This window comes from Ovis canadensis, chromosome 16 (genome assembly GCF_042477335.2).
Source record: "Ovis canadensis isolate MfBH-ARS-UI-01 breed Bighorn chromosome 16, ARS-UI_OviCan_v2, whole genome shotgun sequence".
NCBI lineage: Eukaryota > Metazoa > Chordata > Mammalia > Artiodactyla > Bovidae > Ovis > Ovis canadensis.
In genome coordinates this window covers 59,890,361-60,034,539 of record NC_091260.1, presented here as the reverse complement: position 1 = coordinate 60,034,539, position 144,179 = coordinate 59,890,361, and the positions used below count along the sequence as shown (strand labels likewise).

The 144,179-nt window shown below is 34.7% G+C and overlaps 1 protein-coding gene across 3 annotated transcripts; it reads right to left on the bottom strand.

The window, feature by feature from the left end:
* Positions 1 to 40,727: 40,727 nt before the first annotated feature.
* CDH9 (cadherin 9) lies at positions 40,728 to 125,281 on the bottom strand. Of its 3 annotated transcripts, none has more exons than XM_069555786.1 (11): positions 125,054 to 125,281; positions 76,295 to 76,589; positions 68,278 to 68,397; positions 67,490 to 67,657; positions 64,614 to 64,801; positions 62,384 to 62,637; positions 48,175 to 48,311; positions 47,589 to 47,710; positions 45,777 to 45,894; positions 45,436 to 45,687; positions 40,728 to 41,290 (listed from the first exon to the last, which is right to left on the bottom strand). In XM_069555786.1, the coding sequence occupies exons 1-11, from the start codon at positions 125,279 to 125,281 to the stop codon at positions 40,803 to 40,805; spliced, it is 2,370 nt and encodes a 789-aa protein (XP_069411887.1). In that variant the 3' UTR covers positions 40,728 to 40,802. The 3 variants fall into 3 exon arrangements, with proteins under 3 accessions (XP_069411887.1, XP_069411888.1, XP_069411889.1); XM_069555787.1 differs by having other exon boundaries at positions 40,728 to 41,284; positions 125,054 to 125,239; XM_069555788.1 differs by lacking the exon at positions 68,278 to 68,397 and having other exon boundaries at positions 125,054 to 125,122.
* Positions 125,282 to 144,179: the final 18,898 nt, after the last annotated feature.

The following is a 144,179-nucleotide window of genomic DNA, read 5'->3' as shown; positions in this document are numbered from 1 at the left end:
AAATGATAGGATACTGAAAGAGGAATTCCCCAGATCAGTAGGTGCCCAATATGCAACTGGAGATCAGTGGAGAAGTAACTCCAGAAAGAATGAAGGGATGGAGCCACAGCAACAACAATACCCAGTTGTGGATGTGACTGGTGATAGAAGCAAGGTCTGATACTGTAAAGAGAAATATTGCATAGGAACCTGGAATGTCAGGTCCATGAATCAAGGCAAATTGGAAGTTGTCAAACAAGAGATGGCAAGAGTGAACGTCGACAGTCTAGGAATCAGCCAACTAAAATGGACTGAATTTTACTCAGATGACCATTATATCTACTACTGTGGGCAGGAATCCCTCAGAAGAAATGGAATAGCCATCATGGTCAACAAAACATTCCAAAATGCAGTACTTGCATGCAGTCTCAAAAACGACAGAATGATCTCTGTTCGTCTCCAAGGCAAACCATTCACTATCACAGTAATCCAAGTCTATGCCCCAACCAGTAACGCTGAAGGAGCTGAAGTTGAACGGTTCTATGAAGACCTACAAGACCTTTTAGAACTAACACCCAAAAAAGATGTCCTTTTCATTACAGGAGACTGGAATGCAAAAGTAGGAAGTCAAGAAACACCTGGAGTAACAGGCAAGTTTGGCCTTGGAATGCGGAATGAAGCAGGGCAAAGACTAATAGGGTTTTGCCAAGAAAATGCACTGGTCATAGCAAACACCATCTTCCCACAACACAAGAGAAGACTCTACACATGGACATCACCAGATGATCAACACCAAAATCAGATTGATTATATTCTTTGCAGCCAAAGATGGAGAAGCTCTATACAGTCAGCAAAAACAAGACTGGGAGTTGACTGTGGCTCAGATCATGAACTCCTTATTGCCAAATTCAGACTTAAATTGAAGAAAGTAGGGAAAACCGCTAGACCATTCAGGTATGACCTAAATCAAATCCATTATGACTATACAGTGGATGTGAGAAATAGATTTAAGGGCCTAGATCTGATAGGTAGAGTGCCTGATGAACTATGGAATGAGGTCCGTGACATTGTACAGGAGACAGGGATCAAGACCATCCCCATGGAAAAGAAATGCAAAAAGTCGCTTCAGTCTTGTCCAACTCTTTGTGATCCCATGGACCATAGCCTGCCAGACTCCTCTGTCCATGATATTCTTCAGGTAAGAATAATGGAGTGGGTTGCCTTGTCCTCCTCCAGGGGATCTTCCTGGAGGGAATCCTCCTCCAGGGATTGAACCTAGTTCTCTTACTTGTCTTACATTGACAAGCAGGTTCTTTACTACTAGTACCAGCTGGGGAGCACCAAAAGAGAGTAAATGGTCTTATTTTGGAAATAATTAATTTAAGTACTGTTAGTCAATTTCAGAGATGCACTCTTAGATACCTATGTCACACCTTCTCTTCTATCCTTTATCATTTAAGACTTTTGTTTCCTTGTTTCAACATAACTTTAGCTCTCTTCCACTGAAAAAATGGAACCACTGAGAAGAAAATCTCTACCTGTATTTACCACCAAAACTATCAAATCTATCTGAATCTGTTTTTTGTCTTCCTTCTTATGATAAATGGATCACTGTTTTCAGTCTTTCTTAAGGCAAAAATATCCACTTGTGGTTTGTATCCCTTCCCTTCTTTATCATCACTTCAGAACTTATCTCTGCTTTCTACTTCCTCTATTAGCATGATTTTGTTCTTCTGAATCATTTTCAACAAATACCTGGCTTCAATATCTCCCAACTTCAAGACTCTCCTTTGACTCTGAACTCCTTCCAATTAACATAAATTTTGTTAACTTGTTACTTGGAGAAAATGATTTAAATTTGATTTTTTTTTAAATTTTCTGGTTTAGTTTTCCCTTTCTTTTTCACAAACCATTCATTCATGCTTCATTCCCCCATGATTCCACTGACATGGTCTTGAAATCATGAATAGACCCTGAATGCCAATTTCAATGGACAGTTTGAAAACCTCATCTTTCTCAACCATCAGCAGTGTTTGACAAACTTATCTTTATTTAGATAATCACATTCAGTCTCTACACTTTTATTATGTTCTATACACTGAGGAGCTGCAAAGTCATATCTCCAGCCTAGAGTCTACTCCTTAACTCCATGAAAGTATGTCCCTATGTCTTAAGGACTTGTAGTTAGATGCCTAAAAAATACTTCAAGCTTAATGTGCAAATAAAGTAACTTTTCATCATCTCCCAATAAACTGATACCTTCTACAGTATTCCAATTTCATGAAAATGACCCTTTTTCTTCTACTTGCCCAGATCAAATCTGGCGATTCATCCTCAAGCTATCTCCATCATATTTCATACCAATACATCAATGACATTGATGTCCATTGAAATGTACACCTTGTCTGACCACTTCTTCCCACCTTCACTGCAGCCATCCTTGTCTTTAACACCAAATTGATTCCTTGAAAATACATTGCACAATATTGCTCAAAATTTTCCAGGGTTTCCTAATGCTACTCAGACTAAATCTAAATTCCATGTGGCACTCTTTCAGCATGTATGGATCTGAGCCACAGCTCTGCTTATAACCTTATCTCTTAACTCTTCCTCTTTCTCACTTTTATTTTGACACACTGGTTTCTTGTTGTTCCAGAGATCATACCATACAAATTCCTGTCTTGGTGACTTTGCATTTGTTTTTCTCTCTGCCTGGGAAACATTCCTCTGGTATTTTCAAGCATTTTTTTTTCCTCTCATTTTTTTGTCTAGTGTCTGTCTGCTCAAATATTACCACATCAGAGGGACTTTTACTAATACCCTTATATACAATAATACACATTTGCAAAAAAATACTTTTCTTGCTTAATTTGATTTATTTTCTTCATAGAACTTAATCAACCTTCCATTATACTCTTCAATATCTATATATTTGTTTTTATGTATTGATTAGAATAGAAGCTGCATCCACTAGAAAATGACTATGGTAAAGTTGTCCATTTTTATTCATAGCTGGATTAACGATGCATAAATTTGAGTGTAGCACATATTAATCCCCACTATTTTCTAAATACACAATTGACTGAAAAAATAAATGGATGAATAATAAATGAAAGGAAAAATGTGATACATTTCAGAGGTTATAGAAAACCCAAGTATGTCTAGAAATATTAAAATACGATTTTAGAATATAATTAAAATGTGTTTGCACAGGAACAAATTAGCATGGATAATCATTGTTCTTCCAGATAAGCAATCAATTACTGTTTTTCTATGTTTATTTATAAAACGTTAAAACTCAATTTTATTCAAGGTTTCTTGATATAAATGAGTAGTTCTGAGTGTCTGTCATATGTTTGGCATCACATTAAGTAATTGGTATACAAAAATCAATTAAGAATAGATATCATTGACTAGGGAAAATAACCATCATATCAGTTTCTATATAGGAAAATAAGTCCTATGATTGGAGAGAGTAGCTTTAAAGTACACTTAATAATCATTTCACATGGTCTTTATTGTAGGCTTTGCAGACGTAGCCATTAGATAAACTATTTACTTAAATTAGTTTTTTTTTTTTAAGCATTAAAAATTTTGATATCTAAAAGGGCCCCCAAGCGGTTCTAACACTACCTCAATGGTCTTGTTTCTTCAAGTGGCACAGATTGCAAAAGTCTTTAATTATAATTTTCAAAGCATAAGCCTATGTTTTTAATCATCTTATTAACAAAAACTCAGTACAAGTGTATTTTGTTTAATGCCTGTGAGTACATTTATCTAAAAACTGTGCAGTACTGAATGCTGAGACATCTGTCAATGCAGATCTTAGATTATGCTGGACCATTTAAATCTTCATGGGGTGAATCATATAAAGTGAAAGATGGAAGTGTTCTTATTGCATTTCCCTCCTTCCCTGAATCTAAGCATGTCTTTGATCTTCCTCAGGAGCTGTAATTGGGACACTTTAGAATTAGTTGACCAGGAGTTTCATTGACAGGGGAGTGATTTTGTTTCCTGAAATTCTGATCATCCTTTTGTTATTTTGCAAAGCATCAATTTTTTTTTTAATCCAAATATAATGAATGGAGTCCTAAGGAAAATACATAGTGTTCTTACTGTGTAAAAAGGGGCAAAGTAGCCATACTCCAAAATAAAGTTACAAAGGGATCACAGTACATATGAGAATATCTATTTTGCATTGGTAGTATTACATGAAGTAAGATGAAGATACAGGAACAAAAGTTCACAGTAAGTGACAGAAGCAAAATCTTCAAAAAGCAAAACAAAAGAGCAAGGGACATGCAGTGTTTATAAATTTTCGCAGTAAGTAAAATGAAAGTTTAATGAAATTAATCAGTTTTACACACTGAATCATTTCAGAGAAATTTTTTGCTTACAAAATATAGAGAAATAGGCAAAGACAGTCAAGGAAAGGAATAAAATTTGAATGAAGATGGCTCAGAAAGAAGAAAGAAACTTATTGAAATCATTCCAAGCATCTTTTCTGACCATAATGCAGTAAGATTAGATGTCAATTACAGGAGAAAAAATATTAAAAATCCCAACATATGGAAGCTGAACAACACGCTGATGAATAACCAGCAAATCACAGAAGAAATCAAAAAATAAATCAAAATATGCATAGAAACAAATGAAAATGAAAACACAACAACCCAAAACCTATGGACACTGTAAAAGCAGTACTAAGGGGAAGGTTCATAGCAATACAGGCTTACCTCAAGAAACAAGAAAAAAGTCAAATAAATAACCTAACTCTACACCTAAAGCAACTTGAAAAGGAAGAAATTATTAACCCCAGGGTTAGTAGAAGGAAACAAATCTTAAAAATTAGGGCAGAAATAAATGCAAAAGAAACAAAAGAGACCATAGCAAAAATCAACAAAACCAAAAGCTGGTTCTTTGAGAAGATAAATCAAATTGACAAACCATTAGCCAGACTCATCAAGAAACAAAGGAAGAAAAATCAATTCTACAAAATTAGAAATAAAAATGGAGAGATCACAACAAAAATACAAAGAGATCACAACACAGAAATACAAAGGATCATAAGAGACTATTATCAGCAACTATATGCAAATAAAATGAACAACTTGGAAAAAATGGACAAATTCTTTAAAAAGTACAACTTTTAAAATTGAACCAGGAAGAAATAGAAAATCTTAACAGACCCATCACAAGGATGGAAATTAAAACTGTAATCAGAAATCTTCCAACAAACAAAAGCCCAGGACCAGACGGCTTCACAGCTGAATTCTACCAAAAATTTAGAGAAGAACTAGAACTATCTTACTCAAAGTATTCCAGAAAACTGCAAAGGAAGGTAAACTTCCAAACTCATTCTATGAGTCCACCATCAACCTAATACCAAAATCTGACAAAGATGCCACACAAAAAGAAAACTACAGGCCAATACCACTGATGAACATAGATGCAAAAATCCTTAACAAAATTCTAGCAACATATTAAAAATTCCAACAACATATTAAAAAAATCATACATCATGACCAAGTGGGTTTTATCCCAGGGATGCAAGGATTCTTCAATATCTGCAAATCAATCAATGCAATACACTACATTAACAAATTGAAAAATAAAAAAAATATATATGTTAAAAAGAATTCATTTGAATCAGTTCTGATGAGATGGATGAAACTGGAGCCGATTATACAGAGTGAAGTAAGCCAGAAAGAAAAACACCAATACAGTATACTAACACATATATATGGAATTTAGGAAGATGGCAATGACGACCCTGTATGCAAGACAGGGAAAGAGACACAGATGTGTATAACGGACTTTTGGACTCAGAGGGAGAGGGAGAGGGTGGGATGATTTGGGAGAATGACATTCTAACATGTATACTATCATGTGAATTGAATCGCCAGTCTATGTCTGACGCAGGATGCAGCATGCTTGGGGCTGGTGCATGGGGATGACCCAGAAAGATGTTCTGGGGAGGGAGGTGGGAGGGGGGTTCATGTTTGGGAATGCATGTAAGAATTAAAGATTTTAAAATTTAAAAAATAAAAAACTAAAAATTAAAAAAAATAAAATAAAATAAAATAAAATAAAAAATATATATATATATGATTATCTCAATAGATGCAGAGAAAGCCTTTGACAAAATTCAAAATCCATTTATGATAAAAACCCTCCAGAAAGCAGGAATAGAAGGAACATACCTCAACATAATAAAAGCTATATATGACATTATAGCAAATATTATCAAACAACAAATATTATTCTCAATGGTGAAAAATTGAAAGCATTTCCCCTAAAGTCAGGAACAAGACAAGGGTGCCCATTTTCACCACTACTATTCAACATAGTTTTGAAAGTTTTGGCCACAGCAATCAGAGTAGAAAAAGAAATGAAAGGAGTCCAGATTGGAAAAGAAGAAGTAAAACTCTCACTGTTTGCAGATGACATGATCCTCTACATAGAAAACCCTAACCACTCCACCAGAAAATTACTAGAGCTAATCAATGAATATAGTAAAGTTGCTGGATATAAAATCAACACACAGAATTCCCTTGAATTCCTAAACACTAACAATGAGAAAACAAAAAGAGAAATTAAAGAAACAATTCCATTCACCATTGCAATGAAAAGAATAAAATACTTAGGAATATATCTACTTAAAGAAACTAAAGACCTATATATAGAAAACTATAAAACACTGGTGAAAGAAATCAAAGAGGACACTAATAGATCGAGAAATATACCGTGTTTATGGAGCAGAAGAATCAATATAGTGAAAATGAGTATAATACCCAAAGCAATCTATAGATTCAATGCAATCCCTATCAAGCTACCAATGGCAGTTTTCAGAGAACTAGATCAAATAATTTCACAATCTGTATGGAAATACAAAAAAACTCAAATAGCCAAAGCAATTTTGAGAAAGAAGAATGGAACTAAAGGAATCAACCTGCCTGACTTCAGGCTCTACTACAAAGCCACAGTCATCAAGAGAGTATGGTACTGGCACAAAGACAGAATTATAAATCAATGGAACAAAATGGAAAGCCCAGAAATAAATCCACGCACCTATGGATACCTTATCCTTGACAATGGAGGCATGAATATACAATGGAGAAAAGACAATCTCTAGAACAAGTGGTGTTTGGAAAACTGGTCAACCACTTGTAAAAGAATGAAACTAGAATATCTTCTAACATCATACATAAAAATAAACTCAAAGTGGATTAAAGATCTAAATGTAAGACCAGAAACTATTAAACTCCTAGAGGAAAACATAGGGAAAACACTCTCCAACATAAACCACAGCAAGATCCTCTATGACCCACCTCCCAGAATATTGGAAATAAAAGCAAAAATAAATAAATGGGACCTAATTAAAATAAAAGCTTCTGCACAACAAAGGAAACTATAAGCAAGGTGAAAAGACAGCCTTCAGAATGGGAGAATAAATGATAACAAATGAAGCAACTGACAAAGAGCTAATCTCAAAAACATACAAGCAACCCTTGCAGCTCAATTTCAGAAAAATAAATGACCCAATCAAATAATGGACCAAAGAACTAAACAGACATTTCTCCAAAGAAGACATGCTGATAGCTAACAAACACATGAAAAGATGCTCAACATCACTCATTATCAGAAAAATGCAAGTCAAAACCACAATGAAGTACCATTTCATGCCAGACAGAATAGCTGCTATCCAAAAGTCTACAAGCAATAAATGCTGGAGAGGGTGTGGAGTAAAGGGAACCCTCTTACACTGTTGGTGGGAATGCAAACTAGTACAGCCACTATGGAGAACAGTGTGGAGATTCCTTAAAAAACTGCAAATAGAGCTGCCTTATGACCCAGCAATCCCACTTCTGGGCATACACACTGAAGAAACCAGAATTGAAGGAGACACGTGTACCCCAATGTTCATCACAGCACTGTTTATAATAGCCAGGACATGGAAGCAACCTAGATGTCCATTAGCAGATGAATGGATAAGAAAGCTGTGGTACATATACACAATGGAATGGAATATTACTCAGCCATTAAAAAGAATACATTTGAATCAGTTCTAATGAGGTGGATGAAACTGGAGCTTATTAAACAGAGTGAAGTAAGCCAGAAAGAAAAACACCAGTACAGTACACTAACGCATATATATGGGATTTAGAAAGAAGGTAATGATAACCCTGTGTGCAAGGCAGCAAAAGAGAGACAGGTGTATTCAACAGTCTTTTCGACTCTGTGGGAGAGGGCGAGGGTGGGATGATATGGGAAAATGACATTGAAACACATAAAATATCATATGTGAAACGAATCGCCAGTCCAGGTTTGATGCATGATACAGGGTGCTTGGGGCTGGTGCACTGGGATGACCCGGAGGGATGGGATGGGGAGGGATGTGGGAGGGGGATTCAGGAGGGGGAACACATGTACATCCCTGGTGGATTCAAGTCAATGTATGGAAAAACCAATACAATATTGTAAAGTAAAATTAATTAATTAATTAATTAATTAAAAAATACATCTCAAAAGACAGAGTTTCACAAACTATGCAGGGAATATCTTGAAACAAAATTGAATATCTACACTTTTGCTATGATAGTTTTTTTTAATTTATGTAAAATATATAGTATTTAATATAAAGACAATATATTTAACATACATTTAGCCATAAACTAAGTTCTTCATACTACATTCTATATTGGATAAATAATACAGTATATTTTGGTAGACTTAAACTGGGAACTTATGACAATTAAAATAAGCTGAGCAAATAAATTTATGTTATTATTTTCCTATTGTCCATGGTCATCTGCATCGCTTGCTAGCATATGAGATGAATGCGATCGTGTGGTAGTTAAAGCATTTTTTGGCTTTGCCTTTCTTTAGGATTGGGATGAAAACTGACCTTTACCAGCCCCGTGGCCACTGCTGACTTTTATAAATTTGCTGGCATGTTGAGTGCAGCACTCTCATAGCATCATCTTTTAGAACTTGAAAGAGCTCAACTGGAATTCCATCACCTCCGTTAGCTTTGTTCCTGGTAATGCTTCCTAAAGCACACTCGACTTTGCATTCCAGGATGTCTGGCTCTAGGTGAGTAGTGATCACACTGCTGTGATTATCTGGGTCATGAGGATCTGTTTTGTACAGTTCTTCTGTGTATTTTTGCCACCTCATGTTAATATCTTTCTGCTTCTGTTAGGTCCATACCATTTTTGTCCTTTATTGAGCCCATCTTTGCATGAAATGCTCCCTTGGTAGCCCTAATTTTCTTAAGGAGATCTCTAGTCTTTCGCATTCCATTATTTTCCTCTATTTCTTTTCTTTTTTTTTTTTCAGTTCTTCAGTTCATTCATTTATTCATTGAGCAAGTATATATATATTTTTGAATGCCTACCATCTACCACACACTGGTCTAGGAACTTGGGATTCAACAGTGAACTAACTAGACAAAAATTCCTACCCTTGTGGAGTCTACTGCAGAAAATAGTCAAAATAAACAGGTAAAGTATACAATATTATAGATAAATCAAAAAAAGATAGCAGTGAAAAGAGATATGAACTGTTGGGGGCTGAGAATTTTAGGGTGTTCTGATGAAGCTTTTTTTTTTAAATTTTTAGTTTTTTATGTTTTAAATTTTAAAATCTTTAATTCTTACATGCATTCCCAAACATGAACCCCCCTCCCACCTCCCTCCCCATAACATCTTTCTGGGTCATCCCCATGCACCAGCCCCAAGCATGCTGCATCCTGCGTCAGATATAGACTGGCAATTCAATTCACATGATAGTATACATGTTAGAATGTCATTCTCCCAAATCATCCCACCCTCTCCCTCTCCCTCTGAGTCCAAAAGTCCATTATACACATCTGTGTCTCTTTCCCTGTCTTGCATACAGGGTCGTCATTGCCATCTTCCTAAATTCCATATATATGTGTTAGTATACTGTATTGGTGTTTTTCCTTCTGGCTTACTTCACTCTGTATAATCGGCTCCAGATTCATCCATCTCATCAGAACTGATTCAAATGAATTCTTTTTAACAGCTGAGTAATACTCCATTGTGTATATGTACCACAGCTTTCTTATCCATTCATCTGCTGATGGACATCTAGGTTGTTTCCATGTCCTGGCTATTATAAACAGTGCTGCGATGAACATTGGGGTACATGTGTCTATTTCTTTTCAATGATCACTGAAGAAGGGTTTCTTATCTCTCCTTGCTATTCTTTGGAACTCTGCATTTAATTGGGTATATCTTTCTTTTTCTCCATTTCTTTTTGCTTCTCTTCTTTTCACAGCTATTTGTAAGGCTGTGAAATGAATAGTTCTAAGTGTCTCTTTGCTTTTTTGCATTTTTTTTTCCCTTGGGGATGGTCTTTCTTCTTGTCTCCTTTACAACATCACGAACCTCTGTCCATAGTTCATTAGACACTCTGTCTATCAGATCTAGTCCCTTAAATCTATTTCTCACTTCCACTGTATAATCGTTAGGGATTTGATTTTACATAATACCTGAATGGCCTAGTGGTTTTCCCTACTTTCTTCAATTTAAGTCTGAATTAGGCAATAAGGAGTTCATGATGTGAGCCACAGTCAGTTCTCGGTCTTGTTTTTGCTGACTGTTTAAAGCTTCTCCATCTTTGACTGTAAAGAATATAATCAATCTGATTTTGGTGTTGACCACAGGTGATGTCCATGTGTGAAGTCTTCTTTTGTGTTGTTGAAAGACGGTGTTTGCTATGATCAGTGCATTCTATTGGCATAATTCTATTTGCCTTTGCCCAGCTTCATTCTGCACTCCAAGGCCAAATTTGCCTGTTACTCCAATGCAGATGACACCACCCTTATGGCAGAAAGTGAAGAACTAAACAGCCTCCTGATGAAAGTGAAAGAGGAGAGTGAAAAATTTGGCTCAAAGCTCAGCATTCAGAAAACGAAGATCATGACATTTGGTCCCATCACTTCATGACAAATAGATGGAGAAACAGTGGAAACAGTGGCAGGCTTTATTTTGTGGGGCTTCAAAATCACTGCAGATGGTGAGTGCAGCCATGAAATTGAAAGATGCTTGCTCCTGGGAAGAAAAGTTATGACCAACCTAGATAGCATATTAAAAAGCAGAGACATTACTTTACCAACAAAAGTCTATCTAGTCAAGGCTATGTTTTTTTCCAGTATGGATGGATACTGGAAAATGTATGTATGGATGTGAGAGTAATGTATGGATGTGAGAGTTGGAATGTAAAGAAAGCTGAGTGCCAAAGAATTGATGCTTTTGAACTGTGGTGTTGGAAAACACTCTTGAGAGTCCCTTTGACTGAAAGGAGACCCAACCAGTCCATCCTTAAGTAAATCAGCCCTGAATATTCATTGGAAGGACTGATGTTGAAGCTGAAACTCTGATATTTTGGCCACCTGTTGCAAAGAGCTGACTCATTTAAAAAGATCCTGATGCTGGGAAAAATTGAAGGTAGGAGGAGAAGGGGATGACAGTGGATGAGATGATTGGATGGCACCACCGACTCAATGGATATGAATTTAAATAAACTCCAGGAGTTAGTGATGGAGAAGGAGTCCTGGTGTGCTGCAGTCCATGGGCTCTCAAAGAGTCAGACATGACTGAGTGACTGAACTGATCTGAACTGAACTGAATTGTCCATGGTTGTCATGAAATAAACCCTTTATGATGAAAAACAACTTGGTTTCATTTGGAGAAATTTTCAGTCCTGGAATTGTTGATTAATTAAATCAATATGCATTTTCTTATTTTTTTCTATAAATTTTAAGTTAGCAATTTTAAATAATTATTTCATGTGCACAGACTGTCAGAGAGCCATCTGACAAGGTGAAAGTGGAATTTTGTTGTCAATTTAATGCAAGTGTTTTACTAGGAACCTGACTCATATTTATAGTGTTAGTTGATATATCATATAGTTCTAAGAATTCAGAACAAGAAAATCAGAATTTCAGGTGACAATATCAAGAGAAATATTACAGAGCCCTACATTTACTTCTGCGGTAGGTATTTGTTTTAAATGATAATGATGCTATGAAAAATGTTTACTGGTTAATGCAAAAAGGCTTATTTTACATGAGATTGGAAATGATTCTATTAAGCTGATATATGCAGTAACTTCTGCATACTTTGGGGAAAACTTTTCTTTCAACTGAACTTGCAGAATCCTTTGTCTTCTTAAATAAATACATTGGAACCCTTCCTTCAATAAATGGCTATAAAATCCCATGAACCTCAAAGGATTATACTTTTGGCTCTCACTCTTTCACTCTGAAGTGTAATGGGCCAATCATTTTGCCTTGGACTTCTGATAAACTCACCACATGGGAAAAGTGTAAATTTATTCGAATCAGATCTAGGAAAAATATGACTATGGCTTTTAGTGTTCAGAGGTAAGTACATATCTCTTAGGTGTTGGAAAACAGTCTTGCCCTTACCATAACCTCTATATATTTTTTCTTCCTGCAGTATGATCTGACAGCAAAACTGAAATTGATTCAGTCCACAATCATATGCATATCCATTCAGCTTGATCACTTAATATTGTGGTGTTTAATGGTATGTATCTAAAGAGAGAACAAATTGAATGCCCATTGCTTTCTTTTTTCATTGTCTGCTTTAAGAATGTTGTAATAATTATTAGCTCTTTAGAAAATGTATTAGGACTACCCTCTCATGTGGCTTATATAGAATTAATAAATTTAACAGTATTTAAATATAGTCAAAGAAAGCTATAGTTTTTTAATGAGTAGATTAAATGTTGGGTGATATGTCCATTCTCAGCACTGAAATCTGAACCCTATAATATGCTAGCATAGTGTGCGTATCTTTGTTGAATATGCAGGTAATTCTTCCTACACTGGCCACAGACTATTCATAGTGTGTCTATGAATAGATATTTCATGAAATATACTTTGAGATGTTCTGGAATCAGCTATTTCAAAGTTTCATAATTTTCTCCAAAGTTTCCATTTCATCACTTCCCATGTAATACTCAATAGAAAACAGAAGCCTATAACTAGACACTCATTCAAGTTCTGAGATATCTAGTAGGATTGCTGAATTTGCATGAATTAGTTTCATTTTCTCCTACCTTATGCTTGGAGCTCCCTTGTATCTCATCTTCTCAGAATTTTCTCCCATCTCAGTACTTTCCTGTGCTTTAACTCTCAGATCTTACTCACTTTTATTCTTGTTCTCTAAGAGTTTACTCTTCTCTTAGATGTTAAACCAGAAATCCTACCAGAGGCATGGTGATATGAATAATGATGTGATATCAACCCCAAGTGCAAATTGATAAATTGTCAGAATTTTTTCCCTAGCAGTCCAACATCAGTCTGGATTCCCTTGGATAGAAACCTCATGCCAAAACTTATGCAATGAACTTGCAAAGAAAAAATAATAGCAGTGATTTTTCTGGAGACAAATTGTTGTGCTTTATCAAAAATTTCAGTATGAAAAGACAAAAGGATAGGACACCGAAAGATGAACTCCCCAGGTTGGTAGGTGCACGATATGCTACTGGAGAACAGTGGCCCATGAAAAAGAAATGCAAAAAGGCAAAATGGTTGTCTGAGGAGTCCTTACAAATAACTGAGAAAAGAAAAGAAACTAAAGGCAAAGGAGAAAAGGAAAGATATACCCGTTTGAATGCAGAGTTCCAAAGAGTAGCAAGGAGAGATAAAAAAGACTTCCTCAAGGATCAGTGCAAAGAAATAGAGGGAAATGATAGAATGGGAAAGACTAGATATCTCTTCAAGAAAATTAGGGATACCAAGGGAATATTTCATGCAAAGATGGGCTCAATAAAGAACACAAACGTTTATGAACCTAACAGAAGCAGAAGATATTAAGAAGAGGCAGTGAGAATATACAGAAGAACTATACAAAAAAGATCTTCATGACCCAAATAACCATGATGGTGTGATCACTCACCTAGAGCCAGACATCCTGGAATTCAAAGTCAAGTGGGCCTTAGAAAGCATCACTACAAACAAAGCCAGTGGAGGTGATGGAATTCCAATTGTGCTATTTCAAATCCTAAAGATAATGCTGTGAAAGTGCTGGACTCAATATACTATTAAATTTGGAAAACTCAGCAGTGGCCACAGGACTCGAAAAGGTCAGTTTTCATTCCAATTCCAAAGAAAGGCAATACCAAAGAATGTTCAAATCCCACACAGTTGCACTCATGTCACATGCTAGTAAAGTAATCCTAAAAATTCTCCAAGTCAGTGTTCAACAGTACGTGAAGTGTGAACTTCCAGATGTTCAACCTGGACTTAGAAAAGGCAGAGGACCCAGAGATCAAGTTACCAGATCCGCTAGCTCATCAAAAAAGCAAGAGATTCCAGAAAAAAAATCTACTTCTGCTTTATTGACTACACCAAAGACTTTGTGTAAATTACAAGAAACTACGGAAAATTCTACAAGAGATCGGAATACCAGACCACCTTACCTGTCTCCTGAGAAATTTGTATGCAAGTTAAGAAGCAACATTTAGAACTAAACATGCAACAGCAGACTGGCTCCAAGTCAGGAAAGGAGTCAAGGCTGTATATTGTCACTATGCTTATTTAACTTATATACAGAGCACATTATATGAGATGCTGGGTTGGATGAAGCACAAGCTGGAATCAAGATTGCTGGGGAGAAATATCAATAACCTCAGATATGCATATGACACCACCCTTACGGCAGAAAGTAAAGAAGAACTAAGGAGCCTCTTGATGAAAGTGAAAGAGGAGAGTGAAAAAGCTGGCTTAAAACTCAACATTCAGAAAACTAAGGTCATAGCATCTGGTCCCATCACTTCATGGCAAATACATGGGGAAGCAATCTAAACAGTGACAGAATTCGATGGACATGAGTCTGAGTGAACTCCGGGAGTTGGTGATGGACAGGAAGTACTGGCGTGCTGCTATTCATGGGGCCGCAAAGAGTCGGACATGACTGAGTGACTGAACTGAACTGAAAATCACTGCAAATGGTGTCTGCAGCCGTGAAATTAAAAGACGCATGTTCATTAGAAGAAAAGCTATGATCAACCTAAACATATTAAAACATATTAACTTACGCATATTAAAAAGTAGAGACATCACTTTGCCAACAAAGGTCTGTCTAGTCAAAGCTATGGTTTTTCCAGTAGTCATGTATGGATATGAGATTTGGACTATAAAGAAAGCTGAGTGCCCAAGAATTGACTCTTTTGAACTGCGGTGTTGGAGAAGACCCCTGATAGTCCCTTGGACTGCAAGGAGATCCACCTGTAAATCCTAAAGGAAATTAGTACTGAGTATTCATTGGATGGACTGATGTTGAAGCTGAAACTCCAATACTTTGGCCACCTGATGCGAAGAGGTAACTCATTGGAAAAGACCTGATGCTGATTAAGATTGAAGGCAGGAGGAGAAGGGGACAACAGAGGGTGAGGCGGTTGGATGTCATCACCGACTTAATGGACATGCATTTGAGAAAATTCTGGGAGCTAGTGATGGACAGGGAGGCCTGGCATGCTGCAGTCTGTGGGGTCACAAAGAGTCAGACACAGCTGAGCAACTAAACTGAACTGATCCAAAATTTCATCAAAAATATTTAGAAAAGAAGCAAGATGGAAAAGTCTCTTTTACAATGTAGGTCTAGATTAAAGGACTAAGTGGGACCTGTAGAAGAGACTGGGAGGTATCAATGAAACTTCTTAGACAACGTGGTCTGAACTTTGTTCAGAGAATAGCTATTATTTTGGCTACTGATTCACTAACATCATTTATCTTTCTCCCTAAAATTATATCTAGATGACAGTGCCAACTTCCCTTACACGTGGCTGTTTGTTTACATTCTGGGCACCACAATGTGGACAGGAGTTAGATGATAAAATACTTTCACGTGTTTCCCCAAAATTCCCTCATCTCTCTTTCTTTGTCTGTCTCTGCTTCCTGGCCAAGTGCAAAGGTTGTTATAACTGTAAAATAAAATGGCCTGATTTATTTCATTTAATGGCTGTATGGAAAATCACCTTCAGTATAACCACTTTGAACTGATGAGCATTAAATGAACTTCACTTGTTAAGCCACTGGGATATGAAGGCACTTTCTTCCTTATTTGTTAACAGAAGTAATTTTTGCCTAAGAAATTCGGAGGGCATAAGATTTATACTGATGAGATACTTTGAAAAAGCTGTATTGGGGAAGCCTCCTGCTACATCTGGAAAACAAATATTTGTGGGCAAAGTTCCAAGTGTATGTGTGTTTGTTTACATGTACCAGATGTGAACCACACAGAGAAAGAGATTTTTATAGCAATCTTCTTACCTCCAATTTTCTTAAGTTTTTATTATCCAAACCTGGAAAGGTCAGGACTACTAGCTACCCACTGAGGGAGGAAATGAGAGATAAGATGGACCTAAACTCTAACAAATGATCAATCCACAACACTCTGCCTTGGCCAGTTGAGAGTATTTGGTGTTAAAATGAGTTCATAGTTTCAATAATTGTGAGGAATAGAACAATCCAAAAACCTATATCTGAATTGTCATTATTTAGCCATTAAGATATGTACAACTCTTTTGAGACCCTATAGACTATAGATTGCCAGGCTCCTCTGTCCATGGGATTTCACAAGCAAGAATAATGGAGTGGGTTGCTATATCATTCTCCAGGGGATCTTCCCAACCTAGGGACTGAACCATATCTCCCACATTGGCAAGTTAATTCTCTACCACTGAGCCACCAGGGAATTGTCACCATGTTTTCAATGTTTATTCAGTTCAGTTCAGTCACTCAGTCATGTCCGACTCTTTGCAACCTCATGAATCGCAGCACGCCAGGCCTCCCTGTCCTTCACCATCTCCCGGAGTTCACACAAACTCACATCTATCAAGTTGGTGAGGCCATCTAGCCATCTCATCCTCTGTTGTTCCCTTTTCTTCCTGCCCCCAATCCCTCCCAGCATCAGAGTTTTTTCCAATGAGTCAACACTTCGCATGAGGTGGCCAAAGGCGTTTCAGCTCTAGCATCATTCCTTCCAAAGAACACCCAAGGCTGATCTCCTTCAGAATGGACTGGTTGGATCTTCTTGCAGTCCAAGAGACTCTCAAGAGTCTTCTCCAACATCACAGTTCAAAAGCATCAATTCTTCGGTGCTCAGCTTTCTTCACAGTCCAACTCTCACATGTGTACATGACCACTGGAAAAACCATAGCCTTGACTAGACGGACCTTTCTTGGCAAAATAATGTCTCTGCTGTTGAATATGCTATCTAGGTTGGTCATAACTCTTCTTCCAAGGAGTAAGCATCTTTTAATTTCATGGCTGCAATCACCATCTGCAGTGATTTTGGAGCCCCCCAAAATAAAGTCTAATACTATTTCCACTGTTTCCCCATCTATTTGCCATGTGATGGGACCAGATGCCATGATCTTCATTTTCTGAATGTTGAGCTTTAAGCCAACTTTTTCACTCTCCTCTTTCACTTTCATCAAGAGGCTTTTTATTTCTTATTAACTTGTGGCAAATTTTTACAAGATAGAAATGGATCTCTTTATCATATAAAGTCTGAACTAGTATATTGATTTGTAATTTACACTTAAACACACATTTCTAATTTTCCTGCATTAAATCCAGTGGAAAAAGTAGAGTGTCATTCCAGAGGCTAACCACAGGAATTCTGCTCACATTCTAATGGTTGGTGTCAGTAATAAGGCCACACTTACTGCAAGAGACACTGACGTATGATAGTCTTTGTTCATTACCATTTGCTAAGCAAAAGATTACTACGTTGGAGGAAGACAGTAATAGATATTAGGCAAAAACCAGTAGTTACAACCATGTTTTACTACATTAATTTTTAAAAAGCAATTGCATTTGTGTTATATACCATGGGTCACCTTTCTTTAATATGCCAACTAAATAAATAGAATAAAAGATCCATTGTTTATCAATTCTCAAATTTTTATATGGAATATTCTGTCTTTATCTTTATCTTTCATATTTTGAATCATAGTAACATGGTTCTACTGATACTATTTCACTGATTTGTTTTTGTTTTTCTGTCACTAAGTCAAGTCCTACTCTTTGTGACCTCATGGACTACAATATGCCAGACTTCCCTGTCTTATGCTATCTCCCTGAGATTGCTCAAATTTGTGACATCACCGACTTGATGGACGTGAGTTTGAGTGAACTCCGGGAGTTGGTGGTGGACAGGGAGGCCTGGTGTGCTGCAATTCATGGGGTCACAAAGATCTGGACACAACTGAGAGACTGAGCTGAACTGAGTCAGTGATACCATCCAACCATCTCATTCTTTGTTGCTCTCTTCTCCTCCTGTCTTCAATCTTTCCCAACATCAGGGTCTTTTCCAATGAGTCAGTTCTTCACATCAGGTGGCCAAAGTATTGGAGCTTCATCTTCAGCATCAGTCCTTCCAATGAATATTCATGGTTGATTTATTTTAGGATTGACTGATTTGATCTCTTTGCTATTCAAGAGACTCTCAAGAGTCTTCTCCAGCACCGCAGTTTGAAAACATAAATTCTTCAGTACTCAGACATTTTTATGGTCCTACTCTCACATTTGTACATGACTACTGGAAAAACCATAGCTTTGACTGTGCAGACCTCTCTCAGCAAAGTGATATCTCTGCTTTTTAATACACTGTCTAGGTTTCTTAGAGCTTTTATTCACACTCATAGCAACAAAACAAAATCTCCTGTTTCCAGCTCTTCTTGCTTATAATCTTCCTGTGTTATAGCTGTATTGAGTACAGTTGTCAAGGTGACAAACAGAAAATGAATATAAGCTAGGCATTTGTTCATTGGTGTGTGTGTGTGTGTGTGTGTGTGTGTCTGCATGTGTGTGTCTGCATGTGTGCATGTTAGTGAGAGTGTGTGATGATAAAGTTGGATTTCCAAAAAGAATTTAGGAGTATGTGACATTTCATATAAATTGTATGAGGATTGCAGTGTTGCTGAGAATAATATTTAGCAAATGTCTAAAAGTTAAAATTGCTCTTAGTCTATATTTGGAGCATAATACATACATACTGTTAATTATATCCTTTTCTATAAATTGCAAAGAATTGAATTAAATTATTTAATAGTTCTATTTCTTGGTCATAGTGAAGTGAGGTTGTAACACAGAGATACAACAATAATTTAGTTACTTAAAATATAGCAATTTCTTTCTCTTTCATATATTATAAATCAAGGCCAATATTACAGTCAATTGATAGTGCTGCCTCACAAAGGCATGGCACTTATTCTTTATGATCTCCAGCTCCATGAATTCTGGCTTATATATAAGGCTAGAATATCTTCATAATATAAATGATAATATTTAACTTATTCAAGAATGGATTCCATCTTTAGATTCCATTATTTTATTTATTCTTAATGAAGCAGGTTTTTGGGTTGACCACAGCAAGCAGTTTAGAAACTATGACAGCTAGCTGATAAGCTATCCCTGGGTTATTATACGGTGGCTACATCTGCAAAATTTAGGGACAAACTTACTGGAGAATAATTCCAACTTAATTATTTATTAACTATGAGAACCAAAGCAAATTATCTAATTTGTGTCTGTTTACTTATACCAGAAATGCATGTCCTAGCTCAATGATAGATTGAATCAATTAATACATTTAAAAAGCTGAGAAGAGTAGCAAAGCCATAGTCAATAATCAATAAGTATTATTGACTATATTGTCCACTAAATAATAAGCACCTTGAGGTAGGGTAACAAGTAAGGTACGGTGTCATCTTTTTTGTTTACTATTCTATCTCCAATGCCCAAAGTGCCTGGTATGGAGTAAGCATTAAGATATTTCTTGAGTTTCTTGAGTTTTCAGGTATTCCACTAAAATATCTTGCATCGCTTATGTATTTGTGAATGCAAGTTCAAAACTTAAAATATGATTTAATCTAATTGTTATAGCATAAAATTTAGTAGGGTGAATTTAATTTGAATGCTGTATCTGCCATTCCTTATAGTTTTATAATGTGTGAGTCTCATTTATCTTACTAAGAAAATAGGATTAATACAAGCACATCTCTCAGATGTTATCTGTAGGATCATATAATATGATATGCCTAAAGTGTTTAAGATGTTGCTTCAAAAATGATATAAACATTACTAGCAGTATTGTTGCTAGTATCATTATGTACCATTGGGATCATCATTAGATGTGTAGGGTTCTCTTTATGCTATAGTTGCTGTGTTAACATTCACTCAGCCTACTTTATACTTATGTTGTTTTGTCTTTCATTAACTTTTAAAATGCTTGTTTCCTCAGTAGACATGTTTCATATCATTTTATATTCCATCTGCTCTCACTGGTATATGACTGCAATGAATGCCAACTGGTGATTCATCCTAGTGATTTAGAGAAACAATGTTCTGTAGATATAAAATCAAGTAAGTGTTTTGTCTGTGATGAATTACTCATGCCTTACTTCCTTAAAAGTGATATTATTTAACAGGGCTGACACTCAGTAACCTCTCAGAAATCTGGTCTCCTCCAAATATCCTCTTCATTTAAATGAATTATTTTTTGTCATCATGTCTTAGAATAGCAATACTTCTCTTAGGCTTTTGTTCACTGATCCTGTAAGCACAGGTGCTAGAAGTTTTCAAAGATTATTTTGCAGTTATGGTCTTTTTGTTGATTCTCTTGCTGACAAAGGATAACTCAGTGAGTTTGACTTTATTATTATTATTCAGTATATCCTTTTAATGGAGACAATCCTTTGGAAAGATCTGTGTCTGCCATTTAAGTTTCTCTCTACAAAATCACTTTGAATACCCTCTTAATTTTAAGAGGCAAGGTTTTTCTAGTTTGTTCTACTCTTTGAGAACAAGGAACATTCATACCAAATATTTTCATTCAGGTAACCAACAAATATATGTAAACTAATTCCATAGTGTTGGTATGCACTATGTGTTAAAGATAAGTGAATAAGAATTTTATCTGTGTTCTCCTGTAGCCTCCGCAGTGATGTAGTAGATGGCCATAGAAAAATAAAATGTAGCTAGTACATTCAAAGCTTATATGAAAAGGATCTAATTTATTAAATTTTTAAAACCAAAAGGAAATATATACATTTTACCTGAAATATGAATTCAGTTAAATTTTGAACTTCATGAATGTACCATATCTTTCTGTCGGTATTTTAAGACAGCCTATTACCGAGAAACAGGAGTTGTTTATTTTAGTTATATAGGATCATTCTCTCATATTTTCTACTGAAATGGTACAATGATGAATAAAGTACTATATCCCACTAAATTATTAAAATACAATATTTTTGAGAATATATTAACTTCAGACTCTAGGAATATAATAATCCTTACATTTGTTTTACAAGTTTACTAATATTAATGTTATTTTTAATTTTTTAGATGCCACCAGGCTAGTCTCCATAGGGGCTGTATCAATATATTCCCACCAACAGTCCAAGAGGGATCCCTTTCACCACACCTTCTCTAGCATTTATTGTTTGCAGATTTTATAATGATGGCTGTTCTGACAGGTGTGAGGTAATACCTCATTGTAGTTTTGATTTGCATTTACCTAATAATGGGCAAAATTCTCCATTCCAAGCTTCAACAGTACTTGAACTGAGAACTTCCCAGATGTTCAAGCTGAATTTAGAAAAGGCGGAAGAACCGGAGATCAAATTGCCAACATATATTGGATCATAGAAAAAGCAAGAGAATTCCAGGAAAAGCATCTACTTCTGCTTCACTGACAATGCTAAAATCTTTGACTGAGTAGATCACAGCAAACTGTGAAAAATTCTTCAAGAGAAGGGAATAAAAGACTATCTTACCTGCCTTCTGAGAAACCTGGATGCAGTTCAAGAAGCAACAGTTAGTACTGGGCATGGAAGAACAGACGGTTCCAAATTGGGAATAGACGACGTCAAGGGTGTATATTGCCAACATGCTTATTTAACTTACATGCAGACTACATCATGCAAAATGCCAGGTTGGATAAAGTACAAGCCAGAATCAAAATTGTTGTGAGAAATGTCAATGCAGATGACACCCCACCCTTATGACAGAAAGCAAAGTGAAACTAAATAGCATCTTGATGAAGATGAAAAAGAGTGAAAAAGCTGGCTTAAAACTCAACATTCAAAAAATGAAGATGATGACATCTGTTCCCATCACTTCATGGCAAATAAAAGGGGAAACAATGGAAACAGTGACAGACTTTATTTTTGGGGGGCTCCAAAATTACTGCAGATGATGACTGCAGCCATAAAATTAAAGGACACTTGCTCCTTGGAAGGAAACCTATGACTAACCGAGACATCATAGTAAAAAGTAGAGGCATTACTTTGCTGACAAATGTCCATATAGTTAAAGCTATGTTTTTCTAGTACTCATGTATGGATGTGAGATTTGAACCCTAAAGAAGGTTGAGTGCTGAAGAATTGATGCTTTTGAACTGTAGTGTTGGAGAAGACTCTTGATAGTCCCTTGGATTGAAAGGAGATCAAATAAGTCAATCATAAAAGGAAATCAATCCTGAATATTCATTGGAAGGACTAATGCTGAAGCTCCAATACTTTTGTCACCTGATGCAAAGAGCCAACTCATTAGAAAAGATCCTGCTGCTGGGAAAGATAGAAGGTAGCAGGAGAAGGGGATAATAGAGGTCAGGATGGTTCGATGGCATCACTCACTCAATGGACATGAGTTTGAGTAAGCTCCTGGAGATGGTAAAGGACAGGGAAGCCTGGCATGCTGCAGTCCATGGGGTCACAAAGAGTTGATCATGACTGAGCAACTGAACAACAACAACAATAATGAGCAATATTGAGTATTTTTTCCTGTGTTTGTTTGCTATCACATATATGCACTGTGTAAAATATAGATAGCTAGTGAGGAGTCGCTATCTATATATAGCTCTCCAATGTGTCTAGCATAGGGAGCTCAGTTCAGTTACTCTGTGATTACCTAAAGGGGTGAGATAGGAGGGTAGAAGGGAGGCTCAAGAAGGTGGGGATATACGTATACATATAGCTGATTCACTTTGTTGTACAACAAAAACTAGCACAACTATTGTAAAGCAATATACTCCAATTAAACAAAATGTTATTGCTCTAACACTAAGATCTAGTACTTCTAAAATGACTTTTTTTGGTGTAGAATTTTTTTTGAGTATAGAAAAATTAGTTAATCATAGTTGGAACTTAAGAGTGCTCTACAATGATAGGCTTCTATACATGTAGGATAATTTTTTTTTCTTAGATCTGTTTTATTATTCAGAATGTTATTATAACTGATATAGAAGTTTGTAATGCCATCCCAGATATATGGATATGCTCAGTTGCTCAGTCATGTCCAACTTTTTGTGGTCCTATGGACTGTAGCCCTCCATGGCTCCTCTGCCAATGGAATGTTCCGGGCAAGACTACTTGAGCAGGGTGCGATTTTTTATTCCAGAGATCTTCCTGACCCCGGATCAAACCAGTATCTCTTGTCCCTCCTGCATTAGCAGTGGATTCCTTACCACTAATGCCACCTGGGAAGTCCCTTCCCAAACATATGGAATTGAAAATAAATTTCCAACTTTATTAGAAAAACTGAAATCATAAGATTAATATGGATTGACTATTCTGGTAATATGTTTTTTTCAAAAATAATTTGAAATTGTCTTCTCTTCAGATTATCATTTGATTTATAACTTATATGACAATTTCTTTTAAACTCACTGAAGCAAAGTACAATCCATCAAGTAATACATTCAGGTTGATAGGAGATAATCTGCCTTGGGTTATGACAATGCTCACCATGATTGGGTCCTTTGAAATGGGTTGACACACTTGGTATGCAGCTTGTGAAGAATCCCTTTAGGAGATTCATGGGACACCTGTTTAGGCCAATTGACTGAGTGACCTGCTGACTGAACAGCTACTAGGTATGTATTGAACAAGTTTTAGAGTAAAGCACTATGTTAGAGTTTTCTGACAGATGTTAGCAGAGAATTCTTATGGAACCCCCAGAATTAGAATGAGCATAACTATCTCTTCCAAGGACTGAACATGTTTATATGGGTAACCCATGGGTGAATCTACTCAATATTTGTGGGAAATGGGCATAAAGTGCTTATATTTCTAGATATTTAGGTTTCTTTGAAAACCTCTTTAACTTCTGCTAACTAATTTCAGTGGTGCTTTTCATCTCTAGGTTTCCAGGGCTGTCAGCATTACTTATTTTGCCAGTAATGATAACGTAAAATCTTTTGAAAGCAATGCAGAGAAGTGAATAAATCATATATTCTGGACCCAGGATACATTTTGTTTGAATCCTTAATCTTATTCCTTTTAGCTCAGTGATTCTGAAAAAATAGCTCTCTGAATTTTGGTTTCCATAACTGAGGAAGAGGGATAATAATAATACCAATCTCATAATGTTTTCAAGAGGAATAATTGCATACACAGACATAAAACAGCACAATACCTAGCACATAAGTTTATCCAGGAAACATTGTTTTGTTTTGTTTTAGTGTTTTAAAAGGTATTTATTTCTTTGGTTACATCGGGTCTTAGGTGTGGTGTGGGGGATCTTTCATTTTGTTGAGGTATGAGAACTTCTCTCTGGTTGTAGCATATGGGACTTCACTTGTTGCAAAACAGGGGCTCTAGAGTGTGGGCTCCATAGTTGTGGGGCATGGGCTTAATTGGCTGCAACTTGTGAGATTTTAGTTCCCCGACAAGGGATCAAATCTGTGCCCCCTACATTGGAAGGCAGATGCTTGACCATTGGACCACCAGAGAAGTTCCTAGAATTTTATCTTGACCTATAAATAGGGAGGAAAGGAAAAGATAGAATAAGGCTTTAGCTATTTCTATTTCATTTTATTTATTTAAAATATAAGAAGAGAACTGAAGAAATAAGTTCAAATATTAACTTCTGGTTAATATTTTTTTTTAATTTTATTGCTTTTCTAACTTTTCATTTTGTATTGGAATGTAGCCAGTTATTAGTTTACATGTATAGAGTGTCATTTCTGTTAGATAGAACTTGCACAAAAGTCTCATAATAGATCTTCTTATTGTCTTTCCAGATAAATTTTCCAGACTTCTCTGATCTGCTGTGTTGGCCTGCTCTGTTCTTCAGGATGCTAAAATCTAGTAGTGTATGACTGCATCATTGGGCTTCCACGTCTTTTAGCTGCTGAGGGTTTAGCCAATGGAAAGCACCTGGAATAGCTAAGAGGGGAGAGATGCCAAAATATTGTTGCCCCTTTCCCCTTGATATATATGTGGTAATAGACAAATTTATCTACCCACAGGTACTGACTAGGAATGCTATTCTAAATTCTGGTCCTGTCACATTGCTTTTCTCCATATTCTCTTTTGGAAATGGTAGAAGGTCTACTCATTGTCATTGGTCACTGGACACTTCATTCTCTCTTATCAGTTTTCTAATTCTGTCCACTCTCATGTATAACTACTTTCTTCAGTTAAACATATTTAGCATGTTGGGTGTGACATCTTTTTTGATAAATTAGATATAAAAGAAGGACAAAAATGTGTCATTAAATATTAATACCTCTGTGATGCTCACTAAGAGACTCGTAAAATGTCTTTACTCTTCAATCACCAAGCACGTACTCTTGATGTAGCTTTATGTGCTTAAGTTTCCAGGGAAACAGAGGGATGACATGATATTTCAGAGTTTACAGAAGATCTTCTTTATGAAAAATCGATGTTTTAGCTTGCCATCTCAATGTGCAAGGTAGGAAGTAATTTCTCCTTAGTGCTTCTACTCCTTTTTTTCTGTATACTAAGTCACTCTAAAACTTAGCACTATAAAACAAAGGCATTTCATTTAGAACACTATTCCATGGGTTGCCAATCTGGCCTAAGTTCAGTGTGTGGTCGTTTTCATATAGGCCTTGATATTGTTTTCTGGACTTGGTCCCAATTCTGGGACATTTGCTGGAATAGCTGGATGCTCTGTTCCTATGAGTGTGACCTCTTACCCTCCAGAAGATGAGCCAGGCTGAAGATGAGGTGTAGTTCTCAGGGAGTGAGCAGAGCTCCAAGTTCCCCCTCTTGAGGTATAGGCTTGGAAGTTGTACTAATCCCTTCTTTTACATCTATTAGATTAAGTTGAAAGTCCAGTTTCAAGACATGGGGACACAGATGACTATTCTTTTTTGAAAAGTTGTAGAGAATCTATCTCGATTTTTTTTTTTTCAGTCTACCATAGTCCTACCTCCCACAGTCAGATGAAGTGTTACTTCAAGAGAATCAAGTAAAATTCACACAGACAGATTGGAGGTATCTTTTAAAAAGACAATCTGGCTTCCTTTGACTCCTTCATTGGATGCTTTCTCAGCTTCTGAAAAGAGATTTGCTGTGGTGCTGTTGTCATCAAGGCAGAATAGAAAAATTGGGCCAGGAGACTTTTTAGGGAATGTCCAACATGTGTCTCCTGATTTTGAATGGAGAGCAAAATTCTGGAGGCTCTTTCTACTGCTGCTTATATTTTTAAGGCTATGATACTGAAATAGCCCATGATGGTGGGAAAAGAACAAAGTTTGGAATAACTATGCCTGTGGAAAAGATGGCGGCTGCCTCTTAGTTTCTCAATCCCACTGCCTTCCCCACTTTCTCTATGACCTTAAGAGGGCAAAAAAGACTATCTCAGAACTTTTGAAATACCATAAGAAGGAGCACAGAAAGCTCAGAGAATTTGCTTGAATTGAAATCACTAATATCCCTAGAAAAGGAGATCATTAGATTTGTGAGTATGAAGAGAGTTGGTCAAGTCACTAAACAATTCTAACATAATTGCCAGGTAAGAAGATGATTTGATGGTAAAAATTTTTATGTTGTTTTTTAATTCCTTCAGATGTGATATTAAACTTTTAATGTTTAAAATTGTGTCAGCACAAAAATGTGACCATCATTGTCTTAGTGGGAATATATTTTATATTACACACAAAGTTATGGAGGTTTGAACCCTATTGTTATATGCTTGCTTCTAAAACACGTGTACATGATAAAGTCCATGTGAACATCTACAACTTGGTATAGTATGAATTTTACTTAATGGCCTTAACAATAACTTTTGTAATGCTTATATTTTTAAGTATTTGTTTTCATTTTCCCTTGAAACTCCGTATGAGATGCTAATGTGAGTATGATAAAATGCATAGTCTGATATATACATATATATCAAATATATATGTTTATACTTTATCTCTTTGACATTTGAAATTTTATAGTTGCTCCAAGGAAGTAAATTTCTAAGAAGTTTCATCAGGATTTTGATTCCAGAATTTATTTTGCCCCTTTATACTTACAGAGTTATAATATATACACAAGCATGTTCCTATTCATTACATACATTTTCAGAGCTGAAGATTTCTCCTTTGGTTATGCATATTACTGAGTAAGCTAATGATGATAGACACTTAACAAATACAAAAAAAAAAAGAGAGAGAGAGAGAAAAGATACTGTAAAAAACATAATTTAAAAAAGAGAAGCAAGGTAAACCAGGGAAGGAGGCATGTTCTTTCTTATTTACTGTCTCCTTGGCTACTTATTTCTCTTCTGTCAATACACATTGATAGGCTTTATTTTCACAAAGAACATTTGTCTAGAAAGATGATGAATGCTGTAAGAGAACATGCGAACTTTTATATAAGCATCATTTCAGGTCAGTCTCACTATCGTGTCCGACTCTTCGCGACCCTGTGGTCTGCAGCACGCCAGGCTTCCCTGTCCATCACCAACTCTCAGAGGTTGCTCAAACCCATGTCCATTAAGTTGGTGATGCCATCCAACCATCTCATCCTCTGTTATCCCCTTCTCCTCCTGCTTTCAATCTTTCCCAGCATCAGGGTCTTTTCCAATGAGTCAGTTCTTCACATCAGGAGACCAAAGTATTGGAGTTTCAGCTTCAGCGTATTATTACCTAAATTTTGTCATCTTGGTTCTCTGTGGATTTGTACTTATTTTTCCAAAGTTGTTTTTATTTTAATTGAGATTTGATTTTAAGTTAAAATATAATGAGATAACTTCCCTTTCCTCATAATTGAAGCATAAGGATAAGCTTTCTCCCTTTTATCTCAAAACAGTATCCTTGTCTTTAAAAAATTCTGAAAATAATTAACATTTGAGGTTAGCCACGTATTTTTTAGCTTGGGGCTTTTCTTTTTGATCACTTACATTTGCTGCTTTTCTTCTTGGAACCTCGTGTGAATCTGCAAAAAGAGCTTTTCCTTCAAAGATGAGCAGAATATGCTCATAATCTTAAATTCACATCCTTCATCCCAATTCACATAGATGTTTTGCCACATATGCAGAAATATATCAACAATAGATGCCTAAAATTAAGTACACATTTGCTTTTCTTCTGAAATAGTATTTTATTTACAGGCTTCTATTGCCTGATGACATGCATATTTATTCTTAAAAGGAAGATGAATAGACTATTTAGAGAATAAAGAGTACATATTTTTTGTTATGCTGCTGAAAACAGCAAATCACACTAATTAATTAATTTGTCATAAATGAACTCACAGCAAAAAGTTTAGCTCTATTAGTTTCAACTGAATTAAAGTCAGTTTTTAAATCAAAATTTTCAGGAATTCAGATCACTCTTCCATTTAACATAGATTTGCATTTAAATATCTTTCAACATTGTTTCTAAATTATTGTTATTCAGTGAGAAAAACTGATGGTTATTGCACTAAAGTTTTAATGAGTAAGGTTGAGAATACTTAATATAATTTTGGTGATAATAAATATGAGTAGATTATTAACAACAAATGCAGAATATGATTTTTCACTATTGCTGGAAGGTTAAAGAATTCATTTCACAGACCATGAAATGGAAATAACTTCTCCAATATTTGATTAATGCTTAGGTCTGTATAATCAACTCCACTTTTCAGAGCATGTCTCTTTTCTTAGTGACACTATATCGACATTTCCGTCTATTCACTAGGCTAATTCAATAAATAATACCCAGGTAAGAACTGGATCATACGATGATTAGTTCTTGATAAGACGCCTTATTTCATTAAGCAAATACATCAACATCTCTGAAAATGGAACAAGTGTGAATCTGTTTGCTTCATTTTTTTAAAATAAATTAGATAGTTTATTAGCATGATGGCATCGATACAGGGAAACAAGGGGATATTTAGAGTAGTCTAAGCTTGACAAATAGCTGTTCCCATTCATTAGACAGTTGTACTTTAAAGTATGCTTTTTCCTATGAATATTTAAATCTGAGTATATAAACACATTCAGATAATGTATGAACAGTCCTCTACATTTTCAAAATATTCCATTATATAGATGCCAACAATGACTTGGAATCAATATGTGAGCTTCTGATAATTTAGCACAATATTGTTTTAGCTATACCCTTGGCAATATTTGGAACTTTGCATCAGTGGAAAGCTGTCTCAGCACTTGAGAAATATTTGGATTTAGACAGATTTAAAAGATGCTGGGAATATGGGTGTAGGGGGTGCAGAAGGGAGGGCCATCAAGGGCTAGCCTGGCTTACCTCTGTGATTTAGATGACTATGCATGGCAATAAAATAGACAAATGAAAACACATAATTTATCCAGCAACCAGAGAAAGAGGTATGCACCTACTGTCCGCATTGCCCGTTATTCTTCTTTCATCTTAGCAGGAGGTGCTTAAGTTTCAGATTGCCCTCTTTAGAATTAGTATGGCTAAAGGCAGAAATGATGCACAATAACCATTCCTGGAGTTGGATTTAATTGAGTCTAGGCCCCATATTTGGTTGCTCCACAGATTAACTCAGAGTGGTCTTTCAAATATTTCAAAGCATCATGTGGAAATTTAGAAGGTAAAGGCTCAGTCTGACCTCAAATCCCTGTTCTTTCATTGTGTTTTCTCTGCCCAAATCCTGTGCAAGGAAACAACAAACTTCCCACTCTTACCTGCCTTCAAGTTCCTTTTAACAGAAGATTCAAAATAAACTTTTTAGCTTTTAAGGAAAGTAAAACAGATATAAAATAGTTCTATACACATTTCCATATTACTTTCTGTCAAAGGCAAAGTAATAACAGAACATACATAATTTTTCATGTTCTAGTTGAAATTTCTCCCATCACATGTAACTTTCCCACCTGAGGAGAAATGACCAGCAGAAATACTGGTCACAATTTCACATCTTAGTTTTGATTTCTGTGAGTTTTTGAAAATTATCCTAGCATTTTGCTACGTTTAAATAATTAATGGAATATGTATTGACTTATTTAATTATTTTTATAAAGTAGAGATTACAATATATATTGTAATTTAATAGTAAACTTTTCAATGATGAAAGTTTCAATTGCTCCATCCAGCCTATCCTTGATGTTCATGCCATTAAAGAATGATAATGAAGCACCAAGACTCACTATAATTACAAAATTAATGTTTGTTGTATGTGTTGTACTGAACTGTTTGTTTTATACTATAACAGACTATACATTTGTAATACTTTCTTTAATATATCGCAGTTTTATTTTACTTTGCTTTTGTCAGATTTAGATGGCTTCAGTTTCAATATTATCATCATCTAGAACTTCACTGTGTAATTTTAGACACCTTCCATGTTGCAGACAGAACTTTTCAAAACCTTTAAAAGACCACTTTGAATACACACACACACACTTACTTATTACTCAGAATATTATTCAGACATAAAAATGAATAAAATCTTCTCAACTACAACAAATGGATGGACCTAGTCCTTACAAATAGCTGTGAAAAGAAGAGAAGCGAAAAGCAAAGGAGAAAAGGAAACATACAAGCATCTGAATGCAGAGTTCCAAAGAATAACAAGAAGAAATAAGAAAGCTTTCTTCAGCGATCAATGCAAAGAAATAGAGGAAAAGAACAGAATGGGAAAGACTAGAGATTTCTTCAAGAAAATTAGAGATACTAAGGGAACATTTCATGCAAAGATGGGCTTGATCAAGGACAGAAATGGTATGGACCTAAGAGAAGCAGAAGATATTAAGAAGAGGTGGCAAGAATACACAGAAGAACTGTATAAAAAAGATCTTCATGACCCAGATAATCACGATGGTGTGATCACTCATCTAGAGCCAGACATCTTGGAATGTGAAGTCAAGTGGGCCTTAGAAAGCATCACTATGAACAAAGCTAGTGGAGGTGATGGAATTCCCGTGGAGCTATTTCAAATCCTGAAAGATGATGCTGTGAAAGTGCTGCACTCAATATGCCAGCAAATTTGGAAAACTCAGCAGTGACCACAGGACTGGAAAAGGTCAGTTTTCATTCCAATCCCAAAGAAAGGCAATACCAAAGAATGCTCAAACTACCACACAATTGCACTCATCTCACATGCTAGTAAAGTAATGCTCAAAATTCTCCAAGCCAGGCTTCAGCAATATGTGAACTGTGAACTTCCTGATGTTCAAGCTGGACTTAGAAAAGGCAGAGGAACAAGAGATCAAATTGCCAACATCTGCTGGATCATGGAAAAAGCAAGAGAGTTCCAGAAAAATATCTATTTTTGCTTTATTGACTATGCCAAAGCCTTTGACTGTGTGGATCACAATAAACTGTGGAAAATTCCAAGAGAGATGGAATACCAGACTACCTCATCTGCCTCTTGAGAAATCTGTATGCAGGTCAGGAAGCAACAGTTAGAACTGGACATGGGACAATAGACTGGTTCCAAACAGGAAAAGGAGTACATCAAGGCTGTATATTGTCACCCTGCTTATTTAACTTATATGCAGAGTACATCATGAGAAATGCTGGGTTGGAAGAAGCACAAGCTGGGATCAAGATTGCCGGGAGAAATCTCAATAGCCTCAGATATGCAGATGACACCACCCTTATGGCAGAAAGTGAAGAGGAACTAACAAGCCTCTTGATGAAAGTGAAAGAGGAGAGTGAAAAAGTTGGCTTAAAGCTCAACGTTCAGAAAATGAAGATCATGGCATCTCGTCCCATCACTTCATGGGAATTAGATTGGGAAACAGTGGAAACAGTGTCAGACTTTATTTTTTTGGGCTCCAAAATCACTGTAGACGGTGACTGCAGCCATGAAATTAAAAGACGCTTACTCCTTGGAAGGAAAGTTATGACCAACATAGATAGCATATTCAAAAGCACAGACGTTACTTTGCCAACAAAGGTCCATCTGGTCAAGGCTATGGTTTTTCCAGTAGTAATGTATGGATGTGAAAGTTGGACTGTGAAGAAGGCTGAGTGCCAAAGAATTGATGCTTTTGAACTGTGGTGTTGGAGAAGACTCTTGAGAGTCCCTTGGACTGCAAGGAGATCCAACCAGTCCATTCTGAAGGAGATCAGCGCTGGGGGTTCTTTGAAAGGAATGATACTGAAGCTGAAACTCCAGTACTTTGGCCACCTCATGGGAAGAGTTGACTCATTGGAAAAGACTTTGATGTTGGGAGGGACTGGGAGCGGAGGAGAAGGGGACAACAGATGATGAGATGGCTGGATGGCATCACTGACTCGATGGACGTGAATCTGAGTGAACTCTGGGAGTTGGTGATGGACAAGGAGGCCTGGTGTGCTGCGATTCATGGGGTCGCAAAGAGTCAGACATGACTGAGTGACTGAACTGAACTGAACTGAACTGAGAGAGTATTAGGCTAAGTGAAATGTTGGAAGGAGAAAGATAAATACTACACAGTTTGACTTTTATGTGGAATCTAAAAAATGTAAAAACAAATGAATAAATATAACAGCACAGAATCATAGATACAGAAAACAAAAAGTCATTGCCAGAGAGGAGCGGTTTGGCTTGGTGAGTAAAGACATAGTTGAGAGAGAATGAAGTGCAAGTTTCCAGTTGTAAAATAAATGAATCATCAGTATAAAGTCTAAAGCGTAGGGAATATAGTCTTTAATTACATAATATTTTCTTTTGATGATAGGTAATAGACTTATCAAGGTGATCATTTTGAAATATTGAATCATTATTTTGTTTTATAGAAACTAATATAGTGTTACAGGTCAATTATACTTCAAACACAAAAAAATTGAATATATCAGATTGTGACTATCAGAGGCAGAAGGTGGGAAATGTGGAATTGGATGGAAGAAATGGCAACCCACTCCAGTGTTCTTGCCTGGAGAATCTCAGGGACGGGGGAGTCTCGTGGGCTGCTGTCTATGGGGTCGCACAGATTTGGACATGACTGACGTGACTTAGCAGCAGCAGCAGCAGCCAAAAAGTACAAATTTTCAATTATAAGATAAGTGCTCATGATACAATGTATAATACGATAAATATAATTAACACTGTTGTATATTACATATAAGGACCTTGTGCATGGCCAGGCCAGCACCAGAGCCAATGAGGAGTGAGGAGTAAGAAAGAAGTGAGACCAATTTCTGGGGTCTCAAAAGGTGGGACACGGTTGAGTGATTGAACAACAACAACATTACACATAAAAATTAAGGGACTAAATTTTAAGAGTTCTCATATCAAAGAAGTGTTTTTTTTTTTTAATTTCTTTAATTTTGTATCTATATGAGATGACAGAAGATCACTAAACTTATTGTGGTAATAATTTCATAAAGTATGCAACTCAAATCAGTATTTTGCACATCTTAAATGTATACAGTGCTGTATGTTAATTAATCTCAATAAAATTGGAAGAAAATATAATGTTACTATAATAGAGATATAATTAAGCAATGCTATCAATAGGTAGATATATTGGCCAAGTTATTGTAAATGTGCTGAAAAGGAACAAGGAAAGCAAACTGACATGGCATATGATAATCAGGACTTAACTGTGAAGAATATATCCTCAAATGACCAGTTTGATCAGGAGATAAGGTATCTGGATGCACTTAGTATACAGGACAATTAATCCACCCCAATGGTGTGGTTTAATGACAGAAGGAAAGATTTCTTCAAGGACTAAAGTCGGTCCCCTACTTTTTGTGCTTAAACTATGGACACAGAGTTTGGAGTTAAACTAGCAATACAGACACACAGGAAACCAAGAAAAATAGCAAGGAGACTATAAATCATACCGTACACCATTTTGAGTATATTGAAATAAATTACAGTGAAAACAGAAGCCACATTTTTGTGAAAGGATATTTATAATATATATTATTTAAAACTTATTGCTATCAAAATTATATATATAATTATATATACATATTTTGATATAAATTATAAATCATATACCATATACATGGTATACCATATACCATATACCATAAATTATATATGGTATATATTATATATATGTGTGTGTATATACATATATATACCATATGTGTATATATATGGTATATAATATATACCAATCATATACCATAAATATGGAGTTAAACTAGCAATACAGACACACAGAAAACCAAGAAAAGTAGCAAGGAAACTATAAATCATATCATACACCATTTTGAGTATATTAAAATAAATTACAGTGAAAACAGAAGCCACATTTTTGTAAAAGGATATTCATAATATTAATCAAAACTTATTACTATCAAAATTATATATAATATAAATATATAATTTTGATAGCATGAACTGGTAATTTCTGAAATGAACTGTTAATAAACATTAACTCACATAAACATTAGAGCAAGGATACTTAATTTCAGTACTAAATTATTCAAGAAAATCTAGAAGAAATAATTTAAAGTATCTTGAATTTTAAATGCTGGCAATAATATAGTGATTTTTATCCATGTTTTCAACCTAAGTTAACTAGCAATATCCCATCAAACAACAGCAACAAAGAGTGCTAATCAGATGTTGGTGCATTGTTATTTTGAAAATATAGATGTAAATAATTTGTGTTTCTATTCTATATAAATTGCCTTCAAGTGGTATGGTATTTGTTCTTAAAAAATATTATTACTAAGTTTATACAAATTTAAGTCAGAGAATGTTTTCTTAGATTTAGTCAGTTACTTTCACCTTTATTCTACTACTGATGTGCCAGAAAATAATCATCTGAGAACAATATAGTGATTAGGAGATTGCAAAAATAATAAAAACAGAAGAAGAGAAATGTATTTACTCTTTCTTTGTGTTGGCTTCTGTTTCGATTGGCACATTTGGTATTGATGGCCTAAAATCTAGTAAAATCTCACTACCAATTTCTTTGAGAAGCAAAGATCATTGCATGTAATTTAGTTCATTGTGAAGCTTTTCAAAAACACAAGTGGAAAAATTGTTGATTTTTTAAAAGGTCTTTTCAAATAGTGACTGGTGATGATCAAACAAAATACAGTAAACAGTACTTAGATTTGAATCAGTTCTGATGAGATGGATGAAACTGGAGCCGATTATACAGAGTGAAGTAAGCCAGAAAGAAAAACACCAATACAGTATACTAACACATATATATGGAATTTAGGAAGATGGCAATGACGACCCTGTATGCAAGACAGGGAAAGAGACACAGATGTGTATAACGGACTTTTGGACTCAGAGGGAGAGGGAGAGGGTGGGATGATTTGGGAGAATGACATTCTAACATGTATACTATCATGTGAATTGAATCGCCAGTCTATGTCTGACGCAGGATGCAGCATGCTTGGGGCTGGTGCATGGGGATGACCCAGAAAGTTGTTATGGGGAGGGAGGTGGGAGGGGGGTTCATGTTTGGGAATGCATGTAAGAATTAAAGATTTTAAAATTTAAAAAATAAAAAACTAAAAAAAAAAAAAAAAAACAAAAAACTTTGCGACCCCATGAATCACAGCACACCAAGCCTCCCTGTCCATCACCAACTCCCGGAGTTCACTCAGACTCGCGTTCATCGAGTCAGTGATGCTATCCAGCCATCTCACCCTCAGTCATCCCTTCTTTTCCTGCCCCCAATCCCTCCCACACTGTCATAAATTTGAGTATAATCATTTTTATTTACATTTGTTTGAATATTCTATGCATTTATATTATTTTATGAATTAGCTATCACATCTAAATACTGAGTCTGACATTCCCCATTTGTAAAATATTTGCTGCTTTTCAACAAAGTATAAAACACTAATCCAGACACATGGAATATTTTATTGAATATAATATATGAAATACCTTTGTTACCCAAAGGTACCAGTTGTTGCTAGAGGAGGTTATCAAGACGATGCGACTGCTGGTTGACCTGCACACTGGACTGGGCAACTGGAGGCTCTACATATATTCTCCACCCTTGGAAAACACCTTCCGCTCACCATGCCACACCAAGATGCTGTCTTAAAAACAGCTTTGAGAGAGTAAGATTTGATACCATCTGGAGTGAATATATGACTAGACCCAGGTAAGTCTTCTATAGAAATGTCTACGATTTTGGTGGGAGAGTGAGGAGATCTACTTATCTTGCAACTGCAAAGGGAAATCTCATATGTAAGATCCCTTGGTTATTAAAACTGCCACCTATTAATCTGGACTTGCTTGCCTCTTTCTTCAGTCTCTCCTTGTCTTACATGCTATGAACCAAAAAATAATTCTAGTGGAAATGAGCAGACAACAATTAGATGACAAACAAATTGTGTATAATGTTGAATGATAGCATTTGCTGAGAAAATGGTATTGTAAGTGTGGAAAGAAGAAATGGGTTAGAAGGACTGCAGTTTTAAATACTAATAGATTGTTTAATAAGGGCTTCCCTCATAGCTCAGTCAGTGAGGAATCTGCCTGCAATGCAGGAGACCCCGGTTTGAGATTGTTTAATATAGTCCTTATCTAGAAAGTGGCATCTGACCACTTAAAGGAAGTTACTCTGTTAACTTCATCTATATCTGGGGAAAGATTGTTCTAAAAGAGTGATCAGTCAGTTCAAAGGGAAAGAGCTTAGCATTTTTTAAGGCATAACAAGAAGCCCAGAGTAACTAAAGTGACATGAATTAGGGAAATAAAGAAGAATAAGATCAAAGAGATAACATGGTTCTCAAATGATATATCATTTGGGAGGACGGATTCTCACTTTGAAGAGCAGTTGATAAATTTTGAATCAAGAGATGAGATGCTCACACTTACCTAATTGAAACAAATAAGCAAAAGTTAAAAGAAATGCAATCCATTTTGACATTCAAAGCAGATGGCAGGAGCAAAACCACTTAGAAGCGTATGGCAGTAGTCTAGGTAAAACTTTTCTTGTTGTTGTTCAGTCGTTCAGTCGTGTCTGACTCTTTGTGACCCCATGCACTGCAAGATATCAGTCTTCCTTTTCCTTCACTATTTCCCAGTTAGCTCAAACTCATGTCCATTGTGTCTAAAAGGTAAGACTTTTATACCAGGATTATATCAGGAAGTGTGATGAAATGTCATTATATTTTAAGTAAATTTGAAGATATATTCAATAGGATTTTCTAAAATATTGAATATGAATGAGAGGGATGAAGGATCACTATAAGGTTTTGGCCTGGGCAAGTAGATGGATCAATTGCCATCAACCTACATAAAAGAAGTAGAAAATAGGACAGATTTAGGAGTGGAAACTGTAAGTTAAAATCTGGACTTATCTCACTTAATTAAATGCACAAGTGGAAATTTACAGTAGCTTTATATATATATATATATTTGGATTATAAAAGAAGAGTTAAAGATAAGTGGAAATTTGGAAATTTTCCATTTATATTCGTGATTATTGATACATCTATATCAAGATAGAGATACGTATTTTATCTGTAGATAAGAACATCAACATTTAAATAGAGGGGAAAAAATGTTCAGGCTTGGATTAGTCCTAAATAGAGAGTTAGAAAGAAAGAAAAGGGTAAAATTTAGAAAATAAAACCCCAAATAATGAAGAATCTTGGGAGCCAATTGTGGTACTTTATCCAGAATAAAGGAATAATCAACTGGGACCATTTCAACCCTGGCTAAGGTAAGATGCTGTTACTTTTTTTTTTTCTTATTTATTAGCTTGTTTTTGTTGTTAATGATATTTTCTTTACTAAGCTTGATTTTAAGCCATTGGAATCTATTTCCTTTGTCAGATAACAGGATTGAATGTGAAAGCATTCAGATTATGTTAAAGTTCTAACAATGTAGACGGGTTCCCCTCAATGAAAAATATGAATATAGACAGATATTATATTTTTCTGAAAATTATTGAACAATGATTAAGCTTTATATTTGGAAAATGGTTATTTAAATGGATTTTAATTTAATTCCACCTCAAGAGTAAGCAATTAATTTATTTTGTTTGAAAAGTAAGCACACATTGTGTTAATTTTCTTCAAATAATACCAACTCCACCGTCCAAGTAATGGAAACTAATATTATCAAGTTTAATGTGTGCATTTAGTGAAATCAAACTAACCAAATTCAGTAGGGTAAATATTATCAATATTTTCCTATAGAACTTAGAAAATTTTTTACTTGTCAGTTTGGAAATTATAAAATCTGATCTTACTCTCAAAGGCATTATTTACACTGTAGGAATTTTAAAGATTACTGGAAAATTGTGGTAAGAATAGTATTACACAGACCTGGTAATTTCTTTGATTGAATCTGACCCTCCAATTTATAGCAGACACAATCATATATCTATTTAAAATATGAAGTGTGTAGCTCTGTCCTTATAAAGACTCCAGTAATTTATCAGTGATTTTCAGATCAAGGAAAGGAAGAACCCTAAAACTAAATTCATTATTTAATTGCTGAAAATGTAGTCAAATTAACAATTATTTATAATAGAGCTTAAAAATTTAATGTCTTTTCTATTATCATTATGATTTTCTCACAGCAATTATAGATCACAACTGAAGCTTGGTTTATTGTGGTGTTCTTAGTATTTATAGCATGTAAAACCAGGCAGCAAATGTAACTGCCTATTCCTCTAGTTCTGATCTCACATAATCTCTTCTCTTTGAAGCAGATGTTACTCATACTGTAATTATGGCTCTCCTTAGAATGTGTTTGCTTATTGTCACTTATCCCTCTAGTGATTATAGAATAAAGTGATTATGAGGTATTAATAGATATCAAATTCATTTTTTCTGACTACCTTAAGCCACTTATATAATCCTCCTCAAATATTTGTCTGATTTATGTTGGAAAATCTCTAGCAATAGGGAAAGGAATTATTTTTAAGTGAAAACTAATACTTTCTGAACTAAAAGTTTTCTGTTTTCTGGGTGATTCCAATGATAAGAAAATTTTCACATATTTTTAAAAGACCCAGTATATTTTTGTTTTCTTAGCATTAAATTAAATATTTAATATGTGTTAGCTATTGTGGTAAAGTTATTGAAATGGTCTTTGTCTTTAAATATTTTCCAATATAGTAACATAATACAATACATAAAGGTCTGTTTATAATTTGGTAAGTGTTAGCTATTTTAAAAGACTTGGTAACAGACTAGTCAAAGCCAAACTTTTATATAAATTCCACCTAGTAAACACCCTGTGCATGACATTTGCTCTTCAAAGGAGTAATACAAAAGAAAGAAAAGGGAAATTCATGACACAGAAATGGTATCATGTAATCTCCTCGTGAAGGTTCTTTTAGTTTAGGTTTTATTCTCCAGCCTAAACTAGGACAAGTTTTTTGCATTGCAGTCTTTCAAAATTTGCAAATGATTATTACACACAGTTTTTCCCTCTCTATTTCCCATGTCTTAGGGTGTCCATATTCTGTTTTCTGGACAATCCCAATTATTAGCAAAATTTTACATTACTTTTCTTATCTCCAATCTACATGACACTCGTTTTTAAGATTTCCTCAAATACAATGGCTTCCAACCTCCTCAACAATATTATCAGCCAAAAAACTCCAATAATTTATTAATACCCATTTGAAATATTACCCATATAATTAATATATTCCATGAATTATCTAATCTTAAAAAGGAAAGTCAGAACTATAATTTCTCATTCTGAGAAGTATACTATTGTTGAAGGAAGGTTTAGATTTTTTTAGCATCAACACATTACTGACACATACTTTACACTCAGATAAAATTCACTGGTAAGAAAGAATTTTACAAAAATTTAGTTAATTATTCCCAGATATATTTATAATATTTTATAGTCCTGTCTCACATCCTAATCAATGAGTAGACATCAGTGGCTAGATAAACACTTGTCCATATTTGAGAGCTGGAAGCAAAAAATCACAATTTGTACCAAAGTTTTTTATAGTCCCATGATATTCTAGTTCCAAATTACATGCAACAATTTAGCTGCTTTTTCCCTGAGTAAATCATGTTTTACTTTTAAAGATGTTTAACAACTGTTAAAAGCAATATCAAAAGTTCTAATAGGAATCAAATAAAATGAAATTTATTTTTATAAATATTATTTTATTTCATAAAAATACAAAAATATAAATATACATTTATAAAAATATGAATGAATTAACACAAAGACATTCTTCAACTAAATAAATATGGCAGTAATAGTCATTCCTATTTCTTTAGGGATATATTTTTTATATTAATTTACAAAGCAGTTGCACAATGTTTCATTTAATAGTAAAGGTGACTGCAAGTCAGTTAAGAAAACATTATTTATAAAGTTCTTATATCTAAGAAAAGGCACAAAAAGCCTTTCATGTATATTTTATTGATTATTGATGTGATATACTTTCCTTCAGAGATTGTTAGGCAAAGAGGGTGAACTGGTTATTATTACTTTTTAAAATCTATGTCATTCATATTCATTCACAGAAACTTACTGATTAAGCAAACTCTTACTAAGACAACACCTACGTATTGTTTGTAATTTTAACTTTTTAAAAATTTCCTCCAAGGAAGAGAATGCAGGCCACTCCATCTAGTAGCAAAGAGAGCACTTCCATCGACATCCATGAAATCATACCATACTCAATCTCGGTCACTATCATCACCCCCATACATATCAGCAAGTTTTTTAAAACGAGGCCCCCAGTCGCTGAGGTAATCATAATCTTGGTTGCAATCTGCTGTAAGAGATTCCAAAGAACTGAGGGAATCTGCTATGGAATCGTTCCCTTCATAGGCATAAGTTGCCAGTGAATCATAAGGAGGTGCACTTGGATCTGAGTCATTTTCTTTTAGTCTTCGATGGATAAAATCTTGTACGTCAATATTTTCCCACAGAGGTACAGTCCTCCTTATCTGAAAAATTGTTTCAGGCATTACATCCCTTCTAAGTTTACTATCTTCTCTTGCCTCTGGATTCCTTAAAGTGCCGATGTCAAAAGCTTGGGTATCTTCTTCCCCACCGCCTTCATCGTTATAGGTCACGATGTTGTCCCGGACATCGTCTTTTGAAATTATCAGAGGTTCCTTTTTTCTTTGCCTCTTCAATGCAGCAAAAAGCACAACTAAAACTATTAACAAACAACAACAACAACAACAACAAAAATATAACAAAGAGACAGAGAGGAAATGGTGAGTTTCAATAATTCTGGCTTAAATACAGCACACTCTTATCTTTGTGACCTTGATGTGGTAAAAGAGGTGTTAAGTTCATTTGGATATAAAGACTAACTACCCTGTGCAAATACAGCATGATTTAAGCCAAAAACTGGATGTGCTATACTGATAAAACAAAACAAAACAAAAAAAGCGGATAATAGAGTGCCTTTTACTTGCTTTTGAGACTCAGTCTTCTAAAGAGCTCAGGCATTGAATAATTTTAATTATGGCTAATGCATTTAGCCAAATGAGTATATAATATCTCACTTTTCCTTAATGAACATTTGTCTCAAAATATTAAAATTCTAAAACTACAATCATTTTTACAAGAGAAATTTAGCACAAATTTTATGTTTTCTTAATGACTCAAGTGGATATATGCAAAACATTCAAATTTATGCATATATACACATAAATGCCTTACATGCATATGAGTGTCATGTGTATGTACATGCAAATATGACACATGTAAATATGTGTCATGTGTATTGTATAGACATATATATACACACATATCTATAGATATGTATACATACATATATCGTGGTTTCATCCATTCCTGTTATTGACCTGGTTTTGAAAGCCTGCTTAAAATCTGAAATATAATTCTATATGCTACAATATTAAATTTAAACTTAAACTCATCCCTACCTTCTATTCATCTTACAGAAGTTATCTTGTTTCTAAGGACTTTCTTGACTTATACAGTTGTATTCAAGCTTTGAGGCTGATATGTTAATTGTGGTCCCTCTGCATACGCTATGAACCCTCCCCACGTATGATGTGCCTTCTTATTTCTTTTATACTAGTGAAATTTAAACTATTATGCATATATTCAACAACAAATATTTGCAAGATAAATACATTTATAAACTAAAAATTACATTTTAAAATGTAAGAATGACTATTTGATTTTCAACAAAGTATGTTTTCCATTGAAATTCCATATTTTTATACATAAGAAAAGTTAAAATTATATAAAGAAAAATCTTCCAAAGCATACTTATACATTACTGAGGAGAAATAAAAGCAAATTTTCTCTTACTTTAGGAAAGTTAAAGTATTTTTGGTATTACTTATGTTTCACTGAAAAATAAGAAAAGTGTTGGCTCAAATTCTATCTTTCATTTTTTTCAATCTTTGTTTTGAGATTATAGAACTAATTTTCATTGAGACTGCACTTCACCTTGGCCCTGATGCCCCTATAACTACCCTTAAGTACTGTCCAATGCTGTTGTTATATTGACCAATGCACTTTCCTCAGCTTCTACTAATTGATAGAAAGAATACAAAATATCATTAGAAATATCTTTACTCACCTGCACCAAGCAGGCTTTTAGTGTTGAGCTATATTCAGAGTCATGCTGGACACATTATAAAAAACTATCCATTAAAAACGAGACATATCTTTACTCTCTCCTATTAAAGGATGAGCATGTAAATTAAATCCAATGTAGGTCTGAAATCCACCAATCTAGTGAGCTATGAATTAGAAAAAGAGGGTTCTTTCCAAGTTTAATATTGAATGAATTAATTTACATGTGTGTACTCAGTCACTCCATCATATCCAACTCTTTTCAACCCTATAGACCGAAGCCTACCAAGGTCCTCTGTCTGGGATTCTCCAGGCAAGAATATGGGAGTGGGTTGCCCTGCCCTCCTCCAGGGGATCTTCCTGACCTGGGGATTGAACCCACATCTCTTACATCTCCTGGGCTGGCAGATGAGCTCTGTACCACTAGCACAACCTGGGGAGCCCAAACTAATTTATAAATTCTCTATATGTGTAACACAACAACTGTATCGTCAGATTGCTTTAAGGGTTTCTTAGGTAATGTTTATGCATTTTCACAAACGGCCTTTAGAATCTGCTCTGAGTATTTTCTCCTTTGCCAGGTCAAAATTACCTGCTTCTTTTCCCAACTGAGGTTATTAATCTGGGGTATGTGAATGCAATTCAGAGAAGCTAAGATAAGGAACAGAAAAAAAAAGCATCATTATTTTTACTAATTTGTAAACTGAATGTAGCACTTCCTGTCATAAACATCAGCATAAATTTTAGTGATGGTAAGTATAGTGACTATCAAACTAATAAAAATCATAGATACATCACAAATGATCATTAGACTTGCACTAAAACAAAGCATATATAGGCATATTTTGCTTTCCGTTTTGTTTAATTTGGATAAATATATTTCTTTTTGTATTATATGTTTTATTTAATAAGTTTAAATTATTATTCTAAAATGATTCATAAGTTTCATTTTCACTACCAAAGGTGTTCAAGGAACCAAAGGGGTTAAGAAGTCCTGCCCTAGGTTTTAACCCCTGCCTTGTGTCATGGATATAAACGAAAAACTACATTTCTTCAAAGTGTAAAAGGATAGGCCTAAAATACCATGGCCCTTGTTATATCATCACCTTGCAAAGCCGACTCTCCTAACTACAGAAATATAGCAACTATGTGCAGCCTATTAGCATAAAGGCTTGAAATAATGGCATGAGTGCTTAAGAAACTTTATAATAAAACCTTATGAATTAGAACACATTCTGACTAAAATAACAGAAAGTAATTCCATGTTAGATAATAATTGAAAGGTAAAATATAAGAAATGTATGCCCTCCATATTGCCCAGGTCAGAAAGATGACAAACTTTTCTGAATAAAAGAGCCTTCTAGAATTTCTGCATAGAGATTTAGTTGAATAGTGTTATGATATCTAAACTTATGTTGGCAGATGAATATTATTCTCTCATATACATGTCTTTTTGTGTATATGTATTATATTAATATTGAAATTTAAAAAAAACTCAAAATATACATATTTCCATCTTGTACTAAATTAGAGAAGTAGAACTATTTTAGCAAATAAAACAGCATGATATCAGTAGCACTTAGCTGAAAGGGTAAGCCAAAATTTAATCTCCGTAGGGATACAAAAATATTTTACAGAGGAGTTCAAATTTCTAACAGCACATGGACGCGCAGACTGCTCCTGCTGATGGTAGTAGTTCGTATGTTCAAAATCACTCTGATAAATTGTTTTTCTAAATAGTTGGACCATCATGACTGGGACAAATGTTTTCCCCTCACTTGAATCAGTTCCCCACTGAAGTCCTGCAAGAATATCTGGCCAAAGGGATTTCATCCAGATAGGTTGAAGGGATTTGCAGTGAAAAGGAGCCAACACATATGAGCACTGGAACATAAATTTGGCTAGCCCTCCTGCCCTAAGGATTCATTTTGGATGAGTATTTGATGGAGACAAGTTTAGGGGGGAATGTTTTACAGTGGAACAACCATTTAATTGAATTAAATTGTTGTCCTGTTAGGGCATACTCAAATAAAGCATTTGCAATTGGAAGCATGACTTGATTTAGAAAATATTGCTGAACTAGGTATGGCCACAATAATGATATTTTAAGAAATGAACTTAAAACATTTTCTCTGGTGGATTGGAACTACATATAAAAATTTTATGAAAAAATGTCTATAGTATTGTGACAACTTAAATGCTCTGGTTAATTCCATATGTGAAATACATGGTAATATTAGAAATAGTATTTGTAAAATAATCTTTTGTTTTGAGGACAATGGTTAGAAAGGTGAATTCTAACAAAGAATAACCTGGGTTTGACTGATAGAACACTTTCTGAATGAGTGACTGTGTAAGTTATCTAACTTTCTGTACAAAAATGAAAGTATTTATCTTATACAGTTGACATAAAAATTTAATCAATTATTAAATGAAATACTCTTTGAAATATGATCATATTAGTTCACACTAAACTCTATACATATATAAAATGTACTTTAAGGTATTTATATATATCACATTATTATATCCTTGTTTTTTTGGTCTCTTGTAGGCTAGAACTATCCTTCATCAAAAATTCATTTTTTTTAATTGGAAGAACTATTTTAATAACAAGTTCAAATTCTCCCTCTTTAGCTATAAGAAAAGAGTGTTTTTCAGTCCACAATCACGGACAATGAAGAGAATTCCTTGAATTGAATGAGTATATCTCAGGGGCATATCACTCTGGGGCATACTTACCAAGCAGTATGATGACACAGAGAAGGATAGCAATGAGAGCTCCAGTGCTCAGGCCAGCAGAGAGGACCAAGGCTTCGGCATTGCAGGACTGCATGTTTCCTTGATTATCACAAGCACACACACGAATGGTGAGTGTGCCAGTGCTGCTTTGAATCGGATAATCATTGTCAAAAATTAAGATTGGCAGCAAATACGTGCTCATTTTGTTGCGGCTGTACCCATCTTTTCGAGTCATGATTCCTGCTGTATTATCTGTTAAAAAAAAAAAAAGAAAAGTCATATCAGTCTTTTAAATTTTGACTCAATGTTTCATAATATTTGTCTTTAAAAATGCTCTGTACCTTTATTGTCTACAATGGTGAAGTTTGGATTGAGGGGGAATTCTGGAACTGGTTCAAAAAAGAATTTGTGGCCTCGGGGAGGATCATCTTTGTCCATGACACTGACAGTCTGAATCAACTAAAACCGAAGAAAAATCAATTAAATATAGCACAAAAAGCAACTCTTGTTATTAGAAGACATTTAAAATCAGCGTTTGGGCTTTAAATATATCACTAAAACTAAACAAAAAAAATTCCATTTTGAGAAAAATTTCCACCATTTTTTATAGCTCTGTCTAATGTAACTTATTTAATGAGGAGTAAAAACTGTCAATCAAGTCTCAGTTTGCAGAGCACCTCTATGAATCATTGTCTGCTTCCAGGCCACTATTGTATCCAAGAAAAGAAATCCAAAATTAGGTCAAGTCAATATCTTTTGCCTTTTGACTTGTTAATATATACTTCCAGTCCCTTTCATTATGAACTGGTTACCAACATCTTGCCTCCACTAGACAATGATTGTTTCAAAAGCAAAGAACATAACAGATGGATTTTTTTAAAGTGGTTATCACAACCACACCTAGAGATTAAGGAAACTATAAATATAGTTTTGGAAAAATGAGCAATATGCCATATAATACCAGAAAGCAGAAGATTTTTAAGCTTTGGGGTGCCATAATTACAATGAGATTGCACATTTTATTCAAAATGTTTGCTCTTCTCTTTAATGGTAACTGCAAAAATTAGAAGAATATATGAATAAAGCCTTCTAAAGTTTTATAATACACTGTTGAATTTGAGAAATTATAGCACCTCTCAGCTGTGCTCCCTGTAGGTCAGAGGTGTGCCACAGTGAGAAGATGGAACAGCAAATGACAGGTTGGGCAGTGAAATGCTAAGTGAGCATTTTATCATGGATAAAGTACAAAGCCACACATCGGGGTGCCTGTTTTCCAGTCCTGGGTCTACCATCTGTGTGATTTGTAATCACAGTCATTTAATTACCATTACTTTCAAATCCTCTTCTACAAAAACAAATAGTTTCACCACTTCCAGCTATCACAGTTCAACATTCTGTGATGAAGAATTAGTAGTTTTGTAGTAGTTTAATGTATTCTTCATTGTGGTTATTGTGTATTCTCTAAGTCCATACCAGGGAGCTCAGTGATAAAATACTATATAAGTATAAAAAGTGAACATATTGAATATATTCAGCTTTTTCCTAAAATTACTTTAGTGATGTCTCAAATATTGCTTTATAAGATGACCTTGTAACTCTTCTACAATCTTTTTATCTAATATTAAAGCTTAAAACAGACAAAATATAACTAATCTCAAACCAAAATGACCTGACTGAGCAACTGAAAGTGGCAAATGTAATCAGCAAGAAATTATTATGATTTCCTTTATATTAACACAGGTCAATTTTATTTTCTTACTTCATGTTTTAATAATATATTTTATTTATTTATTTAAAATATATTTATTTTCTTACTTCATGTTTTAATAATATATTTTCATCCCATTTATGATTATATATCACTACCAATATAATTATGAATCCAGCTAGGAACTTTTTATATATGTGATATCTATTATATACCTGGTATATAAATTAAAGCATATATTATAATTTTCATATTATATCATAGATTATATAAAATATTTTAAAATTAATATTTTTAAGATTATTGTGAGTTGTTTGGTATGGGAGATAAAGAACTGACAAGCTGAACTGACAATAGTTTTCATGAAAAAAACAAAGTAAATTAATGCAATGTCATTTGCCTTGGTGAAGAGGAAAAATTTTTTTTTTAGTTTATAATAACTTACCTGCCCAGGTTTTGCATTTTCACAAACAAATGTTTCATAGTACATGGCCAACTCTGGAGCGTGGTCATTTATATCTAGAATTCTGATGAAGACAGGAATGTGGCTACTTTGTTTTGAGTTATCTGCAGTGAGAACATGTGTAAGATTTTAGTCTCATTTACAGAGTAGCAGTGGTATTGTTTGCCCCATTTGTAACTTAGCAACACATCATTTCTAGGGTATTCACTTTTAGATTGGATTGCTGATGTATATCTCAGCTTTCCTACATGGTTCAGGTGGAAAGCATGATAGAATGAGGAGAATATAATTGAGAGTGAATATTATTTGTAAGATATTCTTTTCTTAGACTGATTATTTTATGATTAGATCGTGTTTTGTTCTACAGTAAGATGTAAAAGAAAGCCAAGTTTAAAATGAATGAATATCTGGTAATCCTTAAAATGAGTTAAAAATCCAACACACTCTAAGTAATCTCTCTCAGTTCTAATAATAAAATCATCCCACTCAGGAAAAAGTTTATTTAATGCTATTATTTTAAGACTTTGGTGAAAAATAATGTGCTCAGATGGATGTATTTCCAACTTACTTATTTCTGTAGCTATGACGGTTATATTGTGCCAAGGAGTTGATTCCCTGTCTAGAGGCTTCAAAGTGAAAATAGAGCCATTTTCTGAGTGAATACTGAAAATCCGGTCCATGTCAGTATGCCGATCAACAGAGTACCTAGCAGGAAAGAGACCCATCATTCCAGGCACTGTTTTAAGATTACAGCTTATCTACCATTTCATGAAGTTAGAGGCAATTCACACAACGGTCTGATAAAGGAGACAAGTGAAATACAGATGATTTTCTTGAATTTTTATTTTGTGTAATTTTCATTTAGACAATTTGGTACATTTGACTGATTTCATTATTACTATTCTATGATTATGTGTACTTCAGAGTCATTATTGACATTTGTGAGTCCTTGTGGCAGTTTTTAAGTGAGTTTTTAATAGCCACTTGATTTATTTATGCTATCATAGACCTATCGCAGTACTTGAGACATATTAAACAGCCATATTAAATTTGATAAAATCAATTCCATTGGATAAATTGAAATTAAGTTACAAATAACACATGAAAATGTGTGTCCACAGAGTCCTTATAAGTGGATATGCAGAGGCTGTTGTAAAATACATGGATCTTGAATGGTTCTCTTCAAGGATTATTTCAGCTAAGTCAAATGTCCTCCTCCACTCTCTCCCTTTCAGTTCAGTTCAGTCGTTCAGTCATGTCCGACTCTTTCCGACCCTATGAATTGCAGCATGCCAGGCCTCCCTGTCCATCACCAACTCCCAGAGGTCACTCAGACTCACATCCATCGTGATGCCATCCAGCCATCTCATCCTCCATTGTCCCCTTCTCCTCCTGACCCAATCCCTCCCAGCATCAAAGTCTTTTCCAATGAGTCAACTCTTTGCATGAGGTGGCCAAAGTACTGGAGTTTCAGCTTCAGCATCATTCCCTCCAAAGAAATCCCAGGGCTGATCTCCTTTAGAATGGACTGGTTGTATCTCCTTGCAGTCCAAGGGACTCTCAAGAGTCTTCTCCAACAGCACAGTTCAAAAGCATCAATTCTTCAGCGCTCAGCCTTCTTCACAGTCCAACTCTCACATCCATACATGACCACTGGAAAAACCATAGCCTTGACTAGCCTTACTATCCTTTGTTGGCAAAGTAATGTCTCTGCTTTTCAATATGCTATCTAGGTTGGTCATAACTTTTCTTCCAAGGAATAAGTGTCCTTTAATTTCATGGCTGCAGTCACTATCTGCAGTGGTTTTGGAGCCCAAAAAAATAAAGTTTGACACTGTTTCTACTGTTTCCCCATCTATTTCCCATGAAGTGATGGGACCAGATGCCATGATCTTCATTTTCTGAATGTTGAGATTTAAGCCAATTTTTTCACCCTCCTCTTTCACTTTCATCAAGAGGCTTTTTAGTTCCTCTTCACTTTCTGCCATAAGGGTGGTGTCATCTGCATATCTGAGGTTATTGATATTTCTCCCGGCAATCTGAATTCCAGCTTGTGTTTCTTCCAGCCCAGCGTTTCTCATGATGTACTCTGCATATAAGTTAAATAAGCAGGGTGACTTACTTCAAATAAAAACTGAAATGCAAAGGGCCACGGAATACATGACTCTCTCATCAGGTATGTATGTAAGATGTCAATCTAAACTTTATACTATTCAGTGACCGGCAAAATAATGCCCACCTTCCTCCAATGAATGTCTATCTTCTAATTCCTGTAAGCTGTACATGGTTTACTTTACATGGTAAAAGTTAACTTTTCAGGTGTGATTAAGGTTAAAGACATTGAGATGGGCAATTAAACTTGATTATTTGTGTGTGTTAGTCACTCAGTCTGACTCTTTGTGACCCCATGGATTGTAGCCTGCCAGGCTTCTATGTCCATGGAATTATTCAGGCAAGTATACTGAAGTGTATTGTCATTCCCTTCTCCAGGGGATCTTCCTGACCCAGGGATTAAACCCTGGTCTCCCATATTGCAGGCAGATTCTTTGCTGTCTGAGCTACAAATTAATCCTATGAACCCTTAAAAGTTGAAGAAGAAGGCAGAAAGGTAAAATTCTAGCTTACATGAAAATCCTTTAGTTACATCAGGCCATGTTAAACTGTACTAGCTACCATTTTTGCATATTTTAAATTTCTGCTGTTGAATGTTTAATTGAGCAATGTAAGAACCTAAGTGCATCTCACATGTTTATGGAAATCTTGGTAGAACAGATTCTGATTCACTAGATCTAGTGTGTGAACAGTTATTCGGCAATTCTAACAAGCTTAGGTGAATCCAGGTTGTAAGTCCACTGACAAGGTTTTGTATAATAAGGTTATAGACCATGGGATAAACTGGTTAGAATAAGGACAGCTAAGAGAAGAACAATGGCAGAGAACTAACAGACTAATCAGCATCAAGTGGCACCTTGATTTTTCCAGGTTTCTATTAAAGACACTTAGCAAAATGAACTCCCTTTTAATCTGGTGAATTTGGGAATTAACAACAACTCCCATTATGATTCTGTAATATATCCATTATTGCGCACTGGCTTTGACAAAAATTAGTAATAGATATTTAGGTTTCTAACATTGTGAAACATTGGTAATTTTTGACATATTGAATGAAAATGGATTTATGAAAAGGCTATGTTTTTATATTAGGATTATTATAGTAAAATACACATAACAGTCTACTTTTATAAAAAATATGCTTAACTTAAGGGATCCATTAATAAATTCAGATTTCAAAAATAATTTTAACTATGTAGTATGTGATGGTACTTATGTAATTTATTCTCTGCTAAATTTTGTAAATTTATTATTTCAAATCCACAAACACAGTTCAAACTGAGTATTTGGGCATGTGGACATATACATATTAATGTATATGTATTGGATTTCATCTTAGAATAACTAAAAGCTTTGTATACTTGTTCTCAGATTTCTTTCTGTACTTCACTTCACAGATATGAAACCAGGTCAGTTACCTCCTTGTTATCCTTTGGACATGTTGTGCAATGGACAATAGAGCTATATGGAAATGGTAGTGTCCCATTATTTTTGCAAATGGAGTAGGAAATGGCAACCTATGCAAATATTATTGCTTGAAAATTCCATGGACAGAGGAGCCTGGTGGGCTGCAGTCTATTTGTGGATAACAGAGTTGAACATGACTGAAGTGACTGAGGACATTTTTGCAATAATTATGATTGTAATTTTTCTGCATAGCTGTGTATGTATACATGTATGTATATATAGATATTATATTTATATTTCTTAGAGACAAAAGTTACGTTGGGTTATAACTAAGAATTCATTGTCAGCAAAGGATCTGAGATAGTTTATTTTTTTAAATAAACATCACGTATTCAAATCAAGACTAAAAGTCATATGAAATTTTTTCTTTTTAATTTTTAGTCCTTGGTGGTGGTTGTGGTTTAGTTGCTAAGTCAGGTTCAACTCTTGTGACTCCATGTAGCCCACCAAGATTTTCCATCCATGGGATTTCCCAGGGAAAAATACTGGAGTGAGTTGCCATTTCTCCTCCATGGGATCTTCCAGAGCCAGGGATCCAACTGGAGTCTCCTGCTTTGCAAGCAGATTCTTTACTGTTGAGCCATCAGGGAAGGTCTTTTATTGCTTAAGTAGTGTTTAAATGAAGCAAGATAGAGTGTTTTCTATCTATAGGTTTCAATTTTCCTAAAATTTAGCCCTTAATGTAGCCTGAGAGTTACTGGAATATTAAAAAAAATGTTATTCCTAAAATACTTGGACCAAATTTTACTTATCAATACAAACAATCCTAAAAGAAACACAAAGAAAGTAAATAAATGAGCATAACTCAATCACATCTATGTGTTGAATGAAACTCAGTTCATAATATTCACCTTTATATCTCTATCATTGGAAAGTTCAGTAGCTAACCATAATCTGCTTATTGCTGAATAGATCTCTGATTTCCTCCTATCATTTGCATCAGAGATCAAGAAGAAATAAAAATCTCTTTGTTCCCATTGTTACTTGCTCTAGAGATTTGTGTGAGAATTTCTGTGATTGTGCAATAATGAATAATTCTTACATTATATAAATCTAGCTTTGACTTGGCACTTGTGTGGCATCAAAATAAGTCCATGTTTCTTGCTGCCCCACTCTTAGGTTCAACCTTGAAAGGTACTGTCTTCAAGTTAAGAATTCATGAAGAAGAATCACTTTGATTATTTATAAATAGTTCACTTCAATATTAACACTGTAAACTTCTGGGTGTGTATTTATAAGTTTGCCCATTGCAAATTATATCTTGCCATTTTTCCAAGCCCAGAGATAATTTTCATTTATTTAGCAATCAATGTTCTATTTTGAACACAGAATAGGATGTTCTGGTTTACCTATTAATAATAAATACACCAGAGTACAACAAATGATCAAAAGGAGGCTGAAAAACATTTAATGTGAGACAAAACTATCTCTATGCCTCAGCAGATGATTTAATAAAACAATTTTTTTATTGATCTCCTTATATTGAATTTTTAATAGTAAGTTTAAAAAATCATTGGCATGATTTTTTGAATGAATATCTTATGCAGAAACAGGAGCCAATCATATAAGCAGCAAAAAAATCAAGGTCAAAAGGTCACAAGAAAGCTGAGCCTGTGGAACCTAAAACCTGGTTCTAGCTTGTTTTCTTTGTTGTTGTTGTTGTTGTTTGTTTTTCAAGTTCTACAATTAAGGATCAAACACATACATGTATATGCATGGCTGAGTCCCTTTGCTGTTCACCTGAACCTACCACATTATTAATCAGCTATATCCCAACATAAAATAAAAAGTTTAAAAATAAATAAATAGATAACCAATAAGGACCTACTGTTGTCACAGGGAATTCTGTTTATATTCTGTAATGACCTAAATGGGAAACTTTGAAAAAGATTCGATATATTTACAGGTAGAAGAAAATGCACTTCCCTGGTGGCTCAGACTATAAAGAATCCTCTTGCAATGCTGGAGACCTGGGTTCACCCCCTCGGTTGGGAAGATCTGCTAGAAGAGGGTATAGCAACCCACTCCAGTATTCTTGCATGAAGAATCCCCATGGACAGAAGAGTCTGGCAGGTGACAGCCCATGGGGTTACAAAGAGTCAGACAGAATTGAGTAATATACTCCAACATAAAAAAAAAAAAAAAGATTCTTAAAAAGAAAAAGAAGCAAACACATAGAAGATCCCTGTATTTTCACCTACTACAAAAATGTTAGTTAAATTACAGATACCAGAACAAATCAACAAATCAGTAATATGCAGAAATATGTCAGGGATAGCATTCCTTTCCCTTTTCTGTATCCCAGGTATATCTTCCATTAATTCAATATACTTAGGCTGTGAGTTTGTTAATCATTTTTTTCAGCTACTGCTTTCTAGAAATGTGTCTTCCAGCTACAAATTGAAACCTTCCTTGAGAATGTGACTATACTGCTTGAACAAATAATTCATAACATTTTTTGGAAATATCAGTGACATAATTTTGAAATTATCAGTATTTTACTTTCTGTAATGAAATAAAATATTATGAAAATACTAATATATATGAAGGCACTTATTCCAGTTTATTGTGGAATCATGTACTTTACTGTGATATAACTAAATTTCTCACCCCAAGTTTGTTTTGTACTTCTCTGCATGACTGCTGTAGAACTGATTTCTTCTAAAATTTGTTGAATTTTAAATATGTTGAGCATAAAATAAGTGTGAAATGAGACAATATACTCTTTCAGAAACTGTAAAGCTATAATCAACCTTAAAACTAGTAAATCCAGAATAACTAATGAAGTGACACAGAGTTGACAACAGCTGCTAATTGTAACCAGAATCTTATTTTGCAAGTGGCAGCTGTATTTCAGAAAATATGTTTCATGGACAGATTTACTGGTGGGTGAGAATTACTTCCCAAACTTCCCTAGTAAATGTTTTTCCATGATGTTTATCATAGCCTATTCAGGCTCTGGGGATCTGTCACCCTTCTAAAGGATTCAGACAAACAAAAGAGTCAAATATTACAATGTTGTCTTCTGGTTGAATTACTGATCGCTTTTCACACTGTAATTGAATATCTAAAGCTTTTTTAATGTACATGTTTATGCTAACAAGATGAGTTTAATATTATATTTTCAGGCATGGCCCTATATTTTATCAGATTTGGCAGCATAATTTTAGAAGCATAATTTCAAGTTCATTTGTTTCCCAAATATTTTTCTTCTCTTTGTCACAATTCTTGACTTTACAGGTAAAACTAGTGCTCATTGTTTACTTAAGATATAAGTACCCTATAAAAGTAAATATTTCTGGTAGAGCTAAGAATTTAAAAATGTATCAGCCACTTTTATATATCATAAAAAAGTTGCAAGTTTTACTAGCAGTCTTTGACCAATCATTTTTTCTCCTGAAATGGTATCATGTGGAAATTATCAGATATAATGTGTGAGATATAGACTCACACACTATGAGTCAGACATGACTGAATGACTCTCACTTCACTGCATATATATGTATATATGTATATATATATATATATACTATATATAGATAATAGAAGTTTATTAAGAAAGGTAATGACATTAGCAAATATTTACAATTAGCAAAATATATAAACCCATAAATATTACAAGATTTCTACTTAATAATAAATAATTAGGAGATTGATATGTTGTTTGAAAGATGAAATACTTGATGGAAGTAGAATAAATAGCACTGGTGTACCTACTAAGGGGATAATTATAGACATCTTATTTGCTGTAAAATAATCTGTGCAATACATTTTTCTAAAATGAATGGCTATAATTATATAATCTTGAAAACTTGAAAGCTTGAAAAGATTTGAATGTTCTCACATATAAAATAACAGGGGCTATATTTACCACCTGTTTCCACACTAAAAGCCAGATGAAATATACGAAACAATTATTTTTGAAGTATTAGATATCAGGAGACAGAGAGGGTAATTCCTGGGCAAAGAGGAAGAAATGATGCAATCTTCAAAAGTGGCTTTGGCCTGGGAGGGTTTCTAGGTAATAATGCAGGAAGTGGGACCCCAGGTGGAGCCTGTCAATCCCTTGAGTTCAAGAGATGATTCTGAGGGTCCAAGGAGACTAACGTGGGCTACAATTTTCTGGGTAGAGGACTTCAAGGGATAGAACTTCACAGAGAACCACAGAAATATGAAAAGAATCCCACTCAACTCTTCAGCTGAGTACTGGTCAGAATACATATGAGGACAAGTAAAATCTATGGCTTCCATAGATGTAAGCAATTATAGAGTCTGGCAGGAGCAAAGTTGAACTGGCATGTGTCTGGAAATAATTCTAGTTCCCACCAGCCAAAGGGGAAAATTCATCACTCATGGGGTTTTGCTGGACTACTCAGAAACGTCTTACCTGATTTATGGGGCAAACCAGTTACAGACAAAGGGCTGCTGAAGAAAAAGCCAAAAGGTTTAAGCTATTTCAAGTAACTTAGCCACACATCTGAATACAGTTCAAGAGTATTTATAAAAATGTAAAGCTGACAGGCACTAAACACAGTATAAACACAATATTTTTGTGCAATCAGAAATCACAGATAAGTATGGAATGGGAAATGTGACTGCAAACAAAAATCTGTCAACTAAAACTAACCTGGATATTACACAGTTGACAGAATTAGCTGACAATGATATTTTAACAGTTATTTTAAATGTATTCTGAATATTTAACTTGGAGAAGGAAATTGCAACTCATCTCAATATTCTTGTCCAGAGAATACTATGACAGAAGAGTCTGGTAGATAATAGTCTGTACAGTCACAAAGAGATGAAAGAATAAGGATACACACACACACACACACACACACACACACACACACACACACACACATCTCCTTCATAAAGCTTCTAGAAAAGAAACTACGGTCTGTGAGTTGAAACTCATCCTATAATGGGATTAAATCAGGTTAGGTATTGCAAAAAAAAAAGAATTAGTAAACTTTAAAAGAAAAATGAATAGGAACTATTTAAAATGACTAAGGTGAGGGAGATTAAAAAATTAGAGCACCAGTGAGCTGTGTTGCACTTTCAAGAGACCTAACATAATTAAAATTAAATGATCTGAAAGAGAGGAAGGTAGGGCAAAATTATTGAAGAAACAGTGATTGAAAAGTTTTCCAAGTCTGACAAAAGCCATAAACTCACAGATCCAAGAAGCTTAATAAACTTCAAGTACAAAATATATGAAGCACATTATAGAAATTCACATCATAATCAAATCGCTTAAAGCTTTTGACAAAATTTAAATGCATCCTAAGAAACAACTAAGTTGTTAAGACAAAAATAAACATAAAGACATTTCAAAATATTTACTTTAGGATTTAGAAAAAAAGCAATAACTACTCTCAATCTAAAATTCTGTACCCAGCAAGAAAAGAATGATACCATTAAAAAAGGAAATATTGAATAATTCAAAATAAAGCACAGTGTTAATCCAAACAAGGCAGAAAATAGGAATGATGAAACAAAGAAAAGAGAGCAATTAGAAAACAAACAGCAAACAAGCATGAGGTATATAATAACTGAGATAAAAAATACACCAGAAGGAATCAACAGATTATGTGATACAGAGGAGTGGACCAGCAATCTGGAAGACAGAGTAGTGGAAATCATTGAAGACAAATAGGAAAAAGGGGAAAAAAAGATGAAAATAAAGGAGGAAAACTTGCAAGACTCCTAGTACAACATCAAGCACATTAAGATTCATATTTTGTGGTGCAGAAGAAGAGAAACAGAGAAACAGAAAGAAAGCATATTTGAAGAGATGGTAGCAGAAAAATTTCCTAACCTGCGCTTCTAGGCCAGGAAGCACAGAGTCCAAAACAGGACCAACCCAAAGAGGACCACACAATATTGTAATGAAATGAGAAAACTAAAGAGAAGATAATAAAAGCTGGAAGGGAAAAGCAACAGATATATATAAGGGAATGCCCATAAGCTATCAGTCAACCTTTCAACAGTTACTACACAGGACAGAAGATTTATATATTTTAAATATACTACACAGTATATTTAAAGTAATGAGAGGAAAAACCTAAAAGCGACAATATGCTCCCTGGCAAGATTTCACTGAGATTTGATGGAGACATCAAAGGTTTTTATAGGCAAGCAAAAACTAGAGTTCAGAATCATAAAACCAACTTTAAAAAAAAATTAAAGGGATTTCTCTGAGTAAAAATGAACAGCAGAGCTAGAAATGTATAAAAAAAAATCTCATTTATAAAGGCAACTATACAGTAGAGGTGGTGAATCAATGATGTATGACACTAGTAGAAAGGTTGAAAAGACCAAAGTAGTAAAATAATGCATATATACAAGTAGTTAAGGGATACATGAAACAAAGTAATGTAAAATATGATGTTAAAAACATTAAATGTAGAGGAGATTTGTGGAGTAAAAATGCAGTGTTGGCTGTTAAAATCTGTTTGAACTTAAGACAAATGCAGCTTTAAATTCATATATATATATATATATATATATATGTATGAACTGATATATATATATAAACCTCATGGTAACCAAAATCTCATGATAACTCCCAACAAACAAAAATTCAGGACCAGATGTCTTCATAGCTGAATTCTACCAAACATTGTAGGAATTAAAACCTATCCTTTTAAAACTATTACATAAAATTTTAAAGGAATGGATAACTCTGAATGCATACTAAGAGGACAGCACCATCTTGAACCACTCAAATATCTGTAACAGATACATTCATGCAAAAGAGAAAGGAATCCAAACAAAGACTGAAGGCAACCGTAAATTCAGAAGGCAGAAGAGAAAAGGAAGAAGAAAGGAACAGCCCTACAAAACAACGCCAAAACCATTAATAAAGTGACTGTAGGTACATAGCTATCAACAATTACCTTAAATGCAAATGAACCAAATTAAAACAAAAACAACAATACAAAACCTTTGGGACACAGTAAAAGCAGATCCAGAGGGTAGTTTATAGCAATGCAATCTTATCTCAGTAAACAACAAGAATCTCAGAGACAACCTAATTTTACACCTAAAGGAACTAAGAAAAAATAAAATCCAAAGTTAGTAGAAGAAAAGCAGTTATAAGGAGCAGAAATACATGAAATAGACACTAAAAAACAAGCAAACAAGGAAACAATAGGAAAGATCAACAAAACTAGGAATTAAGTCTTTGTGAAAATAAACAAAACTGGTATACTTTTAGCCAGAGTCATTGAGAAAAAACAGAGTGGGTCCAAATTAATAAAATTAGAACTGAAAAAAGAAAAGTTACAACCCACAACACAGTCCTCAATAAAACTAAAAGAAAAAAAAATTCCTTATTATGGACAATGGAAAAGAAAAGGAAAAACTAAACCAAATTCTGAGGGACAAAAAGCCCTGTGTTGCTTTTTGTAAAAGTTCGCCATTGAGGTTCTGCTAATTACTACTGAATTTAGTAACATTAGTTTACTGAATGTGAAACCTTGTTAATTATCTCTAAAAATCAGGCCTAGAAAGCAGAATATATAAGTTAAAGAATTGGCTGTGCATTCAGATCAACAATAGTTTGAATCCTCAGCCTGCTAGTTAATTGTATAGGGTCCTTGGTAAAGCTCCTTAAACTCTTTGCATCTCTATCTCTATTTATTTTTAATAATATAGATATACATGTCAATCCTGAACTCCCGATCTCTCTCTTCCCCTGTGCTTCCCCTAGAGTAATCACAAATTTATTCTCTAGGTCTGTGAGCTTCTCTGATGGCTCAGGAAGGAAAGAATCACTTGCAGTGCATGAGACACTGGAGAGGCGACTTCGGTCCCGAGGTTGGGATGATCCCCTGGAGAAGGAAATGCCAACCCACTCCAGAATTCTTGGAGAATTCCATGAAAGGAGGAACCTGGTGGGATATAGTCCATGGGATCACAGAAAGTCAGACGTGACTGAGCGACTAACACACACACACACACATATGCATAACTGAATCACTTTGTTATACACTTGGAATTAATACACTATTGTTAATCAGCTATGCTCTAATATAACATAGTTTATTTAAAAAGTATAGGTGATAATGATGTACTTGCCTTATACTATTGTGATGAGATTTAAATGATCTGATACTTTGGATAGTTCCCAGTTCATAGCAAAGGCACAATAAATAATAGTTACTTTATAGAGGAAAAGATAGACAAAATATTTGAGTCTCATATCATGAATTGGATGCCATCATTTGAGTAGAAAAGCATTTTGTTGCTTATCACTGATTCAATGAAAAGATTAAAACCTTTGTGTAGAAAGGGGTGTTAAAATGATTAAACAATAAAATCCTTGATGTTATCTGAATAAATAAATATCCTTGGCAACATGGAAAATCAACTTGCCTTTCTCAAGTTAATCAACATTCACTGAATTCCTATCTGCAAGATATACCAAATGAAATAGAAAAGATTATTAAGAGGCTGTCTGCTTTATACTGCAGAATGCTCAGTAGTAGGGCAGTTCAGTTCAGTCGCTCAATCATGTTCGACTCTTTGCGACCCCATGAATCGCAGCATGCCAGGCCTTCCTGTCCATCACCAACTCCTGGAGTTCACTCAAACTCACGTGCATCGAGTCAGTGATGCCATCCAGCCATCTCCTCCTCTGTCGTCCCCTTCTTCTCCTGCCCCTAGTGCCTCCCAGCATCAGAGTCTTTTCCAAGTAGGACAATAAATTGTTCTTAATCTAAAACAGTCAATATCCTGTCACTTGTCTAAAACTTTCTAACAGTGGGTGTTGTTAACTGACAAAAGGTAAAATCAATGACTTTTAAAAACATAAATGTGGAATTTTAAGCATAAATATTTGGTATCACAAATACTAGGTCTAAATGAAGGGACATCCAACACTGACTACTATGTTTTTGGAAACTGCAAAGTCTATCAAGAATAGATATTTATTGAGCATTTATAGCTATTGGTATCTACAGTCCCTTATGCAATTTTTCCCCTTATGCATTTTTATATACATGGTAAATTATTTCTATTTCAATATTACAAAGAACACAAAAACACTCTGAACTTCCTTTTGTTACTTAAAAAGATAAATTCACATATAAGAGATGCCAAAGCCAATCAGCCACACTCAATTTCAATAAAAATAAATAAACATAATTTTGGATGTAGACCTGCTGGAACATATGTGTAGACCGCTGGAAAACTAGATTACTTATTTTATTTTAAGAGTTTTGTTTTATACAGCATGATAATGTAAAATTAATACTCTTTATGCATGATGATATAAAAGTATCAAATAATCTTTCATCCATTGATATTATGTTTTTAAATTAATGTTGAACAATATACAAATATATGATTTGAACCTGAACATTTACTTAAAAGAGAAAGTTACATAAATTCTTTTGTAATTAACCTAAAACTAGCCAAATGGTTCAAGTTAAACTCTAAGTATTAAGCACAATTAAAATTTCATGAATTGTTTCTTTATTTTAAAAATATATTAATTAAAAAACAAATTAAACTCAGTGTATATTTAGTGCAAAAAATGTTGCTTTGTAAATTAACATGAATAGTTATTACATCTAAATGTAATGCGTATATATTTAGTGTTGCTCTCACTGATTTTCTATGTATGATATATGACATGAGTTGTAGGAAATTTGGGCACTCCCAATACATATTTAATTAATATTAAAACTTAAAAATTATATAAATATAGTTCATTTTGCAATGTGGTATTAGTTTCTGGTAAGCAACAAAATAGTTCAGTTTATACTACATGTCAATATATATATTCTTCTTATACATTCCCATCCATTATAGATTATTACAAGATATTGAGTATAGTTCCCTTTGCTACATGGTAAGTACTTGTATAATAAAATTAAATTTTAAGTGAAGTATAATTTTAGGTATTTTATTATCCTAGTCACACATTAACAAACAATATAGTATTTGTTCGTTTAGTCTTCTTTGTCTTCATCAGCATAACTACCCATCTTCATCCACCCATCCTATTTATCAATTTATATCACAATTACATTTATATTCTCTTTAAGCATAACTTGAGCTTCCCTGGTGGCTCAGATGGTAAAGTATCCACCTGCAATGTGGGTTCGATTCCTGAGTTGGGAAGATCCTCTGGAGAAGGGAACAGCTACCCACTCCAGTATACTGGCCTAGAGAATTCCATGGATAGAGGAGCTTGGCAGGCTATACACTCCACAGGATTAAAAAGAGTCAGACATGACTGAGGGATTTTCGCTACACTTCACTTAAGCATAATTTATGGCACATTTGAAAGCTTTGACATGGTTAATACAATCTTCAAACTTTGAGAAATTATTACAGTATTCTGCACAAATGTATTAATTTTTAATAGTTTCACTGTTCTCAAATATCACTACTGTCTTTACCAATCTTGTGTGTTATTAACAGAATATAGTTGATGCTTTGTTTCCCAAAAATTTTTATGTAAAATATGCCTAGGGACTAATTTCAAAGTTATTTCATCAATTTTCCAGGTATCTCTTAATAACTTTTCTAGAAGAACATTTTTCTAGAAAATTTTATTTAGATCTCTTATTATTTGAACTATGATTTATCTAAGAAGGACAGTGAGATAAGGATTACTTCAATAACTAATGGATTAAAACATGGACAAAGGAGACAGATAGCTTGAACCTCAAACCAGCTTTTCCAGTGACTACTATTTTGGCATGTTATTTAAATACTCAGTACTATAGTCTTATCATCTGCAGAAAGATAAAATAATAGGAGCTGCCTTGTTAAGTGTGATGTGTGTGTTTAGTTGCTCAGTCATATCTGACTCTCTGTGACCCCATGGACTGTAGACAGCCAGGCTTCTCTCTCCATGGAGATTCTCTGGGCAGGAATACTGGAGTGGGTTGCCATGCCTTTCTCCAGGGGATCTTTTCAACTCAGGGATCAAACCTAGGTACCCTGCATTGCAGGCAGATTCTTTACCATCTGAGCCACCAGGGAAGCCCAAAGTGTGATGAGTCAAAGGAATCAATATATCCAGAGCACTTAAAAGGCAGCACAGCTGAGTCTTTGTTACGGAAGCATTTGGTCTTATTACTGTACTTGATCACATATTGTATATATTTTTCACACAACTTGTAAATAGTGAGTAATTGTTATATATCTTCAACCTTAAGTTTTCTCAAAATACTTACTTTATTAAATTGTTCACGGCATCTGGGTCATATGCTGTCACCTGTCCAATAATGCTGCCTTCCTTTACATCTTCATCTACTTCTATCAAATAAAAGACTTTACTGAACACAGGAGGCTCATCTATATCTTCCACAGATATTTTAACCACAGCTGTGTCTTTGAAAGGTCCCAGGTGTAAAAATCGTGGATCAGGATGTGTGTTACTTGCATCCACTTTTAAAGTGTACAGCATCTTGTTTTCAAAATCTAAATTCTAAAGTGAAATGAAGTAAGAAAAATTAGTATAACATAGCAGACATAACAAGCAGAGAAAATATAAAAATGTAATAAACACCCCTCCAGTAGTTCCAGTAATTTTGGTTAAATAAGTTTCCCAATTATTTCTTCATGAGTATATCCAATAAGTTAGTACTTTTTCTATTTTTGCCTTACATGTTTATAAAGAGTAGTTGAATGTAACAGTATAACATTAATACTGATTTGCACTTATTAATACATTTTATATTTTGGTGGTCACAGGTAAATGAAATATTTAATAAATAAATAGGCTATTTACTTATTACTATATTATGTATTATTATTTTAAAGTTATAAAAATTTGAAATCAGCAGAAATATAAAATTGAGATTTAGCAGGCTATTCATATAAGTTGCTTCCTTAAGTCCTACAGTTCTAAAATTTGTGTTTTAAAAAGAAAAAAAAATAATCTGAATGTTGTGGAAAGCAAGAATTGAACTGAATCAAACCAGTAAAATTAGTGTGATGTAATGTAGTCAATATTTAGCTGGATTATACTATGTAATATTTTATAATATTCTCCTTCACTGCTTTAAAATTTAAGAAATCTTAAAAATGAGGGCAGAAATAAATGCAAAAGAAACAAAAGAGACCATAGCAAAAATCAACCAAGCCAAAAGCTGGTTCTTTGAAAGGATAAATAAAATTTACAAACCATTAGCCATACTCATCAAGAAACAAAGAGAGAAAAATCAAATAAATAAAAATAGAAATGAAAATGGAGAGATCACAACAGACAACACAGAAATACAAAGGATCATAAGAGACTACTATCAGCAATTATATGCCTAAATGGAGCATTACTCAGCCATTAAAAAGAATACATTTGAATCAGTTCTAATGAGGTGGATGAAACTGGAGCCTATTATACAGAGTGAAGTAAGCCAGAAAGAAAAACACCAATACAGTATACTAACACATATATATGGAATTTAGAAAGATGGTAACGATAACCCTGTATGAGAGATAGAAAAGAGACACAGATGTATAGAACAGTCTTTTGGACACTGTGAGAGAGGGTGAGGGTGGGATGATTTGGGAGAATGGCATTGAAACATGTATAATATCATATAAGAAACTAATCGCCAGTCCAGGTTCAATGCAGGGTACAGGATGCTAGGGGCTGGTGTACTGGGATGACCCAGAGGGATGGTATGGGGAGGGATGTGGGAGAGGGGTTCAGGATGGGGGACACATGTACACCCATGGCGGATTCATGTTGATGTATGGCAAAACTAATACAATATTGTAAAGTAATTAGCCTCCAATTAAAATAAATTAATTTAAATTAAAAAAATAATAAAATAAAAAAATAAAATTTAAGTATCTTCCACCCTTATCTATTTTAATAGACATCACACATAAAAATTTAAACATTTGGAAATGTACATGAAATAATAGTGTTGCTGTTGTTCAGTTGCTAAGTCCTGTGTGACTTTTTGCGACCCCATGGAACGCAACACACCAGGCTTCTCTGGCCTTCACTATCTCCCCGAGTTCACTCACATTCATGCCCATTGAGTCAGTGATACTATCTAACCATCTCATCCTCTGCTGCCCCTTCTCCTTTTGCCTTCAAGTTTCTCCAGCATCAAGGTCTTTTCCAATGAGTCAGCTCTTCACGTCAGGTGGCCAGACTATTGCCATGGCAAAATAATGTCACGGAGAAATATAAAAATGACTTTGAGATTACTTGATCCTAGTTTTACTTGTTGTTTACTCTAAGCACAAGCTGTTGAAGTTTTATAGCAATTTTAAGTGTCAGTGATAAACATGCTTAACTCACTTGATGAGAAGTCACAACTATTCCCATTTATGTGAAGGACAGTAGCATATAAAAGATGGAAGAAATAAATCCTAGGCTTTCTTACCTAAAAAGCAAAAATTAACCATAAAATGCTCAATGAAAAAATGAAGACAGCAAGAAGAAACCTGTTTGACAGTTATAATCCCTTCCTGTGTATCCTTGTCAGTGATGACATCGAACATGTCTGCTCCATCTCCTTCGGCAATGCTGTATTCCACCTCAGCATTTTCCCCTACGTCAGGGTCATTGGCTTTTATCCTTCCAAGAGGAGTTCCAAGAGGTACAGACTCAGGAGAATGAAATTGGTACGTACCTGAAAATTAAATCAAAGCTGTTTCATCTTTAGATAACAAAACTTTCATTTCCTCTGCTTTTTTTACTTAAATTAATTTTAACTTAGGATAATTTTTCATCATATTGAATTGCAAGCTGTCAAAATTTACAGATTTATTAAGTTGGGAAACTAATTTATAAAGGCAGAACTCTCTCATTTTGTAAATGAGAAATCTATGTTCCAGAAAGATTAAATGGATATCTCAAGGTTATTTAGATAATAGATGGTAGTTCTGATATTAGAATCCAGAACTTTTTGACTTAAGAGGGCAGGAAAGCAATTGTTTACTGCTTATTTGAAGTGTTCAGTATTATCATTACGCATTATTCATATGCTAAATTATTTAGAACATACATTTATTCTTATATTCTAACTCAAGGACAGAAAAAAAATAAATCCTTTCATGACAAGTTCACAAGGAGATCCAACTAGTCCATTCTAAAGGAGATCAATCCTGGGTGTTCACTGCAAGGACTGATGCTAAAGCTTTTTGCCTCCTCATGCAAAGAGTTGACTCACTGGAAAAGACTCTGATGCTGGGAGGGATTGGGGGCAGGAGAAGAAGGGGATGACAGAGGATGAGATGGCTGGATGCCATCACCAACTCGATGGGCATGAGTTTGCGTAAACTCCGGGAGTTGATGATAGACAGGGAGGCCTGGTGTGCTGCAATTCATGGGGTTGCAAAGAGTCAGACATAACTGAGCAACTGAACTGAACTGAATTATTTAGAAAATACATTTATTCTTGTATTCTAACTCAAGGATAGAAGAAAATAAATCCTTTCATGACGTTATTTATTTCCTTCTTTTCTTTTTTTCTTGTTAATGTCTTTTATTGGGATATGAATGTTTCTGTCTCCTGAAATGTTTACATTGTGCTGTCACCAAAAGCATTTAAGTTTGTGAGGGTTTATTCAAGAGATAATTGGAAAATATCATAACAAATGTTAATGAAAGTTAGAAACATTTTTAAACATTTAATGTGTTGATGTCTATATAAGGCCAAAGCCCTCTATGTTAATTCATTTAATTCTAACATTCATCCTCATAGAATGAAGGCAGGTATATTGTCCTCAGAGATAAGGCTCAAAGAAATCACCCTGTAAAATTGGGAAATGCAGAAGGCAAAACTAAGTCTCTCTGACTTCAAAGTCTGTTCTCTTTCCAATTTGCTTGGTTCTTAAGAAGAGAGACTTCTAAATCTAGCTACCGTGAATTTGAATTCTCATCACTGGGCAAGTTAGTTAAATTCTTTAACCCTTAATTTCCACATCTATAAAATCGAGATGATGATAGCAATTAACGCATATGTTTGTTAAGTAGATTACATGAAATTATGTCGTTATGATGCTTAGTTCATTTCATAGTTCAAGATCATTTCTGCTATTACTGTTACAGTTTCAAACCTTATGCTAACATTATATTATATCATAGAATTATAGAGCAGCAAGTCATTTGAGAATTCATCAGATCATACTCTTTCAGTTTATATTTAAGGAAACAGACTTCAAAGTTTAGATTTATGTTAATTAAGCTTATTATTCATATCCTCAGTGAAGTTTATTTTTTAACATTTATCGTATGTATGTGTCCACCATCCAGAGCTGTATCATCAAATATTCAAATTTGATTAGCTTGAAAAAATGCTTTATTGCATTGGAATCAATGTCAGAAATTGAATGGTCAGGGTCCTTAGTAGAGCATTTCAAGAAAGGGCCCCTTATGTTTTATTTGCTGCCAAATGGAAATATTTGCAGCAGAGAATCAAAGTCTATATTTATAGGGCCTCATGGCTTGCAAAGAATCTATGGTTTAACATGCATACCTAAAAATGGCTATAACTGAAAGGCTATAGGCTGGTGTAATTACTCACAAGTAGGTAACAGATACCAGAAAATGTTTAACATAGCTCAGATGCCATCGCAACCAAGGTATTCCATAAGGCTATGGGTGAATAAAAAAGAAATATGTGGCCAATTAAACTAACTGGCATTGATTTTAATATAGTATTTGATTTCAGAGACATAAAAATATAAACAAACCTGTTTTATAATTGGCTAAATAAGGAATTATAATTTTTATGTACAACAAGAGAACTGAGGCAAGTGACAGACATGGATTTGAAACCAAGTGGTCAGCCTTGAGAGTCCATACACATAACCTGGGAAAAGATAAGCAAAAGAACTATATTATCATAGAAATGTTGGGAAACCTATGCTGGAAAATTTTATAACTCTTCAAGAAGTAGGAGAGGATAATTAAAGTTGCCAAAAAGAACCTCATTTCCTTGTCTCCATTAACTACTCAATGATAAAAATGATCATAGTCACTTTGAAGTGATGCAGTATTAATAGCTCAGACATGTCCGAATCTTTGCACACTATGGACAGTAGACCACCAGGCTCCTCTGTCTATGGGATTTCCCAGGCAAGAATATTGGAGTGGGTTACCATTTCCTCCTCTACGGGGTCTCCCAACCAAGGATCGAACCTGCATCTCCTGCACTGCAGGTGGATTCTTCAGTTTAATATGAGGGAAACTGTGACATTCTGTTGAAGGAGGGTTTGTGGATTCATCTGTATGCATAAACTAGGAGCAAAAGCAGTTAACTGTTCACAGCGTGTTTCATAAACTTTCCACACGATATCACTGAAACCTCTCTTACTCTGGGGAAATCGAGGAGGATTGTTGTTGACATCTGTCAGAGTGATGTTGACTGTGGTGGTCCCAGAAAGTCCTCCCATCTGGCCTCCCATGTCTTTGGCTTGTATAACCACTTGATACTGCTCTCTGTTTTCTCTACTCATGTCTGGTAATGCAGTTTTTATTATACCTTTTGGAAAAAGTAGACACATATTTTGCAATTCAATCATCGAGTTTTAAAATTAAGCCATGCAAGATCCATTTTACAGAAATTAATCAGAACATGCAGATGATAACATGTCAGTGGACCTAGATAAGTCTTTCAATCCATAACCAATTTAACATTAGTCACAGAACAGACAAAAATTCTTCCATGGGCAATTGTTTAGGAAACAGGTTTTGCTAAATCAATTTAATTACTGTTTTGATAAATCAATTTAATTACCATTTTGATTTTAAAAAAAGTAACTTAAACCAAAAACTTTAGATGAGTCAGCTTGTTTAATATTGATGATTGTCACAATTTTTAGGTTTTGGTAATTTCTAAGATACATAATGTGTTCAATCTCTATGAAATTCTATATTTTACATCATAAATTTAAACTAAATAAATATTAGTCTCAAGGGCTAAGGATTCAAATCTTTTTAAATAATAAGAAATCTGCTTCTGTTTTCATGGAGTAAGTATTAAGAATAAATAAAAACACATTATGTAATAGATTGATTTTAAGTATATAAAAATTTAAAAATTAACTGTGTATCCAGATGTATTACATAATGAGAAAGAGGCCAAGTATTAAACGTTATTACCTGATTCTGGGTCCACTGAAAAATATGGCTGTCCTTGCAATATGCTATAGACCACTTTGGCACTATTTCCATAGTTGGCATCATCTGCATCTGTCGCAGTCACTTGTATAACAGATGTACCTACATGAATTCCCACCCAAACACAGATACTTAAATTCCTGGAAATTTGAAATTATCTTTATGAAAACATATTACTGGGAATATGGTATGTTAGACCATGGTACATTTTTCAAGAAATTTGTTTAAATTATGCTGCTAAAATCACTCATCTTTCATTTTTTTTAATTTTAATATTCATGAATAATATTGTTATTGGGCTATCTAAGCAATCAAAAGCAAAGTTTATCATGAAAGTGACTATCCACGGATTGATTGAAAATATTATGACAAAAAACAATTTTTCACTACAGTGCTCATGGAATTCTCAATTCATATGTTTATTCTTAACTGGAAGTGTGGACTCAAAGATAAATCCAACAATGAAAGCACTCTTGCTGCTTTTATTCTAATAAATGAAATATATATGGTAAATTCAATGAAAATAAAGGGGCCCTGTTTTCACGAAGAAAGAAACAAAAGACATAAAATTGCCAACATTTTTGGTATGTAAGATTTATATATGTATTGTGTCTGTGTTTTTTTTTTTAATGTAGTTAACATTGTCATATATAATCATACCTATTGATATGCTTTGTATTATTTTCTACATGTATGTAAATCAGTAGGTATATCCTTCCAGAGTTAAGAAAGTGTATAATTGTCTCATATACAATACTATAATCTACCATTACTCTCGGTTAAATTTTATTTTGTAAAATTTCAATTATTTTCTCTTAACTTCATCACACATTATTTTTAAAAGATAAAAGAACTTTAAGGGAGCTAGCTTCAGGAGCTAAATGTAATATATTGATGGACTTTTTCTATATATTCTAGAACTCTATAAAGTTTCAAGGCATGATTCTAAAACTACCAGTAAATAAATCCTACATGTATTCCTTGACTAAAATTAGTTCGTAGAGCATTTTCTAGTATATTACATGCAGTTTTTCAAACTGTTGACTCTGATTCTTACATAGATTTTGAAATTCTTTAGAAAAAGTGAGTTGCGTGTTGGCTCTGTCACCCACTTTAATATCCCGCATACATTACACAGGCAGAGCTGGTGTAATGAGTTGTAGTGAATGTTTCTCAAAATTTGTGTATATATGCAAATTATAGAAACTAATATATTGCACATTAAGATTGTACTAACAACTTTATTTTTCATCAATATTTCTGAATACATGAATTTAGCAAATATTTTTATGTTTTCTCAAAATTAATTAACATGAGAACTTGATCTCTTCCTCTTAAATCCTCTGTTTTCCTTAGCTGCAATGGAATTTTCAAATCTTGTGAGAGGACACATTGTAACTCATTCAGTCCTAGATGTACTCTTTTATCACTTAAAAAGCATCCACCTATATCTGAGTTAGACACAAGCAGAAATCTTTAAAGTGATTTCCACCCACAATAACATTCAAAAATCAATTAGACCTGTTTTTGATTTATGTTTATTTTTATATAATATTTTGTGCATATATGTTATTGTTTTCATACTTAAGGATTATTTGAAATATGAATTATTAAACATAACCAAGATGCTAAATTCAAATTGTTAATTCATTGACTTCATAAATTTCTTTTGCTAGTAGATTCATTTTGACTGTGGCTTACATTTTATAATAAGTAAACACACACCTCTATACTTTTTTGTATTTTTTGCTGTTAAGTTTGGTTCTGATCATTTGTTCTTTATCATGGGTATGTGATCTTTGAATCTACCCCAAACTATTTAACCTAAAAGTATTAAATAAATTAAGGAATGGAAATCAATGTGGTTAAATGCCACAAACACCCATATAAAATATTGTTCCCCTTCTCAGAATCACAGTAATAATTAGAATGTTGTTAAACACTAATGAATACTAAGAGCATATCACTAATATATTACTTATACTAGAAAAATGAACAAATGAGAAATATATAGTGTTCTGAACTTCAGGGAAAGGTCAGCTGTTTTTTGTTTTTTTGTTTTTTTTGGTTTGTTTTCTATTTCCACAAATGTAAGAATATTTCACAATTCATATCATTTAGTAATAAAATTAATTGTTTATGTACTTTTGTCCTATTTTGTAAATATTAGTTTATAAAAGACTAAAAGGGACTACATTGATTTTTATAGCCCTCTAGATTTTTTCAGCTTTATGTTTCATTTATTCTCAAATGATTTAAAATAAATATTTACTTTTTATTAAACAAATATTAAGTAAAATGTAATGAAACCTGAATGACAAATTCATGTCACTTGTTACTTGTAGATTTTGTCCTGTGTGATGTAAAATATCCCAAGGCAAGGGCTTTTGTTCAATATTTTATCTCTAAAGCCCAACAGACTTCCTAGTACAAAGTCATAACAAGATCTAACATTTACAATGCTTAACATAGACTAGGCAGAGTTCTCAGTGCTTCATTTGTATTATTATTTTATCCTCATGATAAACATGGGATGTAGACCTTGGGGCATATTGAGGTTGCTCATGATCACATGGTGATAGGATGGGATTTGAGCTAGCCAGTCTGAAGAAGCTTCAGTCTAAACACTGTACTCATATACACCTGTGGTGGATTCATGTCAATGTATGGCAAAACCAATACAGTATTGTAAAGTAAAAAAAAAATAAAATTTAAAATAAATAAATGGCCTCTCTGGTGGTATAATTGAACACATTATTGAATCTACAGGCAGTGTAGATAGATAAGATAGAGCCCTAGATTAGCACATGAAGCATTCATTGATGAGTTAATTGTGTGATCTGTGAAAAGCTACGGATACATTCTTTGCTGGGGGCGATGGTGTGGGAGGTAAACTAGATAAGTTTTTGAGGGACCAGTTGGCGGAAATACCCAGTCAATGAGAAGCCTCCAAATTTACACAGTAGGAATTTGCCTTGATGGAGACGAATGCATGCAAATATAGAAAGCTGATAGATAATCTTTAACCAAAGTATAATGGTCACAAAATATGAAAAACAAAATATAGAAATCTGCTACAAATATCTAAATCAAAGTGTATCCTATTTTCCTTCACTATTTAGCCTCATATATTACCCAGATTAGCATTCTGATCAGAAGATGCTAACGTGTTTCAGATTTCAAGAGTTAATTGAAATCATTTGGCGTTAATTGGAATCATTTGAATTTAGCTACTAACAAAAAGTTTTGTGCAGATATGTTAATTAGTAATTGTTTTCATGCTTGAGGATTATTTGAAATATGAATTATTAAACATAACCAATATGCTAATTTCAAATTGTTAATTCACTGATTTCATAAGATTTCTTTTGCTACCAGATTCATTTTATATTGAGGCACATGATTCTGAGAACAAAAGGAAATATGGCTTATGATTTTGACAGAAAAAACAGGCAGAGGGAAAAAGCATGCAAAGGATTTGTTGAGAGAGAAAAAGAAAAGACAAATGTATTAAGAAATAACCAATAATCCCATAGAAGGGAGCACTCTAAAGGAGAACATTGGGCTACAAAATTGGAAAGGAAAATAAATTGAGAATAAAGAATTTATATACTTTATTATATTGGGTTTGCTGCTAAGTCGCTTCAGTCGTGTCCGACTCTGTGCGACCCCATAGACAGCAGCCCACCAGGCTCCCCTGTCCCTGGGATTCTCCAGGCAAGAACACTGGAGTGGGTTGCCATTTCCTTCTCCAGTGCGTGAAAAGTGAAAGTGAAGTGGCTCAGTCGTGTCCGATTCTTAGCGACCCCATGGACTGCAGCCAACCAGGCTCCTCCATCCATGGAATTTTCTAGGCAGGAGTACTAGAGTGGGGTGCCATCGCCTTCTTAGGTTTAAGTTACCATAAAAGTTAATAGCAGATTTTCAATTATTGGGTTTAAATTAAAATCACTAATATAATGAAAATAAGCTTACAATTAATAGTAAGTTTATAATTAAACAATTATGAATTACTTCATTTAGAGAGAAAACATTCTTTCTTATGTGATCATATTTAGGCTTTAGCTGTTAACATACGGGCTACACATAACCTGACAAAGCTTCTAAATATCACCCTTTATATTTCTCTGTAAACGATAATTTGTATAGGTAAAAGTAGAGAAAAGCACATCTATAAACCTATAATGAGTTAATCTTTATTTTCCTTTAAATCAGGTAGAAGAATTGCCAAAGAAAATCACAAAAAAATATATACATATATACAAGAAATATATATATACATATATAGATAAATATATCTAAATTCTTATTGTAAAATGCAGTTTCCCCTTTCCTTATTTAGATTTAATTTTTTGAGAAATTTGAATTAAAATAATAAGAAAAAAATTCTACTTTCAAAGAGTCAAGCTAATAAAATTAGAAGTTTCCCAAAGTACATTTTGCATAATAATCAACTATTTTATAGTAGAGAAAAATAGTAAGGTATTAAAATTATCCAGATATCTCTTCATTTTATTAACTTTTTTTTCCTTTTTAAAGATAGTATAGTAACAATTTGTCTCTGTATTTTTTTGAGCAAGTGAGTTTAATTCTTTTAGACTCATTTTTACTTATTTATTGAGTGGTAATTAAACCAAGTAGGTATCTTCCACATATATATATATATATGATATTTATAATATGTACATTTCTGTTTAAAAATAGATACACACACAAAGTCTATGAGTGGGGCAAGGAAGAATCAATTAGCGCAATAATGTCAATATTAGTAATAAAGAATAATAACTATCCTCTATAAAGGGGCAGGGTTCCCTGGTTAGCTCAAATGGTAAAGAATCTGCCTAATGCAGGAAACCTGGGTTCCATCCCTGGGTTGGGAACATCCCCTGGAGAAGGGCATGGCAACCCATTCCAGTATTCTTGTCTGGAGAATTACATAGGCAAAGGAGATTGATGGGCTACAGTCCATGGAATCACAAAGAATCTGACACGACTGAATGACTAACGCTACTTCTCTCTCTATAAATGGGATCAAAATTCACCTGTAGTTCTTGAATCTTTGTTTATCAGTACCATAATCTGAAACTGGAGCCATACAGCCACCACCTATACACTTTTCTCAGTTTTGTTGTAATTGTAGACATGCAGGTAATATTATTGGCAACGACCCAAATTCTCGTATTTAAGGTTTACAGTAATTAGGAATTGTACTGCCCATAATTTAAAGCTTATATAAATGACATACAGATTGCTTTACATGAAGGGCTTTTTGGACAAGATAATCTGCAAGCCTTCTCCTATGTATAAACTTATATATTCTATATTTTAATATAGGTTTGAACAAGTGAAAGTTTTGTGAAAAATAAAACAGAGAAGCACTTAGTCTAGTTCTGATCTTATCACACACCTGATAAATATTAATAGAATGTAAATGATATTAGTATTTCATCTAATACTGATGAATTAGTATTTCATCTAATTCTAATAAATTTCATCAAATTCAAAGATAGTTTTGAATTTGAATTTGGTAGACAGATTATAAAACCATATTGAGTAGAAGATAATATCCCATTAAATAACCTAAATTAATATAGGAGAAAATACAAGTTGAATTTAAATATAAAGAGTTTCTGATAAGTAAATTTTCCGTTTTTAAAGATGAAATAATAGTTTGGAAATTTAAAAAGTCTTTTGGTTTTAAGTCAATTATCCAAATTTATTACATTCAAATACCTCTATCATATTAATTACACTTTTTACTTCTGTGAAAGTGAAAGTGTTTGTTGTTCAGTCGTGTCCAACCCTTTGCAACCTCACGGACTAGAGCCAGCCAGACTCCTCCGACCACGGAATTCTGTAAACAAGAATACGGGAGTGGGTTGCCAGGCCCATCTCCAGATGTTCTTGACCCAGGGATCAAATCTGAGTCTCCTGCATTGCAGACAGATTCTTCACTGGCTGAGCCACTAGGGAATATACTGCCATTGAAATGGCACTCAGATTCAATGTATTTTTGCTTGAAATGAAAGGAATAGTGTCAGCAGTTTTAGACAGCTTTGCTTGCATGATTTTGCATAATTGCATATCCTATAGGTTTATACAATCTTTCTGGAGAAAAGACATGAAAGTTTTGTACTATTGGGGCTCCCCTTGTGGCTCAAACAGTACAGAATTTGTCTGCAATGCAGGAGACCCAAGTTTGACCCCTTGGTGGGGAGATCCCCTGGAGAAGGGAATGGCAACCCACTCCAGTATTATTGCCTAGAGAATTCCATGGAGAGAGGAGTCTGACAGGCTGCAGTCCATGGGGTTGCAAAGAGTCAGACACAACTGAGAAACTAACAGTTTCACTTTTTGTATTATTATGTGTCAAAACATCTGACAAAATAACATACATACAAGAAAAAAAGAAAACAAGTTTTACAGTGTTGAAGGGTATTAATCAAAAAACCGAACTGTAGAATGTGCATCAATAGGAAGCTGAAATGGAAAACATCATTTTAGATGTATCTTCCCTGGTGGCTCAGACGGTAAGGCGTCTGCCAGCAATGCGGAAGACTGGGGTTCGATTCCTGGGTCGGGAAGATCCCCTGGAGAAGAAAATGGCAATCCACTCCAGCACTCTTGCCTGGAATATCCCATGGAAGGAGGAGCCTGATAGGCTACAGTCTATGGGGTCGCAAAGAGTCGGACGTGACTGAGCGACTTCACTTCACTTACCTCAAATATGAGCCTACAAAGAGACATGCTGTATATCTACATTAGCCCACTGGTCGACTTTTATGGACCAACCCAGTACTTTCCATGTAACCTAACCAAGCTAACAGATATTTAAAAATCTTAAAAGAAAATACAACCACTCATATTTCATCCTAGGCTTTATGATTTCATAGGACTCCTTTCTAATTTGATTAGTGCTTTTCATATTATTGGAATTTATACCTGAAAAGGCAGATTTTTCCCCTCCTCAGGTGAGATTTCATCTCAGTTTAGAAAAAATAAAAACTTCTTTACAAACTTTTGGTTATTCTGGCTAGATGACACAAATAATTTAAAAATAGTTAACATCAATCACTCAGCAAAGGTGTACATCAGTTTGTTTTCCTTCTTTTATTTAAGACTGACCTAGGTATTAATTACAACAATGTCAAAATTATATACTTGATTTTGAAATAATATTCAATTAAATATCAAAGTTTGAAAATCAATAGCATGTTTTTCAGTATTTTTATTAGAAATATGATTTGAGTCAGCTTTTACTATCTCATTAACAAATCAAACCTTACATATAAATATAGTTAAAAGTAGTGGCCTTTACAGATAAAAATATTGCATAATAACAACAGGCATTTAAAATTATGGGCAGCCTTAAAGAATGAAATGATTAGTTTCAGTTTTTAGGACTAATAATGTCATGTGGAATATAGCTAAAATAACATGAAAAAGAATTAGAATATTGTTGATATGCTGCCAGGTTATTTGATCTTAATTCAGTTACTTAATCTTTCTGAATCCAGGGTTCCTAATTAACAGAATGGGGATTTAAAATCCTATTTCTCATGCCTATCACATGAAGTTGTTTCAGTGATCAAATGAGACTATCAAAAGAAATTTGTCAAATGCAAGCATTTGTTGTTATTATGCAAAATAATGCAAGCAAAACTTTCTAAAACTGCTGACACTATTCTTTTCATTTCAGGCAAAAATACATTTAATCTGAGTGCCATTTGAATGGCAATTGAGTAGAGGTAAAGATTTGGTTGAAATTCAGTGGAATAATTGTTCTCAGTAATCATCTGAAATATCAGTTACAAAATAGCAGGAAATGTTGAGAAACACAACTGAAAATCATTAGGAGTGAGTTAGCTAACACTAATTAGTAGTTTGTTATAGCTCTTATCTTGAAAGAGATCACATCTCATAACTGTAGGTCCATAATAACTACCTTAGCAAAAAATAAAATTAAAAACTTAATTTACATGAATTAACATATACCTACCGACTCCAGACATTTCAGGAACACTGGCAGTGTACAAGTCTTTTGTGAATTTTGGTTCATTGTCATTGATATCATGAATTTTAATTATAAATTCAGATTCAGGCTCCACCTGCCGCCCGGTCTTTCTGTCTATAGCCTTGGCACGAAGAACGTAAAGGGATTTTTCTTCTCTGTCTAGTTTCTTTGCCGCATGAATATCTCCTGTGTTTTCATCTATGACGAACAGACTGCCAGCCCCATCGCCTGTTAATATGTATTTTAAATTTCCATCTCCTTTATCTTGGTCAGTGTGAAGCTTCAGGGAGGTAGAAAGGAAGAGTCTATAAATATATGCATTGTTATTACAGAAAAAATAATATTGGCAAATATCAATTTATCTCCACATTAACATCACCAGAACAATGATTGAGGTGGTTATCTTAATTTTCACTGTGGAGAGACTAAACATTTTAATTTTATCATTCTCAAAAACACATATATATTAATTTGAAATAAAGTAGAATATTTTTTCAAAACACAGTGCTCATACAATATTTTTGAATAGAATACTACCAAGATTTAAATGTCTGGCACATTAACAATAAAAGAATCTATTAGTCTAGATCTTAAGTATAAAATATTAATATACTCTTGATTACACTTAAAATCACTGAACTCAAAGAGATAATGTGAGGAATTTCAAACCTTATTATGATAAGTTTAGGCTATATGCCATAATTTTAAATGATTTAACTTCTCTCAGTATAATATTGCTTCCAGATACACAGGCTCTGTGTATCAGAGACTGACCAGAGATAGAATATTAATCTTAATCTCACAGATTTTTCTCTACATGACTTTAGAAGAGTACTCTTTCTACCAGAATGTTCTCATTTTTTTGGAAATTGACAAATTTTACGGACATTTGAAATTTCAAGCGGTATAAAACTCACAGAGCTTTTCCATTGGCCATTTAAATAATCTTATGTATCTTCATTCTATTCTTTCCCATCTTAAAAGTAAACTTCTTAGTATAGATGGTTTTTTATCAAGTATTTAAAACAGACACATGAATCATGTATCAATATTTACAGAAACTTTCAGTTGGGAAAATTCCTAATGGTTTTGCAAAAGTGGAAGTGTTAGTCTCTCAGTCGGGTCTGACTCTGAGAGCCCAAGGACTGTGACCCCAAAGCCTGTCAGGCTCTTCTGTCCATGGAATTCTCCAGGCAAGGATACTGGAGAGGGTAGCCATTCCCTTCTCCAGAGGGTCTTCTGGACCCAATGATCAAATCCAGGTCTCCTGCATTACAGGTGGATTCTTTACCATCTGAGCTACAAGGGAAACAATGGTTTTTCAAACCTAACACTATTCTGTACCTTGAGTAATTTCCAGCCTATCCCCTGCTCTGTTGTCCTCCGTCATTCAGTTTGCAATTCCCAGTACATTCTGATTCCACCTATCTTTGGTATCTTATTCCATCTTTGAACTATTTGAGCACTTGAATCTATTTTTTATGATAGCAAAAATTGCAGACTTGGGATTCATACTTTACTCCTTCTTTACTTTTAAGCTCAACATTAAAATAAATAAGTGCAGACTTTTCTTCTCTGAAATATCTCCCCGCCTATTCATCTGTCTCCATCTCTATGGCTACCACCCTGCACTGATCTTATCTGGACCAATGCAGCAGTCTTCAGATTGATGACTACTTCCCTCTGGTTCTACTCCAAACAATTTTCTGTACTAAAGAAGTTGATTTTTCTACATCACAAATGTAGTCATACTACTTTTTAGCAAAAAAAAAAAAAAATCTCCAACCAGGTACAGTACATAAATATGAATCTAAAATCTTAGAAATCAGGCTTAGTCTAATGCACATTTCTGTCATATTAGGCAAATTGTGTGTGTGTGTGTGTGTGTGTGTGTGCGTGTTTAGTCTAAGGCACTTCTATTAAGAGGGGATAATATTCTTTTTTTAATAATCTTTACTTTTATTGTTTTTCTATTTGCTTGGACTCTACAGCCTTATTTATGCATTAATGATAATCTTGTTCTCATCTGCAGATGTGCTTCTATCACCTTAATCCACTTTGCTATACATTCTATACATATCAATTGCTTTGTTTTGTTTTCTTCATTTCTCAGAAGGCTTGTTCCAGCTTTTCTACCTGATGCTTGCAGATGTTTCTCTCACCCTTTAACACCCTTCCTCTTCTCTGCATTTTCCCCTAATTAACTGTTTATCAAATTTCATTTAAAATTTTTATTCTTATGGATACTTTCCTTAACTCTCTGTTCTGAAGAGTCTAGTCTAGACAGTTAAGACACTTGTGCTTAATCGCTCAGTCGAGTCCAACTCTTTGGAACCCCATGGATTGTAGCCCATCATTCTGTCCATGGGGATTCTCCAAGGCAAGAAACTAGAGTGGGTTGCCATGCCCTCCTCCAGGAGAATGACACTGAAACATGTGTAATATCATATATGAAACGAGTCCCCAGCCCAGGTTCAATGCATGATACTGGATGTTTGGGGCTTGTGCACTGGGATGACCCAGAGGGATGGTATGGGGAGGAAGGAGGGAGGGGGGTTCAGGATGGCAAACATATGTATACCTGTGGCGGATATATGTTGATGTATGGCAAAACCAATACAATATTGTAAAGTAATTAACCTCCAGTTAAAATAAATAAATTTACATAAAAAAATTAAATGTGTAGGAAAATGAACCTGTATCTATCACACTGGATTATATATGAATCTACATTTAGAGTCTATCGTTTATGGAAACAATTTATTCTTCAAAGATTTTCTACTCATTCAAAATATTTTGAAGTCTAGAAAAACATTTACGTAGGATAGAAACTTTTTTTTTCTGAACGATACTATATTCAATTTTTATTTTTGCTATTTTTTAAAAATATAAATTTATTTATTTTAATTGGAGGTTAATTACTTTACAATATTGTATTGGTTTTGCCATACATCAACATGTATCTGCAACAGGTATACATGTGTTCCCCATCCTGAAACCCCCTCCTTCCTCCCTCTCCGTACCATCCCTCTGGGTGGTCCCAGTGCACCAGCCCCAAACATCCAGTATCATGCATCAAACCTGGACTGGTGATTCATTTCATATATGATATTATACATGTTTCAATGCCATTCTCCCAAATCATCCCACCCTCGCCCTCTCCCAGAGTCTAAATGACTGTTCTGTATATCTGTGTCTCTTTTGCTGTCTCACATACAGGGTTATCATTACCATCTTTCTAAATTCCGTATATATGTGTTAGTATACTATATTGGTGTTTTTCTTTCTGGCTTACTTCACTCTGTATAATAGATTCCAGTTTCATCCACCTCATTAGAACTGATTCAAATGTATTCTTTTTAATGGCTGAGTAATACTCCATTGTGTATATGTACCATTATTTTTAAATTTTCAAGGAAAATTCTGTATTATACCATGCTGTTTGGACTAAGGGTAACAACCAAAGGGAAATTAAAATATTCATGGAAATACAAAACTTTCAGAATAAGTATTTTTTCTTAAAATATTAAATTTTAGTTACAAAATAAATCTTTGCAATAAAACATAATATTATTTTAGTCATTCATATATTGAAATCATTACATTCAATGATGTAATACATCACTGAAATAATTTTATTATCCTATTCCTACTTGTTCTAAACCCTGTTCCAATATTTCATAATATTCCTTGTTCTGTTAATTTAAAATTCCACTTTAAAAGCATATTTTACACAAAATCAAACACATTTTAATGGCTTTAATTCACAATTTCATTTTGAAAATGAAAGTTTTCAAAAGTTATTCTCTGGTGAAGTTTAACAGAAACAAAAGCCACTAAATTAAATTTTTCTTCATATACATTATTAATGTTTAATTATATATTTAGAATTGACATAAATCAGTAGTAAAATTTATTCCACCATAGCTTAAATATAAATGACAAAAATCGACTTCAAAATTAGCAATTTTAGGATCATGACAAAATAGAAATCTTAAAGATATTGTTTATCTATTATAAAGCAAAGCCAACATAAAATGCCTTAAGAAATGAGTACCAAATGTAATTATTTTCTCCAGACATCAACAAACCAAGTAGTCTTCACTTCCTCATCATAACTATCTTGCCTCTTCTAGACTTGAATAAATACACTGAAAGCAAAATAAATTATGGATAAATATCCCAAATGCTATTTTTTTCCAACAGTATTAGTTTTGCTCTGCTACAATATTTTCTACTTTCAAAAATTTGAAAAAATTAAACATGCACATGCAAAATAGGCTAATATTTTAAACTGATAATTAATTTTATAAATCAACTTAAATATTTGGTTTAACATAATTCTGAATGTATCTATGAGGATACTTCTGGAAGACATTAACAACTCAGTCTGTAAACTGACTAAAATAGATTGTCCTTTCCTAAGTGGTGTCCTCATCCAAGTCTGAATAAGCCACAATTACTCTTTCTGTCTGTGGTCTTCTATTCAGATTGGAAGTTACACCATTGATTCTGGTTTTCAAGTATTTGGACTTGGACTTAAACCAGTACATCAACATTCTAAGTCTCCAGTTTGCCAACTGCAAATCTTAGGACTTTTCAGGCTCCATAATCATGCGAGCCAATTTTTACATATGTATGTTTATATGCTAATATAACACAAATACATATTTGTCTATAATGATATATATGTTGCATATATGTATATATATTTCCAGAGAAAGAATTAATGTTATGTATATTTATAATATATGTATATAATGTATATATAAATTACATTTTACGTAAATAAAATCTGTATTTGTCTGGGTTTTCCTGAGGAAAATAAAGGGAGGAAAATAGTCTTAAGGAAGATTGGAATGTTAGAGTAGCTTTGTTATTTAACATCTACTAACCCACACTGAAAGGGTACAAAAAACATATCTTTCATCACTACTGTGGGATACAAACCTATGAGGTAGCCCAGTCATCCTTGAAGAGATTTGTTATCACTGTTTTCTGTGATACAATGGACCTACTATCACTGAACTGGGAAACCTAAGTGCAGTGGGAGTAACTGGATCCCAGAGTGACAGAGGTTAAGCGCACTCACCTGGCAATAGATAGGTGGCAGGGTTATCATAGTGGTTAGCTGAGTCAAACAGCAGAATAGTCTGACTCACATAGATTTATGGCATTGGTTAACTGATTACAGTGTTCCTAAAAGTGGATAGGATTGCTACTAAATTCATACTTAACCTATAAAAGCCAAAAAAATCAAGGTCAAGAGAGCAAAGCACCAACATGAATCATAAAAACAGAATCAATCAGTTCCCGGGCTTCAGCCAACTTATAGACCCAGAATCCCTTGAATAAAAAGGATCTCAACTCTTCTTGAGGAAGGACCCCAGTATAAACCAAACATTTCTTATTCTTTCTCCAAGTCTTCCTCCCAAAAAACCTATGCTTTTTTTTTTTAAGGAGAACTGTACACTGGGGAAAAGGGAATAACTGATCAGTTTGGTATTATTAGACATTGAACTGATATCAATTCCAGGAGAAGCAAAATGTCAGTGTGATCTGCCAACCCGAATAAAGGAGTATGAAACTCGGGTGACCGATAGAGTTTTGCCTGCAGTTCATCTCATACTGCACCCCATGTGTCCCCAAACCCATCTTGTGGTAAATAACACATTGTCACTTCTGGCCCATCCTACAACCAAAAAAAAAAAAAAAAATAGCACAATGGGTTAGTGGGCCTCTTCAGATTTTGGAGGCAACATATTCCTCATTTGGGTGTTCTCTCCAAATCCATTTACCAAGTCACCTGAAAAACTGCTGGCTTTGACTATAGTAGGTCTGGGCTGGTGTGCAAGCTACTCTATCACTTTGGCCATATAACCCTATAGATCCAGAAGTTCTTAAAGTAGCAGTGGCAGGTAGAGATTTTGGTTGGAGCCTGTGATAGGTGAATTGCATTACAGACCCTCCCGATTTTGGAACAAGGCCCTGCCATCCTCTGTGGATACTAGTCTCCTTTTGAGAAAAACCTCTTGGCTTACTACGGAGGCTTACAAACTAATTTCTTAACCCGCGGAGTACCAAGTGTGATCACTGCATGGTTGCAATCTGAGATGCTCTTCACAAACTGTGTATTATCTGACCTATCGAGCCATAAAGTTGAGTGTACATGACAGCATTCTATCCTCAAATGGAACTGGTTCATATGTGATCAGGCCTGGACATGCCCCCAAAACTCAAGTTAAGGGACAGAAAGAAGTGACCCAAATGCCCATGGTCCCCACTCCTGCTACTCTGACTTCTCTACCCAGCCTGTATTTATAGCCTCATGAGAAGTTCCTTCTTCAGGTGACAGAAGAAGAAAAGTCTTGGGTCTGGTTTACAAAGTTTTCTTCATGATTTTCAGGAATCACTGAAAGCTGGACTGTAACACTACAATCATTTTCTGAGACATCGTTATAGGACAGTGTTAAAAAGAAATATTCCCAGTGGATAGAACTTCAAGCAGTGTGTGTATGTGTATGTCTGTATATGTATACACATACACATATATAACCTATATAATATGTTATATGTTTTCTGTGTCTCTCAAGAACTCAGAATAATACAACATTTTGAAGCAAAGTTTGCAAAATCAAAGCAAATTCATTTCTAATCACCCTTCCTTTAAAAATTAAAAAAAATTAAAAAATAAAAAATAAAATTAAAAAAATTAAAAATAAAAGTCTATTAATTGTTTGCTCACTTAAGCTTTGTTGAAAGTGCTTCTAAATGCAAAAGTAGGCCATATTGACCAACTCTTATAAATAATCCTTATACATCCTTAAAATTATATTTGGAATTTCCTAACATTCTGCTCAGACTTTAGTGAGGAAAGCCAAAGAGCTCTTCCTGAGAGTTGCTAAAAATAATCATTGATAACAATTACAATATATCTCTGATATTTTAATAATGTTAAAATATATCTTCAAAAATAGTACATTGTGTGTCAGTCTTAACAATGTCTTTTTGCATATTTCTTTCGGATAAAACAACTTTTTATTTTTAAATGTACTTATATTAGGTATTGGCTTCATGATTTTATGTTAATATCCAGTTCTATGGTAAATAAAATCTAAATAGAAAGCCACTGATATGCAATATATTTACGCCATAAAGATTTCTAGCTTAAGCTAAAATACATTAGTTGGACTTACACTCTCATAGTAAGCAAGTAAAAATCTGGACAAAATATATGAAGTTTCTGATTATAAGAACTGAAGAGCAGAGGGGAAGCAACAGGTTAAGATATAAATTCACTCTAGCATTTGTTTGGGAAAAGCTTTATTGTAGGGATGTGTAGCCTGTGTACAGAGATTAGCGATACTGCAGAGAAAAGAGATCAGAATCCAGGGCTGCTATTGTGGCATGAATTTCCTGGAGAGGGTATAAAGAGGAGAGAACCAGAGAACCAAGAAGGGCCTAACCAAGGTAATTTTGTAAGATTACTGCTAAAATTTATAGTAGAATCTTAATCTGTACATATACAGGGAGGCAGGCCCAGAAAAAGACACTTCTGGGGACATAAGATTTTAACAGGTAGTGTCAGCCACTGCAAAGAGTGGGAAGAGATAGGAGTTTTGACACAACCAGAATGATTCATCTTAAGTGAGTATCTTGGGCATTAAGACTTGAGAAAACCCATGCCTCAGGAGAAGGGAATGTATTCTATGAACAAAAAAGTACACCCTAAGAAGAAAAGACTAACATAGACACATTCAAATAGTTTCTAGAATCAAAACAAGATACTGTATCATCTATAATACACACAATATAATAATTTAAATTAATTAGCAAAGTAAAAGGAAAATTATATATATGTATGTATACACACACACACACATAATGTTACATGGATAGATAGATAGATAGATAGATAGATAGATAGATAGATAGATAATGGCTTCCCAATTGGCTCAGCAGTAAAGAATCCACTGCCAAGCAGGAAAGGCACGTTTGGTCCCTGGGTCAGGAAGATCCCCAGAAGAAAGAAATGGCAATCGGTTCCATATGTTCTATATTCTTATCTGGGAACTCCCGTGGACAGAGGATCCTGGCAGGTTATGATCCACGGTGTGGCAAAGAGTCAGACACGACTGAGGAGATGAGCAACAACAAAATCAGGAGAAAAATGTTATATATACATACACATATATATGTGCGTCTGTCTGTATCTCCATCTCAATGGAAGGAAACAATGCAGATATGTGAACTAACAAAAGTATATGTACTTAGAGAACCAATTAATATGCATGTAGTTAAAAAGAGAGGAAAAAGTATGGCAGAGAATAATTTTTAAAAGAGATAATGGTGATTATTCTCCAAATTAGTGATGGGCATTGGGCCATATATCCAATTTCAGTGAATTTCAATGAAAATAATTACAAAAAATGTAAATGGGGGCACACCAAGATTAATCAATGAAAACTAAGTTTTAGAAAATAAATTGATGTTTCTTAATTTTTATGATTTCCTCTTTAGTTATTGAGAAGTGTATTATTAATTTGCAAATGTTTTCTTATTATTTTTATCACTTTTAATCTGATTCTATTGTGAACAAAGAGATCTTTAAATCATCCAAAAAATAAACATATGCTCAGGGAATTAGAATTAGTGAAATGCAATATTGTTGAGTAAAATAACCTTCCAAAATGAAGAAATAATAACATTTCAGAGAAAAATGCTGAGAGAATTCACTATAATAGGACTTTCATTTCAAAAAATACTAAGGGGATATCATATTGTTAGGCTATATAGAAATAATACTAGGTTGAATCCTTGACATAAGAAATGAGGAGGCTTGGAAAGGGAAAAACACTTGGTAAATATAAGACTTTAGACATATTCCTTAAAAATAATTGCTTGTTTAAATCTAGGACAATAACAATGTATTATGAGGTTTATACAACACAGTAAAAGTAAATTATATAGAAATAATCGCCTAGTGTGTAAAAGTAACTGGAATTGCACTTTTACAAAGTTATAATGTTTTGTAATAAGGGCATCATATTCTATTTGGATATAAATTAAGGATGGATACTTATCTTTATCTTTGTAATTGTTCTATAATCCTTAGCACAACCACTAAATAATATAAGAAGATTATGCTGAAAATATCAGAGTGAAATTTAAACCATAGGGGAGAAAAAAGGGGAAAGAGAGACAGGAACACTGCTTCATAAACAAAGACAGGAAACAAAGGAGTTAAAAAAAGAACAAGTAGAACAAATATAATACAAATAGATCAGTACATATTAACAGGCTAAAACCTCAAGTAATAAAAAGACTATGAGAATCCACTAAAAAATACTTAATTATTCATACATTCCAACAGCCATGATTTCAACTTAACAGTACAAATACATTCAAAGTAAAGAAATAAAAACATAGGAAATAATAATTGTAGGGGTATATGTGGGGCTATATTAATACCAAACAAAATAAACTTTAAGAGATGATAAAGAGGAATATTTTATAATGATAAATAGGAATTATCTTAAAAAGATGTAACAATAACTATTGTGAATGGAACTAAAAGAAATTTTAAATCTACATGAAGGTGAAAGTGTCTCAGTCATATGTGACCCTTTGTGACCCCATGGACTATACAGTTCATGGAATTGTCCAGGCCAGAATACTGGAGTGGGTAGCCTTTCCCTTCTCCAGGGGATCTTCCCAACCCAGAGACTGAAACCATGTCTCCCATGTTGCAGGAGGATTCTTTACCAGCTGAGCTACCAGGAAAGTTCAAAATACATGAAGTGCATTTCATAAAACTTAAAGAAGTAGTAGACAAATTGAAATCACAGTTGAATTTTATTATGGGAATGATCAGGTTTTATTTCTTCCATATATAATCAAAATTATGATATTTTAGAATAAATGATCCCATTGAGTCATTATGCTGTCCACATATAATTAAAACAGCAAATAACAATTTAGGCAGAAAGACTAGGTAGGTTGACTTAATGCTATACTCTCATTAATACAGAAAGTTCCCTACATACAAACAAGTTCCATTCAGACTGTGTTCTTAAGCTCTTCAAGGAGGTGAAGCATGAGTCCCACCCTTTAAATGTTGATAGAACATAGTGGCTTTCTCCCAAGAACACACTAAGGACAGGGAAAACATAGAGTATCTTTACAGAGGAGACACTGTACAAACACTAAGTCAACTAAGTTAACACTGACAGTAATACATCATTTTGAAAGTAATACCCTTGACATGATGTGATGAAATGGCACTTTACCCCACTTTACCCCTGTGGTCTTTTTCCCCAAAACATAGTCCTAGTATAATCTTTAAAAAGAACATCAAATAAATCCTATTAGAGGAACATATTACTAAAGACATAACATGGACTCCTCAAATCTTTGGAGGTAATAAAAAATGAAGAGAGTCTGAGAAACAATCACACGACATACACAAGCCTAAGGAATATGAGGACTAAATGCAGTGTGGAAAAGGTAAAATATACTAGGTAAAAAGTTCAGTTCAGTTCAGTCGCTCAGTCATGTCGGACTCTGCGACCCCATGAATCCCAGCATGCTAGGCCTCCCTGACCATCACCAACTTCCGGAGTTCACTCAAACTCATGTCCATCGAGTCGGTGATGCCATCCTGCCATCTCATCCTCTGTTGTCCCCTTCTCCTCCTACCCTACCTCCCCCTACCCTCCTACCTTTTCCTTCCAAGGAGTAAGCGTCTTTTAATTTCATGACTGCAATCACCATCTGCAGTGATTTTGGAGCCCCAAAAAATAAAGTCTGACACTGTTTCTACTGTTTCCCCAGCTATTTCCCATGAAGTGATGGGACCACATGCCACGATCTTCGTTTTCTGCATGTTGAGCTTTAAGCCAACTTTTTCACTCTCCTCTTTCACTTTCATCAAGAGGCTTTTTAGTTCCTCTTCACTTTCTGCCATAAGGGTGGTGTCATCTGCATATCTGAGGTTATTGAGATTTCTCCCAGCAATCTTGAGTCCAGCTTGTGCTTCTTCCAGCCCAGCATTTCTCATGATGTACTCTGCATATAAGTTAAATAAGCAGGGTGACAATATACAGCCTTGACATACTCCTTTTCCTATTTGGAACCAGTCTGTTGTTCCTACAATTAATGAACCAATATTGACAAATTATTATTGACTAAAGTCTACATTTTATTTGGAGCCCTGAACAATTGATGCTTTTGAACTGTGGTGTTAGAGAAGACTTTTGAGAGTCCCTTGGACTGCAAGGAGATCCAACCAGTCTATTCTGAAGGAGATCATCCCTGGGATGTCTTTGGAAGGAATGATGCTAAAGCTGAAGCTCCAGTACTTTGGCCACCTCATGTGAAGAGTTGACTCATTGGAAAAGACTCTGATGCTGGGAGGGATTGGGGGCCAGAAGAGAAGGGTACGACAGAGAATGAGATGGCTGGATGGCATCACTGACTCGATGAACGTGAATCTGAGTGAACTCTGGGAGTTGGTGATGGACAGGGAGGCCTGGTGTGCTGCGATTCATGGGGTCACAAAGAGTCGGACATGACTGAGTGACTGAACTGAACTGAACTGATGCTGTAGGAGTGTAAGAGGTTAATAAAAGAGAAACTGGGTGTAAGATATTTGAGAACTAACTGAAGTATCTTTGTATCTTTCCTGTAAATTGAAAACATATTCTAAAAATATTACAGGAAGTCCCCTACATATGAACCCTCAAGTTGTGAACTTTCAAAGATGAGAACCATTGAGTCTATCCATGTCAAGCATGAGTGAAATTGTAGCTTGTCCTCCATCTCTTATTGCTGATGATCCTTCAGCTCTACAATCTCTTAACTGCTTTCCCTCCTCCCGTCAGTAACTCTTCTTGCCTGTTTATTCAAAGTCACTCCTGTTTGCCAGCTATTGTACTGCACTACTGTACATTTCAAAGTACTATATTGTAGGATTAAAAATATTTTATTTATCTTTGTGTTTCTTGTGTATTACTTATGTGAATATTATAATGAACCTGCATTGTACAGTACTATGAAATAAGGGGGCTTCCTGGATGGCTCAGTGGTAAAGAATCCTCTTGCCGATGCAGAAGGCACCAGCGATGCTGGTTTAGTTCCAAGATCCCCTGCAGAAGGAAATGGCAACATGCTCTAGTATTCTTGCCTGGAGAACTCTATAGACAGAGGAGTCTGGCACTATGAAACTGCTGCTGCTGCTAAGTCATTTCAGTCATGTCCGACTCTGTGCGACCCCATAGACGGCAGCCCACCAGGCTACCCCGTCCCTGGGATTCTCCAGGCAAGAACACTGGAGTGGGTTGCCATTTCCTTCTCCAATGCATCAAAGTGAAAAGTGAAAGTGAAGTCGCTCAGTCGTGTCCAACCCTCAGTGACCCCATGGACTGCAGCCTTTCAGGCTCCTCCGTCCATGGGATTTTCCAGGCAAGAGTACTGGAGCGGGGTGCCATTGCCTTCTCCCACTATGAAACTAGCTGCATCTATATACAGTTTATTCTGATATATATACACTTGGAGCCATGAAATTAAAAGATGCTTTCTCCTTGGAAGAAAACCTAGACACCCTAGACAGCATATTAAAAAGCAGAGACATTACTTTACTAACAAAGATCTTTCTAGTCAAAGCTATGGTTTTTCCAGTAGTTATATACAGATGTGCGGGCTGAACCATAAAGAAGGCTGAGTGTCGAAGAATTGATGCTTTTGAACTGTGGTGTTGGAGAAGACTCTTGAGAGTTCCTTGGACTGCAATGGACATGAGTTTGAGGCAGCTCTGGGAGCTGGTGATGGACAGGGAGGCCTGGCGTGCTGCACTTCATAGAGTTGCAAAAAAATTAGTCGTGACTGAGACTGAACTATACTTGGATATTTTAAAATACTAATTTTAGTGCTTAAAGAACAGAAAAACAAATACTAGTAAAGACATAAAACATTTGGACAGTGCTATTTATAAAATCAATACCAATAATATTTTCCTAGAATGAAATCTAATATGTGCATAATACACATTTTTCAAGTGCATGTGGGGTATTCATCACATTTTGCTATGTACTACTGTGATGAGCTGGAATTAACATCCCACAGCCTGTTTATATATAATCTGTATTATATGTTTCCTCCCCTTCTCTGTATAATGTGGGGTTGCAAGGTGGTGCTAGTGGTAAAGAATGCAGGAGACATGAGAGACTAGGGTTCAGTCTCTCGTTTGGGAATTTCCCCTGGAGTAGGAAATGGCATCCTGCTATAGTATTCTTGTCTGGAAAATTCCATGGACAGAGGAGCCTGGCAGGCTACAGTCTATGGGGCCAAAAAGAGCTGTAAATATCATATACAGAGTCGATACTATCTGTATCAAAATTCCAATAAGTATTTTTAATAACAAATTGACAACTAAATTTCAAATAAATATGAGAATGCAAAAACCGTAAGGCAGCCTAGACAATTTTGTAAACAATAGCAAAGATAACTTATGCTACTATATTGCAAGATTTCCTACATAACTGTGATAATGAAACCATGGAGGCATTAGAAAGACTAATTAGACCTATAGAAACTGTGGAAGTAAACTCACAGATATAGTCATTTGAGTTTAGAAAAATGTGTCAATGCAATTTCATTGTGAAAATATTTTCAATACATCCTGCTGTAGCAACTTGGTTATCAGTATTTAAAAAAAATAGGAAACTCCATCTACAGATCAAATCATCCATAATAATTAATTTAAAATTAAAGACATAAAAGAAATATACAAAAAAGATCTTAATGACCCAGATAACCACAATGGTATGATTACTCACCTAAAGCCAGACATCTTAGACTGCAAAGTTAAGTGGGCCTTAGGAAGCAACACTACAAACAAAGCTACTAGACGTGATGGGATTTCAGTTGAGCTGTTACAAATTTTAAAAGTTGATGCTGTTAAAGTGCTGTGCTCAATATGCCAACAAATGTGAAAAACTCAGCAGTGTCCATAGGACCAGAAAAGATCATTTTCATTTCAATCCCAAAGAAGAGGGATGCTAAAGATATTCAAACTACTGCATAATTGCACTCATTTCACATGCTGGCAAGGTAATGCTCAAAACATTCCACGCTAGGGTTCAGTTCAGGTCAGTCAGTTCAGTCGATCTGTCATGTCTCTTTGTGACCCCATGAACTGCAACACACCAGGCTTCCCTGTCCATCACCAACTCCCAGAGTTTGCACAAATTCATACCCTTTGAGTCAGTTATGCCATGTAACCATCTCATCCTCTGACATCCCCTTCTTCTCTTGCCTTCAATATTTCCAGGCATCAGGGTCTTTTCAAATGAGTAAGTTCTTTGCATTAGGTGGCCAGAGTATTGCAGTTTCAGCTTCAGCATCAGACCTCCCAATGAATAGTCAGACTGTTTTCCTTTAGAATTGACTGTTTGGATCTCCTTCCCGTCCAAGAGACTCTCAAGGTTCTCCAACACCACAGTTCAAAGGCATCAATTCTTTGGCACTCAGGTTTCTTTATACTCTAACTCTCACATCCATACATGACTACTGGAAAAACCATAGCTTTGACCAGACAGACTTTCACTTTGTTGGCAAAGTGATGTCTCTGCTTTTTAATATGCTGTCTAGGTTGGTCACAGCTTTTCTTCCAAGGAGCAAGTGTCTTTAAATTTCATGGCTGCAGTCACCATCTGCAGTGATTTTGGAGCCCCAAAAGTAAAGTCTGCCACTGTTTGCACTGTTTCCCCATCTATTTCCCATGAAATGATGGGACCAGATGCCATGATCTTAGTTTTCTGAATGTTGAGTTTTAAACCAACTTTCACTCTCCTCTTTCACTTTCATCAAGAGGCTCTTTAGTTCTTCACTTTCTGCCATAAGGGTGGTGCCATCTGCATATTCGAAATTATTGATATTCCTCCCAGGAATCTTGATTCCAGCTTGCATTTTATTCAGGTCAGCATTTCTCATGATGTACTCTGCATATAAATTCAATAAGCAGGGTGACAATATACAGCCTTAACATACTCCTTTCCCGATTTGGAACCAGTTTGTTGTTCCATGTCCAATTCTAATTGTTGCTTCCTGACCTGCATACAGATTTCTCAAGAGGCAGGTCAGGTGGTCTGGTATTCCCATCTCTTTCAGAATTTTCCACAGTTTATTGTGATCCACACAGTCAAAGGCTTTGGCATAGGCAATAAGCAGAAGTAGATGTTTTTCTGGAACTTTCATGCTTTTTTGATAATCCAACAGATATTGACAATTTGATCTCTGGTTCCTCTGCCTTTTCTAAATCCAGCTTGAACATCTGGAAGTACATTGTTCATGTATTTTGAAGACTGACTTGGAGAATTTTGAGTATTACTTTGCTAGCTTGTGAGATGAGTGCAATTGTGCAGCAGTTTGAACATTCTTTGGCATTGCCTTTCCTTGGAATTGGAATGAAAACTGACCTTTTCCAGTCCTGTGGCCACTGCTGAGTTTTCCAAATTTGCTGGCATACTGAGTGTAGTACTTTCACAGTATCATCTTTTAGGATTTGAAATAGCTCAACTGGAATCCCATTACCCTTATTAGCTTTGTTAATTGTGATGCTTCATAAGGCCCACTTGACTTCACATTCCAAGATGTCTGATTCTAGGTAAGTGATCACACCATTGAGGTTATCTGGGTCATGTACATCTTTTTCGTATAGTTCTTCTTTGTATTCTTGCCACATCTTCTCAATATCTTCTGCTTCTGTTAAGTTCATACCATTTCTGTTTTTTATTGTGCCATCTTTGCATGAAATTTCCCCTTGGTAACTCTAATTTTCTGGAAGAGAAGCTTGGCTTCAACAGTACATGAACTGAGAATCTCCAGACATTCAAGCTGACTGCAAAAAAGGCAGACGAACCAGAGATAAAATTGCCAACATCCACTGGATCATAGGTGAACCAAGAGGATTCCAGAAAAACATCAACTTCTGCTTCATTGAATATGCTAAAGCCTTTGGCTCTGTGTTTACAACAAACTGCAGAAAATTCTTAACAAGATGGTAATTCCAAAGAAAGGCAATGCAAAAGAATGCTCAAACTACCGCACAACTGCACTCATCTCACATGCTAGTAAAGTAATGCTCAAAATTATCCAAGGCAGACTTCAGCAATACGTGAACTGTGAACTCCCTGATGTTCAAGCTGGTTTTCAAAAAGGCAGAGAAACCAGAGATCAAATTGCCAACATCCACTGGATCATGGAAAAAGCAAGAGAGTTCCAGAAAAACATCTATTTCTGCTTTATTGACTATGCCAAAGCCTTTGACTGTGTGGATCACAATTAACTGTGGAAAATTCTGAAAGAGATGGGAATAACAGACCACCTAACCTGCCTCTTGAGAAATCTGTATGCAGGTCAAGAAGCAACAGTTAGAACTGGACATGGAACAACAGACTGGTTCCAAATAGGAAAAGGAGTACGTCAAGGCTGTATATTGTCACCCTGATTATTTAACTTATATACAGAGTGCATCATGAGAAACGCTGTACTGGAAGAAACACAAGCTGGAATCAAGATTGCCGGGAGAAATATCAATATCCTCAGATATGCAGATGACACCACCCATATGGCAGAAAGTGAAGAGGAGCTAAAAAGCCTCTTGATGAAAGTGAAAGAGGAGAGTGAAAAAGTTGGCTTAAAGCTCAACATTCAGAAAATGAAGATCATGGCATCAGGTCCCCTCACTTCATGGGAATAAGATTGGGAAACAGTAGAAACAGTGTCAGACTTTATTTTTGGGGGCTCCAAAATCAATGCAGACGGTGACTGCAGCCATGAAATTAAAAGACACTTACTCCTTGGAAGAAAAGTTATGACCAACCTAGATAGTATATTCAAAAGCAGAGACATTACTTTGCCGACTAAGGTCTGTCTAGTCTAGGCTATGGTTTTTCCTGTGGTCATGTATGGATGTGAGAGTTGGACTGTGAAGAAGGCTGAGTGCCGAAGAATTGATGCGTTTGAACTGTGGTGTTGGAGAAGACTCTTGAGAGTCCCTTGGACTGCAAGGAGATCCAATCAGTCCATTTTAAAGGAGATCAGCCCTGGGATTTCTTTGGAAGGAATGATGCTAAAGCTGAAGCTCCAGTACTTTGGCCACCTCATGCGAAGAGTTGACTCATTGGAAAAGACTCTGATGCTGTGAGAGATCGGGGGCAGGAGGAGAAGGGGATGAGAAGAGGATGAGATGGCGGGATGGTATCACCGACTCAATGAATGTGAATCTGAGTGAACTCCAGGAGTTGGTGATGGACAGGGAGGCCTCGCGTGCTGCAATTCATGGGGTCGCAAAGAGTCGGACACAACTGAGAGACTGAGCTGAACTGAACTGAATACCAGACCACCTTTATCTGCCTTCTGAAAAATCTGTATGGAGGTCAAGAATCAACAGTTAGGACCAGACATGAAATGATGGACTGTTTTCAAGTTGGAAAGCAGTATATCAAGCTGTATACTTTCACCCTGTTTATTTAACTTATATCCAAAGTACCTCATGCCAAATGCTGGGGTGGATGAAGCACAAGCTGGAATCAAGATTGCCAGGAGAAATATCACATATCTCAGTTATCAGATGACACCATCCTCATGGCAGTAAGTGAAGAGGAACTGAAAAGTCTCATGATGAAAGTGAAAGAGGTGTGTGAAAACCCTGGCTTAAGACTCAACATTCAGAAAACTAAGATCATGGTATCTAGTCCTATCACTTCATGGCAAATGGATCTGACAAAAAGGAAAACACTGACAGACTTTATTTTCTTGGGCTCCAAAATCACTGCAGATGGTGAGTGTAGCCATGAAATTTAAAGACGCTTGCTCCTTGGAAGAAAAGCTATGACAAACCTAGACAAAGCATTAAAAAGTAGAGACATTACTTTGCCAACTAAGGTCTGTAGTCAAAGCTATGGTTTTCCCAGTAGTCATGTATGGCTATGAGAGTTGGGCCATAATTTCAAAGAATTGTTGTCGTGTTGAGCTGTGGTGTTGGAGAAGACTCTTGAGTATTCCTTGGACTACAAGATCAAACCAGTAAATCCTAAAGGAAATCAATCCTGAATATTCATTGGAGGGACTGACGCTGAAGCTGAAGCTCCAATACTTTGACCACCTGATGAGAAGAGTTGATGCATTATAAAAGACTCTGATGCTGGGAAAGATTGAAGGCAGGAGGAGAAGGGATTACAGAGGATGAGATGGTTGGATGGCATCACCGACTCAACGGACATGAGTTTGAGCAGTCTCCAGGAGTTGGTGAAGGATAGGGAAGTCTGGCTTGCTACACTCCATGGGGTTGCAAAGAGTTGGACATGACTATGCACTGAACAGCAACACAGACATGAATGTGATAAATGGAACAACAAAAAGAAGCATATTGGAAAAAGAATCCATGGCTTTATGACACAAGGTAGGCAAATATTCTTATAAAGAAACAATAGACATCACCAATAAAGAAAATAAGACAATAATTTTGATTTAGCAGAAGCTAAAATATAGTCATCAAAAGACAATGTATTTTGATGTTATATAGTTAAATGCATACACATTAACTAGGGTTTTGTTTTCTTGGAAAACTGTCCGTTTTTATCATTAAATATTGTTCCTATTTATCCCTGATAATAATATTGATCTGATATTGGCTATGATTGAAACTGATATAGATAATTCAAAGTTTGATTACTACTAGCTTGGAATATCTGTATCTCTTCACTTTAAACTTTCTGTATACTTATATTAAAATGAGTTCATTTTAAACAACATCTAGTGATATTTTGTATTTATTAACCATTCTCTATCAGTGGTATATTTAAGTCATTCAAACTTAGAAGTTTTATTGATATAGTTTGTTTAATATTTACCGTATTCACAATTATTTTATTCATGTCCCTGGTTCTTTGTTTCTTTTCTTATATGTTTAATCTTTTTCTGCCCTTTCTGGTTATATTAAATACTTTCTATATTTTCTCTTAACTCTGGAGAAATAAATTATAATCCTTTAAAAAAGAGAGATAAAGGAAGTTTAAATTCATATTACTCAGTGAAACAAGCCAGTCTGAAAAGATTACACACTGCATGATTTAAATATATTTTACTCTGTAAAAAGGCAAAAGTTTAGAAACAAAAATATACCAGAGGTGCCAGGGTTTCGGGAAAGTAAGGGATGAGCTGTGGAAGCACGTAGGATTTTCAAATTCCACTGCTTTGTATGTCAAGGGTCTTCCCAGGTGGTGCAAGTGGTAAAGAACCTGCCTGCCAATGCAGGAGACATAAGAGATATGGATTCCATATCTGGGTAAGGAAGATCCCTTGGAGGAGGGCATGGCAACCCACTCCAGTATTCTTGCCAGGAGAATCCTATAGACAGAGGAACCTGGCAGGCTACAGTCCCTGGTGTCACAAAGAGTCAGACATGACTGCAGCAACTTAGCAAGCACAACACACACTCTGTATGACACAGTAATGGTGGATTCTTGGATCCACCTGTCAAAACCTATAGAACTGTATGGTACAAAGAGTTAACTAATCTAAACGATGGGCTTTAGTTATATACAATGTTACAATATTTGTTACATCAATTTTAACAAATGTGTGACACTATTGCATGATGTTAATAATAAGGTAAGCTATATGGAGTGAATGGAGAGGGAACTCTTCTTTATAATCCATTTTCAGTAAACACAAAACTACTTTAAAAAATAAATTATTTTAATTAAAAACAAAACAACAAATACACAGTTATAAAAAAATCAATGTAAAGAAAATAAAAATCAAGCTATAGACTGGAATAAAATATTTGCAGAATTACATACATTAGGAAAGATCTCATCTCTATAAAATGAAATACTAGAAATCAATAAACAAAAAACAAAGAATCCAACCAATACAAAATGGATAAAAGAATAATAGAGATTTCATAAAAGTAGTTGCTTGAACAGTCAATTAAACATAGAAACATTCTCAACAATGCTTCAGTCTTGAATGCTTAATACTAAAATATTCCAGAACACCTGAAATTGAAAGTTAAATTGACAAAGATAGGCTATGCAAAACATTATCCATAATGAAGGGTAACTTATTTTATCAGTCTGATAAACTCATTTTTCAGCTTTTAATAGAGTCAATTACATACTTATCCAAAGACAGTATATGGACTCCTTGATATGTACCTATGTATGATAATGTGTACTTAAATATTTGTTTAAAATTTTTATATTGTATTCTTCATATTTATTTTATAAAATTGTTCAAAGATATTTTATTCAAAATAATCTGATCATTAATAGGAGAACTGATAACAAATTACATATATCCATAAAACTGAACAGCACTCGGCATTTAACTAAAAGATGCTGATGCATTCAGAAACATTTATGAATTGCAAATATAGTAAAGTAACTAAAAAATGTCAAATATGCAAATGAAACATACAAATGAACATCCTGTATGAATGCACCAGCCCCATTCTTTCAAATATTATATGGGTATGTTGAGATCTTGTTTGGAGAGTCTCAGTAGGATTGAAATAACAGCCCTAGAATGTTGTCAAGATGATGAAAAAGTCTTTTTTTAACACAAATAAAGGCATCAGAAAAGCTATTTTCCAGGAGACCAGGAATGATTGGAAATTGTCCTTAAGAGAAAATAAAGCTCTAATTATATGGATTAACTTAATAATAACTTTAACAAAGCTGCCAACAGTGGTAGCAGAGGGCTTATTCATTACAAACATAGGGGATCAGATACAATCCCTGATGGGTTTAAAGGTCAGTGACTGTATGGCTTAGAGAACCAAGCAAAGGAAGTTCAATTGTGTGAATGCTATATTAAACTTTAGGGAATAGTGGTTCATCAGAAAGAAATGTGGTCTTTACCATTGTTTTCTAATAGCCTGAATATCACAACTAAAATAATTGCAAGATTCAATTCATTGGGTTTGAATAAACAGAGAAGCAAAACTGTGCCATCCCTATTAGGTATATATAAACTGTGTAAAACACTGACACCTGGACACTAATGTCCAAAATACTTTCCTATTATTGTTGGGGTACTGTTAAATTCACAAACCAAGTGTATCCGAGAATTCACACCATAATGTTCTTCAGTTACCATCTCATCAGTCAAAAAGTATCGTACATGGGGAAATTACTACATTAATCTCTATGACAAAGCTATACAAAGAACAAATCCTTCAAAAAGAGTTTAATAGAATTAAAACCAGACTTGTGTAAATGATAATTCTTCAGAATGAGAAAATATTTTTATGATCTTAATTGAAGCCACCAGTTAACAAAGACCTGTGAAAACTTTGTCCAGAAAAGGAAGTAAAGTTGACTTTATGAAAATTAAACATTGAATAAAGGCTTACATCAGCATATATAAAAATCTCAAATGATTGTGGTCACTGGAGGATAAGAGTAATTGCACTGACAAAAAAATGTTAAAACAACTCTGAAGACATATGATGTTTAACAAGTTTTGCAAAGAAAGTTCCTATTTATAAGTTTAAAAATCTCATTCATTGTCATCATGTTAGTATGATTAATCTTTGTAGAAAATATAACACAAAATGTAAGACAGAAAATGCTAATGTGTCTATAAAACATACAGTATGGAGATAATGATGGAGGACAGAAGATGACTAACAAATAGTTCACCTATAAAATGTTCTCTTTAATGAAGAGACACTCCTTAGGATGAAAGAACATGATCTAATCTCATTGCAAACATGCTAAGAATAGATATCCTAAGAACAAACTAATGGGATTTAATAGGAGGAGAATACTTACCTTTAAAATGCTTTACTAGACTATACCTGGTTTAGGGTTGCCTTTGGTATTAAAGAATCTATAAATAATGAAACATACTCTCTGGAAAATAGCATGTAAGCTATATAAGTATAAAATGGAAATGCTTCATAAACTAATTACACCATGTTTTATAATGCAAGCAACTGTCCTTTTTACCTTGACCTATTCTTGAGAAGTGGGCTTGAGATGCATCCTTTAGGGATCTTGGAATCTTCACTAAGTGCCCTGCACCTTTCCCTTTGTATTTTAGCATGGATTGTATGGTGTCCTTAAAACCACCAGTAAATCTTACTAACTGTTGGGCAATATCTCTGATCTGACAATTCCCTATCTTAGCTTAGAAAGAAAAGACAATCATTTGTCATTTCTTAATCAGTGACATCCCAAGGCTATTCTCACAGATTCCATTTTTATTGATTCAAATGTGCCTACAAAACTTTCATCTTCAATGCATAGGTTCAATTTAAAAAAAAAAAAGAAAGAAAACAATTCTTCTTAAGACTAATTAATGTTCAGGGAATTAACCCCAAATGTGTCCATTTCTTAAGGAACAAACAGTTTAAGGAAAGAATAATCAAAGTTGAACAGTGAGGCAGTTTTCAAAATAATAAACTAAAATGAATTATGTAATTAGGAAGTGTACTATATAATTGATATTCTATGCAGTATCTATACACCGCCTGCAGTAGATTCTTCACATTAACTTCAGTGTAACCTCAGTGTTGATAGAAGCTTTTATAATTCTGCTACACAGTTCCTCATTTTTACTGAAAAACATTAAAGTTCATGCTGCTGCTGCTACTGCTCCTAAGTCTCTTCAGTCGTGTCCGAGTCTGTGCGACCCCATAGACGGCAGCCCACCAGGTTCCCCCGTCCGTGGGATTCTCCAGGCAAGAACACTGGAGTGGGCTGCCATTTCCTTCTCCAATTAAAGTTCATACTCAGTAATATATCAAACATTCTTCCTTAGAAAACCTGATGAGACAGTAATTTGACACATAAGGAATTATATAATTTTGATTCTATTATTACAGATTGAATTCAAAAATTTGACTATCATTCTATTAAATTTTTTTCTCTATTATACTTCAAAAATATTTTTAAAAGAAAACTTAGGCACCAGTGCACTGCAAATGTGCTCATAAAGCATTTTCTCCTAGACATTGCCATGGATACTACCTGAAAGAATTTGTCATTATAATAAAAGTGTCCATATCCCTGTCTTCTATTTATATTTTCTCCCCAAGTAGTTTACCTATTTGAATGTCTTTACATACCAATTTATGCGAATGGTATCACATGTGATATCTCCATGCTAATTTTTCCACTATCTTTTCAAACCTAGCATTGAAATGATTGCCTTTCATACTCATCATTTTGACAAACAGGCAATTTAAAACTTTATATGGCCCCATAGGAATTGTCTGTTTCTCTCTGAGTTATTCCCTCCTCATCCCCTCACTTTGCCTTTTCCGGTAGACTCCACTGCGGTCAACACTGCAACAGATCATGACAAAGGTATTTCCTCTTTTTCTCTTCGCCTTCATTCAATCTGTCTTGGTCCTATGGTGACTTTTTTTTTCCCGTTAACATCTTAGTTCTGACCACTGCTGTTGATCATCTGTAGTATTTCAGTGAACCCCTAATCAGTCTTTTTGAATCTCTTTCTCCTTTAGAACCAGTTAGGTGAAAACTGCTCGGTTAAAGCACATTCATGTCTTTTCATCTTTTGATTGTGCTCAATTATACACACACACACACACACACACACACACACACATACATACACACACACACAGATAAAGGCAAAAGGTTACCATGGCTTTCAAAAACCCATGCGGCCTTGCTCTTTCTATCTGCCCAGATTTATCCCGGCATTATTTCTCTCCTTGCTCACTGTAACCATACTGTCTTTCTTTATTCACCATGGATCTCAATATAATTGAGCACAATCCCTTCAATTTGGAGTGACAGATGAATTACTGTGTCCAAAGTCATGCTAACATTTTACTGCAGAATGTTATTTAAGTCACAATTTATTGACTCTTCATCATTATTCACTCCTCTTAGAAGTGTGTAAATTTCAATTAACAACAACACTTTCCATGACTTACTTCATTTCTGATTAATTAACAATTTTGAACATTAATTCTTACCCTAACTAGACTTAGAGAAATTTAGAGCTGAGAAGTTTAGATTTAGAGCTTTTGTCTTTTTGGTAACCACCTAATTTTTCCCATTCTTGGAATATTAAATCACCACTCTTTGGATCTTAAATCCCACCTCCTGAGGTAAAGGTAGATAATCATAATGTTATAAAGAATAATGAATGATAATTTTTAAATTATAATAACTTAAGTAAAGGTTCATAAAATCAAATGCTGACTGTATTATGTTTGTCATTATAAATTTCAAATTAAGTAACAAATTATAATGGGCTGTTAGAACATTACCATAACAAACTGTTAAACAGTTGTTATGGCTTCCAATGTGGTACTAGTGGTAAAGAATCTGTCAATGCAGGAGACATAAGAGATGTGAGTTTGATCCCTGGGTTGGGAGGAGCCCCTAGAATAGGAAATGGCAACCCACTCCACTATCCTTTCCTGGAGAACCCCATGGATAGAGGTGCCTAGTTTGCCACAGTCCGTAGGGTCTCAGAGTTGGACACAACTGAAGGGACTTAGCATCCAAACAGTCATTGTAAACTAAAACCAAACATCAGTAGTCTATCATTCAACTATTCCGTTCTGTTGCTGCTGTAACCATTTACTATAGTCTAATAACTTGAAGTAACACAAATTAATTCTCTTCCAATTCTTATAGTTTTCTGAGTTAAAAGTCTAAAAGGTCTAGCTAGCTTAAAATCAAGATTCCATCAAGGCTGCATTCCTTCCTGGAAGATATAAGGGAGAATCCATTTTCTTGAATTTTTAAATTTCTTTTGCTTGCTTGATTCCTTGGCTTACAAGCTTTTCTTTCATCTTCAAAACTAGCAATGGCAAGTCAAATTATCTTCATATGATATCTCTCTGAACTTTCTTTTGTGGTTGCATCTTTCTCTTTCTTTGTCCTGCCCTCTCCCTCTATCAGAAGGATTCAAATTTTCTTCTGCTACATACTATACAAAAATCACAGATTCTCAGTATTAGAATATAGGCAAATTTGGAACCATCATTCTGCTTATTATATATTTTCAGGTACAGTTTATTACACTAATTATTCTTCTGTAATATATATATACACAAATATATATATTATAGTATATACTTACTATATAAATATGTACTGTATTATATCCTACTATATTAGTAAATATACTATTTATAGAACATACACTAAGCTACACTAAGCATCTGTAGAGTGTAGTGGTTCAACATATGTTTCTGAGAGGCAGACAGACTGGACCCAAATCCTAGGTCTGCAACTTGGTATTGTGTGACCTTAGTAAGTGACTTAACATCTCCATCTCCATAAAATCATCCTAATACCAGCAATCACTTTTAGAATTGAGGAATAAATTCATTAAAATGTAGAAAAAACTTAAAAGTTCCTAGACCAAGGTTAGTGCCCAATGAATATTAGACATAATCATAGGCATAATTCAATGAAGCTGCCCATCCATTTCCTTTTTTTTAATTTATCTGAAGACATTTAATTAACTTTTTATTCTTAATGCATAGTTTTCATATGTCCTTAAAATACTATACAGGGATAAATTGAGTAATTACTGAACATCTGATTCTAAAATTTCATTAATTGGTCCTTCAAAAATATCCTTTTATTTAATTGAATTTTAATATAACTTTTACATATATTTAGTGGATTTTAATATCACATATAAAATTTTAAAAGGAATAAGCTTCCATGGAAAAGAAGTGCAAAAAAGCCAAATGGCTGTCTGGGGAGACCTTACAAATAGCTGTGAAAAAAAGAAGAGCAAAAGGCAAAGGAGAAAAGGAAAGATATAAGCATTTGAATGCAGAGTTCCAAAGAACAGCATAGATAAGAAAGCCTTTCTCAGCGATCAATTAAAAAAAAAATAGAGGAAAACAACAGAATGGGAAAGACTAGAGATTTCTTCAAAAAAATTAGAGATACCAAGGGAACATTTCATGCAAAGATGGGCTTGATAAAGGACAGAAAGCTAAAGCAGAAGATATTAAGAAGAGGTGGCAAGAATACACAGAAGAACTATACAAAGAAGATCTTCATGACCCAGATAATCATGATGGTGTGATCACTCACCTAGAGCCAGACATCCCGGAATGTGAAGTCAAGTGGGCCTTAGGAAGCATCACTATAAATAAAGCTAGTGGAGGTGATGGAATTCCAGTGGAGCTATTTCAAATCCTGAAATATGATGCTGTGAAAGTGCTGCATTCAATATGCCAGCAAATTTGGAAAACACAGCAATGGCCACAGGACTGGAAAAGGTTAATTTTCATTCCAATCCCAAAGAAAGGCAATGCCAAAGAATGCTCAAACTGCTGCACAATTGCACTCGTCTCACATGCTAGTAAATAATGCTCAAAATCTTCCAAGCCAGGCTTCAACAATATGTGAACCATGAACTTCCAGATGTTCAAGCTGATTTTAGAAAAGTCAGAGGATCCAGAGATCAAATTGCCAACATCGCCTGGATCATGGAAAAAGCAAGAGAGTTCCAGAAAAACATCTATTTTTTCTTTATTGACTATGCCAAAGACTTTGACTGTGTGGATCACAATAAACTGTGGAAAATTCTGAAAGAGATGGGAATACCGGACCACCTGACCTGCCTCTTGAGAAACCTATATGCAGGTCAGGAAGCAACAGTTAGAACTGGACAAGGAACAACAGACTGGTTCCAAATAGGAAAAGGAGTACGTCAAGGTTGTATATTATCACCCTGCTTATTTAACATATATGCAGAGTACATCATGAGAAACGCTGGGCTGGAAGAAGCACAAGCTGGAATCAAGATTGCCGGGAGAAATATCAATAACCTCAGATATGCAAAAGACACCACCCTTATGGCAGAAAGTGAAGAAGAACTAAAAACCCACTTGATGAAAGTGAAAGAGGAGAGTGAAAATGTTGGCTTAAAGCTCAACATTCAGAAAACTAAGATCATGGCATCTGGTCCTATCACTTCATAGGAAATAGATGGGTAAACAGTGGAAACAGTGTTCAGACTATTTTTTTGGGCTCCAAAATCAGTGCAGATGGTGATTCCAGCCATGAAATTAAAAGACGCTTACTCCTTGGAAGGAAAGTTATGACCAACCTAGACAGCATATTTAAAAGCAAAGACATTACTTTGCCAACAAAGGTCTGTCTAGTCAAGGTTATGGTTTTTCCTGTGGTCAGGTATGGATGTGAGAGTTGGACTGTGAACAGGGCTAAGTGCCAAAGAATTGATGCTTTTGAACTGTGATGTTGGAGAAGACTCTTGAGAGTGCCTTGGACTGCAAGGAGATCCAACTAGTCCATTCTAAAGGATCAGTCCTGGGTGTTCTTTGGAAGGAGTAATGCTAATCCTGAAACTCCAATACTTTGGACACCTCATGCGAAGATTTGACCCATTGGAAAGGACTCTGATGCTGGGAGGGATTGGGGGCAGGAAAAGAAGGTGACGACAGAAGATGAGATGGCTAGATGGCATCACTGACTCAATGGACGTGAGTTTGAGTGAACCCCGGGAGTTGGTGATGGACAGGGAGGCCTGGCATGCTGCAATTCATGAGGTCACAAAGAGTCAGACACCACTGAGTGACTGAACTGAACTGAAACTTCTCTTTGAAATTTGTAATCAGTTTTGCTGTAGGAGTGATACTGAGAGCATTTTATATAGTATTAATGAGAAACTTACATATAATATAAATGAGAAATGGTTCTTTTAAATTTTTAAATAATTTTTATTGAAATGTTTATAATGTTCCCATCTCTGTGGTATAGCAAAGTGAATTGTTACACACATATAGATTTTAAAAAATATAGTTTATATATTTTTATTATGGTTTATCACAGGATATTGAATAGAGCTCCCTGTGTTATCCATCCTGTTTGCATCTGCTAATCCCAAACTCCCAGTCCTTTCCTCTTCCACTGTCTCCCCATTGGCAACTACAAGCCTGTGCTCTATGTCTGCGAGTCTGTTGCTATTTGAAAAAATGGTCTTAAAAACATGTTGGGAATAATAAAGTCAACTTATTTTTGTTGTCAAATTGATATTCCCATAAATACTTGAAATTACCTAAATATATTTTTTCTTTGGTAGCAAATTTAATGTACACATATAGGCATGCTGCAGATTTCATGCTATACAAATCTTATGCTTTCTCTACTTCAAATTAATTAAGACATTCTGACCCCTCTTATATTTTAAATGAAATACATTATTTTACATATAGATTCTATTTAAAGATTATCTCAAAGTCATTCGGCTTCCCTAGTGATTCAGTTGGTAAAGAATCTGCCTGAAATGCAGGAGACCTGGACTTGATCCTTGGGTTAGATCACCTGCAGAAGGGAATGGCAACCCACTCCAGTATTCTTGCCTGGAGAATTCCATGGACAGAGAGGCTGGCAGGCATGGGTAGTCCATGGGATGGCAAATAGGACATGACTGAGAGCCTAGACTGAGAGACTTTCTTTTCACATTTCAAAGTCATTGAGACATTGAGTTTAAAAAGATAGATTACAGAAGCAAATTTAATTTCTCAGTCTTTCTCACAAGCCAAACGAAATATGAGAAAAAAATACTCAAGTGAATGAATTTAGAGTAACATTGAGAACAAAGATGAATGCATTAGTTAATTCTAGCCAAGTCCTAGAGCAGAGCAAATAAGTGGGATTTACTAACATGATTCTGTTAAAAAAAAAAAAAAGAGAGCGAGACAGAGAGAGGCTCAAAGCTCAGAAAAACAAAAAGAACACTCTAGTGAGGAATGGAGAAGCTTGTTTAATTTTTGCTTCATATATATATATATATATATATACACACATATATACACATACACTAAACCCTGAGATTAACAGAAAAGTGAAAATGAGGTTGAATATTGAAGAACTTAATCAAATAATATTTTAGGCAATGGTATCATTGATTGGTTGATTTTAGTTACCCTTCTTCCCTAACCAACATGGGGGAAAGAGGCAGTTTACATTTAGAGTGAAACAAGAGATCTAAACAAGAGATTGAAACAAGGCTTTCTAAAAAAATCAAAATATATCTTACACTAATCTCCCTTGATTATTTAAGGAAGCAATGATCTCCTTGTTTGCCCTTATGATTCCCACAAGTGCTTCCTGAGATAAAGCCTGTTGTTTTGTAGAGTTCTTTCATATGCACAGAGGGAAAATCACCTACAAATTCAGGAATAGTGGCTATAATAACATACATAGATATGAACAGACAAAAATGCCAATGATAGGTTTGAAGAAAACTGGTGACAAAAGCAAGCAAATAAAGATTAAAAAACTGTACTCAGGAGATACTGTATCAGTACAGTGAAAACAAATTTACTTTTAAAAAATCTAAATTGTACATTTATTATATTCAGAACTTACATACACCCTAGTAAAATATTTTACTATGAAGGTAAGACAATTAGAAATCCTTAAGTTATCTATTTAATAAGAACCTATGCAAAAATATTAATAAGAGTGACTGGACAAAACTATGGCCAAAATAGCATGGTGTGAATAATTAACTCAAGATTGATCAATGGCTTGAGTTTAAGAGCTAAAAATATAAAACTCTTAGAAGAAAACATAGAAGTAAATCTCTATTACCTTGCATTTGGTTGTGGACTCTTATACAGGACACCCTTACAAGCAAAAAAGAAGACTCAGATAAACTGAATGTCATAGGTAAATAAAAATAAACAAACAAAAGCTGTTGTGCATCAAAAGACACTATCAGAAAAGTAAAAAAAAGTAACCTACATAATAAGAGCTTATATTTTTCAAAATATATATTTGAGAGGTGTCCAGTATTCAGACTATGTAAAGAATTCTTGTACCTAACACCAAAAGACAATACAATTAAAATTTGGGTAAAAGACTTGAATAACTTTTTTAATCAAAGATGATGTATGAAAGACCACCAAACTATGAGAAAGTTTTTGTAACATCCATAAGTTAAAAATACAATTTACCATATGCCCAGAATTTTCACTCTTAATGGCATATCCTCCCAAACTGAAAGCACATATTGAAACAAATACTTGTACCTAAATGTCCATAGCAGCACTATTTACAATAACAAAAAGTGGAACCAGATTCATTACGGGATGAATGGATAAACAAGATGGGGTATATTCATTTATGGAATATTACTCAATTATAAAAAGAAATTTAAACTGACCTCATCTACAGTGTGTTTGAACCTCAGAAATATTATTCCAAATTAAAGGAGCCAAAAATAAAAGATGACATTGAATAGATTCCAATTATACGAGGTATCCAGAACAGGTTAGTGGTTGACAGGGCTGGAGGTGTGGGATTAGGTAGTGACTGCTTTGTGAATATAGGGTTTATATGGAGGGTAATATAATCGTTTTGAAATTAAATAGGAGTTATGGTTGCACACTGAAGATGAAATAAATTCCATTGAATTAAATACTTCAAAATGATTGAATTTTATATTCACAGTATTTCCAAAATGTTTGTAAAGTGATGAAACATAAGAATTAGGATCCTTTTACTTTTGATTTTCTTTCTCCTCTGTTATCATTAAATTTTATACTACTACATTAAGAAAAGGTATCCTAAATGCTTCCAGTGAGGAGATCACCTGCTCAGGTATGTTCTCATCAACAACTTTGGACACTAAAGGATTAAAGGAGTGATTGATGCTGCTCATGTTCAAGTTGAAGTTATTTTGAAAATAAATTCTATACACAGTAAAGTTATTAGTTAAACAGAGAATAAAATCAAGAAAGTTCATTCATGGACACAAGTTTACCTTCCATATGGCATTATAAAACAATTAAAAAGTTTAGACATCACATTAGACTTTTCAATTGATAATATAGTTATGTGAGGCTTTACGTTGAGAATGATATTGATGCATTTTTGTCAGTATAAAGAAGACAACCAATTACTTAAAAAAAAAAAGTAAAAGTTTCTGGAGAGTATTAGTAGTTCATTTAGGAAATAGACTGAAACTAAAAGGTAGCATGATTTTAATGACTAGTAGATATTAAGAGATGTCCCTGATAGCTCAGTTGGTAAAGAATATGCCTGCAATGCAAAAGACCCTGGTTCAATTCCTGGGTGGGGAAATTTTAAGAGAAGAAAATTCATATGATCTTGAAACATTAAAGTTTATTCATTTGTTCTTTAGGTGACATATATTTTCAAACATATAGCTCCAGTTTTAAACTGGGTATCAGCTAGTATCCTCTGATCTTTTGAAATTTTAGATAAAACTTCACTGACCCTTTTTAATGTCTTCCGGAAATGCAAAGTCCTCTCCATTTAACTGAACACTTTTATCAATGATGCCTATATTCTGTCGCTTTTACTCTTTCCCTCTTGTATGTCTTCCAGATAATCCCATTTATAACACTTTGAAGTAAAAAAAGAGAAAATTAAATAAGAAAAAAATTTAATCCACTTAATTTCAACCCAAGATAATTAATGAGCCAACCAATATAACTGAAACAGAAAACCAAATGCTGTTTGTGGAGCTGAATAACGAATTGCACAAACTCGCAAACACACAGAGTAAGTTTATTTTAGAGGACAGAGATACGAAACTCAGCATAGACACTGAGAGGGGGTGAAATACCTGCAAAAGTAGGAATAAAAACCTTATCTCTTTATTAGAATTGATCTGTTCGTTTTTGTTTGGCTCAGAGCCGGATGTACGTAATTTCTGACCAAGCAGTTAAATATCACAACATCCAGTTTGTCCTTTTTACGGCTTCTTTGGGTTCCCAGTTTCTCAGTTTCTCCAGACACTGAGTGCCAGCCCTCAACCCTTTCTCAAGACCATTGGTCCTAGACCATTATTTAAGGACCTGCTGCTGCTAAGTCGCTTCAGACATGTCCGACTCTGTGCGACCCCATAGATGGCACCCCCCCAGGCTCCCCCGTCCCTGGGATTCTCCAGGCAAAAACACTGGAGTGGGTAGGCATTTCCTTCTCTAACGCATGAAAGTGAAAAGTGAAGTCGCTCAGTCGTGTCGGACTCTTCGAAACCCCATGGACTGCAGCCTACCAGGCTTCTCCGTCCATGGGATTTTTCAGGCAAGAGTACTGGAGTGGGGTGCCATTGCCTTCTCCATTTGGGGACCAGATGTATATTTAAAAGTTAATGATCCATCTTGAATTTTCCTCCTTGATAAATTGGACAGCAGTTAATGATTGCTTTGTCCTGGATCTGAATGTTTTATGATCCTCAGACCAGCGTGGCATTCCTATGAATGCCTAGATTGGAGCAACAAGTATAGGGTCAGGCTAATGGAGCAAAGAATCGGACACGACTGAGCGACTGAACTGAACTGAATGGAACAAAATGCTTATGTGAGAAAATGAGGTGAAATTAAAAAAAAAAAAAACACACACACACACAAAACTGAGGCCCCCAACCTTACACTGACTGCCTAATAATTCTACCTTATAACTACTAACCAATCCATACAGAATTTTAACTTTGTTGTAGAAGATTATATTTATTTCATGGAAGACATAGCAGAGTCACTTTGACCACTATACAGAAATTTAGTACTATGCGTTCATTTAGTACTATGAGTTCCTTTTGCTATCAAAGGTAAGCTTTTGTTATGAACTTTTATTGACCTTTCATCAAAGCAGTTAGCCTTCTGTCACTAATAGTGTCTTACCTCTGTGCTCTACTGTTGTACTATTCACCAAAATGAGCAAAAAAACTCCCAGACTTTCCTATTTCTAAAGCTTTACTCCATATCTGATGTTTAGCAATTTTTTCTAAACAAGAATTATTTTCTTAATATAAAGAACCCTCATAAAAACTAAGTCAATATGTTTCTACAAGAAAAAGATCTATTCTCTTTAAACAAGTTAATCTGCAGTGATTTCATGAGAGCATAAAAGTAAAAATTTACTCATGTAATTATTTACAAATATAATTACTATGAGATTTATATATATGTAAGTACTGAATAAGAATTGATGATAACTCACTAAATCATATTAGAATTAATCATTTACAATTATCAGTCATAATATAATCTACAGCATTTTGACTTTTGTCCTTTTAAAGAAATAGTGCTTAATTTGCCTAGAGGAAAACGAGCATACAATAGAACCCAAATAATTTAAATCCCTTTGTAGGATAGCAGCTAATTGAGCTTCTGGCTCCAGTCCCCTTTAGAGTGCTCTCTGTTGGACTACTTTTAAGTCTGTTTTGAAGAAGTCACTTATGTCTTAGACACCCTCAAAATATACAGAGAAAATAAGGCTAAGTACAAAGGCAGTGAATGTCAGTTCTGTCTTTTCTGGGTTGCGGTGACAGCAATTATTCATTGCTGATACTTAAGCCCAAACAGAACATTACAGACGAATTATTGCTTATAGATTGCTACAAAGATGTGACATTAACACCAAATCAATCACTCAATCATGCAATCAATAGCAACCATTAGCCTTCTTACAAATGTTTCTGAAATAGAGAAACCGAGGAACTTTTACTTCATTATTGTATATATTATCCTAGAGTGATGGACACAAATGCAAGTTGAACTTAACCATGTATCATTTGATCATTACTGCAGGTTGGTAATTACTGCTTTTAAAAATGATACAGTATTTCACTTGAAATTATGAAGTGATCCCTAGAGATCACTGGAATATATATATATATACACACACATTCCAGGTATCTTTTTAGGTATTAGGAACCCAACAGTGAAATACGTGAATGAAAATGCCTACTGAAGGGAACTTACATACTAGTAAAGATAAATCGTGAAACAGTGAATGATACTCAAATATGTGTTCTAAACTACACTCAACCTTTTAAATATCTATATTATTTCTTATATTCTTTTATTCTTTCACTACATGCAAATTATAGACATTCTGTCTAGTCAAGGCTATGGTTTTTCCAGTGGTCCTGTATGGATGTGAAAGTTGGACTGTAAAGAAAGCTGAGCACAGAAGAATTGATGCTTTTGAACTGTGGTGTTGGAGACGACTCTTGAGAGTCCCTTGGATTGCAAGGAGGTTCAACCAGTCCATTCTAAAGGAGATCAGTCCTGAGTGTTCATTGGAAGGACTGATGATGAAGCTGAGACCCCAATACTTTGGCCACCTGATGCGAAGAGGTGACTTATTGGAAAAGACCCTGATGCTGGGAGGGATTGAGGGCAAGAGGAGAAGGGGACGACAGAGGATGAGATGGCTGGATGGCATCACCGACTCAATGCACATGAGTTTGAGTGAACTCCAGGAGTTGGTGATGGACAGGGAGGCCTGGTGTGCTGCCATTCATGGGGTCGCAAAGAGATGGACACGACTGAGCGACTGAACTGAACTGAACTGTGTGTCAGCAGCTGTGCAATATATTATATATGCAGAGATAGAGACATAAACATTAATTTAATGGATTTACAATTTAGTGTAATGTGAAACATACAAACAAAGGAAATATAAAATGATGTTATTGAAATATATATGGAAATACGTTGAGGGAAGAGAGGGAAGATTTGAGGAAGCCTTTTCTGGAATTGGTGATGTATGAGGTAATTATGAAATATGAATAGGTGTTATATCCAGTCAATGGCAAACAAAAGAGATGGGAGATATTTCAGGACACTTGAAAAAGAACCAACCATTTAAAAACGCTAGAGGTATAGTTAGTTAAGTCACTCAGTCGTGTCTGACTCTTGCCACCCATGGACAGTAGCCCACCAGGCTCCTCCATCCATGGGATTCTCCAGGCAAGAATACTGGAGTGAGTTGCCATTTTCTTCTCTAGGGGATCTTCCCAACCCAGGGATCAAACCCAGGTCTCCTGCATTGCAGCCAGAGGCTTTACCACCAGGCAGGTATAAGAAACATAATCTGATCTGAAGACAGTAAGGATTTTGCTATGATTAGGCAGCCCAACCTTTGGCAGGGGAAGCACCTAGAATTCATGTTGATGTATGGCAAAACCAATACAATATTGTAAAGTAAAAAAAAATAATAATAAATAAATGATAAATGGTTAAAAAAAATAAAAAGAGTGATGGGGTTAAGTCTGGACAGGATCTCATGTCAGGTAAAATTGGATACATGTTAGTACTTTTACTTACTATGAAATGAACATGTGATGATGATAAAGAATTAAGATAACCTGTAAATATAAAAGCAAAGTGAATATAAAGATAACATCTGTCCTCACCTTATTGCCATGAAATATAGTCTAATATATCAAAGGTATAAATATGCAATATTAACTGGAGATGTCTGCCCTCCTAAAGCTTCATCTCCTGCACTTTTCTTTACTTTTTTAAAATACTAAATAATTTATCTCAGATAGCTTCTCATATAATTTAAAGTAGTTCCATTTACTCATTTTACATTGTGAGGAAATTGTTCATTCTTATGTAAGCAAAGTTCAGTGAATGGATGTTCAGGTTATTCTTGTTGTCATTGGCTAGTATATACAGTGGTATACTAAATGCCCATATGCATATATCTTCAAATATTTCTGAGGCTGTATCTAATGGGTACATTTCTGGTGGAAGAATCACAGCATCAACTATTAACTGCTATTTTGTCTTTTGCTATTTTTGAATACTGATAGCTGAAATAAACTTCAAATCCTTTGCCAGGTCTCAAACTTTGTCATCTTTACAAGGCTCATTGGAGAACTATATTTAATAGATGTTTTGATATTATTTTTATTATTGTGATTGAAGTGAATCTATTTTTATGTTAATTGAACAGAAAAGATTTTTGGATGATGATCATTTAAAATTTTTGAAATAACAGTGTGACAAATTACAGCAAGGTAGTAAGCAAAAGCAGAGATTCCAATAAAGTGGGTTGTGAAAAACATTTAGCTTTTTCCCTGGGGTATATGCTTCTGATGTCTATGTCACTGGACTATATGAATTATGTAAACATTCATTGTAAACCTTAGCTGTCATACAGCACAGGGCTAGAACGAACAGATATCAATGCATAATTGTAGAGTTTAATTACATTGTGTTAATACTTTAAAATTTAAAATTTCCTTTGCCTAATATATATTTTTCTTATTTATTTTATTTCACTTTTTCCTGTTTTATTGGCATATTTTAACACATATTTCCTGTTTTATGACATCAAGAATCTTAAATTTATATTTTTCTTGTCTTCTATTGATGAGTAGGATACAAATTTATATACATATATATGTATGTGAACACTACATATACATCTTTTTCAAGGTAAGTCATAGTCTCAAACTTTCTTCATCACAAAACACATTTTAAAATTCAAGTATTTCTAATAACTCAATTTTTTAATTAAAATGAATGTTTAAAATATAGTTAGTAAATCTTTAATTTTTAATATTTTAAGAAATGTCAGGTTTTTGCCTCAAAAGAAATATCACAAAATTAAGCAGCCACTGACTTTTTCTCTATATGTATAATTGGAATTGTAGTTACTGACCTTAAATTACTGTTTTTTTCTAATCAAACTTTTTCAAGTAGTCAGATGAGTAAGCAACTATAAGTGAAAAAGTGAAGTCGCTCAGTCGTGTCCAACTCTTTGTGACCTCATGGACACCAGGCTCCTCTGTCCATGGGATTTTCTAGGCAAGAGTACTGGAGTGGGTTGCCGTTTCCTTCTCCAGGGAACTTCCCGACCCAGGGATCGAACCCAGATCTCCCACATTGTAGACAGAAGATTTCCATCTGAGCCACCACTTGATCTTAGCCAAAAGGCCAAGAAGTGATTATAAAAGGCACATTATTTTATTGTAAAGAATAAGCATTATAGATTTATTTATAGTTCTTTTTTAACAAATTACCAAACCTTAGAAATATATGAGTAAAAGCAACCTTACCACACACACACACACGCAAATATACATGACATATGTGGTTTCACATGCCATGTAAATGATTTTTCCAATATTGTACTGCTTGGATATTTATGACTAAGCTTCATTGCTCAAGTTATACCATATTTACTTGGCTTGTTAGCCTAAAATAAACAGAAAACAACTAAATCATTTAACTGCTTTGCAACAGCTCCAAAGCAGTATGACAGAATAATTGAGTACACTTTGAAGCTTTTTCATTAGTAATCTTCATTTTATGCATTCACTGAATTTTTCCATATATTTACATAGAATAAGCCTTATTTACTTCAGAAAAAACACTCACTTTTGCAAATTTGACCTTGTCTTGTATACCTGTATACATATAAATAAGGTGATTTTTCTCATAAATGTTGCAAGACCTAAAGTAATTCAAATGTCTACTGTGAACATAATAAGAATGGTCCTGGGCTCTTCACATATAATTCAAATTGAATACTGACATAAACTTTCATTTCCTCTAAATTTTCTGATCCATAGCGAGGAAAAGAATGTTACCAAGTAAAAACCTCAAAAAATGCTTCTGACATAGAAGAGGCCATTCTTATTACAATACACACATTTCAGCTACCTTTTATTCTATGAAATTCCTTGTGACATAAATGCAAACTCTGCTTCTTTTCAGGTTTATGCAAAGCTAAAAAGAGAGTGTCTATTTCTAGCCTTGACTGGAAAGTCAGAAAAGAGAATGTGTACTCTATGATTCCAGCATTATTCACCATAAAAATGGTCAAGATGAAACACATAACCAGGAGTGAAATGACATGAGAGAAAATTAGGATTCATTCATCAGTCATATTATATCTCATAGAATACAAGTGAAGGTTATAGCCTTGAACACATCATTTTAAATAGGCGATTTTAATACTCGGGGGAGTGTTAACTACAGCAATGTTTTATCACTCTCACTATTTTATCCCAACTTTAGAGAAATACTTGTTTAGTAGGAACAACTTGAAACAGTATTATCCATTGTGCTCTCAGTGCATAAAATTCATTAAATATAAAAACCCATAAGTCAAAAAGAAAAGAGTTTAGATTGAATCATTGTCTTATATCATATTATTTGTATATGTTGCTAAATTCAACCACATGCTTAAAATGCACTTTAACAACAGAATTCACTTTAGATTATTTGCTTACAAAATTTAATATCCTTACAAAGAAAGCTGTTTTTATTTCTCTAACACATGTGTGTGTTCATGTGTACATATGTCTGTACTATACTAGAATCATTGAAATTGAAAAGTAATTATTTTTTAACACCCTGCACACAAATACATACACACAGAAAGAAATACAAGTGTTCTATGATTTTTAAAGAAAAACCTCTATAAATATACAATAATATCAAAGGGAAAACAGTAACATCTACATTGCAGAAGAGTAAATCAATCATAAAGAGTGATAGCAAATATAGACCTTTTAAATTGAATAAGACAATAATCAGGGAGTAGAACGGAGAGTATAAATTGTGGAGGGATGGGTATTAAATGGAAAAATAAAGAGTGATTATGACATGAATAGTAGTGAATATTGGGCTCCTTAGTAGCTCAGTGGTAAAGATTTCAGGAAACAATCCCTGGATTGGGAAGATCTCCTGAAGAAGGAAATGGCAACCTACTCCAGTGTTCTTGCTTGGGAAATCTCATGGACAGAAGAGCCTAGAGGGCTACAGTCCATGGGATTGCAAAAAAGTCAAAGTTGATTTAGTAACTAAACAACAACACAATAGTGAATATTCAACTGTTAAGAGCTTTAAAACAATGATAATCTCAACATGTGAGCATTTTTCCTAAGTAAGAACCATGTTAAATGTTTTGGAGAGGATAAAATTGTTACTCATACTTTAGAAAAAGTACTCTGATTAGGTATAGAAAAGTAAATTGCTAGACAAGAAAAACAATAGAGGGAGTAATAGGACTTGTTAGGAATTTAACAGTATAAGAAAAGCTGACTAGAGACTTTTGTTTTTTTTACTCTTATGTAAATTTTTATTTTTACTTTATTTTGCTTTACAATACTTTATTGGTTTTGCCATACAGTGACATGAATCCGCCACTGGTGTACATGACGTCAATGCATTGAGTTTATCATTGATGTGTCCTCTTTTTATTCCTCTTGTGCAGTTGGTTGTATTGATTTATCTTCCAAATTCATAGGTGTGGTGACATATGTGTTGCTTCTGTTAATCTTCAGTCAGAGACTTTTAAGAGACTGAAGATTGACAGAAGCAACACATATGTCACCATACCTATGAATTTGGAAGATAATACAACCAATTGCACAAGAGGAATAAAAAGAGGACACATCAACGATAAACTCAATGCATTGACATCCCTTGAATATATTTTGTATACCTTTTCTACTGTATGCTTTTCCATGTGAGGAAAAAATATTAAAGTAATTCTTGCCAGGACTTGCAGCACATGGCCAAACACTTAAAAATGCCTTCTGGCATTGCACTTGTGATGCAGGTTGTAGGAAAGAGGAAAAGACTAAGGAATGAGAACACTGAGTCTTATTCTTAGGACTGCTAACTGCAGCACAGTAATAGTAAGTTTATATTTTTTTACCTAAGTTTGAAATTATGCCTGATCATGAGATGGGGCTTTAAGATTATTTACTCAATGTGCTCTCTATATTAACTTTATGTCATGATTTCAGGTAATGGTTTAAGAAATTGGAAAACCTAAGTTACCTAAGTTAATGTGGAAGAATCTTTAGATATCTGATTGCATAAATATATCATTTACTTTTGTACTTTAGCTTGTAGTCACTTTTATAACATCTATTTTAGTTTTTACTCTTTTACTTAAAAAGTTCCTTGAAGATTAGCAGTGCAAGGCTATAAATATATATATATATATAAATATATATATATAAATATATATGTAAAATATATATATATATAAATATATATGTAAAATATATATATATCAACTGTATTGATATACAGTTGAGAAAATTTAAACTCATGAAAAGCATATGATTATAGAACAATAACTATCAATTTCAACTTCTTTCATGACCAAAGTTTTACAAATGATTGTAGCAAGTTTCACTGATCTGAGTGTGTCTCTACCTAATATACCTTCAATAACATGTGTTAATAAATATTTATTTTGTGAACATTTTTTATTGTGATCTGATTTCTGTTTTAACATGTTTAACATGAATGAATTTAAGGTTAAAGTAGTGTATATAATGTATCTTTACTTTTTACATTATGTTGAAAATTAACACAATGACAAGTAATGTTTATATTATTTAATATGGCTCAATTTTAACTATCTTGCATATTTTAAAACTTAATTTTCTCCTCTTTTGCTATTTTTTGTTAAAATCATGTTTGATGTTAAGAAAAGGCCATCTTTAATGAGCTAAATAATGATTTATGTACCTATGAAAATTAATAAGTAAAAAGGCATGGTATGTGATTTTTTTCCTTTTGCAAAACACCACTAATGCCATTCAGTAGGTTTAGAAGCTATTTGCCTGTTCAATTTTAGCTCTGTCTTGTGGTTAATCAATGTAATGATTATAACCATTGATGATAACATTACAGTCTAGTGCTAAAAATCCTAGATTACTATCAACATGAAATTGAGTGAGAATATATACCAGACACTGGACTGGGGGCGGGGGAATCTATATTTTCAAGGAATAAACCAGCCTGAATAGATAAAATGGAACTATTTTTACAAAATGCAGTAAAACAAAATGGTAATATTTATGTTTATTTTACATAACTAACATACACAGTAGAAGAGCAAATAGTTTAAAAGATACAGGGTAACTATTGAAACCTGACTTTTGCCCTCATGCTCTCATTGATGTACTGGTAGACTGAGTGGAGCTGTTCAAAACTTCCCTGGAAAGAAAGGTCATTTATCACTTTTTCTTTGAGGCATTTGAAATGTGAATGGAAAAGCAGAAATGGGACTCTAAAAATAGACATGCTGGCCCAGACAAGACGTGAATAGAAAACACTTGCAAATGGTCACAACAAATTTCCTTTCGAAGGTCTGAGTTCTTTTCAAGGAAGAAAACAGTGAACCACCATGTTTCTTAACATGTCAGAGAACTTTAAAATACCAAGCACGGTATTGTTTAAAGTGACATATCACAGTAAGGAACTGATTCACACTATTACTTATGATGTAAAATATTCTGACAGTCCTAATATAATCAACCATGAAACAGAAACAATAAGTATACATTTGGGGAAAAGAGTTTACTTTGACTTAGAATACTTGAAACATTTTTAAGTCTTACAATATAATAATAAGTCTTACTGGTTCATGAAACATGCATAGTCACATCATGAAGCATTTTCTCAAAATCAGTCTTGATATTCAGCATTTTATCCTTATGGGTAGCTGCACTGTACAAATATATCCACTGAGAAAAATTATGAATGTATGATCCCTACAGATATACAAACAGACAAAACTGCTTGATGACACAAACCACCAAGCAAAAGAGGTGGTATTGCAAAGCCTATGACTCTGAGTTAAATTTCTGTGGCCTAAACCACCACATTATTACCAGACTTTTCCTCTGAGGGTATTTTCCAGTGAATATTTAGTTAGACCCCAGGCAGGAAGAAGTAATATCACTGGGGTGAGGAGACAGTGGTTGGAGTTTGGGTTTGCCTGAGTAGACAGAAACCAGAAAGCACAATCTTAAGGAGGAGATAGTAACAAAAAATGGAGCACTCAAGTCTCTGTTAACATCTCTAAGTTGATGTCTAAACTTCACATGAACAATATCTGACTTTAAGAAACAGCAGAAAATGTCAGCAAGAAGCCTAAGGAGTTGTGGATTTCATCCATAGGAAATGGAAGAGTTCAATATTGCCAAGTTATCTTGGGTTTGCAACTACATCAAACCTCCTATAGAGCTCAAGAAGAGACAAATTCTAGAAGTAATGACAAACTGAAATGGTTCAGCTATACTATAAAGCAAATTGTATGATAAAACAAATTGGGTGAAATATTGATAACTGGTAAATCATGCTGAATGATATATAGTTCTTTGTACAACTTGAGTGACCCTCCAAATGTTTGAAATTAGTAAAAATAAAGATAAAAGAAATGTACAGGGGTATTGACTGGGTAATATTTAATTTTTAGATTATTAATTAATCTTCTAACCTCTAAGCACATTGTTCTGCTTCATTTTGGTGTTCTTTAATATTTCTAGCTTTCATAGTTCAAAGTGAATTCATGAGAGTTACAGCTTGTTCATATCACTTGGAATTTTCTGTCTTTTTACTCTTGGTTGTTCTGGTGTTTGAGTAGTTTAAATCTACATATCCATTATGTTTATTAATTTTGTAGAACAGGGCATAAAATATGATTGTTAATTTTAAAATTTTATTAAAACAAAATCACTGGTCTAAAAAAACCAGTTACTCTCAAGCAAGATTTATAAAACCCATATATGTATCAAAGTAAGATACTTGCATAGATAAACTGTTGAGAGTCAATGATACAGACAGAACTTTAAAAGCAACCAGAGAAAAATACTAATTATATAAAGGGCAACAATGATAAGAATAATGACTGACTTCTTATTGAAAGAAATAGAATCCAGAATGCAATGAAGCAAAAATTTAAAGTACTGAAAGGAAAACAGAACAAAACAAAACTCTCAGATCAGTTGAATTTCAATATTCAATGAAAATATTTTTTCAAAAATAAAAGTGAAATAATGATGTTTTCAGATTAAAAAGAGCTAAAAAAATTTGCTTCCAGCAAACTTACACTAGAAGTAATGCTAAAGGAAGTTTTTGGTTTGAAGAGAAATGATAACATACAGAAATTAAGGTCTACATGTGAAAATAAAAAGCATGGTAGAAATGGTAATCACTTAATATAACATGATTTTTTAAAAATATTTTGCTTTTAAATGGTAATAAAACACCTAAATAATAAATGATAGCAATGTGTAAAGCAATTTGCAATATATACAGAAAGAAAATATATAACAAAACTAAAGTCCTACAGGCATGGGAGATTATAATGTTGTTAAGATTACTATTTTAATTATAAAGATGTTGTAAACAATTATAAAATATATAATATTGATTCCATTTACAGTATAATTTATAAGATAGTAATTATTTTGGAGTAAAAGGGATTATGAAGTATATTTCTTTGAAGTTTTTTCTGCTCTTTCTGTGATATACAGTGTCAATTTCTTAGGACCCAGATTAATAAACACTCAATAAAAATCTATCGAGATAGCACCTGAATATTAATTTGAGTAAATATACGATGTCAAATACTTTGAGAAAATAAAGAAAAAATCTAACACAAATTCAAAGCCCAAGGTTCACATATTGTGTATAGGAAATAAGCTGGTAAACCAAAATAATTAAAATTCTGTCATAAATACAGTTTTGATAGATGACTTCATAACTTTGACAGTCGATTCTAGCTGGGGAGAATGAAGATGGGCTTCATGTAGGAGGACGCAGCTGATGTAGGACTTAAAGCAAAAGAGAAGGATGAGATTATGAGAAAAGATGTTAGATTCTTCCTGGAAAAGGGCCTATGAAATGATCAGATAGAGGTCAAGTATTTTGAAAAGGAAAGTTTTAACTTTGCCCAGAACTTAGGCTACCTAATGATGGGAACACAGAACAAAAGCAGGAATACACAATGGCATTGAACACTGAATTCTACTTAAGTAAATTTAGGTTATTCTTCCATAGACATTTTATCTAAGAGACTGATATCATTCAAGAAACTAATGGGAGCCTACCTTATATGGCACAGGGAGCTCAGCTTGGTGCTCTTTGATGACCTAAATGGATGGGAAGGGGTAAAGGGTTGGGAGGTCCAACAGGGAGGGAAGGGATATATGTATACAAATAGCTGATTCACTTTGTTATACAGTAGAAGCTAATACAACATTATAAAGCAACTATATCCCAATAAAAAAGAAAGAAATAGTGTGCAACATATTTCTGAGAATTAAAAATCAAATAAAGTCAAGTGAAAAGTCTATTCACTGTGGTGATACAGTGGTACAGGGCTGTGGTATTACAGTACTGGTGGTGAGGGGATTGGTAGTAAGAAGGAAATGACAGCACTCTATTGTAAAAGTAGATTTGTATAGAATTCAGTATGAAATAAGCCTTTGTAGACTTTCCTGAGCACCTCACCTTAATGCTTAATATTTTTCTCATATGTTCTTAGTTTTAAACAACGAACCTATAAAGAGCATTTTGGGATACAATGTGTTCGTAAATCAGAAGCAGCTGCTACCTGGACTGCACCATAAGTAATGACATTCTAAAACCTTTGTAAAGATCATTTATTTAGATTCAGAAAAAGCACTATATTGTTCCATAACCATTTATCAAATAGCCTTCAGGAAATTTCAGACTTTATTTCTGTCTCTGTACAAATCATACCGCCATATCCTACCTAAAAGCCTAAGAGAAAATTGCCTATCCAGGAATATTACTTTTTATTTTCTTGGGGGAAAGATCCATATTTAGTGACCACATTAACCTGTAAAAGTCCAAGAGAGTTATTCCACCACCTGATACTCAATCAAGTGTAAATCAGATTCCTAACCATTTGACAATCAGTACTTTTGTTTTGCTTCATTTTTGATAACACCTACATCAATAGTATCCAGCTGTAACCAAGAGTTTTATGAATGTTACTCTTTTCTAGTTTATAATTTTATGATTATGTTTTGGATAATTTCAGCCTTGGAATAGTACAAGTTTTTGAATTAAAGCTATAAATAATTGAGAGCTATTCTGTAAAAAAGATAACTTGAATTTAGATGCTGACAATTAATAGGCAGTTCAACAATTCCCCTGAGCAAAGTAAGCATAAATATTACATATCTTTGAATTAAAATATATTGGTCAATTAAATTATATATTAAAATTATTTTATGAATACTAAAATTTTGTTCAAAAATAATAATTGTCAATAATTGCTATATCGGTAAATTTATCTCTTCATGCAATAAATGTGTTTCAATAGCCAAATATTAAAATAATCAAATTAAATTCTGCTCATTAAGTATAGACATATGGTCAATTGATTATTAATCCATAAGTACAGATTTTTTAAGATCTAAACCTAATATATAAAAAATCAATTGTGTATGAAGTTTCTCTACAAGAATAGTAGGAACCTTTGCTATATTTTTTCTTAAATTTACTTTAATTATTCTCTTGAGCGATATTAGTACTGCCCAAGTAATTCAGTCACACATCTATTCACATTACTGAAAAATCACATGGCTATTGTTATGACTTTGTAATCTTCAAGAATAAGAACCAAAGGTTTCCCTCGTTGCAGAAAACAGAATCAGTAAACCTCAGCTTGAATTATTGTGAAGATAAAAATGCTTTTTATTTCAACATGTCTTACTTTTCTCTTGCATTACAAAGACCTGAAATGACATAAAATATTCTACAACATTTCCTTATAAAAATATCCTCACAATGTATCCCTTAGTTCTCCACTACACCCTGACACTGAAAATAAAATGAGCATCCCAGAATTGTGCTCCACTCATGATGAATTTGTACACTAGTTCAACAGGGATTCACATCCCATGATGTGTATGAAAACATCACAGCATGGAATTTTCAGCATTTCATAGTGGTGGTCTAATTTCACCCCGTTAGACTAGCTTTTATTTAGGTGTGTGTGTGTTTCTTGCTGTCTGCAATCCCAACCCTTGGATTTATCCACATGAAATTTTAAAATTTTTTATTAGCACTTCCTAGCTACAGACTCAGCTTCCTCCTTCCATAATCCTAGAAAACAACAGGAATTTGGAGTTAAGAAATCTTAATGATGTTTTAATTTAACCTAACAAGGATCTGAAGTTTGGGAAAGTTAGCTGACTTACAACTTTTGCACTGTTACTGAATGGCACAATCAGAACTGAACCTTGTAAGCTTTATGTTTGGTGTGTGTACACTTGTAGATTTATTAAATTTCACTCCTGCCATTTTATTTTTTCTAAGACTAATTCCTTTAAATTCAGGATTGAACCCTAGATTTTACATCCAAAGATCAGATACACTTCTAACTTTCTACAATTTTATATCAGCTATAAATTAATTTATCTTATCATATTCTGTGATACCTAGCTTCTGAAAAATAAGAAGGGAAAAAAAAAAAAACTTTGAAAACTTCTTACCATTAGAAGCTCCTATTCTTTCCCAATCTTGATGCATGGTAAATGCAGTGGGTCTTCACTTGGGGTATTGCCACTGCAATGGATTCTTAAAGATTCAGTTTAAGTTTACCCAGGTCAACCAGAGCAAGGTGGTCAAAAAGACAATATGTGTTGTGTTCATAATATTAATTTGTCATCATAACTCAAGTGTTTGACCAAGTTCAAGGGTGAGAGCTATGCAAGTGAGCAATAATGTCAAATGCTAGGAGAGCAGATTAGGAGAGAATTTACAGAGCCTTAAGAGTTTAATAGGGCTTCCTGGGTGGCTCAGGTGGTAAAGAATCCGCCACGATGCAGGAGACCTGGGTTCAATCTCTGGGTGGGGAAGATCCCCCTGGAGAAGGAAATAGCAACCCACTCCAATATTTTTGTCTGGAAAATCCCATGGACAGAGGAGCCTGGTTCCCTACAGTCCATGGGGCCGCAAAGAGTTGGACACAACTGAGCGACTGACACAACAGAAAAGCTTAATAAATGCTAAGGAGTAGTTGAAATCACATTTTTATAATGAACTAAATAGATAGTGACAGCATATCTAAGAAAAGGTCTTCTTACAAAAGAGATAAAGTATTTTTTCCAAAAAGTGTTTTATTTTGTTGAAGTTTTTCTTTCATATGAGTATTGTTTCCATTGGTAATATAAAAATATTTGACACATAGTTTTGGTTTGAATATCCTCATGTGAAAAATTCTGCTATTTTAATGTGTTTTCTATTTTGGGTTCATGATCTTGTTTAAACTTGTCCATGATCAAAGTGAGGTTTTTTTCCCAAGACAAGTGATAAAATATTTTAAGAAAAGTCATTTAATAAAAGCAGGCACCCACTTCACTATTTTTTGACAGATTATAGAACTAATTAAAAATGAACAAGGAGCAAGAAGATCTAAAGCATAACGTATATTTTTTAAATGTCAGTGCAGTAATGGTGATCAGTTAATTAATGTGCAATCAATATTTAGAAAGAAGTATTTCTGTTTATGGCTAAAACTAAATGCTTGTAGAGGAGCCTTGATTACCTTAAGATTACTAGTATCTCTTTTTATCTGAGTCTACTCTTCTGTATCCATGAATCTCCAAGGATGAATCCCTTTGTGCAAGGCCCATGAACTGAATGTGTCCTTTACACATTGCCTTAGGAAAAGAATCATAAGGCAATTTCAAGTCCTTGGACAGAAACATTTGTCAGTTGAACTTGTAATATCCTGATGCTGGTTATTAAATATAGTGTGAAAAGTGATGTTAAATGAGGGATGTTGGAAAGTGCCATGTGACTAACCTAAGGCAAAATAAGAGGGAAAAAAGAATCAGGAATTGAAATGCATGGAGCAAAACCAGTATGACTTATGGAACCAGAGGAGAGAGATATCAAAAGAAAAGGAAATAATAGGTTTCTGATAAAAGAAGTTGCATTTGAAAAAAATATATACTGTCACATACAAAGAGTAAAATATTACCCAAGATTTTGTCTATTTCACCAATATTTCTGATCTAATAGCAATAAGCATAACTTTTGTGATACTGGATACTTTTCATGTTTTCATTTTTGTCTGATTCTATCCTATTTGCGTGAGTTGCCAGGGAGTCAAACAATATTTATATCATTAGAGTCACTTCTAGTGTCTTGTGCCAAAAACTAAAAAAAAATAAATAAATACATGACTAATGGGAAATTTTAGTATTAATAATTATTTATTTATTTATTTTATTCTCAGAATTTGAAACTACCTCAGCACTGGGCATAAACTGGGGATAAGTCACAGAGAAAAAACAGGAATTAGTGTATGTGTGGAATAGAATGAATGTGATTGGTAAGAGGACAATAGGTAATTAGAAAATTCTGGATGGCAGAAAGAATATGTCACCTATTTCAAGACACAGCAGAAAGAGGAGTGAGGCACTAACTCTCGTCAAAACTGGATACAAGAAGGCAGTTACGTATTCCCTGCTGCTATTTGATCATGATTGTTAATAAACAAGTTTTCACCTGCTGCAACTGGAATGGAATTAAGTCTGTCTAAGGGTAGTGTCTTTTTTCTAGTTCTGTTTTTTTTTCTTTTCCTCTTCCCTCTGCTTTAAATCCTTCGGTATGGATTATAGGCAAGATATAGTTCATTTTGACTGATTAGGAGACAGAAGCATCTAGAAGTATTCAAATTACTTCTTTTTCATATACAGCATACTACTATTAATTACAACAAATTATTCATTAACAGAGACTAATATATTTTAGTAACAATTGTATGTTACAGTTTTATTTGCTTATATAATGCATCAAATTATTTTTACTCATGACAATTTTTGAAGAAATTTTTAAAAAATCTTTTAGATACATGCACATGAAAGTATATCATATCTAGCTGATTAATAGTGAATTAAGTCCACAAATAGTTTATTCTTTGAGGCTTACTATAAATACTGACCTAATCTAACTACCTGAATAAATCGCATTCCCCACATTATCCTACTGAATGAATTGACAACATGATACCTCTGGATATTGCCATTAGTCAAATACTATAATTATTAGTGAGATGGAAATTTGATGTAAAAAATAGCTATTACTTTCAACTTCTAGACTTATCATATAAAAACTCTTACCTTGCCTACGTATTGTGTGTCTGTACCTGTATACTCTTCCAACAAGAAGAACTGATTCCACATCCAGCCACGCTTGGTGCGATGTAGCATTTTACCATCATCTTGTGTCAAACCCACTATCCTTCCACTTGGTAAATCACTGTTACCTTTTTCTTGAAATGGGATAGCATCAGTTGTATGATACATATAGGTCCAGATGAATAGTGATAGGCAATGATAAGTCCTCATTATCTGTGGCTTCAGCAGGAAAGCAGATTCAATGTACTGTCCTTTTTTTCCTGAAAAGTAGTAGGAGAAAAATAGTTTATTAGACTGTGTTTCTTTTTCATATAACCTGTAACCTGCAAAACTTTTCTGAATATTATTTAGATGTATTATTTATATTATTGACATATATTTGGATATACATCAATGGATTATCATTTAAGACATATTGATAGTAAAGGAGAAGTGTATAGAAAAAATAAACAGAAAACAGCTGAATTACTACTACTGTATTATGACATGTAAATGTGAATATATTCATATTTTAAAATATTCATTATTTTGAAAAAAGTAAGCTCTATAATACACCAAAGATCATATTGAGTTCCTAAAGTCCTCAAGACCAAAGAAAGTTGAATATTTATTAATATATAAATATATGTGAACAAGAACACTATTTTCTGTCCACAACCTAAACCAAATTTTATAAGCTGTTTCTCCTCCATCACCTCTTTCTCTCCTTTCTCTTCTCTTTTTCTTCTGTAACATGTTGAGATGTTGCCTCAAGGCAAATTAAATGATACCAAATATACTTTGGATTGTGCCTTTAATTACTTAGCATTGTAAGGTTGACCCTTTACAATCAATAACTTTTTTCCCAACCATGAGTTGAGTAAGTAAGGAGAATGTGCTCTCCTCCTGTTCATTTATAATATCCTGTTTGATATTGTAAAAAAACACATTTATTTCAAATAATAATCATAACAAAAAGGAAAATACAAAGTTGGTATTACAAAATTAGATAGGCAGTTTTACCTATGAGATAATTTAATCCAGAATTTTGAAATGTTTTGGTATTTCAAAATTAATTTTATCTATTAGTATTTTGTTTTAATTTGAGACATATATAATCTAGAACATTTGAGATGTTGTTACTGATTATAATGATTTGATAAGCAAAAAAAAAACCCATCTCAAACTAGTACAGGCAAAAGTAAATAAATAATTCATTAGATTATAAAATCAAGTGTGGAAAGGAGATGATGAAAGGGGTAGAGAAGCAACTGGGCACTTCCTGCTCATGAAAACTGAGAATTAGGGCCTTGGGTACTGGAGTTCTTTTTTTCCCTTCTCTCTCTCTCTGTCTCTCACTCTTCTCTGGCTTCAACCTAAGGCTTCTCAACCTGATGAAATCTGCAAGCACATGAATTTCAGATTCAATATCTTCCAATTGAGAAAACAACTGATAGTTTTTTCTATTTTGAGTTTAAAAAAAAAAAAAAAAAAAAATCCTAGAAATGGCTCTAATTTACCCGGCCTCGGCCAGATGTCCAGTGCTAGACTATGTACCTGTGGATTTAGTTGCAGTTATTAAGACTTCCCTGGTTGCTCAGGTGGTAAAGTGTCTGTCTACACTGCGGGAGACCCGGGTTCGATCCCTGAGTTGGAAAGATCCTCTCCTGGAGAAGGAAATGGCAATCCACTCCAGTACTCTTGCCTGGAAAATCCCATGGACAGAGAAGCCTGGTAGGCTACAGTCCATGGGGTTGCAAAGGGTCGGACACGACTGAGCGACTTCACTTACTTACTTATCAAGTCATAAAAGTCATATATAGCCCTCAGGCTTGGCTTATATCTTATTATCTGAGACTTTTGGATACTTACCTGCATCATGAGGTCTCAATTAATTCTTTTATTAAAGGAAAATAATCAGTACCTGCCTCATAAAGTAATGTTATTTATTTCATTTTGAACATTTATCACAAAGTCATAGCTGTTTATAATAAAAAGATTAAATTTTTACAGTAGCATATACCTATGAGAACACTGAAGTGTGAAGAATTAAGTAATTTGACAAAATTCATATGGGTAGTACATGTTGGAGCTAGTTTTTAGATTCTCAGCTTTAAACTAATTTTTACATAATACATGTAGTTTATAGTATATCAGCACAGTGCTAGCATACAATTCCCCAACATGTTAGTGTTTTTGTTATCAGTCAACGAGGTTTGCTCCCAATGTATACCAATATAATAAAGAATGGATACTTGCTATGGTACAGACCTTGTCCACCTATATGTACTCTAATTTCCATACCTATTATTAAAAAAATTATTACTTAACAAAATACACATATGTAACCACAAATCTACACACTCAGAATGAGAGAAATCAAAGTCATGTTATTATTTTTTAATCTGAAAGCATGGGTGGTGATAATTATTATTGATGGGAGAAATTTTCACTTATTGAGGTATGAGAAAGTCATTCTGGCTTATACCTGACTTAAGTTGAACTTTACGCTAATTAGAAAAGCCTATCTGTGATCTATTGAACATACATTACAAATCCGTTTTAACCATTTAAGAAGAGAGTACATTTGAAAACCAAAATGGAGTAATTGTGGTTTAGTCACCCAAAATGGACATAGTTTCAGACATGTCCCTGCATCACCAAGAACTTGAATTTCCTGATTCAGATTCAACAACACCAGTCGCTCTCAAATTAACATCCATTAGTAGCTGCAACATTATGGTTTCAAGGTCTTCCCTTTTAACTCTGCAACCATTTTGGACACCAACTTATCCTTGCTTAACAAGTATCCTTACTTCTTGTAGCTCCACTGCTAGTTCTTGATGAGCAGTTTATGTAATTTTTAATGCATAAAGGTTTTTGCCTTTATCAGTCATCACCATTTTGTAGTCCAGCAAAACAATATTCAAGTTCTTGATTCAGTGTCTCTGGAGCTCTTGTGCTCCGTCTGGCTCAAAGAAAACCCTTTGTTTTTCCTTACAATAGATTGTTTATTACTTCTATCAACAACCTCATTATAGATTGTTCATTGATCATTCCTGTTGACTTTACATATCTTGTAAACTACTGAAAACTGGGAGATTTAACCACAACCCATAAAACTGTGAAATTTAAGAAGAGTACAACAGCAAATAATACATGCAAAACACATAATGAAAAGTATCTAATGGTCAATAGTTTAGAATATGCCCCACATTTTATTTATCAGAGATGAAAGTGAAAGTGAAGTCATTCAGTCGTGTCCAACTCTTGGCAACCTCATGGATTGCAGCCTACCAGGCTCTTGCATCTATGAGATTTTCCAGGCAAGAACACTGGAGTGGGTTGCCATTTCCTTCTCCAGGACATCTTCCCAGAGATTGAACCTGGGTCTCCCACATTGTAGGCAGATGTTTTACTGTCTGAGTCACCAGGGAAGTCCTTTATCAGGGATGGTGTGGTAGAAAATGAGCAGCCAGAGAATCTTAAGAATAGCTGTTAACTCACTTTTTGATAAATAATCACACTTCCTTAGTAGACTACACTGGGTACTCTGTCTTCTTCCCACTGGGAGATTTCCATGAGAAACTGAAGAGCAGTCTTCATTTCCTGTTGTTTGTTCTGTGATATCCACTTTAGGTGGCATGTAAGTCTTTAAGCTGAAAAGTTCAGTTGTATTAGATGGAGCCAAAGACTTAGGCCAAGGCCAGCATTCCATAGGTCTCTATAATCTATCGTAAGAAATTTGCTTTCATTTCAGTGCAAAATGGAAAGTACTTGAAAAGCTTTAACATGCCATGCTTAGAAAAGACCAATTTGGCTACAGATTGGGAAACAGGGAAATTGGATTTGGCGAGACAGTCTATCACTGTAATCCAGAAAGTGATGATGATGGCTCACAGAGAAGTGGTTTGAAGTGGACACAATCTCTGCTCAGATTTCCTTTGATTCTTTAATATGGCCACATACACACACTACATGCACTGCAATTTTTGTATGCTTTGCTTCTAATGGCCTGCACCTGCTACTCTCTTTGAAGGACTTCCCTTGGTTACTGGAGCCACTTTGCCCACAGGCACAGGGAGCCTAAAGTGCCTGCAAGTTTACAAGTGTCTCTCATGGAATCCCTGAGCTACTGTTTAACAGGTGCAGAAATGCTAAAAATCAACATGTTATTTGCATCCTACAGTTCCCCTAAAGAATCATGCTGAGCCTGGACTGACTGAAATAACACCCTCACTTAGATTATTTTTCTTGTCTTGTTTTCCCACTCTCTCCCACACTTCCTGACCTGGAAGCAATCTGTTAACCAATCACTTGCACCCAAATCCTTGCCTGTTTCTGGGGAACCAAAGATCAGAGTAAAATCTTCATAGTCAATATTCAACAGAGAATGTTGATTGCATTGATTTATTTCAGTTCAGTTGCTCAGTCATGGCTGACTCATTGCAACCCCACAGGCTGCAGCACGCCAGGCTTCCTTGTCCATCATCAACTCCCAGAGCCTGCTTAAACTCATGTCCATTGAATCAGTGATGCCATCCAACTATCTCATCCTCTCATCCCCTTCTCCTCCTGCCTTCAGTCTTTCCCAGCTTCAGGGTCTTTTCCAATGAGTCAGTTTTTCATATCAGGTGGCCAAAGTATTAGAGTTTCAGCTTCAGCATCAGTCCTTGTATTGATTATAAAGTCTTAAACAAAGGAGAAATAAATCATAATTCCTAGATTATTAGTTTGTGAACCAGGCAAATGATTGAACAAAATCTTGAGCCACTTGGAGTGGCATTTATATCGGGGGCTGGGGGAAGATTCATTAGAAAAATTGTTTCATTTTTCTCCTTATTCTTGGTCAAATGAAATCTTTTTTTTTTTTTTAACTGCTACTACTAACATTTCAACATAATAATAGGAAGCAAAGTTATTCACTGGTCTACTGACTTTATATAGTTTATATATTTATGGCAACCTTTTAAACTAAAGTCTTCTATAGCTCCTCATAGTTTTCATATTGTAAGGAAACTGAGGCACAGAGAGTTTAACTGACTGCACAAGTTCACATAAATAGCAACAGAAAGACTGAAAACTAAAACTAGGCATTCACTTGCAGTTGGGCTCTACTGCTCCCGAAATAGACTACTTAACATCTGTGATGCTGGCAACTTACATTTATTCCAACTCGCCTTCTGTGTTGTAGGCACTGTGCTAAGTCTTTTTTCAAACACAGTTTCTAAAATTCTCCTCATAACCATATTACAAGGAAAGTATGACCATACGAGAAAGACGGGTAAACTGGAACTGAAGTAACTTGTTAATATCACAGAAAGTGAGGCATGTGTGGGAAAGTAAAAAGGTCTAGGATTTGAATTCTGTTGTACTGATATCAGTGCTTCTGATATTAATTGTTCTGCTGTAAAGTAATATTACTGCCTATGCAACTTACCTGGAGGCCTCCTTTATGATCTTTAAATGCTTGCATAAATCAAGGTTTTTCCTTACTCAGACTCTGACCTTGAACAATGTTACCTGGTTCATCCATAGTCGACTCCTCATTATTTTCAATTTCTATGTCATATTTTGTTTTCTTTCAAAATCTTCCAAAGTAACCTTTTCAAAAATAGCTTAGCCAACTTCAGTCTCTATTGATTTCTTTCATACCATCCATATTTCTTTCATATAATTTACAATGATTTTAATTATATATTTCATTTAGTAGATTATATGTTTATTGACAGTTTCCTCTAGTTATAATGGATGGTTGTGGGATATTTTGTGTCCTGCATGAAACAATTATTGACATACCATAGGTACTTAATATGTATTTGTAAAATTAACTGATTAGTTGATTCATGCCTAAATTGGATAATCCTCATTTGAGCCTGTGATCAAATATGAGATTGATGATATCTGATTGCATAAGTATCTAATAAAGATATGGAAAGAGATTAACTGGGAGGAAACGTGCTTTTTAAAAGGGTTCTGGGGGAAAAAGTCTTTAAAAAAAGAGTTCTAGTGTTTTTTCTAACAAGTAAAACTCAAGGTGCAGTGAAGTAAGACTGATATTCATAAAAGTTTGCATAACATGGGATTAAGCATGAACTTCACAAAGTGATTGGTATAAATTATAGACTGTTTGAACAGTGAAGCCCTTTTATTAAATATCTTCTTTATTTTCCTCATGATTCTAAGTATAATTCATTCACCTTTAGGAAAAATTAATGTACCCCCTTGTGTGGCCAATTTAACATCTGTACATTCCTCAGCTCTTGAACAATAGTGCACATCATAAAGGGTTCTGTTGTATTTGTTTTTAAATTTAGCAAGCTCTTATCCCATAGGGTTTATTAAAAAATCTTCATAGCCTTTATTTATTCAATAGCAACAAGCTGACTACTAAATTTTGCTATGGTTAATTATCTCTATCAGCCTAAAATGCTCTGCATTTTAATCACATTTTTGTTGATAAATAAAAACATCAGATGTATTATGAAGTATAATGTTTTAAGTTTGGTTTAATCTTGATTTTGTAATCAAGGAATTGACTTGAATGTTGTTAACTTTAAAAACTGAAAATTATTTTATTATCATTCCCTTGTTCTCTTAATTATATTTCAATTGCATTTGACAAAAATGACTGTTGGCTATTTGTGAACCAAGAAAAAATGTAAATTATTGTAATTAGGTAGGATGTTCATCATATAAAATTACCAGCCAGATTTTAATTATATCATTATTTCTTATCCTTAACTCAAAGTATTTTCAAATTTCCAACCATATTTTTCAGGCAAAGTTTCTGAGATAAAATGTACACACAAAACAAGTGTATATGATTGATTGTAGTATCTTATTTTAAGATTTGTAGTCAATAACCTACCTCCACACACATTTACATATTCATCTAAAGAAAAACAAACAAACAAAGGAAACAACAAATAAACCTCTGGGTTATGGTCATATATTCTGAATCCTTTTCCAGATGAGACATATAAGGTTTGGAGAGAAAGAAAACTGTTAATATTTCTGATTACCCAGTTACTCTGTGGATTTGGCAAATGGCATACATATGTTGTTTTTTGCTTGGCTAGTGATCTTTCCAACACACTATTGTAGTTTATTATGCTGTTTGGTGAGATAAGTCTAACAGTTTAGCTAGTTAAATGATGCATGTACAAAGAATCAATACTATGAATGTGAATAGACATCAAAATTATGCGTTGTAAGTCTTGTAATCAAGGATCTATTGAATAGGGAGATAGAGGATTATAAAATCTGAAGACATATAAACAATCTATTGTCAGAATCTAAGAGAAACTCTGTCTGTAAGAATAATGTTCTAGATTAAAAAATAACTGATAACGGATGACTCTATGATTTCTGGAAAACACATCAACTTTCAAACAAAAGGAAATAGGCAAGGAAATTTTTCCCCAATATCAGTCCCCTAAATGGGCTGAAGAATTGATGCTTTTGAACTGTGGTGTTGGAGAAGACTCGAGAATCCCTTGGACTGCAAGGAGATCCAACCATCCCATTCTGAAGGAGATCAGCCCTGGGATTTCTTTGGAAGAATGATGCTAAAGCTGAAACTCCAGTACTTTGGCCACCTCATGCGAAGAGCTGACTCATTGGAAAAGACCCTGATGCTGGGAGGGATTGGGGGCAGGAGGAGAAGGGGACGACAGAGGATGAAATGACTAGATGGCATCACTGACTCGATGGACGTGAATCTGAGTGAACTCCGGGAGTTGGTGATAGACAGGGAGGCCTGGTATGCTGCGATTCATGGGGTTGCAAAGAGTCGGACATGACTGAGTGACTGAACTGAACTGAAATGGGATCAAAAAGATTGAAACTTACATGTGACCTTCTATTACAGATGCCCCCTTTGTAGTTGGCCAAGATACTACCGTATCTGTTCGGTTGAGGTACCCCCTATAATATAACAAGATAAAGAAAAAAGGGACATGTTAGGGGGTGTTATTTTGGACATATTTTAATTGGGGGACCTGCCTTACAAGTGAATCATTTTAGTCAGGGTCAGAGATGGGAAAACTGTTAAGAGACAGTCATGTTTACAACTTGTTTAAGAAATTTGGCTAGTAAGGTGTTATTGGAATTTGCTATCACAAAGAGGGGCAGTTTTTGTTTCTGTGTTCTTAAACACTCGAAACTGGACAAAAAGACTTTCAAGTTGGTGCGGCAAAATGACATAACATTCAGCATAAAATTGGACTGTATTAAGACTAAGAGAAATGCACACCATTTAATTAGCATAAACACATACAACAACACTTTCACCTGAGGGAAGAATAAAAAACAAAGAGCAACAGTGGATCTATGAAATGCAGGAAATTAGATAAAGAGAAGGCTTTCCATAGGAAAGAATAATTATGCTCGTATAGAAGTTAAAAGTCACCAAACTCAACACTTCTTACAATCTGTGAGCCACTTGTTTTTCTCTTCTTGCCCTTTAAATTTCTGCTGTTACATTTTTAATTCACCAGTAAAGAATGAGAAGCCCTAGGCCCTCACTGTCCATACTAGTAAAAGTGGAACTCCAGAACTATGCACGGGCTAGCTAACTTACTCTTGCTCTCTCTGCCTCTGTATATGTGTGTGTGTATATCTCTTTCTCCCCCAAATCCTCCTCTCCAGGAAACAGATATGTGCACTCAGGCATGCCATGTGCTTTCCAGGAGTTGTGAGAATAAACCTTTGGGCTTTTTTCTTTTTTTCCAAAGTTTTTTGAGTTTTGGTGCTGAGAGTGTTTTACAATGACATTGCTTATCAGTAGGCTCAGACTGGCACAAAATGTAGGTGAATGGGTAAACAAATTGGGATATACTTATATAATATTATTCAGGGGCAAAAAGAAATGAGCTATCAAGTCACTTGCAAAAAATTGAGAAAACAGATGCCTTGTGATAAGTGAAATGTTAAAATGTAGCATTCAAGTTTGAAAATATTGAATCATTAAAACTGAATGACAGTCTGGAAAAGGCAAAACTACAGACACAGTAGAAAAAGCAGTGGTTGCAGCGGTTTGGGAGGAAGATAATAAGGATGAATATGTGTACAAAGGGGAACTTTTGAACAGCGACTTCTGTATGATACTACAACAGTGGCCTATGTGACATTATACATCTGTCAAAAACCCATGAAACTTTACTCAAATAGTCAGCTTTAATTTATGCACTTGAAAAAAATCACTTAGGAATTGAAAACAGCAGAGGTTGAATCCAAGAAGGAATGCAGGCTACTACAAGAGAATCTAACATTAAAATAGTATGAAACCACCTGAGTGAAGTGTGGCGGAAGGGAGAGAAAGGTGCTGCTCTAAACAACTTTGGGAATGAGTCTCTAAGACTAAATGGGAAGAAACCGAACATATGCATTGCCTTATAGCCAATAAGTTTGTTTCTTCCAAGAATATAGGTTAAGAATTATGCTGCTGTATATATATACTGAAATTGAACAATTAAGTAATTGGATGGCAGATATTGGAAGTCACATTTCTTACTGCTGTTGTGAGAATTTACAGATAAACAAGGAAACGGGTCCCTTGGACTTCAGGGAGATCAAACCAGTCAATTCAAAAGGAAATCAACCCTGAATATTCACCAGAAAAACTGATCCTGAAGCTCTAATACTTTGGCCATGTGATGGGAAGAATCAACTCATTAGAAAAGACCTTGATGCTGGGAAAGATAGACAGCAAAAGGAGGGGTGGGGGATAGGCAGAGGATGAGATAGTTGGATAGCATCCCCAACTCAATGGGTGTGAATTTGAGCAAACTCCCGGAGACAGTGAAAGACAGAGGAGTCCTGTGTGCTGTAGTCCATGGGGTCACAGAGAGTCAACCATGACTTAGTGACTAAACAACGAAGGAAAGGAGGACAGCATGATCCATGTGCTAACAGATTAAAATTGGAGACATCAGTGAAAACTTATGTACTTTAATGTAATCACAGATGCTTATATATTGAAATATTTATAGATATGGGTTACACATATAAATTACATGTATATTTATTTACTTTATTAGTTGAGATGGCTTGCCAACAATACTATATAGTACCAATGAACTCACCTAGTATACTGATCTTAGTTTCTAATGCCATTCCAAATTAAAGGAACTGGGGCTTCTTGGAGAAATGTCTGATTATAGAACTAGCCAAGGAAACACACAAGATAAGCCTTTCGTAGTGCCAGTGAGTGGTAGTGTTAGTTGCTCAGTCCTGTCGTACTTTTTGTGACTCCATGAACTATAACCCTGCCAGACTCCTCTGTCCATGGGTTTTTCCTGACAAGAATACTGGAGTGGGTAGTTATGCCATTTTTCAGGGGATCTTCCTGACCCAGGAACTCAGCCCGAGTTTCCCACATTGCAAGTAGATTCTTTACTGCCTGAGCCACCAAGGAAGCCAAAAAGCGAGTCAGTGCTTAAAATAACACAGACATGCATGTGTATGTATATGCACACGCACACACAGACACACACAAACACACACACACACACCTGACACTTTCAGTTAAGTCAGTTCAGTCACTCAGCTGTGTCTGACTCTTTGTGACCCCATGGACTGCATGCAGCATGCCAGGCTTCCCATCCATCAACAACTCAAATTCATGTCCTATGAGTTGGTGATGCCATCCAACCATCTTATCCTCTGTCATCCCTTTCTCTTCCTGCCTTTTCCCAGCATCAGGGTCTTTACCAATGAGTCAATTATTTGCATCAGGTGGCCAAAGTATTGGAACTTCAGCTTCAGTATCAGTCCTTCTGATAAATATTCAGGACTGATTTCCGTTAGGATTGACTGGTTTGATCTCCTTGCAGTCCAAGTGACTCTCGAGTCTTTTCCAACACCACAGTTCAAACATTACACCATCCCCAGTCAATTCCTTTAACCCTACCCATGCCATCTTTTGGGGCTTCCCTTGTGGCTTAGTGGTAAAAAATTTGCCTGCTGTGAAGGAGGTGGAGTTCGATCCCTGGGTTGATAATATCCTCTGGAGAAGGATATGGCTACCCATTTCAGTATTCTTGCCTGGGAAATCCCTTAGACAGAGGAGCCTGTCAGGCAATAGTCCATGGGGAGTCCACAAAACTGGACATGACTTAGCAACTAAGCAAAAACAACAACAAACCTTTTAAATACTTCACATTCATTCAGTATGTTGTTTCCTGAAAATATCCTGACAGAAACACTGGGGAAAAGGTAAGAATGAAGTAATTGTCTAAGAGTACAACTTACATGTAATATGAGATCATACATGAAGTCATCAAAAAATCCACTTAGTAATTCTTTCACCAAATATGTACAAAGTGCCTACTCTTTTTCTAGGCATTTTTCTAGGTGAACAGAACTGCAGATTCCTTAAGGAGTTTCAGTTCAGTTCAGTTCATTCGCTTAGTCATATTGGAATGTTTGTGACCCCACGGACTGCAGCCTGCCAGGCTTCCCTGTCCATAGCCAACTCTCAGAGCTTGCTCAAACTCATGTCCATCAAGTTGGTGATGGCATCCAACTATTTCATTTTCTGTTTTCCGCTTCTCTTCCTGCTTTCAATCTTGTCCAGCATCAGGGTCTTTCCCAACGAGTCAGTTCTTCTCATCAGGTGGAATTTATATTCTAAGTTTATATTCCAAGAATATGTTTTACATATATAACATGAGCAAATGTGCTTATGACACATATCTGAAGAGGTTACTGAGATTACAAGTGATTTATTGAATAACATTTAATCAGGAAAATGAAATAAAATTCTATATTTCAAATGTTTAATCAGTGGAGAAAGGTGTAAATGAATTTTCTACTGGTGGTTTCATGTTAGCTTCCAGTGTCAAAATGAACATCAGAACCTGACAGAGGTAAGTTAATAAGTGTCTCACATATACTTGTCTCACTAAGTATTTTTCATTTAAGAAATAGCACAGTGTTAAAAAGTGTCCATGTTTAAAACTATATTTGATTTTACACAGCTTTTCTGCCAAATTAGCTCTAGAAAGCAATAGTTCACACCAAACTGCTGGCCAGCTTATGTCTTAGGGTAGAGGAGGAGATTCCAGGATCAAGTGGATGGTGGGATATGCTTTGAAGTACAGAGGAGTGAAGGGAAAATTAAGTAGTTACGGAAGAACAAATTACAAAACAAATATGCAAGCACTTATACTAATTTCCATATACAGATACAGATGGGAAGTTAATAGTTTAATCAAAAAGTATATATTATGGATTTTAAGGGCTCTGCCAGGTAAAGATTCAGACTGTAAAGAATCTGCCTGCAATGTCGGACACCTAGGTTCGATTCCTGGGTACGAAGATCAGTTGGAGGAGGGCATAGCAACCTACTCCAGTATTCTTGACTGGAGAATCCCCATGGACTGAGGAGCCTGGCAGGTGACAGTCCATGGAGTCTCAAAGATTCAGACATGACTGAAGTGACTTAATACACATACATGGATTTTAAACAGGAATTTTAACTTCTTTGTTTCATGAATCTTTCTATCAATCTGATAACAATAGTTTAATGCATGAATTAAGAAATAAGATGTATAGTATTAAAATGGAGATTAATTTTATTAAAATACAACTATTAATCTATTTTTAAAAACATTATTATAAAATATGGCTTCCTCAGTTGTGCCAGTGGTAAAGAGTCTGCCTGGCAATGCAGGAGACACAGATTCAATCCCTGCATCAGGAAGATCCACTGGGGTAGCTAATGGCAACCAACTCCAGTATTCTTGCCTGGAAAATTCCATGAACAGGGGAACCTGGCAGGTTACAGTCCATGAGGGTAGCAAAGAATCAGACAAAATTGAGCACATGCACCACATATATGCTAAAATAAGGCATATACTTCTTAAGTAATACAATGAATAATAAGACCTAGTAGCAGATCTGACTGGTTCCAAAGTTTACAAAGAAAAAATGAGCAAACATGATATTTAGAAACTTATTTTATTTCTACTTATGATAAAGTCACAGATACCTCTAAAACTTCTGTAGATTGATACCTATAAACACAAATTTGGGATATGTTAAACTTCAGTAAGAAATTAGTATGGATAGTAATGTAATGTTTCCTAGTTTAAATGTATGGACTCCATATTTTAAAGTAACAGGGACTTAAAATTTGAAAAAAAAATAGTATTTACATTGACATTACAGATGTAGGCAGAAGAGTAGAATAAACAGCAATTATGAAGAGGGATATGGGTTAATATCCTAAGCATAGAGGAATTTATTAACTAGTCTATTTTCATCATATCTATAATAGGAATCATAAGTCTATCTTAACAGAATGTATAAAATCATGTGCATAAAGAAACCTTGAAACATAGTCGATCTGTGTTAATTAAACTCTTTCATTCAAACTGGCCTATTGATTAGGTCATTATATAATTATATCATATTAATATGCAATAAAACAGTATGCATTTGTCTAGAAAACTTAAAATATGAGGTTTTAGAGGGTCCTTGTAAACTATCACATTAACTATTTTACAGGCATAAGCACATCCACGGTTTACTATAAGTGCTAATCTGGAATCTATAGAGGTAAATTCTACTGTGTTCCATGCAGATCTCATCGACCATACCAATCTACCTACCAGACAGCTGCTGTGATGTCTGGCTACTAACTGCCTACTGCTGCTCCCTTCTGAGAATTCTTCTGGACTGATGAGGACTATCAGGCTAGGAAGTTGTCTTCTTTTTCTTTCTCTCTCTTGCTTTGTTCCGTCCTTATACTTTCCTCCTGAGAAGCACATTTTCAATTCAACACCCATATCCAAATCCAAGTCTCAGTTACAATACTGATTCTAAGGAGCTACCTACACAATTGGTCTGAATGAGCCTTTAGCATGTTAGAAGTAATCCATTCACCTATTCTTCAAATATTGACTGGTGCCTACTGTTGGCAGGCATAGAGCATGATTCAGGTGCTTGTGGCAAACAAAAGCATACAGAAAGTGACAAACACTCTCCAATAAACACAATGAATGTGAATAACATATAGTAGATAGAAAGCATTCAGAACTATTGAAAAAAACTTAGAGCAATACAGTGGGATAAGAATATAGAGGCTGGGCAAGGGAAGGGAAGTGATATTCCAGGTTGGTCTTATTAAGAAATCATTATTTGAGTAAATATTTGAAGAAATGGAAAATATCCAATTAGATATGTGGGAGATGTTCTTTCAATCATGCACGTACATGTGCATGCAAAGTTGCTTCAGTCGTGTCCGACTCTTTGCAACCTATGGACTGTAGCCTACAAGGATCCTCTGTCCATGGGATTCTTCAGGCAAGAATACCAGAGTGGGTTGCCATTTCATACTCCAGGGGATCTTTCTGCCTCAGGATGAAACCTGCATCTCTTATGTCTCCTGCATTAACAGGCAGGTTCTTTACCACTAGAGCCCCCTGGGAAGCCCAATCATAGTAACAGCCAAATCAAAGGTCCTATAGCAATTTTGTTGTTACTCAGGCGCTAAATCATGCCCAACTTTTTGTGACCCTGTGGACTACAGCACCCAGGCTTCCATATCTTTCACTATCTCCCAGAGTTTGCTCAAATTCACATCCATTTTGTTGATGATCCCATCCAACAATCTCATCCTCTGTCACTCCTTTCTCCTCCTGCCCTCAGTCTTTCCCAACATCAGGGTCTTTTCCAATGAGTTGGCAATAGTGTGCCTGGTTTGTTTCAGCTGTGTCTATCTGAGAGAAATAAGCGGGGAGAGTATAGAAGAAGAGGACAGAGAAACTGAGCATGGGTGGAGAGAGGTTCTTGTAGCCCAGAGAGGAAAGCATATGAGGGAGAAGGTAATGACATCAAGCAACGTGATCAAAAATATGGGGACTGGAAGCTGTCCATTGAATTGAAATCACAATCTTCACTGTACAATTAATATTTTGCAATGCTTTTATTAGTAAATGCAGATTACATTTTACCTGGATTATTCTAATGGTCTCTAAATATGAAAAAAATTCAACTGGTCTAGCTTTTAATTACTAGAAGGTGCTACAATCTTTCTTCCTGATGAATATATTTGCAAATGTCCTAATACCTACAATGATTTTATGTTTCTGTAGAGTCAACCCTGAAAACTGTTCAAATGTTAAGACTCAGACTGTAACAGGTCTCATTATTTGAGGACATGGCCTCTGAAGCACAAATGCCTGGTTTCAAGTTCTAGCTAGTTGATCCTGAATGTGTTATTTAGTCATTAGTTCCCTGATTGCCCTAGTTTGAAAGTTGTATTATCATTTTTTTAGTATTTTGTGTTACATTAGTTGATACACATCAATTAAATGGAATAGTGCCTCACTACTAGTTTGAATGGGCTAGTTAAAACAGTGATAACATTATAGTAAAATAATAATATGTACCTCACATACACTCAGCATTTTATCATCATTCAGTTAGTGAAGGTTGTTCTACCTCAGTTTTATCAGAATTTCAGGCTGAAGGAGACCTGTTCCAATCTCTGATTCCACTTTTGCCGAGGTAGGAAAAAACTAACTTTGCATTCAGTCTCTTAAAATTTCCACCTAGTATTGGCACACATTAATTCCATTTACTTATCATTGACCAAATCAGGTTACTTTGTCTAACTTCAAAAGTATTGGTGAAATGCCTTCCTACAAAACACTCAGAAATATTTGGTAAGTAACAAGGATAATCATTATGATTAAAGCCCTAGCTACCAAATGTAAGGCTGATTCTTCCTTCTGGAGAAAAAATATTCAAAAATACAGCTTATGGGTCATATACAGACTTGTCATCAAGTTCAAATTGAGGGAGACAGTCTGTACACCAAGTCCGGATGAAATGCCTCATGACCCAAGACCTATGAACTAAAATAGGATATCTGTTCCCCACACATGCAATAAATAGTGGTGACACAGGGGCAATACAAACATAATAAATGTTTGTTTGTTTGTTTGTTTCTTCTGAAAGCCATGGCACTTTTGAAATCATGTTTGCATGTCCTACTATCCTGGCAGTGGGAGAATCAGGCCATTATTAGACAGCATTCTTCAGGTCTGATTCCTGAGATCGTATCCCTTGTACACTGTTCTTTGCAGCTCTTCACCTTCCAGAATTCTTTCATATTCATTGACCTCACTGACCACATCTTAAGAAAACTCCTGGACCTTGAAAATTAAAAAAAATTCTTAGTGAGCTTATGGACCATGGGGATTGATAGTCTAAAGATCATTTTAACAATGAGATCTGGGTTTTTTGGCCTGGGTTGCTGGTTTGGGGCAGTACAACTATTAAAAACTAAATGGTCTTTTTCTATTTGGCTCCTTTCAATTTCATGTGCCAAGAGACACTCCATAGGGTATTTTCTGTCTATACACAATTAGATTTTCTATACTTATTTATTATTTTTATTGTTTCACATTTCTTGTTATTTGTCTACTTGATTTTAGTTTGTTTAATCTTGTTGGGTTTTACGGGACAAGCCACAGTCTTAGTGTCTTTAACATGAAAAATTTTGTCCAAGTAAAAGGATTTATTGGGAACCAAACACTTAATTGGGTCCTGAATCTTTTGCCGTAGAGTCAAGCCACACAAAATGTCTGTTCTCTTGCTCTCTATACATCCTCAGCTAGACCAATGCCTGTTTCACTTACATTGCACTCACATGACTGACCTTCCTACATACTCCAGGGCCCAGATAATGAATGTTGGTTCTAGCTTTAGATCATAACATCTCCACCATGATGGACTATTAAATGGGTGATGAGGGGCATGCCTCTTTTTTGGTTTCGCCAAACTGCCCTCAACTCCCCCTATAACTGGCAATCTCCCCTTTCCACTCTGGTGTGAAGACTGCCATCATGTCCTACCCTCCATCTGCCACATACGGTGAGTTGTGGCATCAGGACCTTGGTTCAGGCATTTAAGATCCCTCATCCATTAAATGGCTGATGTCTCTGATGCTGCCTCTGGGCTTTCTTTGGTGTTAAAGCTGGGCAAGTACAGGCCTTCTAGGTTTGTAGGGTACAGCCCAACATTTGCTTATATAATTAATTCAGAAGTTTAAAAAATAGATGTATGACCATTCTCTTGATTTGCTTTTGCTATAAAGTTTTAATCAGCCATTTTCACACAAAATATTATTTCCCTTTTATGAAAGAACATCTCTTTTATGAAAGTTTGCACCTTCTTCTCAACCGGCTGGTACTCCATTCATGCCATCTCCTTTTCCTGCAAAGAAACTGGCATTGAAAAGTAAAAGTTGCTCAGTTGTGCCCGACTCTTTGCGACTCCATTAGTCTATGGAATTCTCTAGGCCAGAATACTGGAGTGGGTAGTCTTTCCCCTCTCCAGGGGTTCTTCCTAACCCAGGGTTTGAACCCAGGTCTCCAGTGTTGCAGGCAGATTCTTTGCCAGCTGAGCCACAAGGGAAGCAATAGCTCTCTGAATTTATCTGTTTTTTATAGTACTTGGCTGACACAGCCATAATGACAGGTACACTCTACTGATACTCTGTTTTTCCACCTTTCCACTCAGGCTACAAGCTCACTGGGCCCAGAATCTACCTTCCAAGTTATCACAGGTGATAGTTTTGCCAAATATTACACCCCTGTATGGAATGAATTTCTACATTTTGAGACTCTGACAAGGCCTTCTTGACTGCTGAATGGCCAGGCTTTAAGTCAGTGTTACAAACTGCATGGGCTGTTGTTGTTGATGATGATGTTGTTGGGACAGCATATGAGTTCTGGCAAATATTTATTAACCAGTCACATTGTTCAATGGTGGCTTGGAGACAGATGCTTATTCTTGCTCAAGATATACAACACTGTGGTTTTCCTGGGAGGTTGTGATAAACCTTGTCACCAGGAACCGAGGCAAAGGACGTCCCATCTCCATGCCCCCAGGATTACCAAGAGAAGGAAGAAGAAACATAGGGCCTCTCAGGCTGGCCCCTAGGCTGTGCACACAGAAGAGGAACATTCACTTGCACTCATATTTTAATGTGCAAAACAAATTCCATGGTTATGTTTAAATTCAGAGGTTAGGAAGGAGGACAGTCTAACAATGTATTTGGGAGAAAGAAATCCAGAAATATTTGGTCAACAGTCTGGATGATTGCTTATGAGAGTGCTTGTTACATGTTGCATTGTGTTCACCAAAAAGATATATTCAAGTCCTCATCTCTGGCACCTGTGGATGTGAAATTATTTGGAAATTGGGTCTGTGAAGATGTAATCAAATTAAGATGGAGTCATTCTGAATTAGTGTGGGCCTTAATCCATCACGACTGGATTATAAGAAGAAAAGAGACTAATGTAGAGAAAAAAGGGCCCTGGAAAGGCAGATATAAATACTGGAATTGTGCTGCCACAAAACAGCCTACCAGAAGCTGGAAGAGATAAAGAAGTATGCTCCACTAGAGTCTATGGAGAGAGTAGAGAACTACAAATACCCTGACTTCAGATAGCTAAGTTTCATAATTGTAAAATAATAAATTTCAGTTTTTCTTTAAGCTACCCAGTTTATTGTGCTTTGTTACAACAGCCCTAGGAAACTAATACAGTGCTAACTAAATATTAATATTTATTACCAATTTGTAAGATTTCTTTCACTGTATCTGGTAAAGGTAAGAGATTTCTTTTTGATGCTTCAATATCAATGAGAATATAATATTCAGTGAAGGGAGTTAACATAAAGCATTTTTAGGACCATAAATTGGAATTGTTTCAGAAAGCTATGCTTACCTACTAGCTATCAGAGTGTAACTTTAGGTAAGACACTGACTTCTCTCTGCGTCTTAGTTTCTTAATTTGTAAAACTTAATACTCATGAACTTGTTGCTAATTCTCATAAAAAGCTTAGAAAAATGCTCAATTAAGTTTAGCTATCTTTAAATTACATATGACTCTCTTTTTTCAGACTATTATTCAAAACCAGAACAGGCTTTTCCTGTCTTTATATTAAATTATCTTGCACAGAGCAGAGGAGATTAGAAGTATATGTTGATGGATTAAATACTTTAATACTTAAAATGCTTAATATTTAGTATATGGAATTACTTAGAGTGTATCTTAATTTCTTTTATATTTCAAACTGAAAATATAGTGTGATATTATGGAAGAAA

Coding starts and splice junctions, on each gene's coding strand:
- CDH9 (XM_069555786.1), bottom strand. CDS start 125,281: ATGAGGACTTATCATTGCCTATCACTATTCATCTGGACCTATATGTAT. Junction 45,895..47,588: donor AAAATGCAAAACCTGGGCAG/GTAAGTTATTAT, acceptor CTTCGGTTTTAG/TTGATTCAGACTGTCAGTGT. Junction 41,291..45,435: donor CTGTGTCATCATACTGCTTG/GTAAGTATGCCC, acceptor GTTTGTTAATAG/TTTTAGTTGTGCTTTTTGCT.